A 107,644-nucleotide genomic window follows, 5' to 3' on the forward strand; every position below is an offset into this window, starting at 1 on the left:
TCGGCGATTTTCTGTTCGCTCCAGGAATGTCAGCGTGCTCCGGGTGTCAGTGTCAGTGTCTGGGAGTGTAACGGGTCGGTACGTGTCGTTACGTGCATCTCCGCTGCACTTTTCAGTCAAGTTTTCTTGTTTTTCTTGCCCGCCGGCAACACGTGGTCAGGAGTGTGTGCATGTGTTCTCTCTCTCTCGTGCGCTCTCTTTTTTTTTTTTTTTCATCCGTCAGATCGCGACAGCTCGTCTGTTTTCCTTGTTTACTTAGTCGTGGTTGGCATGTAAGGGAAAATATGATTTTCGCATTAGGCGCGTTTTAATTACGTATTTTCAGCTGGCTACGGGGCGGCAAGGGACAGGGATGGCCTTTTCTGAGGTGTTGCAAATAGCGCAACACTCTCTGAAAAGGCCTTGTAATGCACCGCATTACAAATTTGTCAAATTACTCGGTTATTGGACCACGAGGTTATTGGGTATTTGGCAATAAGGAGTAATTAATAATTAACCAACAATTAGATTATTTACACTTAGGATTTCTTAAGGTTTCCCCTTCTCCTAATCATTCCATCGCCCGGAATTTTTGAAATTAAACAAGTTTCGTAATCCTCGCAATCGCCTCGTTGTCACAAGGGGACGATTCCTTCAGCATTATATACCATCAAATTTAATGCGATCGGCTAAATACTTGCGAGGTCCCCGATACGCACAAGGCCCAATTATTAACTAAGTCTACTGGTACCAGTAGTATATGGATTTTATCAGAGACCGGAATTAACATATCAAGCAATTTCTAAAGGTACTGCGGTGGCTCGCTTTTTTCTGCAAATAGACGTCCAGTCGATCAATACCTTCCGACACTTCGTTAAAAGTTCCTGTGAATTCAGTTAATCGGAGCTTCGGTATGTGTGAAAAATTATAACGATACGTTCTGTAAGGAATCATAGTGTACCTTGAATGCCTGCCGGAATTTTCTCGACATCATGATGTAAATAATGGGATTTAGAGCTGAGGATAAAGCATAAGTCAACAACTTCAGTACCATTGTGTAAAACATGGTATCGTCGGATCCTCTGCCGCTCAAGTATTTGTAATACCACATTACTTCTTCAACGTAGTATGGAGCCCAAGAAATGACGAATACGAGAACGATGACAGCTGAATTTGATTCGATTGACAAGCGAATCGAGAAACCCTTTTCCCAAGCATAAAGGTTACGGCATTTTTCGATATGACGGATAAGAACTCGATACATTGAGCGCACGTTATTGACCAATTGTGCGGAAAGTCAAGATATCCGCGCCAAAGTATCGAAAAAAGAAAATTATAGTATGTTTATAACGAAATTCGCTGACGCGAGTGAAAAAGTTGCGGTAACGTACTCACGATGGTGAGTTGAGTAGTAGACATCGTACAGCACGCCCGTGGTAAAAATCAGCAGATCCGAAATCGACAAGCTGAGGAGGTAGAACTCGGTGAGCGTATGCATCGATTTGCTGCACAAAATGACCAAGCAGGACGTGAGATTACCCACGAAACCGACGCACAGCGTGCCGCAATTGATGCCATTGATGTATTTGACGACGAAGCCACGGTCTTCTGACTCCGTCGCGAGCGTCGGGAATCGAGATTTTGAGATACACTGCCGTCCGAACGCGCGTGCATCTAATTTAAACTTCACCGATGGACGCGTGAAAATGCGGCCAAGGCTCCCGACGCCGCACCGAAATCGAAGCTGCGCGCGGCTTCTGGTTACTGCGCCGCGACTGAGCTCTCTGGTCTTGGCACGTGGTCTTGGCTCGCCGATCATAGGCGCGATTCTCGGCTCCGCGTTTACGAGTTGGCCGATCTGCACGCGATGCGCCCCAGCTGCACGTTCGCGCTCGCGTCGTCCCGCTGTAAGCTCCTAGCGCTTTCTCGTGAGTTTATCTCTGTGCTCGATAAACGCGATTCTCCGATTTGTATATTTATATAAACCCACTCCGCATTTTTATGGATAGCCTTTCGATTTTTCATTCTTCGGAATATTATTATATCTTGGACAAGGATTAACAGTCATTTTACTGTGCATTTCAGTGAAATCCGCTCGACTTGCTCCTATTCTTACAATCGACAAACGTTAACTGTTTGGAAAAAATAGATATTTATTATTAAAAATCTGATAAGCATTATACTTTTTGTTAGTAGGTATTAAATGGAAGTGGCTAATTGTATACAACTTACCTATGAATCAATGTGATGTGTTTATATTTCATTATCAAGTAACTGTTTAGATTGCTAATCAAGTGGCAATATATAACAATTCAAATAACGTGGCAAATACTAGTTGTAAATGCTAATTAGTCCGCACTTTTTCGCAGTCTTATCCCCTTGATTTTGGAAGAAACATGCCCCATTTTGCCTTGCGTATATCAGCTTAGTCTCAATTACGCACGTGGAAGTCGGAGTTCTCTCCGTCGCCTCAGTTTTATTTTCCGACTCTTATGTTAACCGACACTTCACTCGCAAAGCGCGCGAGAGTAAGCTTTATTTAGCCGTGGTATATAACCCCGTAGAGAGACTGCATTTGCTGAAGGGGATGCACCAAGTTTTTAATTAGCGAGATACCAGAAAGCTTAGGATGTATTAATTTTTGTACAGTAATTAACGGCGGATAATGTCTTCGAGGCGCAAGGAATGAGGAATGATTTTGCACAAGTTTAAAGCTCCATTTGGCAATATTTGATACTTCTGGAGGGGCGAGTTGCAGCTGTATTTACAAAAGTGGGCGAGCTCTCGTCGCAATTCTGCTCAGACTTCGAATCGTCAGATCTATTCGTCAACGACATTATTGAATTGACTTTGAGGAACGAAATGGAATATTATTTTTTTTTTTTTTTGATTTGACGGTAAGCGAAATATTTGAAAAAGTGAATTCCAGATACAACTTGCAGACAAGTTTCATGCATTTGAATGGATACCCACGCGCAGTCCCATCTGCTTTGATAATGCTATTTACGTAAACAAATTAACTCTCTGCTGTGCGCAATGTGCACAACATGGAAGAAAAAGCAGGCAAATTGTGCCACACAATAAAGTTGGTCAATTATTTTAAACACAACACAAGTGGCGCCGCCTAGCAACGGCTAGGTGGATTGTGATTTTGGGATTTTTTGGTCTATATTACCTCGTCTTGGAGGAGCTCGCCGCTGATCGACTTATAGATATGAGTGAGGATTTTTTCCAATTAGGAATTTCCCGATAGAAATTTATTATATGCGGAATTACCAATGACATTAGCGTAATAATAGTTTGTAAATAAAATTGATTTAATTAACGTGAACAATTACAATTTTTTTTCTAAAAAAATATTAATATGAACGAACTACGGTGATTCTATTCTTTTAGATTCTTTAGTATATTATTTTCCCTTATACTTTTTATACGGAATACTTAATCAATTTTGATTTTTCCTCACTGCGGAATATAACTAATCAAATACTTTACGCGCTCACGTAACTGTCAATGACTAACGTAATGATGCCGTCTAAATAAACTTGGTTAAATTAATTTAAAACATAATTCATTGTCTAATAAATGTAAATTATAATACTCAGAAGGTCTATTACTACTAGAATATTTTTGCCCATATTTTCAGACAAATCCGCTTTTCTTTATTCACGATCAAATTAATAATAACATCACAGCGGTTCGAAAGACCGTTTGCAAATTAGATCAAGCCAAAATTCTCAATAATATAAAAAGAGTATATTACGATTTTATCGAAGAGTCGAATAAAATATTTGTATTCGGGTTAGAAAACTGTAGACAGTACAGAGTAGAATCGATAAATCTTATATTTCCCACTTTTTTCTCTAATAACCGAGATTCTACGTACTTTTCCTTTTAATCCACTCTTATCGCGTGACCGTGAAATTCATTGAAATAGCTATTCCAATCAATTAATTTCATGGTTACATGAAATTCAATACCTCGGTGAATATTTTTTTAAATAGTAGTTGGATTAATTTTTTTGTCATGAATATTTATATGTGACGAATACTGACATCAAAATCAAATAATGAACCATCTGTCCAAATAACCCTTGAAAGTCGAACGCAGCTCACATGTATATAAAACAGAATATAAATTCAATATCAGCGCATTAAATAACTGTAATATCCTGTGTAATAGCAAATATGATAGCTCGCAACGTTCTAAGTCTTTTAGCTATTATCTTATGGATAACCTTGACGACCGCCACTCAAAATGATTTGGAAAATGCTGATTCTAGTAATAACGTAAAGAATGGAACGGATGATTCTTCAGTAGAAGTAAGTGTATCTTATTTTTCTCATTTCCGATAATATGTACAGAAATAAGATTTGATTATCTTGTAAAAATGCATTTGCTAAACTTCAATCAGGAAGTCAGCGTAAATATATTCGGTTCAGCGTGGTATAACCAAAAGTAATTTTTTACAAATACTTTTTGATAGTTTTCAAACATTTTTCAAGCTCTCTTTTCTCAATCTTATACAAAGATTTGGTATAAAAAAATTAAATATTCAAATAAGGTATCTGATAGTCAATAATCTTTAATTATGGCCTGTCAATTTCACAATGTGAAGTAACAAAATATCGTCAAATATAAAAGTAAGTGAAATATATGCCGGTTTGTTACTGTGTGTTTACACAATAGGTTCGTTTCGCATGAAAACAATTGCCGCCAAAAATAAAACTGTGTTGTTAACGTAAAAATAATAATCCTTGCTAAGTTCAATAGACATGGATACAACAAACGTAATTACAGGATAATTTCTCTCTCTTTCTCTCTCTTTCTCTCTCTATAATAATTATAATAATTAAATATAATAATTATAATAATTAATTATAATAATTAATTATAATAATTAAATATAATAATTATAATAATTAATTATAATAATTAATTATAATAATTATAATAATTAATTATAATACTTAATTATAATAATTATAATAATTAATTATAATAATTATAATAATTAAGCTCTCAGAGAACCACATTTCCGCTAATTGTTGTGTAAGTATAATAATCTCGACTATATTTATTCGTCAACTTACGTTCGGGTACGTCTAAAAAATTATTTGAAGAAAACTACGATGACTCGTTCACATTTGCACTGGTATTTCAATAATGGCGACATCAAACGAGGACACTAATGATGATTTCACATTCAATTTTGATGAAAATTCAATAAATACAAAAGCATCAGATGACTTCGCGATAAATTTGACAATAAAATGCAAGTCGATAATCCGATTAGACAGTGATTGACGTAGCGGCCGTTATAACGTCACCGTAAACGAACGCGCAAACACGCATGGCTAATCTGTATAGAGCAACTTGGCTTACACGTCTATAAGCCGAAGCACATCCGTTCGCCTTCCTCCGTACCTATATGAATTACGTGGCTCGACAGGTTCTTATTGAGCTTAATTAAAGATGTATCTATACGACATTCAACGATAATCGTGAAGGCTTGTGGGCTTACTTGTGCGCTGCTCCATATAGGACAAAAAGGACCAACGCGATGTTTGCGACTGCGCGTTAATTATTTATCGACGAATGCCAAATCGTGACGAGGGCTTCTCGAAATTACGTCCACGCAACCAACAATATGATGTCATATCTTATTGGTCATATACATCACTAATTGGTATATAAAAAGCCCTTTTACGGACGTACTTATGGCGAACGCTTTAGAGAATTTGTTTTACCATTGGGTATAAAACACATCAGGCTTTGTAGGTTATTGTAAAAGCATTTTTGCATTTAATGATTGTTTTCAATTTCAGATTAAGGTGCACAGACGGAGGCCTCGACTATTGAACGTGAGTATAATTATAATTCTAAAATACCATCTGTGCGTTTACTACGAAATCGTTATATATTTTTAGATCCCTAAAGGAGTTCACCCGTTCTGTAAAAGAGTTGTTGGCACGGTTCAGCAAGCTCCCAAAATTTGCAACGGCGTATCAAGCTTCATCGTGGACGCGACTACTTCGGCATGCTCCGAGAGTTTTCGAGAAATTTGTAGATTAGCTATAGGAACTTCCTATGGATGCCAGGTATTTAGAAAATTGCAGTTTTTGCTTGAAGACTCTATTTCTACTTGAAAATAATGACTTACTTCTTTTAAGCCAATAATAAAGAAAATCTGCCCAAGTCGCGATGCTGTAGAGAAAAAGGTACATTTTTAATATTCTTATAAATGTTTGATGTATGTTCTCATGATTAATTTGGCCCACAGATAAAACAAGCGGTCAATAAATCTTGTGAAAATTCCGTACAAAAAGTGATTAATCAATTTGGAAAAGTAACATCTGACGTTAACAAGAATGCCGTTTGCGATGCTTTTGTAGAAGTAGTGAGGGAAGTATGTCATAAAACAATAACTAAATTCTGTGATGACTTGAGATCTCTTTTTCAAACTCCATGCACTGTAAGTATTCATACACGAATTTTCATTGTTACAACAGTAAAATGCATGTTTATGCAAAAGATTAATGATTATTATTTAAATTTTGTATATTGTAGGATTTCTTGCCTGGCATTATTTGCGATTAAGTCACAGTTGGAAAATTGAAGATAAGATTGGATTTTTATTGATTATCTGTGTATTATATTTAAAAAGATCAAATAAACTTTTTATGACTAGTTCCTTGGAGAAAAACGTGACTTAATATGTTATACAATCGTACTACCTAAATTTAGCTAATTATTTGCTCGTTAAATTTCAGTTTGTTTTCCAGTAATTAAGTCTTACTGTAACATGTGAACTTGAGAAAGCACATGTGTGAATTATGGCACTATGGTAGTCGACCCCACTTAAGGTTCATTTCGAATTTAAACGTATGCAAAATATGTTATAATTTATTAAAGCAAAAAAAAAATAGAAACTAAAAATTAATTCGTTAAATAATGTAGTAAGTAGATGCAAAGTATTTGAAATAAACTACACAGACTTTACTTGAATCTCAGCGCATATGAACACTTTTTTATATAGTCGTATAAATATATACAAAGCATCTATTGGACTTTTTCCTGTTCCTTTGATAAAATGATGTTCAGACTATAGTATAATGACGGTATATTTTACTCAAACGAATAATGCTCGTCTATCACTTGATTTTTATTGAAAATATTGCGACTTAGCTTGATTCAGCAACTTTGAAACTCTTCGAGAAGATGGTCGAACGTAATGACGTTAAACTTCCGTTATCGCAATTGACTTTCGTAAAACCAGATCCTGCGCAGATAACTTGTCAATCCTTACTTCAAAAATTTTATACAGACTTTGCTTAAGGCTTGTGCATAGCTATAGCGTATCTGGACGTAAAAAGTGCTTTCGACGACATTGACTTATCTACTAAGAAATCTATATCTTTCAGTAAATATATGCAATAGTTGTACTACAATATTACATCGAAAAGACTTACGTATTTCAAAATCAACGGCAAAATAGTTGGTCCTTTTGTATAGCGAGATAAGACGTACCGCAAGACTGTGTTTTTATAGTCCGACTTTACATAGCATCAGCGTCTGTCAATCTTATATTCATTCTTATAGGTTGTAATTGTTTGCAGTTTGCTGACGACATCAGTCTCTTATTGCAACTTCTTCAAACATAAAACTTGTTCTTCAAACTTTAGAACGTAATTTATCAAGAGTCGCAACATCTTCTTGAGGAAATTTGGTCTATCACTATCTTGTGAAAAAACCAAATTGTTATCCACTCTAATAATTAACAAAAGATCTCCGACTTCTCAGATATATCAATATATGTTAACTCGTTTCGAATATCAATTTTTACTAATGCTGGACAAAAATTTATCATGATCCGCTCAATTAAATCATTTAATTGAGAAAAAATTCAGTCGGCATTAACATCGTTAGATCGCTTCGTATATACTACCTGGTGTCATCCTAGATCGCTATTCATTATTTATAACGCAAATATCTCAGCTGTTAATGATTATGGCCAGCTATATGCTATATTTTTAGCAGTTGAACTCAATTTTTTAAAAAGATTAATACTACATGGCACTTTTTAGTTTACCTTTAAATTTTATTAATTTATTAGTAAGTTAGTTTAATTTAATTAGGTATCGGAAACTCTACCCCAAATAGAATCGTTTATGCTGAGTCTCGAATTCATTCTATTACAGCTTAGACTTTCAGACTGATCAAACTTTTCTATAATAATATATTACACGCTCTTTATGAATTTCAAGCCACCCTTCAATTTCTTACGTCTGTCAATTAGCTAATAGTTTGAAAAACAACTCTCCACTATTTTTGCACAACTTTCCTGATCTCCTCTTTTTTACTGACTCAGTTCACTTTTATCTATCTCTCAGGATGCCTTATGATCGACTACCTTAATGTTGCTTTATTTAGGATTAATCTTAGGCTTTTAGAATTACTTCAAAACAATCGATAAAGAGATCATTTTTGCCAGGATGTTAAGTCATTAAGATATCCTAGACAACGAGGAGGCAGATGATCTGACCAAGAAAGCGATTGGATCAGACCAATCGACATCATTTTTCCTATATCATATGTTGATTTTCGTCAATACACCAATGAACTGTGTAGCAAGGACTTGTATAACTACATATATTTATTATAATGCCGACACCGACAAAGATATATCGCCATGAAAAAGAGAGGATAAATTTTTTGGGAAAAATTACGAAAGAATTAACATACGTAAGAACTAGGTCATAAAAAATTATCTATCTTCTATATTGTTAATTCTCCTGAAAATTAATTGGTAAGTTATTCCGTACGAACTTGCATAAGGGCTAGTATAAGAACTTACGTAAGGGCCTACGGGTGTTTTTCAAAATAGGAGGTCAACCATTAATGCAAGTTCGATTAGTATTCATGAGTCAACGGAAGATACAACTTAAATTATTTGCATTAATTTGTTGTAAGTCTTTTATTAAATAAAGTTATATCTATTTATCTCTTGAAAAATATTGTGATTGTCGTGAGCCACTGTGGCTCAGTGGGCATACTGCAGGACTCTCACGATAGGTTTGATTCCTGGCTACTATTAATGGCTTGTTTTCGAAAAAGGGTGTGTCAAAATTAACACCGCAACTTTATAACATAAAATTGGATTAAAAACTTTCGACTCGAACACATTCGTAATTATGATGAAGTTACAGCAATTATAACATCTTTAAATTTAACAAAATAATGGTCTGTACCTTAATGCAAGCTTAGATTGTCAAATTAATATAAAAGAAAATTTTGTTTTTAAATTATTATCGATAGGTTCTTCCGGAAGTACTTACGGAAAAACTTACCAACTTATTTTCAGGAAGGTGTTCTTTCGAAATAACTTCAACAAAACATCAAATCATTGGCTTTTCAACAAATCTATGCAGAACACAAATAGTATCTATTACTCGAATGAGAAGTAATTGTTTTAATTTAGCCTTTAATATGTACAAGAAAAAATTAGTCGACTTATTTTTATGTATACATGCAGTTTGAATGTACAAGACCTATACTATATTTTTTTATTTTGTGAACGGTTCGACATTGAGTGCACATTTTTTTGCAAATCCTCAACTTCTTATTATTAATCTCCTACGTAAATATTTCTCAAAAACTTAAAGCTATTTCTATGATACCTCTGATTATTCTACGACCCCTCTAAAAATTAAGTTCATCTTTTCAATTCTATGCTATTCTTACTGTCTTGTTTCACTTTTAGTAACTTCATCTCTTTCGAACTTCTATTTCCTACTGTGTACAACTCAATTAGGCCGCCAATCCAGTGGTTCAATGCGCAAGCGCAAGTCAGTTGATGGCCGTGCAGATATGGCGCATAGCTCACTCATATCTATTCCATTCAAGTCGACCGGTCGACGTCAGGACCAGAGCCAACGAAATTAAACATTAAAAAAAGACAAGGTACAAATTCAGTGGAAAGAATATCTTGTTTGTTTTTTAATTTAAACATTTTTGTGCTTTCATTCCACTTTTCCGAGGGGTACAAATTCTGTAATAATTGTTTTTAGGTAGTATAATTTACATTGAAACTAATTCTGTGTAATTTATTCGGAAAATACATTATTTTCATGTCTCGGTCGTTCTAATTAGATTAAGTACACACCATCACACCTATTCAATCAGCTGATCGAGAATAACAAAGTTCACAATCGACTTGCATTTTTCTTTCATCGAAACAATTGATCTTTTGATTTTTTTATTTTGTTCGTCAATAAGTTTTTAACAAGCATCGGCGATAATATGGGAAAGAAACCACGAGCAAAACTACGGTATGGAAGTCATATAAAACAGGTAACGTATGCACACTTTCTCTGATTCCTTATATCAAATGCTTTGTGCATGTGACTTTATGCATGTAAAAGTAGAATTATCAAAATTTTATCTCTAAAATGGAAAAATGGTTTTAGTACATGCACAATTTGGAACATCAGCCAAGAAAAGCACTTATCAAAGCTGCTCCTCTTGAGCTTGAAGTTAAAAAACCATCACCTGAAGCGAAGCCACGAAATCCCGCGGCTTACCCGTGGCGTTATACAGGCCAAGCAAAAGGTCGTATTTTCAAGGACATTGATCCTGTGCCATTTGATCGTAAGATTGATGTGCCCTTTGGAGTATGCTTTAATTGTTGGCAGTATACCCATCAGCAGGCAAATTGTCCGAAACCCACTCTCGACGACCATTGCCAAAATTGCGGACGCATTGGTGTTCAAGTCAGCACCTGTCCTCGCTGTCGTAGAGCTTATCTTCTCTATCGTAAAAAAAGCAAGATTCAGCAGGTCAATGATGACGTTAAGTCATCTAAGGTAATTTTGAACATTTCAGTTTTCGTTTGTTTACATTACCATATTGCATAGCTTTTTAAATAGGTTTCATCAAGTAAATCTGAAAATTTTCATTTTTTTTTAATGTCATCACATGTAATTTAGATTTTTTAACTTGATTAATTTGAATTTTGAGCACCATTTAAAGCAATTGTTTGCAAATATTTAAGTCTTATATAAAGTTCATCAAATAATCATATTTTTGTTTAATTTCTCACAAACTCCAACTCATTAATGCATTTATCCTAATCCTAACATTAATGTAATTTTATTTAGAAGTAACTTGAAATCTAAATGTAAATAAAGAATGAATTATATTTTATCAATAACTCTAATAATTTGAATTTTTCCCAGGTAAAAAAGAATGTGAAAAATCAAAAGAAAATTGAAACGTCACAGCAAAATGATACATCTTCGGCTGAATTACCAACCAGAGAAGATGAGTATTTGCTGTGTAATGAACGTTTGTCAGATTCAGAAGATGAGTATGACGACTTAAGCAAGATAATTGTAGATGAAAGTATAAAATCTGCTGTAATAACTGATGATTTTTTAGAAAATTTTTTGAATTTGATCAATGCTATGCAATATCTCCCAATTGATAAGAAGAATGATATTGCTCAAAAATACCTCACTGAACATCGTAGAAAACTTAGACAAGAAACCTTCGATAAATAAATTAATGGCTATAGTTCAGTAATTTTTATTCCTCAAAAGTGAAAAAGTTTAGTTTCATACAGTAATTTTTAAAATTACCTTTCAAGTTATTATATTTTAACTTTAATTTTTTTTAAATATATGTTCAAATTTTTTAAGTTACATTGAAATATCTAACTAAACATAGATTGTTACGTCTAGATTTTGTCAAGTATTAATAAAATGTTTATAATTATCAGAGAATATTTAAATCATTGACATATAATGTAATCACGTTGGAGATAAGATATTAATTATTTTGTTATGTTAATTAAAATTGAGTGTAGGTTGAATTTATGTTTTAAATTTTCCAAATATTTCTCATAAATAGACTACAACTAATGTTACTTAATTTTTATCTCAAACATATTGACAAAATTGTAGACTAACATCCTTACATATAAAATTATATTAAGTACAATTTTGTAAAATTCAGCTTTGAGATTTTATTTATTCTCGTTACATGTAATTCCATTTGTTTAAGTTAGCAGTAAAAAAAGTCTGTTATATATTATTGAATAAGCTAAACGAAATTACTAATTAAGAAGCCTTGAATGCATATAATAAATATTTGAAGATTTATGAACAATTGAAATTCAATGTAGTTATTATCACTATCAGCCAAATCTTGTCTTGTGAGAAGAAAATACTTGATATGCATGTCTTCAAAATTTGTTTCATGACACATTAATTGTAAAAGTGAAATAAAAAGAATTAGACTAGCGATAACCATCTACATAGATTGTAGGTTTATATTATCAATCAATTATTCTTAGTTGAGGCTGTGTTCGGTTAATGGGGGCATTATGGACAGAAAACAACTTTTGAATTTTTGTTAACAAAATTGTTAACCTCTTCAAGTTATACAATAAAGTTTCTGATAAGGTTAACAAATTTATTTATTTTTAACCAAATGTTTAAAGTGGTTTTCTTTACGTATTGCATCCACTGATTAAGCTTTAACTAAAATAAAACTATGGTAAGCAAGAACAATGATCAAAGAAATGAATCAAATATCAAATCAAACCAAATGGTTATTAACAGAACATTTAATGTCGATGTAATTGCCTTTATGCTGTATTTTTCAATAGACAAGGATTATTAAAAATGAGTAAAAGTAATCAATACTAAAGACAATAACTATAATAATAGTCATATAATAAAAAAATTAAAAACTCAAAAATGACTGATGATACTTATAATAATAATAATCTCCAGTTTTTCAAAACTATTGTTGCATAAAATAAAAACTGAATAACTTTAAAATGTCGCAACTTCATTGAAAATTAAACATACGAATTTTCTAGAAATTTTATGCACATATTAGTTCGATTTTTCTAAAAAATAATTTCTAAATATGAATTAATTAATTTGCTCTAATATAGTAGGATGTGAGAATAATGTATATTGTTTAACAAGATGACTTACATCTTAATTTTTATTATAAAAAATGCTGGTACAATAAATACAATATGTAAGAAAATTTTATTTTCTAAATATATAAATATAAATCTTGATGCATCGTACATGTAGTCTAGTAATATAACATATTAGGTACTGCAGAAATATATTGTTCATCATACATATTTATACAAACTGGTGTATATAGCAATGTCATTGATATTGATATTAATATTCTCTTTTTCGATTATCATTATCTTTTGAATTTCATCACATTTCTTCAATAAAATTTCAGTGCTAATATAATTGCATATAATATAGTCTAAATTTTTTATTTTTAAAATTAAAAATCCAACTATCTTAAAGAAAATTTCATTTTCTGTTTAAGCAAAAAAAAAGAAAAACCAACACCTTCGTGACAAACTTGCCTGCTCCACTGCTCAAATCTACGTAACCAATAGTATCCATCCATCTAGGTCATCTTCAAGTTCCCCTCAGATGGCTCTTCAACTTTCTCACATTATTAAGCGTAACGTGCAGGAAAGGCTACACTCAAATCATTTTCCACTTCCTATATCGGTTCCCTTTTTAAACCTGAGCCCTCTTATCATAAACTCTGAAGTTGATAATGCCTGAATGCAACTATGCCCGAAGTAAATTCTGATGATAATTACTTAATATTTCAACTGCGTTTGCTCTCTTACTAGAGTTGACTACCAAAGTCATTTTTTCTTTCTCAACTCAATCTGACTTGATCAGTTCTACTAAGTTTCAGAATCTCTTCTCAATAAAGTTATTAATGAGACCCAAGATGGGGCACACAATCAACAATAACTCCCTTCGAACCCTTCAATGGAACTGTTGAAATTCCTTTTTCCAACAACCAATCCTCCAAGGCATTGCTGAGGATTACGACGTAATTATTCTTCATGAAACCAAGGCTAAAGAGAAATATGAAATAAAGTTAAAACGTAGTCAGGCAACAGTAGTAGCGTCAATATTGGGATGAAAAAAGATATTCTTTTCAACATAGAAAATACAGTTTTGAATATACGGAATCTCTAGAATCTTTTACGGTCACCGTTAAACTAAAAAATTCAAGTTTAACCATTATATCTGTTTACCGTTCACTAGATGACCTTCTTCCTGTTGCTCACTGGCAAAAAATAATTGATTCCCTCATCAGTTTCAACTTGGTTTTCGTTAGCGGTGACTTAAACTGCTACAATGTCGCGTGGAGAAGCTTCTCTACCGACAAAATAGGCGAGAGCTTACTCTCCACTTTCACAAATAATGATCTACTTTTACTTAATGATAGCTCCCTAACGTACATAAACAAAACCAACCATTCTAACATCCCACTTATCCGGATCTAACCTTCGTCTCCCTTACTTCTTCCTTAGTGAAGCTCTTAGTGAATGGCTAATTAGTGATGACACTCTTGACAGCGATCATTATTCTATTATCCTTCCAATTCCCTGCGCTGATCCTGTATCTTGTTTGAAACTCAGATACCTACAGAATCTTAAAATAATCAATAAGTCTTCAAACTGGATACCGTTTTGCAACTTCCTAGAAAATGCTTCATTTAATTAGCACTCACCGAATGTCGTATTTCCGGACAAAAATTCACACACGTACCTCAAATCATCAATCAAGTAATAGAGTATACGCTTTTAATTCTCTCGCTTGCCAAACTTCTATCTTTAGTAACGGAATCGTTAGCCCGAACTCCCTGGTGGGATCTGAAGTGCAAGGAAGCCAATGAGCAAAGATCGGCCCTTAGAAACATTTGCAACGATCTGTGGCGATTTGACCAACTGCTGAAAAATATACAAAGGATGTTTTTAAGCAAACGAAGACTGCTGCTTTACTTGTTTTTATGAACCCATCAACCCTTCCACCCCGATAGCTACTATCTTGCAAACCATTAATTAAAAGGTTCCCTCACCGATCTTTAGGCGCTGCACAGACAAGAAATAATACCGAGATCGTGCTCTGATATAACTTTTCGATTTTCACAACCATATTGACATAAACTTCAATAAAGGACTATACACAGCGGTAACGTATTTATAGACGTTAAAAGCGCTTTTCAACTCTATCACTATCTATATCTCTTTTACTTATCTCATGCCTCCAACGTTTGAAAAAAACCATCATGCACAGCCCATCAACGTGGACTCACTTTACGAGTTGATGCCACAACCAATAAAACTAAGAAGAAGCTACTGCTAAGTTACCATCAGTGATTAACTTTTTTTAAAACTTAGTTTTAGTGAGGTTCTTTGCAAGTGAATCGTAACTCTGAAAAAGCAATAGTTTAATAAATTTGTTAAAATACCTACAAGAGGAAAAGGTCGATGATATTCTAGCAGAATATTTAATTTGCATGAGATTAGGTGTAAGTAAGGATATAAAAACATTTATTATATATCTTCAGGTTAAAATAAAAAAAATATAATAATATTTACTTGTTATTCTGCTGATGGAAAACCTATTCAAGCTATGATACTTTATCCACACGAATACTTTCCTTCTATAGAAGTGACAGCAACAGTTTTAGTTGGATATGTTATTGGACATAGTCCTAATGGATATATAAAGCTTATACTTATAGCCATTTTATAAAAAAAAGTTTCTACTGACAGGTTGTTACCAATAATGTAAAGTTTTCTGTGTTGTTACTATTCTATGGTCACAGATCTCATATAAGCATGGATTTACGTGAATTTTATAAAACTCGTAAAATCATTTTATATTTACTCTATCCAAATTTAACTTATATTTTACAGTTTTGTGATGTAGGCATTTTCAAACCACTTAAAGTAGTTATTTACAATTGGGTTATTGAAATTAAAAAACAAATAAATAAAATATATTTTTTATTACTAAATATACGAAGTATTATTAACAACATATTGGTATAAACTTTTGAAATTATAATTCTTTTAATGTGTAAAACTTTGAATCTTAACGTATGTTCAATTGTACATTTTTTCACTGTTAATATTCATCAACGTCTATCTCTTTTACACATTTCTCTGATAATATGTGGTGCCATTCAAGTCTTCATTTTTTAGGGCACAGTATGATAGATTGACTAATAAGATTTTCTGTACTTATATTATAGATTAGTTTTGACCAAGAATATTTAATATTTCTCTCAATTAGCTTTTTCCATCAATGAATTTTATACTCTCAAAGTATAACAACAAACATTATCATCAAAGAACCAATTTTAATAGAAAAAAAAATTTAATTCTTTTTATTATAATATGTAACAAACTATCCATGTTAGATAAAAGTGATGTTCAAGTTAATAATTTAATTTTATAACACCTTCACGAATGATGCTCTTTCTCTTAAACTATTAACAAAATACAAAATCAATAAATTAAGTAAGGATTGCAATGCATTAATAAATAGAAGTCGAAAAATGCAAAAAAAAAATATTCTTCAAGAAATTACTGAAAATTCCTTTTGTTACTGTTTACATAAAAAGTGAAGGTAAAAAATAAAGAATCTAATTTAAATAAATTATTTAGTCTTTTTGACTGGTTTCTTCGGCTTAGGAACTGACTCAATCATGTTTTTCAGTTCTTTAACAGTTAAAAAACTTACAACTATAGTACTGCAGGAAACAGATATAGAAAAAGAACTAAGATCTTGCAATGCTTTTATGGCAGGCTTAATAAGTGAGCACCAAATTTGATAATTGATACGAGCTTCCTTATACTTTAACACGAGTAACCCAAAAATCTTAAACATGTTTTTATGTAAATCATTACCTTGGAAAATTTTATCAATGTCACGACGAACGGACACTCTCATTGCATAAGCATCGAGACCTTTGTTTTTCAGCAAATCAGATAATTTTATTAATGACGAATCGATTTCCCAGTTCTTTAAATTTTTAATGTCTTCGTCGACAATTGGTCTTTTATATTCAAATCGCTTATTCAATTCACAAATTTCAACAATTTTCACATAAAGTTCGACATTCATTTGGCTCAATTCAAATCCATAAGAACAATATTGACTCAAGTATGCATAGAAAATCCACATACATTGTACAGCCTTATCGACTTCATACTCCTCATATTCTAAAGCATAATTTAATACTGATTTCCGGGTTGCGTCAATGACATTTACGTCCGCGCCACAATCCAATAAAGCAATTAATCCATCGGCATTTCGGAACTGAGTCGCAATGTGAAGCGGGGTTCGACCTTTCGAAAAAAATGAATTGTTCAATCGTAAATGTCAAATAGTTTAATACAATTATTAAAGTTAGTTTATAGAAAGCCTACCTGTTATATCCTGATGATCAATATTACAGCCAATTCTCGTGAGTCGATATATTGCATTATTATACGCCTGTAAGATAGGTTCATATGATACTTCAGTTTTTCCTTTCTGTGAAATTATATTGTGGATGGCATTGCGATCCATATAACCAATTTCACCTATATCGTCTCTTGACATCATTACATTAAATATTGGATTTATCTCTACGCCTCCTGAAGCTTGGCTATTCAGGATCAAATTTGAGAAAGCTACAGCCAAGTAGCCTTCTCCAGTCACTCTATTGTAGATATTGGTGTGAATATGTTTAAGATCCATAATCGTATTAATCATTTTAGCTGGTATCGTCTTTGAATGCAACAGACCTTCAAAGGGAGTTTTGCCGTAAATGTTTGTTGCCATAACATCAGTATCAATCCTGTAAATAGTAAGAAAACTAAAATTGTTACAAGTAACTTGAAAACAAACAATAGTAGGATTTATAATTTTTCGTTGAACGTAAGAATTAAGAAAAAATTAGTTTTCATTAAGTACTAGCTACTATAATAATCACCGGTTTATAATGAATCTGTTAACAAGCTCGGGCTCAATTGGGATTGCATCGACGAGCCAATGAAGTGCAGTGTTACCCGAAGAATCCACTAAGTGTAAATCAGCTCCGCGGTCCATAAGTAAATCAACAGAATTTTTTGAGAAATTCTTTAAAGCTAAATGGAGAGGAGAGCATCCACCATCATGCTGAAAATCTAAATAGTTAATCTGAATATTCAAATCCACTTCATTATTAAGAAATTCTGCGACTAATTCATCACAGTTGTTTTTGCAAGCTATATGAAGGTGCGAAATTGCTAGTTGATTAACAGGATTCGCATTAAAATCCTGTTGAGCTTTGAGTAGAAATGTAGTTATATCGCGGTGAAGAGATCCGACACAATTTAATAAGTAGTTGTCCGTAGATCTACTTGTGTTATAAAATAGATGAACCGGCGTCTCGTCATCGACGTTCTTCAAGGTGACATTGACACCGTGATTTAATAGCAGTATTGTCAATAGATATATTTGCTGTTGATCTGGATCAATTACAGTTGCGAGAACATGCAACGGAGTGAAACCAGGCCAAAAAGGAGATTCCTTGTGAGTCTGAGCATTAACGTCGATCCCTTGATTTAATGCGTTTTTCGCCGCTTTGATATTCAATGCAGCGCAAGCAAAGTGAAGTAACGTTAGTCCTGTCTCACGTTTGAGTCTATTTCGTAATGACACATTATTCAACTTATCGACATATTCCTGGCTTATAGCCTTATCAACACTGTATCTGAGAAGCCGGTTAACGGAAATCTTAGCGTTTTTTTCTATCAGTAACTCAACAACATTGAACCAATTGTAAGTTAAAGCTAATCCGAACGGTCTCATCTTGTCTAATTGTTTTAGGAAAGGCAAAGAATCATTGGCAATTATTTCCAACTCAATATTCTCTGTTCCTTGATTGAGTAAATTTTCAACAACTATTTTGCTACCAAGCCAACATGCTACATGTAGGTGGCTCAGTCCCACTGATTCCACCACACACTCTCGGAGACCTTTTATCCTTTCAAGGATACGCCGAAAGTGAGAAATGCCTTCGAAGCCCTCAGGTAAACACATCATTAAGTGAATAGGTGTCAAGTTGTACTCATCTCTAGCATATATATCTGCACCTAAATTGATAAGAAGTTCTGTTATTAAGTGATTGTATTTAGCCACAGCTATATGCAGTGCTGTTGAACCAGCATTGACTTTAAACACCTTTGTTACTTCCTTATACGCGTAACAAGAAGGTACATATACATATGAAGTCTTTAAAATATTTTCACTGTAATGTTGTGTATTACTCAACTGGAAACCAACTTTCACTGATTTATTGATATCTCTAGGAACTTTCGCTGCCAAATGCTTTATTAACACTATATTTTCATATGCAACTGCAAGATGTAGGTGTGACAAACCCTTTTTGTCAACAGGATTTTCAATCTTTATTTGCTTACGCAATAGATAACTAACCAGGTTCATGTTGTCCAGATAAAAGGCTAAATGAATAGCAGTTATGCCTTGACTCTCTTGCTTAATTACCTTAATAATCTTCTGCTTTTCAAAAAATAACCTGACATCGTCAAATTCTAATTTTTCTCTTATTTCTTCGTTACCTTTTTTTGCCTCAGTGATACTTTCATCTTCAACATTTCTTGTTTCAATTACATTTTTTTTGTTTGCTTGAATGTTAATTTCACCTGTAGCTTCTTTCCATTTTTCTTTATCTGGATAGTAATAGTCTGTATTTTCGATAAATTTTTTAAGAGTTACGTCTCTCTTAAGGAAAATAGTTATCAAATGAAGAAGTGTGTACCCAGACCACACTGGAGAATCAAATGGTATGTTAATATTTAAATTTGGGGTAGAATCTATAAAAGATTCGAAATCAGCTTTCCGTAACATAGCTAAAATAAAATTACATAGATTGGTTTTTTCATTTGAGAACTTTAGGCTTCTCAATTTGTGTTCATTAATTATAAGGTCATAAATTTCTTGAATTTTATAATTTTCCACACACAAATCAAATGCTGTAATGCTGTTGGCATCTTTGGCTAAAATATCTGCTCCTTTTTCTACCAGAAGTTTAACAGTTTCAATATTGAAGTGAGCAGCAAAATGCAGTGCAGTGTAACCTTGCCACATAGTTGAGTTTCTTTTCACACGATATTTTACATCTGAAAATGAAAGTAAACTATTTGCTATTGAAGGTTCTTGCATTGTACAAGCAATTTGAAGTGAAGACATGCCTATATAATTTGCACCATTTCTATCCTGTATCATTTTAATGATCTTTTCATTTATTAGAATATCTGCTTTTAACTTTTTATACATAGCAGTATCTTTGGCACCCAAACATTTCATAATTTTTATGTTGCGGTCAATAAGTAATTGTAAAGCTGTCATATCATTGGTATCTGTAAGAGTAACATCAGCACCATTTTCTAAAAGTACTTTTGCTGTTTTCAAAGCACAATACCTTGCGGCAATATGTAATGGAGTATAACCAGGTAACAGTTTAGAATTTTTATTAACAGCCTTATTAACAGATACTCCACCATTTAAAAAAGTACTTACAGCTTTCACATTGTTTGTTATACATGCTATATGAAAATGGGATATACCATACTCATCACTAGGATCTTCAGAAATATTGTACTTCGAATGAGCTGACAGTATTACTTTAATTCTAGCATCAAGCATTATAGGCTCTCTTAAAATACGACCTATATTTTCAGACCACTCACAATATGAATGTAAAATATAGTGAAGGCCAGTTTGACCATACCCATTTTTAAGAGTGAACTTGGCCCTTCGTTTGATCAAAGTTTTAATGTCACACAAATTCTCAAAATGAATAGCCAAATGTAATGGAGTGAAGCCAAGTAGAGTATTTAGATTCTGAGGAAGATCCATTGGCAATGGGCAATTAACATCCTTTAAACTATCTAAAATTTTATTACTAAATTCTTTTTTAGAAAAATTACCAGCACAATAATGAGCTAAAGTGCGGTAGTCACTGTCAGCTGCCATTTCAATTATCCGTGTAAAAATCTGTAACACATATTCATACAAATTTTATTCATGAACGAAAATTAAGCAAGATTAAAATATTCATAAAATAATTTCTATAAAACTATTAGAGTACGTAATTAACAAAAATTATGAAGATGATCATTTAGGAATAATTCTAAGATCATTTACAACTTAACCTTACAACTGCTTACAATTACGCAATATGCAACTCCAGCTACATAATTAAGGGATTCCTGATACGAATAATTAAAATTAAATTATTAAGTAGATTATATATTATTTTGTTTATTAACCTGGCTAATAAATGCAAATTTTTATTTTTAAACTTTTCTAAAAGTAACTACCTTATTTAGTCATTTTCGTGATTTCATAAATACTGATTAGAATTTTTGAAAAGTAATATGAATTTAACAGAAAAAACATATAATTAGAAAATTGTGTAGGTATTTATAATTTTAATGATAACGACGTCACAGCAAATATATTATTTTATTTCGACTCTCAAACTATAATGGATATTATAAAATATCGGAATCAGGTCGGAGTTGGAAGTAGCCGGCATTGCAAGTATGCACAATCGACAAAGAAGCATCGCTGACCATGAGTGAAAATCATTGATAGTATTAATATTGATAGTTCGTCGAAATTTTCATTTTTTACAGCAGTCTGAACATTGTATGTTAATGTACGGATTATATATATATATTTTTTAGCGTTTCCTTGTAAATACTTAATAATTTATTATTTATGTTTATTTTAAACTAAACTTTTACGTAGGCATAATAGTTTTTATTAATTATACAGACAAATTCTTAAAATTCAATTAATGTCTCCCAAGTCTCAACCGTAATTTATATTATTTAACTGGTATATAACCTCAATTTTATGCTTTTAATGTGCCAACATGCAGTAAAAACATTTTTTTTGCGATAGGAAATGATTTGCACAAAATAAAACTATCATATAAATTTTAGATATGGCCGATTTCTTTAATTGAAATTTTAATGAACACCATATAAATATATAAATGGTAATTAACTATGAGGTATATCGCGGAATTGTATTAGAAAAATAAAATATATTCATATGATCGTATTCAATTAAAAAATATATTTTGCTATAATGATATATTGAAACAAAAATATACCTATAATTTTCACAAACGTTATAAATTGGAATATTTATTTCAGTTTCTAATAATAAGGTAGTGACTAACGAACAATCTTCTTTAAAAAGGAATTGGACACCGTTCGATAAAAGCAGAATAACTGTTCTGTCCGCCTGTTCCGAAGTTCCGATTATTTTAATTACTGTTACTGATTTTGACACTAGGACGGAATTCTAAATTACTTAGTCTTACGATAACTGAGTTGTTAGACTCTCTCTAGATAAGATCCAAGAGAATAAAAATTTATTTATAATTTTCAAAAACTGAATAAAACGAAGTAAAGTTTACATTTGATTTTGTATCACCGATTTTAAGTACTGCTAGATGGCTATTATTTATAAGTTACAAAAATGATTCATTATGACATCGTAATCATTCATTCATTCATTTATTAATATCAATATAACTATCTATAATATTTAATGTGACGTTAACATTTTTAAAAGATTTATTGACCTAGAAGCCGACCATGCTTGATGAATTTGTATTAAATATTCCGTATAATTTTTTTCATTTATTTGAATATCATCTTAATTGGATTTTTTTATTATCATATTTCTATTTTATTTAATATTATGACGTCCAGGTCACTTCTCAGGTACGTCTAAGGTAGACGAATAGTCTCAGGTATACTGTTCGGTTGAGCGCTTAAATCGGGACGAGCAATTGGAAAGAGAAGAGCCTCCTAATTTGACGGCGCGTGTTTTCTAAAGTTTTTATTTCACAAGAGTTTTATCAAATACAATTTACTTTTCAAATTTTCATGAATATTGCTTATTGATGAGTATGCTAATGTAAAAAAAATTTTTGGGATGATTAATACATATCATTTATATATATTTTCTTCTTCTTCTCATATATTCAAGTACTTCCATAAAATTAAGGCCTAATTCCACTAATTGTAGTTGAAAGTCTATCAATTCTCTATCATTTGCCATCTTGTAGACTGCAATAATGTAAAGGTTAGATAGGCGTTCATTAAATGTGGTACGTTCGGCGCTACAGTTTTAAACAACAGTCACTTTTGCTCACTACTGGTAGTGTTGGTACTAAATAATCGAACTAGATATTTTTAGTGATGTTACTAGAGTTGCGATTCGCGTCCGTATCCGTCCGCATCCGCACGTACACCCAACGTGGATTGCATATGATAAAATATGATAAAACGTTACTAATTTGTTTTTAGGTTTAAAATTAATTGTTTGCCGAACAATGAATTTAGATGCATGATTATTTGATTTTAGGTTTTAATTATATAATTTAAGAACGAGCGTTATACTATGGCCGATCTGAAAACCACCGTTACGGACTGAAAGTAGCACTCTACCAACCTAACTGGGGGGGGGGGTCGCGATTCAATTCACGTTGGATGTATGTACACCCAACGTGGATTGAATCGCGACCCCCCCCCCAGTTAGGTTGGTATGAGAATTCCGTCGTTGCATCGGAACGAAGAAACCGCGGGAAAATTCTATTGTAGATAGTAAATAAATAAATAAATAATAACTTATCTAAATGCCAGCATAACGATAAATCCTTGCTGAAGCAAAAGCAGGTAAAAGCATAAGAAACTCGGAAGAAACATTTAAAATAGACATATACACGTGTAAACAGGCTTTTTCAGGTCTGCTATTCGAGCTTTGATTTTGACTGCTACTTTCAATCCGTAACGGTGGTTTTCAGATCGGCCATAGTATAACGCTCGTTCTTAAATTATATAATTAAAACCTAAAATCAAATAATCATGCATCTAAATTCATTGTTTGGCAAACAATTAATTTCAAACCTAAAAACAAATTAGTAACGTTTTAGCTTTTTATCGTATCTTAAAACGAATTTTCATTTTTGAATTTTCCCGCGGTTTCTTCGTTCAATGCAACGACGGAATTCTCATACCAACCTAACTGGGGGGGTCGCGATTCAATCCACGTTGGGTGTACCTATGGGACCGGGGCCTTAATGAGTATCTCGGACCTTGCCGAAATATCTACTAAAGAAAAAATTAAAAATTCAAGAACGTCGCCATTACTATTGTAGAGTAATATCCTAGACTTTTGTTGAAATATTACTCAAACAATAAAAAACGAGCGAGCGTGGAACTAAATAAATAATGGAAGGAAGAGAAAAGGTAAGATAACACACTTGAAGGGTTTCTTTTTGTTCCACTTACTTTTTCTTCTTGGCGTTATACACTTGATATTCCACTTTTTAGTTAGGATTGCGACGAGAACGTTCGGGCCGCGCGGCTGTTTTTAAACCTTGGGTTTGGTAAGGAAAAAATAGCTTTCTTAATCCTTTAGAATTGAGAAGAGTAGAATGGGCAGCAATTTTCTTATTGGCTTACCGGGTTCTTTTCACTTTTCTCGTTCGATTTTCTTTCGATGCTGGAGCATGGAGAAAGCTGAGGTTTGAAAACAGTTTGGAAACATTTTTTAGAAAATTTCTAAACGTTTGTAGATTTTGGTAAAAAAATATATTTTTAAAACATTTTCAAAACTTGAGATGTGTCCATCTTTTTCTTAATTTTCAGAATAAACTATCGTTTTCAAACGCATTCAAAACATTTTGAAAATGTTTTTCCAGTAACACTTTAAGTAGCCAAAAGCATCGAAACGTTTGTAAAAAGTTTTTTAATATCTGTCCACCCTTTTTTTAATTTACAGAGTAAGCTTTTTACGTGTTGAAATGTCGTGCTTCGTATTAATTGATTAATTGATTGCCCACGCTCGAGCGCACCAACGTCGGTAACCGCCATGGGTTTGGTCTACTGCTCGAATCTGCGAAGGGCTCGCACTCTTTCACTCGGTGTCTGCCATATCCAAGCCACATTCAATATAAACTGCGTTCTGACGCTCCATCTCCGAAAACAACGACGTCTGATTAAAACATCGAACCCGTTCTCCAAAACTCTACTTATGAAATGAACCAAAATGCGCACGTTTGAAGGAATTTCATGCGAAAACGTTAGGTCTATGTCTCCGGTGAATTATTTGGAAAATCGTAGTAGTTGAGCGTGATAATTTACGAAATGTAACTTACGTTTTCTGCAAAAAAATATCTGTATTTATTAATTCTATTTTCTGTCTTGTACTATTTACTTATGAACAGATATTACAATTTATCGTTTTAAAAACATTCTCAACAGATTCTGTGCTATTCAGATTGTTCATGCATATCGTGAATATATACCAAAGCTGAAAAAAATCGCGTGATTTCGTGGAAAAACGTGATGACACGTGACAAACCATCTCGGAAAAATAATATTCGAAAGGTGATGTCACGAAAATTTAGAACCCAAAGATAGTCATTTACACTAACTCTACACTCAATGAAGGTTATCAATAAACAAAAGAGTAACGATTCTATAATTCGAATTCAATTGAATTCATCACGTAGTTTCGAATATTATTTTTCCGGAGTGATTTGTCACTTGACATCACGTTTTTCCACGAAATCATGTGATTTTTTCAGCTGGGTATACTTTAGACGTTCGAGAACGCTTGACTTTGTTTTTTTTTTTATCAGAGGAGAGGTAAACTTCTAGGGATGGGCGATTCTTGAAAAAGTATTTGAATACTTGATAATCAAACGAACACGGTAAAGCTCGATCATTTAAGCGAGAGGCGGAGCGATACGACTGGTTACAGCGCTCGATGCGTTGACTCTCGATTGCACTGCGCTGCTTAGATGCAGAGATAAACTTATGCGAGCAGAGTATGCCGCGAAACTATGTTTACCCAGCAAAATAAGTACCGGAAATTAAATAAAAATATAATTTAATTTACCCCCATTAGGTAAATGTACACGCAACAAGTAAATAATTTATTATAAAAGTACTAAGCGAGTCAACCAATGGATATTTAAGTTGTGCCCCCTGCTTGCGTTAAAGCTTGCTTATAAGTTGAAAATTTTTAGATATTGCACTGTTATAGTTATTTACGTATCTTGGGCTGTACCACGTTGTGTTACGTTGAGGAACGTTTTGAAGAAGGGGGCAATGGAGCGTCCGAAACCGCGCAGCGGCCGAGCAGCTTTTAAATCCTCACTTGGTTTGGTTATAAGATTATGATTGAAAATCTTCCGTAATACGAAAAACTACCGTGCAGAGCCCTCTACATGGAAGTTTTCTGTATTAATCCTCCAACGTAACAAGTGCTATTTCGATACTCCGTGCGCAAAGTCTCGCTTCGCTTGGGCGTAAACGCCACATGAGACAAGATTCTACTTTCCCGCACTTGTATCGTAATGTACTATATCGCGTCAAGGGAGCCAGGCTGCTGGGCTGTAATGTACTATAATGAGCTACAGTCTAGAGAAGTCACCCCCACTGTACTAAACAACTTTGTATGTTGAGCACGCTTTGCACGTGGAAAGCTGCTTAAACTGGCACTGAAACTGAAAAAAATAATTTTGTAAAATCACTAGTCCGAGAGTTGGACGTGAAACGGACCTATCCTGAGAGCAGTGAAATTGCTAGCAGCTAGTAAACTTACTAGTCTGGTGTAGTAATATTTTTATAGTCGAGATAGTACTTTTACAACGAGATTTTACAATAAAAGCCAAGGTTTCAGCTGTCGGAAAATTACTAATCTCAGAATTGGATACAAAATGGACCTAGTATCAAAGACGTAATTTTTAATGACTAGAATTTATAATTTTACTAGTATGAGACTAGTAAAAGTACTACACTCGGAGTTAGATATCAGTTGTAATTTTACTATTGAATAGTTATTATACGAAAGTATTTTTTACAGTGTACTCTGAATTTGAAATTGAACACACGATGGCGACATTATTGGGAATTGAGATCGAACTCGAAAGATTGGGAAAGTTCCCATTGGCGCCTCTATTGGCAGTGGTATAAGCGTCTTTAAAAGCCTCAAGAATCTCAAGATTCTCAAGATTCAAGAGTCAAAACGGCCTTCTCAAACTTCAAGCTGTGAAAGCGTTCGCGGTGAGAATATAGAGCAAAGGGTATAGGGCTATAGGCGGCAGTTTGCTCCACCGAAAGATTTTCTTTAAATATACGTAAGTTTTGTTATCGCTATATTTAATTGTTCCGTAATTACAAGCCAATTCTATGGCAGCAGCAAATATCATTTTGATATTTATTATTTTGTACAAATTTTAAGGATCAAATTATGCTTTAGTTTATGTAAAATGTTTTATCAAAATTGGCACTCAACACGTATAAAATATCATTTTTATTTTGTGGATTTGAAAGTGACATCCTTTGTAATGATTGAAAATATTGATGATATTGTTTGCTGGATAAATACTTGTCAGAACATTATTATTCTAATGATTAAGTAATTTATACGAGTATTCTTAACCTCAAAATAATATGAACTTACACAATAAATAATTTAATTATTGAATTGACGGCATTTTTGGAATAAGTAAATCAACCAACAATTTATAATCAACATTGATGATAATTATAGATGATATTCTCAAATTAAAAAAAACAAACTAATTTTTGATATAGTTAAATGCAAATTTTAATAAGCCGCATCTTACATAAATTGAATCATGTATTTTGTATTTTCAAAGTTTTACAAAATGAGAAATATCGAAGTGATATTTGCTGATAGCATAAAATTTTAATTTATGATTACGTTACAATCAAACGCAACAATCAAAAAGCTTACATATGTTAATCTTACGGCGAAGCAGACTGCAGCCTACTTTCACTGTTTGTGTCACTGAGTAATAGAGGCGCTGATGCGAACTTTTCCAATTCAATATAGCTGTTGGTGTGCTGGTCGTATGCTGTACATGCACCGTACATATATGCACGGTATAATTTTGATTGGAAATTTAGAAGATTGGAATTTGGGTATTTGGAATTAGACTTTCGACAGCTGTTTACTATTTTGATAATATTGAACCATTTTGCAGCTTTCGTTTGCCGTATATTAGTATTCATTATAAATATAAAGTTAATATTATTAATTCATTGATTAAACTCAACGCTTTTTCATACAACCTTCAAGATAATAAAAATCTTGGGGACTCTATTGTAAGAATAACGATCATATTAGAATTTATTTTCGTTGTTATAACAAAGCTTAATTATTAAGAATATGTACATCAACGAAAAATTATCTTTGCAATAAAGCTGTCAGATTTAAATTGAAGACTGAAAGTTTTGATTTTTTCAGGTATATCATGCAGTCATCAACGAGCTCGAGTTCTGCCGGTTGTGGTACTTGCAAATTCTGCAAGTCAAATAAAAAATGTCAAACATTGATACCTCAAAACTTTATGAAGGTGGTGGAGTCAAGCATCAATCACAGGCCTAAAAGTTTCTTTGTCATTATGGATGGCTTGACTTTTGGTAACCTCGCTTCAATTCCTTTCGATCCTGTCGTCGATCCTGGTCCATACGTCTGCTTCAACTGTTGGGAAAGCGGCCACGCTCATGTGGAGTGCACCCAGCCAAAGCTCCAACACTTCTGTCAAAACTGTGGACGTAAAGGTGTGATAACAAACGACTGTCCAAGGTGTGCTTCGTCTTATTTGGAGTTTATTGGCATGCAAAAAATGAAATTTGGATGTCACAAATCTAGCCATGGTTATGAAGAAGTCAAGCAGATTTTGCCGTTTGAAGTAAGCGCTTATTTAACAATCTTGCGTTTTTTGCAATATCTTTTTGTTTAGAGTTAAATAAATAACATTACCTAATATATTATAATATATAATCAATATGGTTATAAAATCAGTTTCAAGTGTACCTGAATCATTTCCACGACGTGGAGTCGATTCCCTTTGACATCGAGGTGGATGTACCTGCTGGTAATTGTATCAATTGCTTGGAACCTCGACATCCCAAATCTAAATTATGTGACAATTTTCGAAATGGCGACTATTGTTTCAACTGTGGACGAAGTGGCGTACGAGTATACACCTGCCCCCGTTGTGGCCATGCATATCCGAGTTACAAGAAAAAAAGGGACAGAACTCTTGGTTTTGATACAGCGAAAACTAAGGTCGGTATATTGCATAATTTTTTTAATTTGTAGTAAAATCGTATACTCCCGCGATTATTTTTAAAGGTAGCATTTTGAAATCAAAATAGTAACAACTTCTATTAATTTAAAATTGTACTGCGGGCGTCAAAATTCTTCGTACACCAAGCGCAATAACGTTTTGAACCTTTAGCTGCCCTTTGGTCGTTCGTGGCAAAATATTAAACAGTAAGCAAGTAATTTTTCGAAGTTTTTTGCAAATTTTGGAACAAAATTCGCTATAGCGGGTTATGGAGGGAACCTAATCAACAACAAAACTGTAACACGTTACAAACATGCGAGAAAGAAAAATGCGAAAAGGAGAAATATAAATGTAAAAAGTATAAACTATAACTTTACACTTATGCGAATAGAAAATAGATACAAAACTAAAATACGTCAATGCGCATGGTGTATGAAAGCTTTGGTGCCCACTGTTTATCAAAATCTTCATTAATTTTCTAAATTTCAATTCATTATTGACTGCATAAGAAAAGAAATGAATTAAAAAAATAATATGCTATTTCAGTTTATCTCAGTTTCAATAATTATTCAATTGATCCTATAGCATGCTATTTTAAAAAAATGTTATTAAAAAAGAAGCCTCATCTATTTTTAACTATAAAAATAATCATTCAGTTTTTTTAATAATCTTTAAATATTTTAGACAAAAAATCGTTTAGCAATTTGTGGAGCTGATGATGAAACATCAAATTTATTGATTCGCCCAACTCACTATTCAGTCAAAAAGTCTGTACCAAGCCCTTACAATTTATACTTTAAAGCTCTTAGAGATATAGTCATACAAAGCGTAGATGACATTAAGTCATCAACATCTCCTAAACAGCGCGTGGAAATAACCGACTTAACCGATTCAATAAATGGTACAAAAAGCACAGTAAGCAGTGGAATCGGTGAAGAATATCTATCGGATGAAGAGGATGAAGATTTAGACCAAATCATCGTAGACGAGAATGAAAAACCTCAGCTGGATCGACCTCCTAGCGAGGGAGTTCAAGCGTTTTTGAACCTGATGGATGCTGTTAAATACCTTCCAATTGACACTCAGAGCAGCGTTGCATTACAGTTTGTTAGAAAAAGGCGCGTATTGTTGAATGAGAAAAAGGAAAAAAATACTTAACAAATGCCAATTACTGGAAATATGTGATTGCAAGTAAAGTTAATAAGACATTGCTATCAATTAAAGTGAATTTCGTTTGAAAGAAAACTCTTATCTTCGACATTGTGAATCTCCAATTGCTTTATTATAATTGCTATTAAATTGTACTAAGTTGATGTATACCATCTACGGTATTAATTTATCATTTATAACTTTATGTCTAGCATGAATTTTACTTTTTATAGGTTTATGAAGTATCTCAATGTAACAACTAAAGTAATCATCTAATTTTGTTAAAATTGTAACAACTTGTTGAAAGCAAAAATTATTTGCATGATTATTATATATAGATGGATTGTTTGTAAAGCGATGCGTAAAATTAGTATACTTCAAATATCTTTTATCGTATTGTCATGTTGAAAATCATTATAATAGAAGTCATAAATTTCAAATAGATATCAAGTTTGAATAAGTGTACTATTTGTAAAGTGATATCCATTTTATTAAACTGTTTAAAATCTGTTATTACGTTCTCTCGTAAAATAAAAATATTATGATGATTTAAACAGGATATTAAAGAAATATTAAATCTCACATGGGAAAACGAGCACTTTCAACAATGTTACTACGGATAAAATCAAAGAAAATACCAGGGCATATGAATCAAATGAGCATAATAAATACAAATACATTAAAAGATGACAACGGTAAATTAGTTAATAATTGAGGCAAGCCTTATTTATTTATTCAAGCATCACATTTATATTAGAGCATATTGTTTAGAGGAAAATGATGAATTGTTGCACATGTCTAAATCCCCCCCTAAATTTAAGCATACTATTATATAATTTTTTTAGATTGGGAATCAATTTTTTCACGATAAGAATCTAAGTGAGCAATGCGATCACAATAATTAAAAAGTTTAGATATTTCCTATGTGGAATTGAATGTAGTCTTTGTTATTATATGAAAAATTTATTTATTTATTGAAGAGTTTAGTAGAATATTCAATTGTTCTGAACACATAAATTAATCAATTTTTGTTTCTAATCTTTCAAAACTTCGATGATTAATTATTGCAATAGTTCAGTCAATCAATAGTATTATGTAACGGTAATTTCATTCATGTTTTGTAAACAATTCCCAAAAATTAATTAATGTCTTACTAGAATTTGGTTATTTAATATACTCAGAAGAGAAATAAAGATTAAAGTTAGGCAAAATAAGTAACGAATAACGATAATTTTTAATCTTTAAGTATACATAAAGTCTCACAATTGATTAGTGAATTATATATAACATTTTTAACATATTTGATTATTCATAATATTTATTATTTATTTGGATATTAATTTACTAAGTATTTAATTCTATCGTTAATAATTGCTATTTATTAACTGATAAATCATTGATGTTTTAGAAAAACGTATGTTACAAATGTTATGGGAAAGTTTTTAAGATATTACTATTCTAATTTGCTCAATATTGTTGTATTCTTTACTCTAACTTGAATCAAAATTTAAGACTCGTAATAGTATTTCCACAAAAGAATTGCAGAATAGAATGAAGCGCAAGATGGTGATATTTAATTATTATATCTTACATCGACTATTTCTGTTACTTAATAAGTATTGTATTGTTATGATAAAAACAATTTTAGTTATTATTTCTCCTTTTTAATGTATTTTGTAAGTAATTTTGCTAAACTACTTTCAAATTAAAAATTGCATGTAATCAAACAAGTAGGATATATGTAATATTAAAAGATAGCAATGACTCTAACTTAGTAACAATTTTTTTTTCCAAAAACATTTCTTTTCAAACCAGACATAACATGTTAATAGAAAATAAACAGATATAATTGAAGTGTGCATATAGCTGTTAAACAAAACATAAATCAAATATGCAGATACATTGACGATAAATTTTAAAATTGTTATCGATCTCGAGGACATCGACTATTGCATCACAAAGTAAATATAACCTTAATGAGTTTTTATTAAATACGTATCATAAAGTTAATAATTTCAAATGAAGTCGATAATCTCTTGGTAATTTAATTCATAAGAAAAAATCAAACATTTTCAACAGTAGCGTAAAAGTTAAAAATAAACAATTCCGCGCCAATGAAATAAATTAAACTTCAGTATATTAAACAGAATTAAATTAATTAGCTAGGATAATTAGTCGATTTTGCAATTGATTATTATGTATACTACAGAAGTACGTCTTGACAAGAAAAATAATTTTTTCTCGGGACAGATCTAATTAACCAATCTATTCGTCCTCTTACACATCTCATCAGGCGTTTTTATAAACATTTTATTAATTCATATTGAGCTGATGATATTTTCGCAAGTAACAGTTTTGTCCATGATTAAGTGCTACTTCATATTTGGAGGTGTTGCAATGCATTTTCAAATAATTTATGTAAAGATTCATTAATTATTTCGCAATTTTATAAGGATACACGTGAGAAGGGATCTCGAGCTAGAATATAACAATAATGCAAGTAATAGCACTTACAGAATCTAAACTTAATTTATGCGATTTATCATGCTTATACCTTACTTTGCTACTAAAAGTTGTATAACGCGTAGTCGTGTTATGATTATAAGTTTCTTACCTTGCTTTGACTTACGCTTTCAATAACGGAAATTTAATATCTTATTGTCAGAGGAAACTATCTCTTACATCAGACAGTTAGTTATTTATTTATCTTGTACTATATTCATTTAAAACCTTCCAATTATACCCATAGCGTATTGAGCCGCAAAAAATTCGTTCTATCTCTCCTCTAATGGTTAGCCTAAATGTAAAAGTATGGGACTAAAAAGAAAAAGATTTAGAATGTGTTTAATTTTGAAATCAAGATTATAACTAATTAATTACTTAGCGTTTCACGCAGTCATTTCTACAGAAAATTATTAAAATAAAGCATTGCATGTTAGACCATTTACGTAAATTCTGGAAAATATTCTTATCTTTTAAATCGTTTTTCCATAAATTAGATTGTATTAAAATTCTGTATAGTTGATAAATTGTAATTTAAATATAAAAATTTGTCGATCTTTTGTTATTGACTAACAACTATCTTACGTTTATTGAAATCATTTGACGAGGGAAGGCATAATAAGTATTTCTTGTTCAGCGATTTATGAATATTAGCGGTAGAGCTTGAAGTTATTTACAGTTATTGTTTTAATTCATCAAGTTCACTGCGTTTTTATATTCATTCGATATTGTTTTTGCAAATCTTAACAGCTGCAATTTATTACGATTTATGCGATTTATATAAATAAAAAGGTATAATTGCGTTCAGTCTATATAGACGACAGAATATTAAACGTATATAACAATACTACGATATTATCAGTCGATAACAAGAAGTAACTCCAATCGCATTTCAATCAAATAAAATACTCGATGAACATTATAATTTAAACTAATAAAGTCAAATCGTGAGACTAAAGTACAGACTAGTAGTGAAATTAAAAATTATTTTATTTTATCTTTGGAAATGTTTATTCCATTGGATAAAACTAAGGAAATAATGCCTGTTATGAACATTACTTATACATAGTTATTCTCCTAGAATACTTAATTAGACAAGTTTTTTCCTTTGATTAATAATGTCAAATAGCCAATTTTATCTCCTCCATAAAATTCAGCTGAAGGGACAAATACAATGATTTTTCTTTCCAAACTTAGTGAAAAGTTCTATAATCAACAATACCAGATAATATGATGAGCAGTATAAAGTTAATTTATTGTGAGAGATTTTTTACTTTATTTACTCAAAAACAATAAGATCTACAAATTTTCATACACAATTATAATTTATCAACTATAAAAAGTTTCGATGCAATCTTTTTTATGAAAAAAAAATAAGCATGTTTTTCAGAATTCCCGTAAATGGTCACCATACAATGCTTAATTTTATCAGCAGTGACGAAGGTGACTACAATGAAGATAATGAAGATTTTTTTGAAATTATTTTCGATAATGAAGAAACTAGTTTATTAGAAAAGGAAATGAGTATAGTACTATGCAGTATTTTATCAATTTGATTGATTTAGTGATGAATTTATCAATTGAAACTTAAAATTAAGTGGTTGAGGATTTTTTACAGTAGTGGAGAGTTATAATAAACACGAAATGAAAGAGACTCTGGTTTTTTTACAACTAGGTTAATCATTTATCTTTTTTTACTTATGAGAACCTACCAGAATGAGCTAAAGTATTTAGTTACATTAATTAAACATGTTGTGTTCAAATATGTCTAAAAGTAAATGGCATAATGAAGTTTCATGTATTAATAGTAATAATACTAATATTGGAAAATATTGAAAATAATACTTCTAATATTTTTCTAGAAAAATATTGTTTTTCTTATTGCATACCATTACTAATTACAGTTATTTATTTACAAACAAGTATTACAACATGCTTGATATATTTATGCCACAATAAGTATAATATAAGAGTGTAATTTAGACTATAGTTTTTTTTATTATTTAAGAAAAAATTAATTTATATGCACCTATTACATGTCAATATTTTATGAAGTTAGTATTGAATCTATATCTTATTATTGAAAAGTATAAGCTTATTTATTTAAAAAATGTATTGTGATGCACTACTTAAGTATTGCTTTTGAATATTGAATATAATATATAATATCTATAATTATTCACGTCTTTATATATTTATTTACCTATGTCCATATATAAGTTATTTATATGCCTTGAGGCTTTATTTCATCTCGCGCTCATTATTTAATTATTTTTTATCTTATTCATCCACTTCTCTACTATTATATCAAAATAATTACATATTTTTAAATCATCTATACTATTTTTCAATTCAAAAGTGCTAAGAAAAGGTAGAATATATGTAGGATAATTTAATAAGATGAGGGTATTAGAAGTTGCAATTGATAAATACGAAGCACAGTTAATCGATAACCAAAATTATTATTCCTAACTAATACACCTGTAACTAAAACTCTAACGCTTAGACAACAAACTAGGTAAGGGACGTGCTGTCGTTACACAGCAGGATCTCCCTTTGGACTGACGCTAAGGCCGTTTGAGGCCCTTCCTCGCACTTTCCACTTCTTTGCTCGGTAGTTTTACGCCTAACTCTTTCTTGCTCAAGGACTCATACCTTTTACTTTATCGCGCACACATACATCTAACTACAATTCCACATATATAATTATTGCAAGTTTCAGCGATTATAGCGATTATATTCTACTACACTGCTATAGTAAGCAAACTCGAAACATTGTTTTCGTACTGCTATTTTTTACATTCCCTGAAATATTTATAGAATAATCTGACAATTTATGAATCTCATTGTACATTTATTTTTACGTTAAAATATTAGATTTTGTGATTAAGCGTTATTTTCATTATTTTTTTTTTACCGCTTCTGCCCTCATAATTAACTTTTAGGAATCAGTTGTTAATTTATTTCAATAATAAATACATGATGCCGTAGTTTGTGAAGTTCAAAAGGCATAATTGTTTTTTTCAATACGAATCAAGTATAAAATGCAGTTGGTGTAATCCTCTAATTTCATCGTTTTAATTTATCAAAGCTATTTCGTATACAAAAAATTATGAACACAGACGACTATAATTTCATTCGAAAAACTTCTTAGCTTCTAATTCTTTCGACTAAGTATATAAATTTCAAGACGTAAGGCGATTAAAAAGCTACTTCGCTTCTGTGTAAACTAATATGGCCGTGGAGTAATTTCGTGCCATATCTCGGCGATAAAACAAAATCGTTTGCTGCGTGCTAATTTATTTTAGTCTGCGGTCGACTCTAGACAACACGTCACGTCCTGCAGCTATATCATTAGTCACTTGATCTGCATTTAAATTTGAAAATCTATATCGTTTATTAATATTCAGTATATTAACTTATTCTTCAATGTAAAAGTACTGTGACCAATTGCTAAAACTGATCGCAGAATGTAATGGTAAGATTAATTATCAGCAAGTGTTCACTTACTATTTTTATGTGCGATCGTCACGATGAGCGATGACGAAGTCCGACGAAGTAACGAAAAGTTACAAAAACTCACGACCATAATAAATCGTATACACGTATCGGTACGTTTATCAAATTGTTTATTTTTAGTTTTTGCGAAATGAATTTCAAAAACATTAATCGAATAATAACGTATTGAAAATAAGTTCTTTAAAAATATATTGTTAAAAATGTAAAATATTACTGTTCCGTATGTATCAGTGTTCTTGAATCATTTAAAAATAAACCTTTTTTTTTATTTTTCTTTGCAACATTAATATTTGTCGTGTTTATTGTATCAACGTTGTAATGCGTAAATTAGTATTTGAAAAATCGAATGAATTTATAAATTCAACAATAAATTAAGAAAAAACTATTCCACAGCAATCAGGCACAGCTGCAACTTGAGGTGCAATTTGAGCTCAATTCAGTTGTACCTTGAGCAACGAGCAATTAAAAAGTCAACACGAGTTTAGCAATCAAGCAATCAATCAATGTTCATTCAAGCCGTGGGCAAAGGGTAAATCGGCGCATGTCCAGCACTTCAACGGCTTATACAAAGAACAACAACAAAACTACAAATACGATAGTAATAAGTGTTATTTTCTGATCCATCGAGTCTGTACCATACGATCCGAATGTCGATGCACATTCATACGCTTGTTCTAACTGCCGACAGAAAGGATTACATCGTAACAAAGAATGTACCATGCCGAAAAATTACGTTTGCTGTTTGAATTGCGGTAAAAGAGGTATCGTTAGTTTGGCAAAGTGCCGCAAAGAATATAATGATTCGTACGAATACGAAGTAAAATATAATGAATGAACAAGAAATTGATACCAGCTGGTAAATCGGCTGAAGATTTTAACAGCGAATACATTAAATTAATGGCCGCAATAAGACACTTTTCGAAAAAGAAACGCAGACAGAATTGGTAAAGAGCAGCTTATGAAGGAACGTCAAGCACTAATAAACCAAAGTGGAGCAGAATGGAACTAAATTTATTTTTTACTTCAATAAGTAATTTTATTTATTTAGTCAAAATCATAATTGGTTATATTTATCATCCAACTTACTAAATGTATTAAATGATGAACTTATATGTATATAAACTATATTATAATAATATATTGGAGGCTAATTTACGTAACAAATATAATCAAATGTCATTGACAATTATTTTTTATTATAACTTATTAACATTTGGTGAGCTCTAAGATTTTTTTTAACAAAAAAGAGTTAAATTAAAATCAGTACTTTATATATTCGTTAATAATTGTACTTCGCATAACATATATATTAATTACTATAATTCTTTTATCAATAAATTATAACATAATTTAATCAAATGAAATTTTGAACGATACCGAATATTCTTTGGAAATATTAACGTTATTTCAAATATGCTTACCTAAAAGTATAGAGCACAACGAAAGTTTAATCCAATGAAAAATATTGATCATATTAAGTATTCCAATATCATATTTTTTAATTCTTCGAATTTTTATAATTCGTAACTGCTTTTACAAAACCTGCGCATAATATATTAGTGAGCGGAGAGTCTGGTACAAAAGGCATTTAGTGTACTGTTCTAAAAATAACACCTCCTTTGTTCTTTTTAAATATCAAATCTGCGCAGCAGCAGCTAGTTTTCAAGCGACACTTGTGCCGGCCGGTCCGGTCCGGCTCCGGCATAACAAGATCAATGCTTGAATTCATTCATTACCAAAATCGCGCGATTTTCTACATTTGAAGATTGAAAGAGATGCAGAACCAATCATCATTTAGTCATTTTACCATTCCTGTGAGTACAATCTGTAAAATTTGTGTTTGAATTCATTGATTAACTAGCAAAAAAATTTGTTATTTTCATTGTATTTGCTCACGGTTTAGAATATTATATTCATAAATTATTGTAATATCTTTACTAAACTTATGCTTGCTTTAGACTAACAATATCTACCATGTATTTCACGTATTTACATAGAAAGTATGTTTTTTCAGCATTCGAAAAATATGCCAGCTAAATACAACAACGAGAGCTCTTACGAATTCTATGAAGTCTCCGCAAAACAAAGCAGTAGTGTCGGCCAACCACCGAAACAGCACGCTGTCAATAAAAAAAAATCAGTATCACAAATTAATCGTTGCCTCATGCCTCAACAAAGAATCACTGCTTGGTCCTCATCGTCATCGTCGTCTAGTCTTACCACTGGCTCGTTATTTTCTTTGCCCGATTATTCTTCGTCTTCGAAGAGATTCAAAACCACAGGATCTTTGTTCAATAATCTCGACTTGGTGCCACATAATCCTAAAATCGATCCGCGATCTTTTGTTTGTTTCAACTGTTGGCGCCCTGATCACAAGCACAATGATTGTCCTAAAATTAAGATTCACAAGTACTGTATTAACTGTGGCCGTAGAGGAGTTATCATCAAAGAGTGTCCAAGATGTGCCAGAGCATATATAGATTACTCAAATCAACTTAACACACAATGTAATGTATACATTAGTAGTATAAAAGTTAATAACCCAATAGACGATGTTCATTTGAATATTACAAAAGAAAAATACAATGAATACTGGGATGATTATGTAGATGATCATAGTCCTGATATAAGTTTTTCAGATACTTTGCAAAAGAGAGAAACAGAATACCAGAATGATGATTGGGATAACTACCAGAGTCCACGTGCAAATCTGATGAAGAAGAGCAATAAACTATATTCATTGAATACAACAAAAGCAGAGGTAGCAAAGTACAAAGATGATAACTGGTCTGATTGTGAATTTGTTAGCTATTCGTATTCATGGGGAGAGCATAATTATAAAACCGAAAGTACAAATTACATTGATTCAAAAGTAAGAGTAAACAAAGTTGCAGCTTGGGATTGTTTTGAAAAAAATGATAACAATTGTTTTTCTCAGAACTTGGAAACAGATAATGAATTCAAGAGTTTTAATACTTCAGAGAATAATAGAGCAGAGTATCATACTGAAGAAACTCTCAAAAATTCTGAAGAAGAATCTGCTGTAAATATTAAAACTACAAATCTAATTATTAATAGTAAATCAAAATTAGTTGATGAAATTGTATTTGAAACTGACAGTAAGGAAAAATCAATTGGAATTTGTAAGACTACTAATTTTATCTCTAATAGAAAAGAAAATTTAGTAAATCAGAACAACTCAATGGATCAGAATGGTGAAATAGTAGAAAAATCTGAAAAAAGCTACGTATTAGAAATTAAAAAACAGAATTTCAATATTCTTCAAAATAAGAATATACAGGACCAGAAAGAAGAATGGAGTGATTCAGAAGCATACAAAAGTCTTCAAACTAGTTTCTGTGAAGAATCTGAAATTGATAATCATATAACAACTGTAAATAATAATAGAGTAGATGAAGAATATTGGACAGACTTTGATGATGATTATGAAAGTTTTCAAGCAAGCTTTGCTGAAGAATACAAATCACTGGATAGTACTATCGAAAATGAAGATGATTGTACAAACACTTTTATAACAGAGATTCCAAACAATGAAGGAAAATCACAATTTTACGACAGTTTCTATGCAAATAGTGATTCTGAATCAAATCAATTGTTTTCTTTTATTGAAAACGAAAAAATAGATGATCTATTGGCTAAACAAAGCTATGACAAAAATTTTTATAAAGTAAACTCACTAGAGAATTCAGTTGGCAGTCAATCAGATGAAGCATATCTCTCAAACGATGAAGATATTGATGACTATGAGTACATGATTGTTGATGAAAATGAAAGATCAGAAACCCTTCCATTTGCAGGCCAAACTGTTCAAGACTTTCTCAATCTACTAGATACTTTGAAGCACTTACCAATTCAAATACAAAATGTTGCTGTATTCCATTTCATATCCCAGCAGAAAGAGCAATCCTACAAGGACCAAATGCAGAATAGACCATGATTTACTAGAAAATGTGATCTACTTCATTGTAAGATTTAATATTATTTTTATTTTTTATTCCACATTTTATTTACTATTTTTACTCAAATATTTATTAATTTTTTTATTCAAATTTTAATTTATTTGTTACTTTAGTTGTCAGGATCTTATTGATTAAACAATAAGGAAAGATCTTGCATATACTTGTAAAACAGTTTTATGACATTTTATTATTTTGTGCAGATTTTTTATACCATTTATTGATTTTAATTGAAAGTATATACATATTAAGCTATGTAAATATGAAATGTACTAAATATGGAATGTATGGTTTTTATATCAATTTTCACAAATTTGTGAGGAAAAAAATATTTTTATTATTATGTGGGTTGCAGTGATATTAATTCATCATTATTTTTAATCATTTGTATATCTCAGTTTTTTTAAATATATACCTTTCTTTAAAATAATTATATTTAAAAGCATTGAAGAATTAGTTTTTTTATATGAATATTGCATAGTTGAAAAACAATTTAAAAACTTGATTATTTAATATGCTAAAATAAGTTTTTTTTATTTCATACTTCCATTATTTTTACTTTTTATATTGATAAGAGCTTTTAAACTTTAGTACTTAGAATGAGATGTATATAATTTGATATAACAAAATCTATGTGGGTATCAATTGTATTAATAGAAAAATTACCTGTCAATAAAGAATTTAAATGAATTATTTTACCTTACCTTATATTTAAAAATACATGGATTCCTATTTTTATATATCATACAATTTATAAAACTAGTGTTTTATAAAACACGTACGTAGTAATAAAAGTAACAAATTGAAACATCTCTTTTTGTTATTGTTTCTTTGATTTATCCAAAAAGTTAAGATTTGTAATGAACTATTTTTAATAATGGAACGATTTTTTGTGCGAAATATTTTGTTTTTAATATTAATTTTAATTATTATCTTGTACTTTAATTTTCTTAATTATAAAATTAAATTAAATTTTACAAAATCGATCATTCGCCAAGCCATTCTTCAAGAAGGCTCAGTTTGACAACAGAGTAGTCATTCGAATTTCAGACCAGCGCTATCCGCACAATCCAATTAATGGCATGCTGTTTCTCTTTCTTGCCGTTAATAAGTAGGAAAGGCAGAGGCTCTTTATAAAGTATGTTTATATTCATCCGTCTTTGTTTGTCTATAATTGTTCGATCTATCATTTAATATATATTTTGAACTTTACTTTGAATATATATTTATATACTTGACTTATATAATTATAAAGTTAATTAAGGTTGTACACTTCAGTAAACCAATTATACTACTAATTTGTTTGTATGTACTTGTAGTATTTTTATTTAATTAACTGGTTATATCTCTGCACACACAGTTGAGTTTGATCAAAGTTTGCAATGTTGGAGGTAAATGAAAATACTAAAAATAAAATTTAAAGTATCTAATATAATTTCTTGCCTCTAACATATGTTATAGTTATGTATATACTAAAGGTCGTTCGCTGTAACAATAAAATCCTCTAAAACCATCCCCAATCTAGTCCGTATTTGATATATGATGCGGCGCGTACTTATGTAGTAATTTTGACCTTTTATGATTATAATTTATAATTACATAAAATATATTAGGCGAACTACGTTTTTTAAGTGTATGATTATAATTAACATTTCAAAAAAGATTCCATTCGTCGGCAGCCCTTACACTCATTCGTATACCTTGTTACAACGAAAATGTCATATTTATCGTATATAATTTTTTATTATCCAAAATTAGAAAATTCATCGATGGTTATTTATCAAGTAGAAGTTCAATACTATCGTTTGAAAAAAGTTAATTTATTTGTAAACTTTGAGATTAAAGCCCTCGCCACATATGCGCATATGCGCGCGTACGAGGGCGTACAAACGCGTACAAATCGCTAAAAATTTTGATAGTGCCAACAACAGAAAGTTACTACTATTCCTCGCATGCCCCAAACGAACACACTTACTCCTGGAACAAACGTTCCCTTCAATAATATAGCGTTATGATACGTTTGTTCCGGGAGTAAGTGTGTTCGTTTGGGGTATGCGAGGAATAGTAGTAACTTTCTGTTGTTGGCACTATCAAAATTTTTAGCGATTTGTACGCGTTTGTACACCCTCGTACGCGCGCGTATACGCATATGTGGCGAGGGCCTAAGAACAATCGCTTTCTGTATTAACATTTACCTTTTTTTTGTTTGTCATTTTTTTCTATAATTCATTTTTTCTATATGCATGATATATTGACACGACTTATGTGTTAGAAACGTGGTACTATTATATATTATTTATACAAACATACATTCGGAATGCGGTGCTAAAGCAAATTGAAGGCCAGTCGGTTCTTTTTTTTTCTTTTCCATCCATGCACTTTTTGTGTAGCCAGTGATGGCTGCGTAGCGTTGGATATACATAGTCACAAACACACGGTGTTTATTTCCAATATTTCAAGAGACAAAAATGCATCAAAGATCTTGGATTAGTCACTGCATCATTCCAGTAAGTGTTTGAACTTTCCAATTACATATGCGTAATACTTAACAAATTTTTCATTTAATAAAAAATGAAAGAGGTTTATTCAAGTTTGTCATGATTTATATTATTGTAGAACATTTGCGATGATAAAGATATTTTTATTTTTATTTTCTGTTTTAATCTCATAGTTTTTCGATTCGCTACTGATGAATCTATACAAGTTATTTTTTATTATAATTAGGCTCTTAGTATGCCAATAAGTATGAATTTTTTGCGGAATTGGTAAAGCTTAAATTAGTAATAAAAAAATTGTAACGATAAATATTAAAAAAATTAATATTAAACAATAAAAATCATGTCATGTTATTAATTGATTGATCAAATAATTGTCTTCATTTACATGAGATTAGCATATTTATTATAAGGCCTTAACCTCGATATTTTTAACAATTGATTTATTTTTAACAGTGTCCAGGAACTAATTTCTGCCAGTTCTACAATCCAGGCGAGATTGATCATCCGCTACAGCACACAGTCAGCAAAGTTATTTATGAAGTTGATAAAAGCTTCTCATCTTATGCAAGCAGAAAAATCAGTGTGTCATCAAGTATTAATGGCAACAGCAACAACAAAAGTTCAAATAAAAGACTTGTGCTGTCAGGCAGATTTCTTCAAAATTTAGCTCCAGTACCTTTTGATTCAAAAATTGATCCTCCTCAGATCAAAGCATGCTTCAACTGTTGGCATATGAATCATAAACTTGAGAACTGTTATGTGAAAAAAAGAAACATATTTTGCAGTAACTGTGGGAGAAAGTATGTTGAAGTGGAAGATTGTCCAAGATGTGCTAAGGCCTATTGCGAGTACATTGAAGAGGAAGAGCATATTCGTGCCAAGATCGAAATCTATGGAGATGTAGAAGATGATTATTTTTATAAGAAAAGAATAAAATCAAACAAATTCAAATTAGTTAAGAATAAAAATCCAAATTCAGGTGAGAGCACTGAAAGAAAAAATTACCTCTGGAGTGATAGTTTATATAACAGTGTTTTAAGAACAAGTATTGCAATAAATACAAAGGATAGTTATTTAGTTTTTTCAAGTGCCCAAGATTCTAAGTACAAAGATGAATGGAAAAATAATTACAAAAATGTCTCAACAAATTTTCTTAAAGAATTCCAAACTATAAACTTGAATACCAAAGAGAAAGGAAAGAATGAAACCTCTGCAAGCCATCATATGTTAGACTCTAATATGAAAAAAGACTACTATAAAGAACAGATAGAATCAGAGAAATATGCTATAATAAATGACAAATGTAAAAGTCGTGAGGTTAATTGTGAAAGAGCTGAGACAAGAGAAGATAGGCTAGATTTTCAATCACTCACATCTTTGCTTATAAGTAAGCTTGAAGATGAAAATGATGACTTAGATGATATGATCTTTATTGATGAATATGAAAAGTCTATAGAATCAAGTGCTATGGAAACAAATTTCATTGAAGATGATGACCAAGCATATCAGCATTTGTTAAGTGTGATAAAGAATTTGCCAGAAGAAGCACAACAGGTTGCTGTGCGCTGCTTTTTCAATTCTCAAAAAAAGAAATCAACTGTAAAAAGTTAAGGAGTTCTGAAATGTTGATGATTTTAAGCTCTCGTAAGATCCATTAATATTATAAATATAATTTATTATTTTTTAATTTGATTGAATTATTTTAATAGGAATTCAACAAGTGATATATGTAAATTACTTATTTTTTTTACTGTGCTTATAATTGAGTTTTATATATGATTGCATTTGCTTATTTTTTTTAAGATACCCACCCCTGTTTAGCTCACTTTTTGCTTTATATTTTTGTATTATATATTGCATTAATTGAGTCCTTTACATGGTAACTTTGAGATTTTGATTCCTCCTAGTTTTAATTTATTTTGCAATTTAAATATAAATTACACATGTCTAATAATTATTCGGCACAGAGAATTTTTTATTCAATGGATTGTAACTTTTTGGGATAAAAATAAACAAGAGTTACTTTTATACAATACTTTAATGATTTTTTATATTTTTTTATAGTTTTTTATACAATATTTTAATTATGAAAAAACATATAAAATATCAAAAAATTACAATATCCAAGTATCACAATCATTATTACAAAAATAAGATTTTCGACTTTGTATTTTAATTAGTTTAACATTATGACACTTATCTAAATTCGACTAAAATGAATGTAGTTTTTTTAATGATAAATGAAATGTAAAAAAAATAATGTATTAATAATTACTTATACATTGGATAAGTTGAGGAAAAGGAACTTAAGACAAAAGTCAATCAAATATTCTTCAATCGTGGCACTAAAAATTTTTAAAATCATTAATGTCCAACTAACTTTTCACAGGCTTTTAAAGCATCTTCTGGACTTTTCCACTCAACATTTTTTCGCGTATCTGAAAAATTAATTAAAAATTGTAAATGAAAGAAAACATTGATTTATTTAATGATTTAAACAAAATAGATGTTTACTTGTTTCTGGCATCACATGCTTGAGATAAGTCGTATGCACAATAAAATAGGCAATTGCTGTTATAAGAGCTAAACTTGAGTACATTCTCAATGTTAAAACTCCGCCGTATTCTTTGTACAGTATACCACCAATCAGACTACCGACTGCGAAACCTGTCAAATAATTATATATAATACTTGTGACTGCATTTAAATATTTTTTTAACAATTTTTTAATAAAACAAACTTTAAGCCCAACTCAGCTGAATATTAACTGAATTTTTTAATTTTTATCAGAACGTTCATTGTTTTCTTTTTTACTTAAATCTTGCGATTAAAATTGAAATTAAAAATGAAAACTGGGTTCACTATCGCAAATAAACGACGTTATGAATAAAAAGATCTCAAATTGGTAATCAAATGCAGTCTCCATAATTTACACTCACCCAATCCATCGTCCATGCCGGCAACAATCCCTTGTACAGTGGCAGACGTCCCGGATGGTGCAACAACGCTCGCGTAGGCTACGATGGTCGTGTAGCAAAGCGCGTAAGTAGGACCTTGCATGAAAAACTCAATGAGTACCACCCAGTAAGGTGTTGGTGCCAGTGAGATTAGGCCAAGTCGTAGAGCGTAACACACGAAGCAAAATACAAACGTGTAGCCATAGCCGATTTTCTTCAAAATTTTACCTGCAAAAATTCAACAGTAATTTTTATATTTTTATGTTATAGCTGTTGATTCTCAAATTTACCTGATAGAGTGAAAAAAATCACTTCTCCACCTAAAGTTTCAGCGAATACTGTCAATCCTTCAATAAGTTTTATATCGTGCATGTGACCAGTTGCTAAAGCGAGGTCTTCTAAATACCTGTTTAAGCAAGGGATAGATATTAATTTCGATTTCGTTTACAAGTAGAATAATGCACTAAAAGTTCTCATTACTGATTACCAAAATAAAAAGTAGATAATGAAACTATCTAGAATACCAGCAAGCGTTGCAAAACAGAGAAAAATGGCAATAGGTTTGATTTTGATTAATTTGTAAACATCTTTGAGAATGTTATCAGTCCCAGATATTATTGGTAACTGAAAATATAAATCAAATCAAATGTAAATCAATAAATTAGCGTGAAAATATTTCATTTGGATTATTAAATAGGAAACGTTTTTTTCTGATAAAAATAAAGTTTTACGATAAAATATGATTACCGATGAGAACGAACGATCAAAATCACTTAGCTTCGACGATTATGCTATTTAAGAATTCCTCGAGTTGTTTAACTGCGTTAAGCATCTGCCGATTGATGTTCAAAACATTGCTGTTTTTCATTTCGTATTCGAGCACAAACATTGTCACGAAAAAATATGTAATTATCTCAGTGCTGAACTTTTTAATCTGGTAGTAATTTCATATTGAAACTTTTTATATATTATTTTATTAGTTAACAATCGGTATGATTTTATTTAGCACCATGGTAAACATTTATTTAGTTAATATTGTGGTAACTAAAAGAATTTATGTTTCCATTGTCCTTCTAAGAATGAAAAGAAGTAAGAGAAGTTTTGAATCAGATTAGTAACATAAAAAAAGAACTTTTACTACAATAATGTAATAAATGTAATAATAAAATGTATGTAAACCAATATTCATCAGCAGTATTTTCCAAAATAAATTTTTTGATTGTAAATTATGTTTGTAAATAATTTTATTGTAATTTATAATATTTTTCAAAAGAAATTGCCATTTAATTATTATTATTTCAAGGTTATTTTCGATGATCAAATCAAAATTTATTTGAATAGTCAGTTTTAGTTGTGCACATATTGAAAATATGTTCCAAGCTATGTATGTTTATAAATAGTGTATTGGTTTGAAAAATTAGTAAAACAAGTTTTATCGATGATGGATTAAAAAATATTGTATTATTTTAAACAATAAAATTATGATTTAGAACAGAAAAATCAGTTGCAGTTATTATTGTACAAAAAATTAAAATCATAGTATGGCATATTATTTTATTATTTATTTACGCAAATACATTGAAAAAAGTATTTTATTTTATTTCTACCCACTAAGAAGGAATTCATTTTACCACGCACACATTCCAATTATTCAAGAACTATTAAATTTCGATTGTTGTTTTTCTTCCTCTATAAAAGAGCAGCATCTGCCGGTCACCGGTGATACTGTTATTTTCTAATAATACTTCATGTTCCATGCTTGACTCGGCACCGGTCCTATTTATATTTTAGTCTTTGCTATTTAAAAGTCTATTTTGTTTATATTTTACTTTTGATGACAATTTTTCATTTGGCAGCTCATACATTAAATTAGAGTGGATATTTTTTACGAGTTGTGTAATCTGTTTTGTGAAAGAATGCCAGAAAAATCGTGGATTAGTCATTACATCGTGTCGGTAAGTTAACAGCTGATTATAATCAAGCATTTTTATTATCTGTTTTACAAGTTTTTACTGTCTCCTACAAACGAAAATTGTATGCTGTGCCTGAGTCGATATTCTATTTCAGAAATAAATTTATTTGGTATATATTGTAGTTGGGTTAAGTAAACTCAAATCTGGATAACAGATAAGCAATATACTATAGATAGTATTATGTGGTTATATTATTTCGCCATAGCTAACTGACTGCATTACGTCTTTTCCTTTGCAGTGTGTCGGCAACTCGAGTTGCAATCACTGCAAACTCGACGAGCCTCATCCTCAGCAGGATATGATTAACAAATTCGTTCATAAAACCGATTCGCCATCAAATCCCATATCATTAAAAAGTCCAATCGCACCACAGAATATCGATCACGAAAAATATCTAAGAAAGAAAAAACTTCTTGGTACTACTTTTGGAGATCTCGATATTGTGCCGTCCGATCCCAATGTTGATCCTGAACCTTATGCATGTTTCGTCTGTTGGAGTTTGTTACACACGACTAAGCATTGCCAAGAGTCTGTGAAGCATCTTTACTGCTGGAATTGCGGCAGGAGGGATGTTCAGGTGGATAAATGTCCGAGATGTGCGAGAGCTTATCGCAAGCATCTTAAGAAAATATGCAATGAGGGGGAAAAATTACCGTTTCGTATAGCTTTACTTAAGTCAATAAAAAACTTAAAACAGGAGAATTTACAAAATGGTGATACAGATTTAATTTTTAGGGAGGAAGAGAGTGCTGATAGCTGTTTTATACAAGAGCATAAACAGTTTTCTGCGCTGAAAAAGGAAACGAAATGGGAATATAAACTCAAAGAAAACGGATGGAACGAGGGTGAGAATACTCGCGAAAATCTGAGTCTGGATTCACACGAAAAATGTAAAATTAAGGAACAAGTCAAGTGCGAAGACCAACTGCGGAGCAAAGCCAATGAGGCACTTCAAAACCCTTTTTCTACGATTGCTTTAGGAGCCGGTGATGCAGGACAGCAGAGCTTAAGTCTACCATCATCTCCTTTTGTGAATCAATGCATTGACGACTATTCAGACTCTGACAATGATTATCGCAATGTACAGTCGAACGAGTTGTTTACTCATATGAGGAACCAGAAAATTCAAGATCAACTTAAAATTGATCTTATCAAAACTGAGTCGGCATTGAATTATTTTAGCGAATCGGAATATTATTTTTTCGACGAACAGGAAGAGAATTATGATGATTATATTGTTGATGAGGATGAAAAATCGGAATCACTCTATTCGGAAAATTACGTGATTCGATTCTTTGTGGATTTGTTGGGCGCTTTAAAGCATATGTCATTTGACATTCAAAATTCTGCAGTTCTCAACTTTATATCTACGTATAAAAAGCAAATTTACAGGCAACAAGAGACAGAACAGAAAGATAGCTCATTTATCTAATTTCATAATAAGTTTTTTGAGATTATTATTTTGACCGACGATTATAGTATTAATTTGAAAAAATTTCTTTTTAAGAAGTTTTTTGGTTCCAGATTGGTTTTTAATTAATGGTAGATTTAGAATACTAAAAATATTGAAAAATCCTCATGTTTAAAGGTTCTTATAAATATCGTCTTATTAAAATTTAATTAACGGAGTTGAATATTCCGAAAAATTGAAATTGATATTGACTAAATTTTTTCTATTTTGAAATACTTAATAAAAACTTTAATTTTCTTTATCTCAAAATTAAATACTATTATTACAAATATCGAGTTTGCCACAATTTTCTGTAGATTAGAGTTAACGAAGATCATTTTAGAGCTCATAGGAGAAAAATAATACTCCGATTCTTGGGATCTACGTTTTTTTAATAAGTTTTTTTTTCATGTTTGAAAAGTTGCTTTTTAAAAATTTTATTAAAAACTATAGCGCTTATTCCAAAATACAAATTCTAGCGAAGGAAATTAGTTCTCTCAAAATGAATTTCGTTTATTTTAAGTCTGAGAAAATACATCAAACTATAATAAATTAAAAAAGATGTTTAATCAGCGACTTTGCTGTGCATAAATTTGTGATTTTATAATGTATAACAAAAAAATTAAACGTTTTATTGAGTAATTGATGAGAAAAATGTTTCAAGTCGATATCTTTATTAGAACGATTTTCACATGAGATTAAATAAAATTTTCAATTTTCCTTGTTTAATATCTAGCCCCTTAATATTAACACTTGTTTTATTGAATGCCGTACTTGAATATTCTCTACAAAAGTATTTATAAATCTTTTACTTTATAATGTAGATGTAGAAATAAATTTGTGTGATTTTTATTTAATAATAAAAAGTCGTATATTAAGTTAAAAATAATTTGTGGTGCAAGTCTACAATGACTACTCTTTTTAAAGTAAAATTAATAAAAAATTTAGTAAGATTGTGATTTGAAAAATAACATTGTGTAAAAAAATACTCTGGGCTTATATAATAAAATTACGATAATATTATTATTTGAAAATCGCTGTCACCCTCGCTGTTATAAATATTACTGTAATTTTAATAAAAATAAATTATCAAAATTTACGTATAATGCGTTATTTTTTTTATAAATAATAAATAATCATTGAAAAAACAGCTTGGATTTAATTATCATTTAGTTTCAATAGTTGTCAGTAAAAAATGAAAACAATTTATCTTTCTTAAAAAAAAAGATAAGAATATTGGAAATTAAATCTGTTTGAAATCTTACCTGTAATTTTGAGCAACAGCCAAGATCAATAAGCGTAAAGGCAGAAATGAATACAAATGCCGGAGTGTATGATTTTATAGTATCACTAGAGGACCACCAATCCACTGCATATCCACTCATGAGTGCTGCTATGCCAAAACCAATCGAGCCCCATACTCTTTGTCTCCCGTAACTCATTTGTCCACCTTCACCTGAATATAAAATCAAAGTATGATCATAATATATTTAGAGAGCAACATGTTGTATTAGAATAATGTAAATTAATGAATGGCTCGCAATCAATGATATCAATATTTTAATTTATAGTATTTAATCAAATGACTTACCCAGTACGTCAAAACAGATTGCATCGCTAATACAGTTGCTGACGTTGAATCCAATGTTTCCCAGTGACATCAGCAGCACGAATCCCCAAAAAGTAACGGATCCATAAACGCAGGCACTCTCGTGCTCCGAATCATTGCACGTTACATCGCAGACGTCATTTTCCCGGCATTGCCTCGAACTCAGGTTACCGATGAAGCAGGAAGTATCCGGCTCGAACTTTGTCTTGAGATCAGCGTGAAAGTAGACGTCGGCGGTAAAGTTGCCCGAATCACGACACTGCCACTTACATGTGCTCGACCTGCCGTCATCCACGCAGGAATCTGTTACATTGATTGTCTGGATATAGTAAAGAGTTCTTAAAAATCAGTACGTCAAGGTCGATCTATTTGCAATTTGCAGATATTTTTAGAGCATCGACTGTGTATCGTGATGAATTTTAACTCCAAGCCGAGCAATTGCTGATATAAAGATATATATACATATTTATTTATCCTGCAATCTTCAATATTGTAGCGAACAATATTATGTCCATAAATAAGAATGCGATTACTTATAATTATATATAACATAATTAATACTTGTAATTTGCTGAGTTATTGCCAAGGAAAACTTATAAATCAATTTTTAAAAAAGGCGTCATTTCGCTATAACGATTAAATCAAGTTGAACACATTGCCGATTCTCGCCCGATCATCGAAATTAAGCAGATTTGAGCCTGGTTAGTGCACTTAGATGAGCGATCGCCTAGGAATGTCGATACAAACTTTTTTTATCATTTATCTTTGTTAAGGTCGTTATAAATTTACAAAATGAAATGGATACAATTTATAAAAACTCGCAGTTTATTATTTAAGCAGAAAGACTTTCATTTAATAAGCATTCAATGACTATTGCTACTAAACTGATTTCAAAATTAATGCATAAATAAATTACATGGAGAATGATGTTTGTAAGTAGGAAACTCTGTACAGCATGCAAATAAGATGATAAACATCAATGAGTAAGAGGGCACGTGACAAACAAAAAATGAATGAAAGAAGTTTTAGTACATTAAAATCATATTTCCAGTGCGTTGCTAGTTCCAATTCTTTATTTTTTTTTATTTTTCGTATCGTCTTATCGTCATGTCTTAAAATGTCACGCTAAATTGCACTCAAAAAAATCTCATACTATATTACTTCGCGTAACTTAATTCGGTAATTACTTTATTTAAATACAAAATCTTCAATATTCTTTTACACAAAAACTAAATTTTAGATAACGGGTTGATAAAGTTGAAACTTGCTTTCTTAATTCTCTTAATACTTTCAATAATTAATGATTCAATATCGTAGATAACTAATTCTTCGGTTTCATTTATGATTTTCTTTCATACTTTTCGAGAGCAAGTAAATGAAAGAGAATATTTGAAATACGTCTCGTTTTTAGATATTCGTATCATTGAAATGAGTAATATATTTATCAGATTGGCTAACTACTTTAAATCAGCAATGTTATTTCCTATTTTAAATCAACTTTTTACTTAAAAAATTGTTTTTATAAACAAATGTTGAACTTCTCTCTATGTATAAAAGCCGTGACATGTATAGGTGATCGTTGCAGTTTTTCATACCATTACAAAGTAAATAGGTAACAAGTATATATCGATAAAGAAGCGTATTATATTCAAATGCTAATAATTATACTCAAATTCAATGTATCGTATACAGAAATGTTATGCCCATTTCGTTAATCTTGATGATAACTTGATCGATTATGCATTTTTCTCAGTTTGACATCTATAATTTCTTATCCAACGCTCCGTACGTGAGGACTCGATTTAAGCACTTGGGCAAGCCGAATGTGCTTCAAACCTCGTCTCGCATACGTCGAATCAACGAATAAAGGTACATGCAAGGACCCGTGGTAGGATAAGATATGGGACTTATAACATTCTGCCTGAAAATTACTGACATATATTTTCAGTTATTGAGTGAAAAATCGATATACTTTGCATTGGTCAAAGTTTATTAACTGCATTAATGATTATTTTTTTATTTTGATATTATTAATTATCGATTCAAATTTTCTGAAATAAATTGTATTTCAAAAAGAAGAATACGATGAAAAAGAGTACGACGCTGGATGTAAAAAAGTGTTGAAAAGTAATGATCACTATGGAAATCGTATCAGATCAATTAAAGATTTTGAAAAACACTGCTATTGCGATTATTTTAATTATTCCCGAATGTAAATGAAGTCATAATAAATCTTTATTCTATCTATAATGTAATATTGTCGTCCCAAGAGTTATTCTGATCAGCAGTAAAGTTGATTTTTATAAAATGTTATTTTTATGGTTTGATAATTTTAAACCATCCCTTTTTCCGCTGAAAAATTAGCACTAAATGAAAGCATGAATAGTAAAGCTGTTGTAGAATCACATGCTACAACCTCTGCGCAAGGTTATACTATATTAATTATAGTAATAGCTTTTATGATTGGCACTTGCAGTATGCAGTCTTGTCTAGTTTACGCGACTGAGAGACGATTAAAAAGTTACCAACAAATTTCTAGCAAACATTGATATGAATTCAAATTGAATATCGAGATAAAACATAATAAATTTATTAAAAAAATTATCTTTAGTAAACAAATTAACACTTTGAGGAATATTATTAAAAGATCGCTCGATCGATTAAAAGATCATTCAAGCTACATAGATGGTGATATGTTTCTTCTAGTGCATTTGCAATTTGAATTAAAAAAAAAAAGAATCAAGAAAGTCAGCAGAATGACAATTGTAAAACGGGCGTATTAAAATTCAACCGCAATGACCCTAATCCAATTGAATTTGGCATTTTACTCGTCACTTCGTCAGTCTCGCTACGGACGTTCAACATGCAGAACCCAGTAGTTGAAATACAAGACGGCCAAATACGCGGAGTGATAAAAAAGACCGTGGATGGTCGCGAGTACTGTGCTTTTCTGGGAGTACCCTACGCGAAACCACCGATCGGAGATTTAAGATTCAAAGTGAGCAGAACCAAACAGATTATCTTTTATACATTGTTTATGAAATTATTGGACAACGGCTTTTGATGGTTTTTATGTAGGATCCAGAGCCAATAGACAGCTGGACAGGAATAAAAGATACAACGAAATACGGTAACCCATGTGCTCAAATTGATGCTTCCGGGAATTTTATTGGGAGTGAGGACTGTTTGTTCATAAATGTATGCGTTAGATCGCTTGAAAATGTTGATAAACCGAAACCAGTTATGGTTTGGTTCCACGTCGGCGGCTTTGTTTATGGCAGTGGGTGCGATCTAATGTATGGGCCTGACTATTTTTTAAGGAAAGATATTGTTTTTGTTTCGTTTAATTATAGACTTGGACTTCTCGGTAAGACGTACTTTCTCTTAATCGATCGTATATATTTGTCACATTGCACAGTATGATTGCTTTTATTGTGTATTTTTACGAGCAGGATTTTTAAATTTGGAGCATGAAGTAGCACCAGGGAATCAGGGGATTAAAGATCAACTTTTAGCTCTGAAATGGGTGCAGACAAATATAAGAAAATTTGGAGGGGATCCAAATAATGTCACGGCTTTCGGAGGCAGTGCAGGCGCAGTTTCTATCCAAATATTGGCATTGTCGCCAATGGGAAAGGGTAAAGCTCAAGAGTAAAATTATCAAATGCCACATTTGATTTTGTGCATGTTCGTTGTAAATTGCAGGCTTATTCCACAGAGCAATCAATCAAAGTGGCAGCATTCACAACACTTGGGTAACTATTAAAGAACCGAAAAAATATGCCTTTCGCTTGTGCACCCATTTCGGAAAGTACCAGCAGGACCCTGAAAAAATGGTTACTTTCTTAAGAACTCTGAATATTCGGCCGATGTTACAAACCGCTGAAAAAGTTAAGAAGACTATTGTAAGTGGCATCTGCAGATTCATAATTAATCATACAACAAAGCAAATAACAGATGCATAATGCAAAGAATTGTGTAAACGCTGTTTCGTTAGGAATGCCTCTACGCTGTTTACCCTTTCACATTAGGTGTAGATGATAAATCGCCTAATCCCGTATTACCAATACGACCAGAAGAGCTTCTGTTACAAGGCATACAGATGCCGTTTCTGTTTGGGCACAATAACAACGAGGGATTATATTTTTTATTGAGTTCAGTATAACCTGTTATCGGTACACGCGAAAAGGGCATCAATACTAAATGTAAAAATAGATTTACATGACTTTACAGGCTTGAAAAGCAGTGACTTCGATCGGTATAACAAAAATATCGATAAGGCGATCAACGAAAAAGCATCGGATGTGCTAAAAGATTACAATTTGACTAAACAAGATTTGAAAAATATGTATTTCAAGGATGAAAAGATTTCCATAAGCAACTGTGATAAATTCGCAAATATGCTCGGTGATTTGAATATAATCCAAGGTATACATAAGTTTGCGAGAATCCAAGTGGAGAAAAATCCTTATCCGAATTATTTTTACATATTCTCGTATGACGACGAAATATCGTCGACGAAATTAGTATTGCCGAAGTTGTTGAAAGGTATATCTGATTTGCAAGATATAGTAATTACAATTTCCATTGAGCTACGTTACTACGATTTATTAAACTTATTGATGTGTTATAGGATGTTGTCATGCCGACGAAATAGAATATTTATTCCATGGTACCTTTCGTACAAAAAGGGGCTGTAACCCACATCAAAAAGGTACTGTCTCTTATAAAGTGATGGAAAGAATGATCGAATTATGGACAAACTTTGCTATTTATGGGTTAGTGACCACTATCAGTGTTATTTGAAATTTGAAAACTTCGAAAGTCCCCATAACATTTTTTTTTACTTCAGTACGCCTACACCGTCGACTTCTGATATTTTACCTATAATGTGGGAACCCTTGGATGATGCTAATAATTTGCAGTACATGGATATAGGAAGAGAATTGCAGATGAAAAGAATGCTGAGTGTTGATCAACGCTTTTTACTTGCAAAATCTAAAGAGTTATAACAAAGACAACGAGTTCGAGATCCGTTTTAAAGATTTTTAACAAACTGAATTTTTTTTAACTTCACCATTTTAACACTCAAAACATTATTGTTTTAATTTATGAAATAGTAATAGTTTTTATTTATATTGTAATAAACTCACGATTGTCGACATTATTAGTGAGCGTATAAAAGGTTTTATTTGTAATGAATTTTAAACATTATATTCAATTGAAACTTTAGAAAGTATATCAAAAGTATTTTTTTCCTTCCATGAAAAGGTTTTAACTGAAATTGATGACGTTTTAGAAACGTTAATAGTGCTGTAATCGATACAAGATATTGTGGTTAATCTATATGAATATGATGTATCGCAATGAAATTAAATAAAAGATTTTATTTCATGTTGTTAAAAATGCTAAAGTATTTTTTATTGTGTACGACAAAATTTTTCTACTTTCAATATTACTTTACATTGTTTACTATTATTAGTTTGCGTTATATTTTGACAATTTTATATAAAGTAATTACTTTGGTTGTGAACGATTATCTATTTAAGTACTTTGAAAATGTCTTTTAAACGTCCAATTAATTATAAGCATTTTTCAGTATTGAAGAATAATTATTATTTTATGACATTGAAGTTGATTTTCAATAATTAATTTGACATTGAGTTAAAAGTCAATTTACAATATGTCTTATTTTCATATTCATACTACGTACTCATTTATCACAGCATAAAAATTGAACCATTCTATCAAAATACTTCAATTCATATGTTAATAATATACGATTGAACCGTCTTCATTGATCTGTAGTTAAAAGTTCGCATTAAAACAATGCTGCATTAAAAGGAAAGTTACTTAAGTCCACTTTCCATTCAAATTCCAAGTCTACTGAATTAATAAGACTACTAGAAAAAAATCACCGAGACAGTCTTTTTAAAGTACAATCATGGTGATTGTCAATTCATACGATTCTTCGATTTTTTTTATCAGTCTTCGTTCAAACGTTCAATATGGAAGACCTAATAGTTGAAACACGTAATGGCCAAGTACGTGGTACAATAAAAAAGAGCGTTGAAGGGTACAGTTATTGCGCTTTCTTAGGAATACCTTATGCCAAGCCGCCGATTGATAATTTAAGATTTAAAGTAAGTAATGGTTAGTTGCATTAATTTCATCGATATTTTATCTAATGGAAATGTTTTGAGTTGAAATGATAACAGTATACATTTTCATTTTTGTTGGTTCGGTACAATGTTTTGTAATTATCAAGTAGATTAGTGACAAAAAGAAAAACAAACATTAAGAATCGCGCTATTACAGAATTGTGAAACAAGGGACCATTAAAATAGGAAATTTGATTTTCAATTTCAAAAAGTGTAACTCACGTCAGCAACAGTATCTTAGCCTATCGAATCAAATAAGAAGATGTGCAAAGTTGAACAGTTTAGCAAAGTACTATTACTTTTAGGATCCAGAAGCAATAGATAATTGGACGGGTATAAAAAGCGCAACGGAATATGGGAATCCATGTGCTCAAGACGATTCCGTCGGTGTGTTTTACGGAAGCGAAGACTGCCTTTATTTGAATGTTTGCGTGAGATCGTTAAAAAATGTCAATGAACTGAAACCAGTTATGGTTTGGATCCACGGAGGTGGTTATTTGCAAGGATGTGGAGATGATAAATACTATGGACCTGATTATTTACTCAGGAAGGATATTGTATTCGTATCTTTCAATTATAGACTGGGAATATTCGGTAAGTAAAATTGTAATTTTGTAAGTTTTGCTTCTGTGTACTATATAATAAAATATTTAAATTCATTATTTTATAATAATTTGTTCATGAGCGCAAAATAGTACATTACGATACAAGTGCGGGAAAGTAGATTTTTGTCTAGATATCTTGAAAGATACACGAGACGAGAAACTCTTTCCCGAGCACGTGTCGTTCCGTATTTTTTTATACGATGTGTGGAAAGTGCGATTTTCAACGCACGTTTTCTGCCGAGCGCGCGGGAACGACGCACTTTGCGCACGGAGTGTCAAAAATATATTTACTGAAACTTTTATTCAACTGAAATATTTTCAACTTCTATGAAATCAGGATTTCTGAATTTAGACCACGAAATAGTAGCAGGCAACATGGGAATCAAAGATCAAATTATGGCACTGAGGTGGGTTCAAGCAAACATAAGTAAATTCGGAGGCGATCCAAACAATGTTACAGTTTTTGGAGAGAGTTCAGGTGCGACCTCCGTACAAATATTATGTCTATGCCCGCAGTCGAAAGGTAATACGGAATATTTGAGATACATATGAGTTATGCGCTCGATGGATATATTTTTCAAATCCGATTTCAGATTTATTTCATAAAGCAATACTACAAAGTGGTAGTATTCAATATACTTGGGTGATAACGAAAACCCCTAAAAAGTATGGCTACCAGTTGTGTACTATGCTCGGCAAATATAACGATGACCCTAATGAAATTTACAAATTCTTAATGACACTTGATACTCGAAAATTAGTACAACTTCAGGACAAACTTCGACGTACTACGGTAACGTAGAAAATTGTATAACATAGAAAATTGTAGCAATATGGTTGTGAAAATGACAATAACGAAAATTGTTCTTTCAGGACAAACTCCATTGCCTCTTTGTCTTCACTTTGGGAATAGACAATAAGTCTCCTAATCCCGTGATGCCTGTACATCCTGACGAACTCATGACGCGAAGTATCGAAAAACCATGCCTATTTGGGCATAATAATGCCGAAGGGCTTATTTATCTAATGGGTAAGGGTAATAACGAATCAGTTAAATACTAAATATTCAATAGATCTGCAAAACTTCGTAGGATTGGAAAAATCAGACTTTGAAAGAATCAACAGAAGTTTCAATTCAATAATCAACGAAAGAGCGACGGAATTGTTGAAAGGATACGGACTGACCAAACAAGATTTGAGATATATGTACTTCAAGGACGAAAGAATTACGTTGAGCAATTGCGTCAAATTTGCATTCTTGCTCGCGGATTTGTACATACTTGATGGCATTCATAAATTCGCAAACACGCAAGTCGAAAAGAATCCTCATCCACAATACTTTTATCAATTTTCTTATGACGACGAGCCATCGTGCATGAAGACGTTGCTGCCGGTTCAAAGCAAAGGCAAATAATTAGTGTCACTTTTGACAATGGAATCATCATGATGTGTTGTTCATTTTCTAGGTGCTTGCCATTGCGATGAATTAGATTACGTGTTCTACAGCAACTTTCGTACCCAAAAAGGTTTCAAACCTTTTCAAAAGGGCACTCCGTCTTACAAAGTTATGGAGCGGATGACAGAACTGTGGACAAATTTCGCAGCGCACGGGTAATAAATAGCACATTGAAGTCGTCGACTCAGAGGAATGTCAAATATCGATATTTTTTTTAAAGAACACCTACGCCGAGTACTTCTGACATTGTACCCGAGGAATGGAAACCACTTGATAATGGTACAAATCTCCGTTACATGGATATAGGAAGGGACTTGACCATGAAAACAATGACGAATATTCGAGAACAATATATAGCATACAAAGCTGCGAAAGATCATTCATCGAAGCAGTAAAAAAGAGATAGCAAGAAACTATTTACGGCCTATCAGAATTTTCATAATAAAACTTTTTTGAAATGAAGGTAGCTACTAACTTGAGCAGTCTTTACTTAAAATTCATCTCGCTTATTCGTATAGAAGTACATTTAAAATTCAAACGTGATCGCGCGAGAGACAACAATTAACATACAAACGCGTGCATTCGCGTATCAGTTATGGAAGCTCGCTATCGTGAATATTTTTTATGTACAAATGTCTGTAGACTGAGATAAAACAGGCAATTAAGTTAATTGTATTGAAATTGTCGTCACGTGGTGAGGTCGCAAGTAGATCACGGAATACATTGCGAGCGTAGGGAGCTGATGTGTTTGTCAAATGTAGCTTCCAAGTCTAGAACCACGCATGAACAGAATATTATTTTTTCAGTGCAGTGCAAATATTCTAAAAAAAGAGACCAACATACTTCTTTGTTTGAAAAACAGTTGTTCATTCGCGCTTGCAATGTATTCCGCGACCTACTTGTACGTGACTGCTGATCCCAATAATACAGTGCTATTTTTCGAGTTATTTTTTCACGTCGAAACGTTACTCATCAAAGACTTTAATCGTTCGAAAGAATAAGCCCCGCCTTGCACGCGTGTACGTCCAGTAGTCACTCGTTAAGCGCATGAGCTACATCAGAACTCAAATTCAAATAATAATATGTTTATAAGGAATATACAAAAGTTATAAATAATTATAAATTTTAAGGAGATACTCCATATCTCACCAATGAGAAACGACGCGGCTTTATCGGATAAAATTAATTAATTAATTAAAGTGATATTTCGAATGTATTTATGAACGAAGAAATAATATGAAGTGCGTCCCTAGTATACTGTGTAAAATCCAGAGATTCAACGAATAGTGATAATAAAAAACTTTGATAGATCAAACATTTATCAACTGTGTGCAGGTTGCGCAACTAAGCAGATATATATAAATACATAAGTCGTTGAATTGCAACGATCCAAAATTGCTTTATATCATTTTCATTGGACGAATTCATAGTTGCACAGTATTATATTACTCTCATTTATGGACTGATTGTTAGATGAAATAAACATAGTATTTTAGTGATCGATGGAATGTCATAAATAATTAAATAATTTTTATACAGAAATCGTCTCCTCGCGACTGATTCGTGCTAGCGAATGTCGTTGAGAAAGAAAAATGCACCTCTAAAATGCCGGTCGCTCATTAAAAATGCAAAACATGCAAGCTTACCGCGGTGGAGCACTCGACAAGTTTCGCGCACGAGACGTTGAAGAATTTGCCATTGTCAGGTAGAACCGGTCCCGGGAGCGCCGGCAGAAAGTACATCAGTATGTAGCAGCCGCTCGTCGCCGCCAGCAGCGCGATGAAGATGCCGCGACGCCACTCGCGAAATTTGTCGACGACGAAGCCGAACGCCGGTTTCGCCACGAGGAACAGCAGCGGCAGTACCGCCGTTATGCTGCCCATCACCAAGGCTGACACTCCCAATTGCTTGCCGTACACCGGCAGGAATGGCAGGATTGGCCCCATAGCTGCAAAAGTTTGGATTACGTGCGCGCATTCATGTAAATGGCTATTTTTATTTGTCCCATTGATTCTGTGCTTTACACCAATTTTTATCTACGATTTGATTGATATCTGTGATTCACAATTTATCAACGCTTATACCTTCTTATTCTTTCGACAATCACATCATCGCCAATAGTTCAAATGTAATCGGTACTTATTTTAACATTAAAATATAGCACAACTCTGGTGTTTCATGCCAGTGATCATCGAATTAAAATTTACATTAACAACACTCTTTAAAATCAAGTTATCAAATGACACAAAGGTGTAAACTTTAACATCTATAGTTATACATTACAAATCGGTCATGTAAGTTTCAGACAAGTGAGTTATCTGTCGTATACGTGATCATTACAAGTGCTTGAACTAACTTTTATTTGAAAATTTCAAGTGGTAATCCAGTGTTTTTCAAAGTACAATTGATAAAATGTTAACTCACCTGCCATAAAGAAGAAGAAATGAGCCTTAACAGGTAGTTGCCCAGGATTAATTTTGACTTTCCCCATTGTCGTTAATAACTCTTTGTCAACTAACTGGACCGTATATCACCTGTTTCGTATGCTTGTGCATATCAACCTCTCGTTCTCATTGCCATACCTAGAATGAAAAGGGATTCTGTTTGGAGTGCGCGAGATTCATTATTTGACTGACATATCTTTACGATTGATAATTGCTAAAAGATTTAGATATAATGACTTCACGTTAATCACGAACAGTACGGCGCTTGTCAAGGTTAGATAAACTTTACATGGATGTGTCGAGAAATATTAGAAGACTATTTATTTTATGAATATTATATTCGCTTCTTTTATATTATACATTTTGAAGTTATATATACTATTAACGTATATATAATGAATTATGACATTTACGGCGACATTTTCATAATTTAACTATAACGTATACCAAATAAGTAAAGACAATGTCTTTAAATAACAAATTTCAAGTTTGTAATTTAATTGAATTTATCGAATATAGTTAATTATAATGAGTAATAATGCACTTGAATTCATAGGTAAATATGTTTAAAAACAAATTATATAGTTTTAAAAAAAACTATATAAAAAATTTATTTTTTACACGAAGCTTGTTCTTTCCTCATTGTTAATGAACGGCACGTCCGACTGTAACTAATGTACGTATAAACTTGTCAGCCTACACAAATTTTTGGTCAGGCACTCAACTGCACTTGCTTTGTCACCACAGCAGTCTCGTTGGAATTGTCATTATCTGTATCCTCACAGCCGCGCTTGTGAGGATATTGCACGCTGAAAATATATGCATACAACATATCAACGAAGATTAAAACGAGTATTTAATATTCATCAAGCCAGTTTAGACGCAGAGTCGTTACTTTCCCATTGATTTCGTGGTCAATTTTATTGTTCTGATATCATTTCGATTCAATCGCAATTTCAAGTAAAATATTTCCGTCTTTTGTAAATAAAAGAATTTGCACTTCTAAAACAAGAAAAAAAAATAGTAGGAATAAATCAAGACGTTCACGATACGGTTATCATTCATAGATTATAAAGTCGCGGTTTATTTCATTTTAAATAATCTTTCGAATAATCTTTGATAAATAAAATACTTTCGACACGTAAACGTTAGATTAACATTCGTGATATCAATTATGTAGTGCTTTACTTAGTTGATTGTATAAATTTGTATCTTTTCAATACCGATTAAAAGAGTAGAGACAATTTTTACGATTCCAAGCTATAATATGTTAAACACATAATGATACCTGGTCTGGATTGAAAAGTGAGAATATAAAATGGTGAAAAAAGTACCACGTACGGGCGTGTGATCGGAATAAGTACAAGTCAATACTTACGACATTTCAAGAGCAAATAACGAACATTCATTCGTATAAAAACTGCACTCAAGCAATTGGCAACAAAATTTATCGTTCTAAAAATACAATTTCCTCGTCCCACGAGTATGCAAAGCAACTTCTATATACGAGCTAATCAAACGATCCAGAGTTCTACAATGCACAAGTGTGGAAAATCAAAGCTATTTACATCTCGCGAAAGTAACGAGACAAAATAACTCAACGGTCATCGAGGTTCATCTAGCTAACAAACCTAAATTCTCAGGCGTGCGTGCACACCCACCAACTGCATCTGGTGCTTCCCGAGACACAACTACACGCGCGCGTACACATATGTATCAGCGAAGAGCAACCAAGTAACCAAGCAACGGAGCTAGTCGCGACGTACGGAAACGGCCGACAAGAGTCGAAGCTTCGGGCCGATGTTCAAAGTGCCCCGCGGTTCGTATATTTTTAGACGAGTGTATGCGAACGCACGTGCGAAGTATTATGCAGGGACACGGGGGCTTTGTCCAATCTTCTCTGCTAGAAGCGAAGCTTTTCTATTGTGACGTTCAGACGGGAAGTCGGGAATGTCGGAAGAAAGTTAGTATATCACGAGGACCATCGCGAGAAATGCACTACCTCGCGTTTCTACACGTAATAAATACATGCACGCGAATTTGCAGGACCGTGCAGCCGCTGGCCAAACGCAATCATTGCGCAGAGCGTGATAACATAGCATTTTCCATTACACGGAACTTGAATTTTCTATGTTATTCAGTACCCAATGACAGGCGTAAAAACATAAGCTAAAGTAACGTTGCGATTGGATTCTTAATGTACAAACGGTATGACGTGCGACAAATGCTAATAAAGGGACAGATCCGTTTTGTGGTTACGGAAATGGAAGACTTGAGAGGATGAGCGAATATGACGAGTCACTCATTGTTTTCGCTCGTCCGATTGTTTGTATATATACAAGTTGTTTAATCGTGAGAGCACCGTCGCAATAACAAAAATTACAAATTTAATTATGATTCGTTTGTCAGCAGCGCCGCAGATGGATATTAAAAATATTGAGATGACTGATCTTGTCAAGAATGATTCCGATAAATTTTATACGCGACAAAAGGACAGACATTGTACTATATTCAGGATTAGAAAGTAGTCCTGAATCTCAATTTCACAATTATTATGTATACGTAAATTAATGACAAAGTGTGCGTCTTGACGTATCTTAAAATTGAAAATCATCGTTTTTTAATACTTCGATTTACTTACGTATTTTTACAAGTTCCAGGTTACTATAGCGCTGCTTTATCAGCTCCATCGATGTGTCATTCAAATCAGAACATGGATTGGTGCGTCACATCAAAAGTGGAAGCGAGAAAATGCAAATCTCTGAAAAGATACGTCAATGATCTTGATAAGGAACCTATTTTTTTGTCTATCACTTTGGCAACCAGGAACGAGTGTATCAAGGCTATAAGCAATGGAAACTGCGATGATTTTGTGTCAAAGCCAAGGTTAAGTTAGTTTTCGCTCAAATTGAATAATAAAAATACTCTTCTGTTCTAAAAAATACAACACTTATTCACGTCTGAAAAACGCTGAAGCACGATTCACATAATACAAAAGTAAGGATAGGTATGAAAACACTACAATTGAAATAAACTGTTCTTATTTAATCTAAAGAAAAAACACTAATGCCATTTATTTAAAGTTATTTTAAAGAACGTTGCGTTTTAAGACTGAAAAAATCACGATTTATCGAAAAATTTATATTCCCTTTGCAAGCAATATGATGCAGACAAAATTGGCGTTTCCTTTTTTATTACTTGTATGATTTCATTACACTGTTTCTAGATAATTAATATTCATTTCTACACTTTTGGATGAAAAATTGAGACCGGAACAGAAGACTATCGTTGATGTTTAACGAACGGGGCTGATGTAGCTTTTGTTACTACTATGAAATTATTTGCCTCTCGTATTTAGTTATTCATAAATTTATTAGTGCTCCATGAATTGATCATAATAGGAAAATTCTTCACGTCTATAGATACTAAGAACAACACATTGAAATTTAAAAGTGCAGTGAAATGCGACACATGTTCTACTAATTTAGATTCTATGACACTGATATACAATAATAGTGAAACATGTACATTATGACTCCTTAAGAAGTAACAATTTTAGCGATAAATTTATTTTGTTCATTTTACATACTTAAAATAAATATAAATTGACATAAACATTTTTTCAGCTAGAAACTTGTGTACCAGTTATTATTGAATTTTTTTTGTATTTTACAATACATTCGAAAGAAAACGCAAATTACATACGCTATAAAATTAAATAGATAAGTCACTTTGGTACAAAAAAATTACACGATGCTTAGAAAATACTAAAATGGTATTAATTCAATTTTCGCACTGCTTCAAACGTCTGTATCGTAATATTCATGTGCTCGACCAGCGAGCCAACATTTTCAGGCCTCAGATATTCCATTATCGGCTCCATAGACAACTGTAACATATGAATAAAATTCGGACATTTAACGACAACTGACTGACACGATCCGGACGAACAGCTTAAAAATGTATATTGAAAAATAATATTCTTTAATTAGACTTGGTCATGAAAAATAAATAATTCCTATAATTATATATTTATGCATTTTGAGTATAAATTAGTTTTAAAAATCTCACCATGCTAGGGCCGGCTGAAATATTGCATAATGGTGTAGAACTGCAAGCAGCAATGGTACCAATAATTCCAATTATTATACCAAACAGCAAGTGTATAATTGTAAACTTTGTTTTCGTGAGAAGCGTCGCAAGGAAAGTTATCGTCGGCAGGATTACAGTGGTTACCACAGCTGGATTTCTGGTGTCCAGCCACTTATCATCTGTTTGAGCTAATGCGTTTGCCTGGTTATTAATTATTCGCGGACTCAGGCTTTCAGATAGATCGTTATCTATCAGACTGTCGCTTGGATAATGGTTATCGACTATTCTGTCAACCGCGTTGCTCTGGGCCAGGCACGCAAGCGGCAATAAAAGTGTGAAAATGATTGTTGTCTTCATTTTAGGGCAAATCCCTGTGATGCTTGAGGCTTGAATGTTAGAAATGAACTGAAAGAGTATTGGTTGATTCGGTGGGCTATGTTAGAACTCAACGGGATGGCCGGACAATTGGAGATAAACCGAGGCAGTGCTTAGTTTACTGATAGTTACTTAAATACTTGTTGACTGCCATATACTTAAGACTCCCGTAGTTTCTGGCATTCGGTAATGTAAACTTTCTCTTAGTAGTTGTATAGATCGCTGAAAAATCGTCCATGATTCATTTGAAAATAATTCTTTTCAGAATGAAAAAATGTTTTTATTATGTCGATATGTTACTCGATTAGTTTAATTTTACGTGACTTATTGCTTTGTAATCTGTTACACACGCACACATGTACGAGCAAATGAGCATCAACCATAAGCTTCTACTAGGTTTCTTGTCTCAAGCATGGCACAAAAGTAAAAATATCAGAAAATCAGTGCAGAAAATGTGTTTTTTTGTTCACCTGTTAACCCATTAAGGACGGGACGGACACTTTTTCGTGTCCAACTTCAAGCTACCACCAAGCCAATAATATAATTGCAAAAAAATTCGTGAACCACCGTTTCCTATGTTTTGGAGTATGTTCTTTCCGATTATGACACTTAATTTTTTCTAAAATGAGTTTTTTCATGTAAAATTTCAAGATTGAAAAAAAAGGACTGATTTTTTGGAAAAAAAAATTTTTGTGATCGAAATTTGTTTGCCTTTCGATTTTTTTATGGGCTTAAAATCCATAAAAAAGGTGTCCATGATACCTTAACTAAAAAATATCGGCCCTACGAAAACCCAAATATATATATATTTTAATAAATTTGCGTAAATAAACAAAAATTTCATTCACTAACTTCACCGATTTTTATCTCGAAAACTATCGACTTTCATGAAAAGTTTATAAGAACAAAAAATGCTTAGAATCAGTCAAGGAACACGTCTGAATTTTCAAAATCATTGAAAAAACCAAAAATGGTCCCCAAAAATCTGAAAAAATTCAGACGTGTTCCTTGACTGATTCTAAGCATTTTTTGTTCTTATAAACTTTTCATGAAAGTCGATAGATAAAAATCGGTGAAGTTAGTGAATGAAATTTTTGTTTATTTACGCAAATTTATTAAAATATATATATATTTGGGTTTTCGTAGGGCCGATATTTTTTAGTTAAGGTATCATGGACATCTTTTTTATGGATTTTAAGCCCATAAAAAAATCGAAAGGCAAACAAATTTCGATCACAAAAATTTTTTTTTCCAAAAAATCAGTGCTTTTTTTTTAATCTTCAAATTTTACATGAAAAAACTCATTTTATAAAAAATTAAGTGTCATAATCGGAAAGAACATACTCCAAAACATAGGAAACGGTGGTTCGCGAATATTTTTGCAATTAAATTATTGGCTTGGTGGTAGCTTGAAGTTGGACACGAAAAAGTGTCCGTCCCGTCCTTAATGGGTTATGACGAGTCACACATTGTTTTCGCTCGTCCGATTGTTTGTATATATACAAGTTGTTTAATCGCGAGAGCATCGTCGCAATAACAAAAATTACAAATTTAATTATGATTCGTTTGTCAGCAGCGCCGCAGATGGATATTAAAAATATTGAGATGATTGATCTTGTCAAGAATGATTCCGATAAATTTTATACGCGACAAAAGGAAAGACATTGTGCTATATTCAGGATTAGAAAGTAGTCCTGAATCTCAATTTCACTATTATTATGTATACGTAAATTGATGATAAAGTGTGTGCATTGACGCATCTTAAAATTGAAAATCATCGTCTTTTAATACTTCGATGATTAGTTTTTTGCTCTATGACTAAAGTCAGACTTTTCAAAAATCCCATTGCAGCTTATCGAAACATGTTGATTCGGCGTGTGTTGCCGGTCCTTGATCGTTTGATCATGTACTACAGACAGCGAATTAAGTTGGTGTAAGTCGCATAATAAAAATAACATTATTACAGAATATTTCGAAATAACTGAAATAAATATTGATATTTTAGAAGTAGAGTATTAAAATCCTTGCGCGCTATATTAAATCCATCCAAATGCAGCGTAGAAGATAAGTATTATAGGATGATGACTGGAGCCGTGACATATTTGAGACAGTGTTTTTTTTTACATTTTTATAAATAGAAAATAATCCGATAAATATATTGAAGAAATAAGAAAAATCTATAGATTTATATTTTTAAGCTACAGTCGAATGATCAAGAGATTCAATGAAGAAAGGTCTAAGTACTCTTTATAGTTTTATTATGTCTACGCTATACGTTAGTACAACTTAGTACTTCTACTATTATATATGTTTCCGCTAAGAGCTAATTGCTTTCGCAGCAGTTAGCCCTTGACGGATGCGCATTACTTTGTCAAAACGGAGCCTTATTTATTTTACCTATTAACATAAATTGCACGTGTACGTGGATTACGGATCCAAGAACTGTTATCATTGCAGCATTATGGTAATATATTGTAATCCGAGACGAATAGCCGATTAACTGTCGACTGGCTATGCAAAAACATCGGAATTTATACAAGATTTACGGACAAAAAAAGACGCGGAATAAAACGCATCTCTCTCGTGTCGTGCAAGTTTTCACGTGTGCATAATCTGCAAGTGCCTCAAGACATAAGAACTTGTCTAACAAGTCGTGCGTTTGTCTTTTACGTAACTATTTTCTATCGGGCACGGGAATGTGCGAGATGGAGTTCAAGTGATTTCATCGCGTATAATTAGAATATAAAATAAAAACAAATAATATAAGTCATCCCACGAAGTAAATACAAGAACTTTATTTCCATTGTTATTGAGCGATTTACTTATGTATTTTCACAAGTTCCAGGTTACTATAGCGCTGCTTTATCAGCTCCATCGATGTGTCATTCAAATCAGAACGTGGATTGGTGCGTCACATCAAAAGTGGAAGCGAGAAAATGCAAATCTCTGAAAAGATACGTCAATGATCTTGATAAGGAACCTATTTTTTTGTCTATCACTTTGGCAACCAGGAACGAGTGTATCAAGGCTATAAGCAATGGAAACTGCGATGATTTTGTGTCAAAGCCAAGGTTAAGTTAGTTTTCGCTCAAATTGAATAATAAAAATACTCTTCTGTTCTAAAAAATACAACACTTATTCACGTCTGAAAAACGCTGAAGCACGATTCACATAATACAAAAGTAAGGATAGGTATGAAAACACTACAATTGAAATAAACTGTTCTTATTTAATCTAAAGAAAAAACACTAATGCCATTTATTTAAAGTTATTTTAAAGAACGTTGCGTTTTAAGACTGAAAAAATCACGATTTATCGAAAAATTTATATTCCCTTTGCAAGCAATATGATGCAGACAAAATTGGCGTTTCCTTTTTTATTACTTGTATGATTTCATTACACTGTTTCTAGATAATTAATATTCATTTCTACACTTTTGGATGAAAAATTGAGACCGGAACAGAAGACTATCGTTGATGTTTAACGAACGGGGCTGATGTAGCTTTTGTTACTACTATGAAATTATTTGCCTCTCGTATTTAGTTATTCATAAATTTATTAGTGCTCCATGAATTGATCATAATAGGAAAATTCTTCACGTCTATAGATACTAAGAACAACACATTGAAATTTAAAAGTGCAGTGAAATGCGACACATGTTCTACTAATTTAGATTCTATGACACTGATATACAATAATAGTGAAACATGTACATTATGACTCCTTAAGAAGTAACAATTTTAGCGATAAATTTATTTTGTTCATTTTACATACTTAAAATAAATATAAATTGACATAAACATTTTTTCAGCTAGAAACTTGTGTGCCAATTATTATTGAATTTTTTTTGTTTTTTACAATATATTCGAAAGAAAACGCAAGTACATAGGCTATAAAATTAAATAGAAAAGTCACTTTGTTACAAAAAAATTACACGATGCTTAGAAAATACTAAAATGGTATTAATTCAATTTTCGCACTGCTTCAAACGTCTGTATTGCAGTATTTATTTGCTCGACCAGCGAGCTAACATTTTCAGGCGTCAGATATTCCGTTATCCGCTCCATAGACGACTGCAACATATGAATCAAAATTCGAACATTTAACGACAACTGACTGACACGATCCAGACGAACAGCTTAAAATTGTATATTGAAAAATAATATTCTTTAATTTGACAATTGGATTTCGCAATGAAAAATGAATAATTCCTATAATTATATATTTATGCATTTTGAGTATAAATTAGTTTTAAAAGTCTCACCATGCTGGGGCCAGCTGAAATACTGCATAATGGTGTAGTACTGCAAGCAGCAATGATACCAATAATTCCAATTATTATACCAAACAGCAAGCGTATAATTGGAAAATTAGTTTTCGTGAGAATCGTCGCAACGAAAGTCATCGTCGGCAGGATTACAGTGGTTACCACAGGTGGATTTCTGGTGTCCAGCCACTTATCATCTGTTTGAGCTAATGCGTTTGCCTGGATATTCATTATTCGCGGACTCAGGCTCTCAGATAGATCGCTATCTATCAGATTGTCGCTTGGATAATGGTTATCGACTATTCTGTCAACCGCGTTGCTCTGGGCCAGGCACGCAAGCGGCAATAAAAGTGTGAAAATGATTGCTGTCTTCATATTAGGGCAAATCCCTGAGATGCTCGAGGCTTGAATGTTAGAAATTAACTGACAATGTTGGTTGGTTCGGTGGGCTATGTTAGAACTCAACAGGATGGACGGACAATTGGAGATAAACCGAGGCAGTGCTTAGTTTGCTGATAGTTACTTAAATACTTGTTGACTGCCTACTTTAAGACTCCCATAGTTTCTGACATTCGGTAAAGTAATTTTTCTCTTAGTAATTGTATAGATCGCTGAAAAATCGTCCATGATTCATTTGGCAATAATTCTTATCAGAATGAAATGTTTTTATTATGTCGATATGTTACTCGATTAGTTTAATTTTACGTGACTTGATGCTTTTGTAATCTTTTATACACGCATACATATACGAGCAAATGAGCATCACCTATAAACTTCTACTAGGTTTTTTGTCTCAAGCATGGCACAAAAGTAAAAATACCAGAAAATCAGTGCAGAAAATGTGTTCTTTTGTTCATCTGTTGGACCAGTTCACTAAATCTTAGTCTAAATTTAATCTAAATTCTAGGGAATCTATGAAAATATTCAATAGTTGGCGAGTTAGTTTCACCGAGCTTATTGTTACTTAAAAAAAATACGTAACATCGATTTTTTCATAAACTTGAATAGACACGTTCTAGTTTTGGAACTCTGTTTTGATTCATTATTCTTCAATTAAGAACATTTTACAGTTTTCTCAATATTACTTTACTTTAATGTTTTATAGATTAGCGCTAAATGCGTTATCATATAAGAAGTTTATTTATATTACTCTGGATCGTATACATTACACCTACATTTGCTTAAACTTTCTGGATCTTATCGTCTTATTAACATCGAATTTGAATTTCATTGAATTTCCTTTCCGAAATAGGCTTGCATTTCCCATGCAAATTTTGGAAAAATTTAAACATAAAACAAAATTACATATTAATTCATTGAAGGTCGTTAGCGCAACAGTTTTTTCAATGAAGTGTAACGTTTTGTTCCAATCGGTGAATATATTAAAACTTATGTGCTGTATTTTACTAAATTTAAATTTATAATTATTGGGCCAAGAGCGGGAATACTTCATAAAGTTTAAAAATATTTCATTGAAAATAAGATGTTAATGTTATATGAAACTTGTATCGAGTTGTTTGTACTTTTAAATTGTATTATTTATGTATTAGATCATAAAAATAATTTCCTTAAATATTATTTAAGCAAATCATTTTCTATTTTTTCAATGAATTCCGTTAATTACTTGAGCATACGTTTATGGCCTGGTCACTTAAGACCGATTATCTAATCACTTTCGAAGTGCATTAAGATACATATGTTAAAATGAAAACCTACTTAACGTAAATAAAATAATAATTTATGTAAAATTTAATCGTTATAATTAAAAACTAAATGATACGATATGGAACAAATAAAAAATACGAGCTGTTACCGGCTGAGCTGTCCAACAAATCTAGAGGGAGACACTTAGATAATCACAATATGTTTAACAACTATACAATGATGTGCCTCTATACTGTGATAGTTTATGCTAATAAAATAATAACCAATTTCATTTTTTAATCTAACCATTTTAGACCTTTTCATGAATGCAAGTCGTGTAAATATAAGCTAGCAGGGTGCAAATCTCTGGTAAAAATGAAGGGTTTTTAATACAAGCATATTTTTTTACTATATTTCGTTTATTACCGCAAAGTATATTTGTAAACGTGAGCTTTTATTCTCAGGTATTTTTATAATTTCTATTCAGTAGCTTATAACGTACTATTCATTGCAGTATATGTGTTCGGCAGAAAACTAAAACGTGCAGTTCAACGGTCTATGCAAATTCATAGTGCTCAACAGATTCCACAATAAGTACATCACGAGTATTTAGAAAACGATGAGCACGGAGAGAGGCATGTTACAAAATTCTGGAAAGTTCAGTATTAAATGGAAAGTTGACCAATTTTTTGCCGGTTGCCAGAAAAAGGGACAGTGTTACACGTCGCCGAAATTTGCTGTAGTATACGGTTGTAAGACTATAAAATGTTATTTGGAGGTTTACCCTCTGGGAAATTCACGCGCGTCAAGTACATCTGTGTCATTGCATCTTTGTTTTGAGAGTAAAAGTCGTATATTAGGATCATTTCAACTTGCAATAATGGATTTGAAAATTAATATACCTTCGACTTTGAAAGCTGGAGGAAAGTTTAACGGTACTTCTAATACTATTATGGGTAAACCGGATTTGAATCAATACGAGTTCAATGAGATTAGTGGTACTTTGATCAACGATACATTGGTAATATTATGTGATATTGCAATTGAGATACCAGACTCAGATGTTACAGAAAGTTTTCATCCCTATGATGAGTGGCTTTATAAATGGGAAAATATACTTGGTGACTTCGAAAACCTTTTAGAGACCGGTACTTTCACTGACGTGACGTTCACTGTGGAAAATAAAATAATCAATGCACACAAAGACATTTTATCGTGCCGAAGCCCAGTTTTTAAAGCCATGTTCGAGCATGAAATGAAAGAGAATGCGCAGAACTCCGTCAAAGTGATCGACATCGATTACGAGGTATTGCGGGAAATGTTTCGATTTATATACTCGGGAAAAGTACAAAACATCGAGAAAATAGCCAGCAATCTTTTGATTGCTGCTGATAAGTATCAGCTAATTGAATTGAAAGCACTGTGTGAGAATACTCTATATGTTAGTGTCACAGTTGATAAGGTCGTCGAGTATCTAAAACTAACTGAAATGTGTGACACAATTCATCTGCAAAAGCTACTCATTAAGTTCATTGCTACTCATTACAGGGATGTTGACAAGATACCTAGGCTTGCGGATCTGAATAATAATATATTGTATCAAATCATACAAGCAATTGCAAATCACAAATAAACGCCGCGAATTCTTTCATATTAATTACTTTTATTTAAGACAACACACAATACTTGATTACTTGTCTCACTATATGACTGTAGGTAATATATAATTTTTCGTTTGAAATACAATACAAACTTCATTGTAATTTTTATATGTACTCTTTCTGTTTTCTTTTTCATAATTTTTGTATTTTAACGTAAACTTTAACAATTATTTATCAATAAATCTTCAATATATTATTTTAACTTTTTATTCTTAAAGTTAAAATTTAAATTACCGAAAAATGTTTTATTAAAAAAATAATCTTTGTATAAATAAAAATAAGTGCATATTGTGCACATACAGACATTAGATTCCTCGTTGCGCTCCGAACTGAACAACCTTATTCCTATTTTTTTTTTAATGATGAGTCGCCGACATCACTGTTATATTGGTCGATGCTAAAAAAAGAGTGCAAAACTTTGAATTTTCAAGTTTAACTTGCAATCTCTTGCGAAGTCGAGCGGACCTTAAACGAAGATTTCGAATACGGTATTATCGTATACGAGTGTAATATCACAGTCGTGCTATCAGCAAAATATTCAATATCATCATGTTATACCTATAATTCACAGGTTTTTATTTAAAGAAATCATAAGAACAGATATATACACTGCATTCTAGCGAAAATGTGTAAATTCGCAGATTAGAGTAATCTGTCTCGTATTGATTGGTTTCAAGAATATCAGCTTCAGCGAATCGAAGAAAATCATCGGAATGGCCGCCATTCGCATACTTAAATCGGAAATCTTGGCAGCTTTTTTTAATCAGCCTACTTCTTTTTTTCTTTGGGCATTCGAGCTGCGTTAAGATGTTTTTTTTTCATTTGCCATAATGTTCAGGATTTACTCAACTATTTTGGTTTCTGTATAAATTTTTTGTACATGTACCACATTAAAACGTCTTGCTTTTTCAAGTTGAACGCGTACATATACTTTAGTTGAGGAATGGATTTATAAAGAAACTAAGCTCATACATCTACAGATCCTTCTGAGCATAACTTTATTCAGAAAAATATATAATACCGAGGTTTCGGAAATGTAATAAATTCACCTCATCAAAGCTAGAAAAACATACAACGATCACAATTGTTTGAGAACGTAACCGAAATGAACAAAGACAAACGCCACAATATTATTAATTGCAACAATATTCACTTTGAATGCTCAAATCAACCGCCATTTTTTATCGGGTTACACAAATAAAGAAACTGTCGTTATAGAGCGTGACGTCGTGTAGTCGTAAGCAATTCGAAGAAATCGCAAATTAACAACCCTCAAGGGCAAATAATTAGTGAGAAATTTGCCGCTTCAACAATTTCGCGCACTAGCAAATTAAGAAATAGACGCCCGTTCGAGCGCAGAAATTTCTTTTCAAATGCCGTGTTGCAGACCCCCCCCCCCCCTCCACTTTAAGATAACGAGCGGCGCCGGTCCCCCTGTGCCTTCTCTCGCTTCGCGAACCTACCGGAGTAAGGGTTGGGTTAGCCATGTGCTAGCCCTTTTCGTACCTGGGTCATCACCCTCGTGAGATTTTTAGCCTTCTAGAAGTCGCCTCCGTGAAACTGATGAACGGTGTTACGGCCACGACAACGTTGGGTTTTAACGATAAGCTGTTAGAATTTTTGTTTTTCTTTTTTTAGCAAAACCACTAGAGACTAGATGTGATCATGCATGTCACTCGTCCATTTGGTACAATTACTCTAGGTCGCAGTTTTAATTTCTAAAACGCACGCATGCAGTTTCGCAGATCGAGACGATAGAGTCGTAAAGATATCTTTTCTTAACAATCAGCTAACGATTCTCGAGAACAGATGATATAATACGTCTGTAATCCATGTGCTCCGTACTTTCTATTTTTTTTTTTTTCAAAATTAGACCTGGAAACCTTTTCTCATCTACTACGCTGTTTCGGCAGGTGCTAGGCTCGAACCCCCGGACGGTGCTCGGGGGAGTAAAACATGTTTAGAGGTAACTGCATGTTTAACAGTCATTGTCTAATAGAATTAACACCCATCGCCCAAGGCAATTCATACAGTAAGAGGAAAACTCATTTCTCACGGCTGATAAAGTTTCGTTGATGTACAATACACGACAAGTTGATCAAAATATAACGGGAGATATAATAAAAGGCAAAATTGGCTTACACCTAAACATATTTATGTTTCTTGGCCTTCCAATATTGCAGCGCATTTAAATCTCTATTATTCTTATAACCTTGTTCCTCGTCTAAAATCTTCTTAAGTACTTCATTATCGACATTCGCAGCTACATTACAACTCAGAAATGCACGAAATCTTCTTCGTTGTGTTTATCTCGTCAATCTCATCGTTCCGATCTCTTTCTCTTTTTTCGACGTCTTAATATCTTCAGACTCGTCACTGCTCGAGAGCAGCCATTGATTCGGATAGGTACTCTACAGAGTTATTCTGCCCAATTATAGCCTCTGCATTATAGGTATGTGCGAAAGAAGTTTCATACTTAAAAAATTGAACTTACCAGTTTCAGTTACGAACTAAGTAGAAAGTACGAAAAGACGCAACAGTAAATGCTTGGGATATCAGTTGATCAAACTCCAATTGTAAAAACGAGACTAGATAAACTGGTGATTTTGAAATATTCCTGAGGCGTGCTTGTGAAATACACAGAGATGTATGTATTTTGATATTACTTCTAGAGATAAACACATTTTTAAACATCATTCAGTGCTTTAATAGGAAATTATCAATTAAAATATCACTGATTGTTTAAGCTTTCTAATATATTCAATTTCGTCTGTTACGTATGGAACTGTATTCATTGATATGAACGGATAGAGAAAAAAATTGCCACTGATAGTACGTTGGCGACAACAAAACAAAATATTTCGGGGAGGCGCTGTAACCTACAAAGCTGGGGATCGAAATTTGCCGTTTTACTATCAATCATCAATCATATTTAAAATAATGCCGTCGCCAACACTGTTAGCATGGTGCACTACACCCATAAGTTCAGTAAGTATACGCGGGAAACTCGAGCTGACGGGGGTAAACGCGCTGCGCTTGTACAAACGTTGATACGTTTGAATTTCTCCGACAGCTGCAGCAATCCGTGCAGGAACTTCTCAACAGATACATGAAACGAGGATTCCAAGTGCCATCCCAAGTTTTAGAGATACAAGGGCTGAGCGGGAAGACACCCGGCGATAAGTGGAAAAGTCTCAACGCAATCGTGAACGGGATCGTGGAAAGCGTAAAAAATGGCGATGAGCTGGAGGGTCAGTTGAGCGCGTTAACGCCGTCGCTGTTGAATCTCGTGAAGACGAACGTCGGAGTGAAATTACAGCTGAGCCATTACATCGTTGAGTCTCTGAAATCGGAGGACGTGAGCGTCAATAAAAGGGCACTGAGCGCTCGCTGGTATTTCCACGGTGGCAATCCACGCGTCACCGTCGACCACTTCGTCAACGATATTTTGCCGTTCGTATCGGTGCGAACGAGGTTAAACATCGTGAAACGATTGGCTCGCGGCCTTCGAGGATACGAAGCCAAAGCTCAACAGTTCTTCACCCAACTGGTCGAACTTTACGGCGTTCAAACAACCTTGCCGATCTTAATAGCCTGCTCGGACGATGTCATCCTCGACACGATTTTGCGCTACAAAATCGTCCTCCCGCTTAAAATCCTGAAAATGTTGTTCTCAAGAGGCTCGCACGACGTTGCCGTCCGCTACCTGCGATTGAGCAACGGGAACGGAGCGGAAGGCGACGACAACGGCACCCATCAGATCAGCATTCACTACTACGATGCCTTCTTACCAAAGTTGATCACGCATCACCCGCGAGACTTTGTCGCGCTCTACTCATTGACGCCCGAGAAGATGCTGCCGACTTTGAGCCGTCGGAAAACGGCCTGCCTACTGGAGAAGGTGAAAGACGCGATTATCGACAGATCCGATATATTCCTGAAATTGCTTCAGCCGAAAGTCGTCAAAGCGAAGCTTAGCCAGGAGGACATCGAAAGGATGTTGGAGAACTACTTACCGAACGATATTGCGGATTTCGTGTTGGGCGCGGCTCTAGATTTTGTAGACAACTACTGCGACGACATTCAAATACTAATGCGTAAGTTTGTGAAAAAGTACGGTAAGAATTTAGTCGACCATGCTCGAAACATCGCCGAACCCGGCAACATAATTTCCGAGCAGCCGAGTCTGAAATTTCTCTGTAAGCTGTCCATGGCGGAGCGCAAAATTCAGATAAATTTATTGCTGGATAATTTAAGTAGCGAGAACGACTTCTGGAGAACCTGGCTAATGAGTTACTTGCCTACAGACGAGTCGTTGCCGTACTTTAAGGAGAAAATGGCCAAATGTTTTAACGCCGACGACCGAGATCTGTTGATCGGCTGCATGGTCCATTCCTGCAGGGTGCAAAACAGTAAGAGCGACCTATTGAACGTTCTCAAGTACTTCCGAGACAGGCACAAAAACGCTAAGCACGACTTCGTGATGAGTTTTTTTATATATCTGACGACCCACTTTACCTTAAGCGAGCTCGACGAGGCGCATTGGTCCGTTGTGCGAGAAATCTTGAACAATGCTCGCGTGATAAATCAGCTGCTTCACAAAAATTTATCATTGTGGAATGACGTGCTGGAAGGGATGTTGTGTCACATCATGACTGGCAAAAAGAGAAACGATCAACACCTGGAGGAGGTGATAGACACGATGGTCTTTTGTAAAATGGGGCATCCTTTGGATAGTTGGAACGTACTTGGTGTCGACTTGGCACTGGAAAAGGAATGCATGGAGAGGTTTTTCCTTCTCGTGCCCATTAAGTATCCCGAGAACCACTCGATGTGGTCGAATATATACTACAAGCTGACTGTCACCCTGAGCTTGTTCAAGTCGATCAAGAGCTACAACGATCGAAGCACAAAGGCGAAGATGGCGAGAATCGAACCGAAGGACTATCCCTGGATGACGAATCTCGCGGGCGAGCTTCTCTCTCATTCCACTCTCGACAGCGCGCAAATTCGCTTGGAGCTGCTCGCCAGGCTCTTCAAGGAGCAAGCCCCGGACCTGTACGAGCAGAAGATGTCCGAGTGTTCGGCGATCCGGAACATCGACAAGGGCGACGCCATTGAGCTGCTGAAGCGTCACCCGGACAAGGTGCTGGCCGACTGGCTGGATTACCTGAACCAGGCCCGCAAAATAATCCGGTCGAAAAAGCGAGTGGGCATCGACAAGGTCCGCGAGAAGCTGCGAGCGCGACGCTTCATCGCCGCCACGAGGTGGCACGACCAGCTGCCGATGAACTTCATCGAGGCCTGCCTGTCGGACATCAAAGTCGAGGGCAGCCTGGCCGTCCTGGGGATTCTGCTGCCCGGCGACGCCTTCGCCACGATCGTCAAGGTGTACGCGCCCAAGCAGGCCGAGGTCAAGACGAAGCAGTCGTTCGACATGGCGATCGAGGCTCTGGAGGGCATGAAGCTGACGAACCCGCCGGTGCCTCTGGCGAGCCTGCAGGCGTTCTGCCGCGGTGACTACCTGCGCATCGCCGACGGCGCGCTGTCGAGCCTCGCGCCGCGCGTGAGCGTCGCCGGCGCGCTGGACTTGGTCGGCAAGCTCGCGGGCCAGCAGCAACCCCCGCTGCTGAAACGCGCCCTGCTCCTGGCCAGGACCGTGGCGACCAAGCAGAGGTTCCGCGAGCTCCTCGTCGAAACCTTGGCGGGCTCGAGCGAACTGTCCATCAGGAGGCACCTCGCCAAAATGATCTTCGGTCACTTGGCCACGTCGTCGCCGCACGAGGCCAACTGCCAGCTCATGCTCGACTGCCTGCGCAGACTGACGCCCGACGACGTTGTCGTCATGTCGGAGCTGAACGAGGTCGAGACGATCCCCGTCCAGTTCCTGCCGGATTACGCCGCGGCGTACTTGGCCAAAGTCGAGGAGATATTCGCGGCAACGTGGGACTTTCAGTGGAGGTCCAAGTGCGTGTGCCTGCTGGTCGAGAGCTTCGACGAGAGGCTCACGCGCCACTTGCCCGAGCGCCTGTGCAAGCTGATCCTGAACAAGTACTTCTTCGACTCCGACTGCACAAACATCTCGAATGCCGTGAGAACGTTCGCCGTACGCTACTATCTGCTGGCTTGCGCCGACCACGAATTCGGATCGAGGCTGACTCTGCTGGTGAACATTCTGAAAAAGACCGCCGAGGGCTTCGACGTGTCGCATCCGAAGAAACGGCGCTGCTACCCGGCGAACTACACCATCCAACAGTTTTTCAATGGCTTGCTGAGCGAGCTCTGCGCCAGCGACGTCGCCGCTGACAAGAAACTGCGCATTGTCGAGAGCGTCTCGGAAATATTCAAGATGAATTTGTCGCCTTGGCAGGAACCCAAGTCTTACGTGTGTCTCAACCTCTACAAAGAGTATCTGCACTCGACGTCGCCGGAGAACTTTGGAAATCGCACTGGCAAGCAGATCAGCACTCTGATCGAAGAGCTGGAATCGAATATCCCCGTTGCCATGATCGCCGAATGCCTCGATAAGTTTGTCAGCTTCAATCAGATATTTCGCAACGATAAAAATCCTCATGACCTGAAAATGTCGTTGATCAAGGGCCTCCTGCAAGGCGATGAGTACTACGGTGCTCTCACGTCCATCAGTTTGCTCGACCTCAAACCGTCCGATATCGCCAAATACGACGAGCGTTACGATCAACTGATCAGCACCCTACGTCAAATGAAAAACTCATCGATACAGTACAATTTGTACCAGCATCTGAATCATCTTCTCGATTAGTAATCGCCGTGTTCTATTCGTCGTATATGGCGGTCGAACTACCAGTTTTACTAAGCCGAATTGAACGAGCGATCTGGAAAAAACTCTATCCGCGTGATTTTTACAATAAATCGTCAGAGATTGCTCTTTCGCATTTTCTATGACAAAAGTATCATAGCTTAACTGTTATCCTTATCTAAAATCACGAATGTACCATCAGCAATAAAATTTGCCCAACAATCAAAATTTGTTTTCAAGGCATTTTTCTTTATCCAACTGGTCAACAAGTGGAATTGTGTTTGTATCATTTTCGTTGTCGAATTTCATTTTGCTAAAAAAATTTACGTAGTTTGTTGCCGAATATTTGTTTTTTTTTACTTTATTGAAGTGTATCATAAGACTACCGGAATTTTTAATGTTTATCCGATAGGATTTTCAATGTAAATAAATAGTCAGTTACTTGTTGAGCTGCTTTCTCATGCCTTTCTCTAAAAAGAAAGTTGATTATATTGTATACCATAAATTCATTCAACTATGAGATTGCACAAAATAGTATACAAAAGAATTCAAAAGTGACAACAGCGTTTGAGCAGAACATTAATTTTTGTAAGTCGTAGAAGATGTTATTGTCGGAAAATGTACCGATGGTTTACAAAGGCTGCGATTAGAAATGCTCCAAATATATATACTATAGTTTCTCCCTCGGTAAATTAATTCAATACTACCGCTGCACAGTTCTCATGCAGCAACCACATTCTACTAAGGAAAGTCACAATATTATAAACAATTTAAACAATCAGCAAAACAAATTATTTAACATAATTTAATAATAAGTAATAAAATGATAATGATAATAAATAATTTCAAATTAGTAATATCACGATGAATCATTGATTTCCTTTATTTATAAGTTAATTCTATAAATCCGTGTAAAAAAAGTGTTATTTTCTCATTTCATATTTTCACGCAGCTGCGTGACACATAATTATGCTATTTTTGTATAGATTAATCAAAGACTTTAAAGATTGAGCTGCTCGATGCATAATTCTGATAATGTAATTGTAAATTCATCATGAATGATTTCGATTGTTTCATTATAATTATAACATTGATTGTGTGACAATTGAATATTTAGCTGAATTAAGACCAACACTTCCACTAATAAAGTGAAAGATGTGTTTTATTCAATTATTTTGCAATTGAAATTCATTCTTATATACATTTATACATTTAATAAATTTATCTAAGTTAAAAATATAGTGAACTGTTAAAAATATATACTGTTAAATATATATATAAATTTGAAGTTGGCATATAGCTTCAAATTCTTTGGGAATAAAATAAATTATTGTACTGATCTTGTTTGTTTCATTTGGATTCACCAGCAGGCATAATACATTAATATTTTATTCGATATTTTTGTGGGGAAATTGTCCCTAACTCAAAGTAATGTGGTTTCGCCGTTAGAAAGAAAAATTTGATCAATTCTGAAAAAGTAAGCATCGAGACATATAGTTACGTTCCTGGTTTTGAATGTTTTGCTTGTTGTTTTTTGACGATCGTAAAACAGAAGGAGGTTGACAGACCAAAAAGGCGAAGCGGTTCGCGTCGAAGATCTTATACTTCAGGACGAAATGAAGTTTCGAGTTGGTATAAGGGGAAGAGAAAGATGCCTCAAGCGCGTTTGAAGTTTTTTGCTTCGTTATTTAAACGACGGCCGAGTAAAAGACCCGGTCTTTCCATTTACCATCGATGGCTAATGGGTCTCCACTTAATTATAAATTTCTTCGTGAGACTTCACGATTTACGTTTGAATACATGTTTGCATACCAAATGCGACAGCGATCCCTCCCTTGCCGATATAGTTATTTTACAATTCAGAAGCTACTGAACTTAACAAAAAGTTTTGCTTTGCAATTTCAATGTATCATTAAGATCGTAGTACTTTAGAATATAGCAAATGTATACTTAAGAAAAGCAAGGTTTAGAACAATATTAAAACAATTTCGAACAGTATCGCCTTTGGACATTAATTTCTTGATTGAAAAACAACCATTATTATGCTTCTCGATTACCACAAATTAAAACGAAGTTTTGATTATAGATTTAGTAATAATGAATAGGTTGTCACGTTTCTTCAAATTCTTGCTATACATTTTACTTACAATTAATTGCCTGATAATTATCAAATACTGGTTTACTTTGTATCTCATACTGTTCTTTATTATATATATTCAAGAATCTATAATTAACATTTTTTTGTAACGTATGAATATTTACTAGTTCATTAAGCTTATTATTTAACATTTTTCAGTTTGAAAATTTATTTTTATTCACAATAAATTGCGCGATGCGTTAATAATTATCAAACTACTAATTCTTTTTTTTTAAAGTTGACATTTTAAAAGAAGTTCATAATTCAATTATTCTTTCTTATACTATATACACGGGGAAAAGGAAATAAAAAGACAAATGCAGTTTTCATGTTTTCTGAAAAATATATCATTAATATCAAACAAAATGCTTCGAACAATTTAAATTATTAAAATATAACAGGTTAATTCGTTGATTGAAGTATAAAAAGGAATTTCTTAGAAAATTATCTAATGAACGGAGTATGGCTATACGTTTTGTGATATCGAAACTCACTGTTTACAAAGAAAATTTACATTTCAGTTTTCTAATGAGACAGCCGATTGAAAAAAAACACGGTATATATTTAGTTTTTGAACAACTTTAAAACAAATGTTTCGTGATCAAAATTCTCTTTACCTCATGAAAAAAATAACTTGAAGAAGTGATCTTCCATAAAAAGGCGCGAGGGTGAGAATGATCAGATAGAAGTATAAAGGCCCCTGAGCACCAGGAAGGGCTTTACGGCCCTGGGTCGTATCTGAGAACCGTCAGTGCGTTGCGCGAGCGGATGGTGCTGCAGGAGCCATTAAACGACTTTATATGTATATGTTGCAATTTGATCCCGTTCGGCTGGCTTCTCCCACCCTCTTTCTCTCCTCTCTCACTCCTTCTCTCTCTCTCTCTCTCTCTTTCTCTCTCTCGGAGAAGCAATTTGCGGAACCCTCGAGACTTTTCTGCGCGACACTCGCGAGAGAACACGTCTTGCCTACCTATACCTTGCTACGTCAGATGATGGGCCCCTTGTGTACACTGCTGTCTTTCTCTTTCTACCTTACCTGCGCGTCAGTGTGTTTTTCGGGGTCTTAGTGTGCTGCACGCACGCACCCAGACTCCACCTCCTCTCTCCTTTGGCTCTGTGCTACTCGTGGGAACTCGTACGAACGAAAGAGGTGAGTTGCCTTTTTTTGCTTTGCCCTCGGCTTTTTTTACAGCAGCAGCACCGCCGTGTTTTTAGTGCTGTTGTGCTCGCTGCACGGTGATTTAACTTTCGTTCTCTGATGCTTATGCTGAAAGATAGGTGTCAATGATCCGAACGCTTTGCCGACGACATTTACTCCGCGGTAGGGTGCAACAAGTGCCACTTATGAGAAAGACAGAGAGAGAGCATATACCTTACGTCATGTATGATATCAAAGACTTATGTGACTTACAGCCTTACTTGTATTGTTTTCTATAATAAACTTTCTGTTGCTTTGTAAGAAAAAAATATGTATGTATTGTTTATTAATACGCGATTAAGTCATTATCGTTGTCATACTTGTTATTACTTACTGTGTAGCTGATGATTATTACCTCTCTCAAGTTTATTCACTCAAGTAAAAGGAAACTTTGAAATTCTTGCTCTCATGTTATATTTCAACAACTGGAAATTTACTCACTAAAAAATTCTCTTTTATAGAATCTAAATATTTGTTTTGAAAATACAATTTATTGAATGTATATTAGCCTGGCAGGAAAGATAATAGCAATTAATCGATGGTTTTTTGTTAAATTGTATTTTATATTTGATTGTTTCAGAGTCCATGTTTGAATTTATTGATTGGTAATGCAGGGCGTAATGCCAGTAAAAACCAAACCACGATTGGACAATATGAGTGTGGTAGGTGGAGGTATGGTTGATGCCAGAGCTAAGCAAGTTTTAAAGGATGCTGTGGATGCAGTTGTTAATAGTTTTGCTAAACACACTCAAGGATATGGCAGAGGTTAGTAATAAGTTTTTACTATCCTCTCTATCTACCACTATCACTGGTACTCATTCCCTTTTGTAGTAAATGTTGTGGAAGCATTACAAGAATTCTGGCAGATGAAACAAAGTCGAGGCACAGAATTGAGAAATGGAGCACTTGTAATATATGAATCTGTACCAGCAAGCAATCCACCTTATGTCTGTTATGTAACATTACCTGGAGGATCTTGCTTTGGAAGTTTTCAGAATTGTCCAACCAAAGCTGAGGCCCGCAGATCTGCTGCAAAAATAGCTCTAATGAATTCTGTATTCAATGAACATCCATCTAGAAAAATCACGGATGATTTTATAGAAAAAGCTGTTACAGAAGCAAGAGCTAGTTTTTCTAAAAACACTGTAACTTCTAATGGGATTAATAACCAGTCTCAGGTTTGTATACTAGATATTTCCTTTTTATTTTTAAAAATTAGTAGTTCTATCAATCTTACATAAAGATTTAATTTATTTCATGAAATTTTAATAGTATTATAAAAAAGATTAACATTTTTAATATATAAATTTTAGAGAAAATTATGATTAAGATTATGATTTCTTTAAAGTACTAATTCAAAATCCAAACAAGGTACTCTTTTACTTATCAGTATCAAAATTTCAGACTCATAAGAAATATCGCAATATCTTTAGCTATTTGCAAATTTATTTTTAGAACTAATTTTTTTACCATGAAGTAAAACGTGTAGATATTGTTTGAAGCTTTCAATTTAAAAAGATATATAAAAACGAAAAGATATTATCAGCTAATAATTACTAATTTCGGATAGTTGAAGGACGATAAAGAAGATCCCAACACAGGCATCGGCGCATTCCGATTCATGCTAGAGAGCAATAAAGGTCGTACAATGCTGGAGTTTCAGGAACTGATGACAGTGTTCCAGTTGCTTCATTGGAATGGTTCCTTAAAAGCAATGCGCGAACGACAATGTAGTAGACAGGAAGTGGTGGCGCATTACAGTAATCGTGCTCTAGACGATGATATGCGTAGCCAAATGGCTCTCGACTGGGTAGCTCGCGAGCATGAAGCTGGTGGTGGTGTCGTCGCCATGGAATTGGCTTTGGCTGAACGCGAATTAGAAACCGCAAGATTGGCTGGTAGGGAACTTCGTTTTCCCAAGGAAAAGAAAGATATACTTATGATCGCTCATAGGCAGATATGCCCTCAATGAGGCCTTCCAGCTTTATCTCTTATTTCGACGTTACAACTTTTTAAAATTAATTTTATTTGTTTATTTTTTGTTTTCCCTGAGGATGGTCGTGATGATTATTTTGATTTTCATGCGATTGATTAAATTAATAATAAGCCGCTAAAATGTGATAATTACATCATTCCTTGTTATAAGACAAATTAGAATAAATTCACGTAAGAATAATAGAATAAGAGAACCTATTTTTATTTCGAAAATATTACTCTGTGAATTATATAGGGCGTAGAAAGAGCGAAGGTAAAAAGTGTATCTGGGAGTATTGGAATGGTATAGCTTTCATAATAAATTTAAAAAAAAAAATTGAATGAATATTTCAACGAAAATATCTATTAATCGCATGGAAATCAAATATATCGTGAATATTGAATTCGGTGGTATTTTGATAAGATCTCTTTATATGTATCGCAGTGCTTCCAAATGAACCAATGTTTTCCAAATCTTCATATGTACATATCTATCATGAATTGCTTCATCATCAATTTTACTCGTTGAGTTTCAATTGCTTCATTCAATATTGTTAAAATTTGGGTAGTTAGGCTAGCTTTCAAATGAATTGTAATTGTACCTTCTATTACAGTACTTAAGACTTTGTTCAATTAGATAACAATCGAGAGAAGTAATTGATGTCGTTTTTTGTAGATTTAGTTGGATTGAGATTACTTATATTCCAATATATAAGTATCAACAAAAAATGTAGCCTTAAAAGAAAACAATTAACATTATAAAATTTAGTAATAAGTGTTTAATTTTATTTACTATTTCAAAAGCCCATTGACCTGTACTTTTTTAAATTAACTCCTATCAAAATATAGTATAGCTTGCTTATCATTTATATCATTAATCGCAAAAATTGTGATATGTATGTGCTTAGAATTATTATCAAGACTGCAATGGTCAATTTTCATTCACCGATGTATTATTTTCATTCTTCATGTGCCTAAAGAGTGAATAATATTAAAAAAACTGCACTTAACCACAATATAATAGGCTACGTTTTATACCATGTGTATAATGTTTTATTATGAAACAAGTACTAATAAAAATGTTTTATAATAACCAATTAACAATTTTATTCAAAAGCTATACTTATCGTACATCCATTTAAAACATCAGTCATGTCCTCATATTTAGATACCAGTACTTGTAGGTTTGTCTGTGTTTGCATTTGATTCTTCTCTCTCCTGTAAAGGATGTTCCAAAACTTTATCTATGATACCAAACTCTTTAGCTTCCAATGGATTCATAAACTTATCTCTTTCCATACTATTTTCTATAACGAAAAAATTAATTATAAAATTTTTTTCCTAATTTTAAACATTAAAGAAATCAGTGCTAAATTATACTTCACCTATTTTTTGAATCTCCATGCCTGTATGTTTAGCATATAAAGTATTAATTTGACTCTTTATTTTGAGAATTTCTTCAGCCTGTATTCTAATATCAGTTGCCTGACCCTGAACTCCTCCAGATGGTTGGTGAATCATTATCCTAGCATTAGGTAGTGCATGACGCATTCCTGGTTCTCCAGCTGCCAACAGTAAACTTGCCATGGAGCAAGCTTGTCCAACACACCAAGTAGCTACTGGTGGTAGAACGTATTGCATTGTGTCATAGATTCCAAGACCTGCTGTGACAACTCCTCCAGGTGAATTAATATACAGATGGATTGGCTTTTTACTACTTTCTGACTGGAGAAAGAGTAGTTGAGCAATAACTAGTGACGATATTTCATCTGTTATCTGAAATATAAAACTGTATGAGACTAAACAATATAAAACTAAAGTGATTCATTTACTACATTCTAAATGGCTCGTAGTATTGAATAAATACAATCCTCTTTTGTAAAATAAATTATTGAATAGTCAATTTAGTTGATTTGAAGTAATAAATTTTGTGCTCTAAATAAGTTGTTAATATAATTTTTTAAATAACTACTTACTGGACCCATTAAACATATTATTCTTTCTTTCAGCAATCTAGAATAAATATCATATGCTCGTTCACCTCTTCCAGTTTGTTCAACAACTATTGGGACTAAATTAAGACTCCGACAGCTTACCTTTTTAATTGAATTCTAAAAAATTTTGTAAATGTTACTTTCCATGCCAATTTTATTTCATGAATTTATATAAGTATATTCATAATGCAAGACTGACAAAACTTACGTTTAATTGTACCAAACTGCGAAGATTTCGCAACATTTTAATGCTGTATCTATACAGTATTCAAACTTCAAACTTCAAACAAAACTAGGATGTATTTCACGTAGATACTTATTTATTTATTTACAAATCATTAAACATGAGTTTACATTGGTAGACCAGCTGATAATTTTTACCAATTTTCCCTTACACATGTCATAAAGCGATCGGGCACATCGATATACATATGCATACACACTTCAAGCTCCTAACCTAACAATATGACCTATAGAGACTTACTTGTCTTCTGCTAAACATAGTAAAACCGTGTTTTTAAAATACATATTTTGAATGGTTTTGAACAATAAATAACAATTAAAATTCTAAAATGGATATATTCATTAAATAATATAAAAATAAAAGTACCCGTTCAAGAGTTGTTGATTCACTGGTTTTAATTACTAGCCGGAAAAGTTTTATTGAAACGTTAGTAAATATTGTGTTAGGTTAGAAAAAAAAATTATTTAAATGTTTTAGTATTTATTTGTTATTTATTATTATTGATTTATTTTAATTACACATGATTTTTAAGATCCTAAAATAAATACTAAGCTAAATATCGTTAACCATAAATAGCATAAAAAAATCATGTTGATCTATGCTTATTATTTTAGCAAGATGAATGCTTCAATGTTCAAGACTTTTCAAAAAGCTTTTAGTAGTTTAACTAATAGGATTATTGCACCAAAAACACTGCCAATAATTATAAAAAGAGGAATACATCAGATATGCAATCAATATCCATCAACACTAACTACGACAAGTAGCCAGAATATATTTAAACCATTTAATAATTTTCTTGTGCCAACATCACTTCTATTCAATCAAGTTTGTGGAATGAAAATAAAAGGTAAATTACAACTCAGGTGTAAGGGATGTTACTATGTCAGTCGAGAAGGAAGAATGTACGTTATGTGTAAATTGAAACCCAGGCATAAACAAGCGCAAATGCAGAAACCATTTAAGAACAGGATGATTCTTACATTTGCTTATCAAAAGAAGCAACGTGATTGGTAATATATCAATAATACATATTCGTGAAATATCATTAATGTAATTCATAGTAAGCTGTTTCTACAAATTTATTTTGCAAAATAAATCATGTTTGTTAAGGAACTTTTTTTCTAAAATTTTAACACCTACATTTAATTATTTTTTTTTACATATGTTTGTTGGATCATTACATTTTTTTTAATATCATCTTATGGGTAATGACTAAAATATCTAATATTGAATATTATTTATGTGGAATTTAATGTAAGCTTCATATTAAATGTAAATTGTTTATGTTACTCAACCAATTTTTGAAAATTATTATAAAATAAATATGTTAATATTTTTTGGATTATGAATAAAAGGGAAAGAAAGAATATAAATTTTAGTTAAATTTTTTTTATTTTATTTAAAGCTTGATCAACAGGGTTAAAGCTTATACAAAATTTGATGAAATATTAAAGCTTAAAAAGATTATAAGAATATAATAAAATGTAGCTAAAGTGAACAATATTTAGTAACATTTTATTATATGATAAATAGTTGGATGAACATTTTTACTTAAATAAAGATTATAAGACTAAAATGTGTAGAATAATGAAATATATAATTTGATATATAACAAATTTAATAAAATTCAACTAAAAATTTGAATTACAAAAAATAAAGCGGATTGAAAAAAGTTCGCTTTAACATTAAATCTAAAAAATAATAACATAGTGTTAAATAAAAGTTATCATATGATGCATAAAATATTTGTAAATACTTAAAATAAAATGATTTTGTGAAAGTTGGTTGTTTAAACAGCATAATGAAAAATGGAAGTATTTGAAAAGTTAAAGGTGAAACAAAAACCAAAATAAAAGAAAACAAAAGTACCATATTCACGTGAAAATTCCGTTTTCAAAATACATCTTCCATTAACGTATGGAAATCCTCAGTTGGTAAGTCCGTCCGGGCGATTTCAAAGTATTGATCTCGCAAAAAATTGTCAAACCACTTGCACTCCCACCTTCTCAAGCACTCGTGCGCTTCGTACAAATATGCGAAACGAGTGCTAATTTATTGAGCTTCGTTTTTTCTCTCTTTTACTCGACGCATTCCTACTCCGTTATGATTTGCCGAGTGCTAATTGTCCAGTTAAACAGCCGTCGGCGAGTTACAGTTAAACGAATCTATATAGTTAAAAGCCCTACGATTTGTTCTCTCGCGGGCAAAGATGTCAGTCGTCGTAAGAACGACATAGCGCAGGTTTAGGATGAGCAAGTGGACGCTGCCGCTGGTGCTCGCGAGCTTCGAGCTTGTCTTTATGGTGACGGCCTACTCCAAGGTTTCGGTGAATAATGGACAGGCCAGATCTAGTGGCTCCGTTCAGGATGTTGCGTTTACAGTTTCTCCCAACGTCTATGTTGTTACACCGAGGACTATCGAGCTGAGACCTGGCGAAGTTGTCGATCATCCTTCCACACCTGTGTAAGAATCATTCGTTGAATTTTTTTCCTTTACGTCAATGTCGACAATCAAATGAAACGACGGTCGACAAGTCCGTTCAATAATGGAAATGTTTTATTTGAACGTTCGAATCGAAGGAAAGACGCGAGCGTTGAAACACTCTGTTGATTGCATAGCGGCTACTCGACGCTCGACGAAGAGCAAGTAGCCCAGCTAGACGCGATGGAAAGTCGTCAACGAGCCCAGGATCGTTTTGTGCCGCACTCGGGCATAGACGCTCACACTCACGCGTTGAGGCAGCAGCAGTTGCAAAAGCCGTCGAGCTCGCCAACGAGTAACGACGTGGTGTACACGAAGCCCATCGTCTCGATGACTTTTGATTATCCGTCCGGGCCGACAAGTTACGAGGGTAAACCTGGAAAACCGGGGAATGATTTGCCTCTGTATCCGCCGTTGAAGGTACGTACTGTATATTTTTAAGCTAGTCGACTAAAGTTAAGCTTCTCTTTTAATTCATAGTTATTTCGATCTGTATGGTGATTCATTTTGATTGAACCGTAATGTCTTATGTGAAAATTGAAATAATTCTTATTAAAATAAATTAACGACGGTCATTTTTTATATTAGCCATTAGATTCTTATCCATCGAGTCCCAGCAACGACGATGCACCTCCATCGCCGATTCACGCGTCCGACGCCTCAACATTCAACTTCGACAATCCACCGAAGTCGATAGAATACTTGAGCCACTACGAGTCGCCTTTCGTAGACGTGCCGTCATACGCAGGCCCTTACCCACACGACGATATTATCTACGATGATCATGATTATCACCATCATCACCAGCACAATCGTCCGAAACCTACGACCACCGAGGAACCGGAAATGATGGATCAGCGGCTTAACAATCGGCCTCATTATTCTTATTACTACATCGGCAAGAAACTGTGGTACGTGCCGCTTTACTTTAGCATTTACTTCATTATTTACATCGCTGCACTGGTGCTGAAAAGCATTGCCCGCCACAAGATTAACTTGCCTGCGAATCTGGCTGCCGCTGCCGAAGGCGCCAACGCGCGCAGTCAAGATGGTCTCGGATGGAGGGATTACGTTGTCGGTGTTCTCGATGCCGTTGAAAAGTATGGGAGTGTTTTCAAAGATTGAGACGATCGCGTGGTTTTATATTGCTCATCGATAATGTATATATTTGGCTACTGGGTCGTGTAAATAGAATGTTGCTGCGTTATATTTTCGAAGTATAAGTAGTTATGTGTCTATGATTTAGATTTAAATTTAGAATAAACCGTAGGATTTGAGAATGTTATGTATTCGTATTCGTTCACCTGTATCTAATGGCGATTAATAAAATGAAGTTTCTTATAGATTCTACTTTTTATAATTAATTTATACATCATCATCAATCTGGTTTGTGACTCGAGCGTTTCAATTATTTTTAATTATTAAATTTTTTATCTGACATATTTTGAAACTTAGTGATCATATTTAAATTTTAGCGAATTTCCAGCAGGCCATGATTCATCGAAATAATTCCAATGTAATTGGAATAATTTTCAATTTCAAATGAAAAATTGCAAATCAATACAGGATAATAAAAGAGTTGTTAACAATGATGACCAGAATGCAATGGTTATAATTAATAAATCTTAATACGAGTTCACATTTTTAATACGTCGATGAAAAAAATATGCGTTCCTTTTCAATTTAATGATACAACTGAACGCTCTACAATAAATTAGTTAATGGAATTAGTTTATTATTTCTGATTTCTTGGTCTCGCTAATTAGTATTTTATTCATATTGTAATAATCATTTATAAAGAAATTGAACAATAAACGATTAACTTAGCAAATTCTAATCATTTTAGTTTGAGAAAACATTCCACGAAAGTATAAACTTTATGATGACACTTTATATGATTATTTTTTATATTTACATGTAAAACGTGTTCATATTTATGCAGATAAGCAATTTATGAACGAATCGAAAGCACATTCACTACAGCATTTTCATGAGAAAATTGCATTTAAATTGTAGCAAAGTATAGACACAAATAATCACCAAACTCTTTGGCAGGTAAGGCCATAAAATTGTACTGAAGTTTATATAAAAATAGTAATAAAAATGAATAAATGATAAAGTGGATAAATGCATATCCAATTTAAATAAAACTATAATTCAAGTATGGTTCTTACAGAAGGTTGTTTTCTCAGATATTTTTTCTTTGGCAAATGTTGAGAATCCTTTGTTCCACAAAGAATTTTCCTTTCTATTAAAATCATCCATTGCGAGAGAAATCTTTTTATTTTAAAAAGAAAATGTTTATAGAAATGGATTGTTCTTTTATGCATTTCATATTTCATCTTTCAGTAGTCGAACACGATACCATTTTGAAAATAAACGACCAACCGATGTAATCTCGTTGCTAAAATCAAGAGCACAAATTCATGAAGCAGCCATGGTGTCACGTTTACACTATCAAGACGGCGAAGTATACAGTAATAGTAGAGGAAAATATCGCGTGTACGAGTCTTTTGTGATTAGCGCTTCCTTGATTAGATTATTGTTCGAACGGGATCGAGAAGCCGCTAATTACTCGATGCCCTTGGCAGCTCGTAGTTTCCAAGCATTGTAGACCTTTGCGGTACTTGCGCCGCTCTTCTCGCGCGTAGTTTTTCGTGTAATCCACGCTCGCTAACTTTGATTGCTATTGCAAAAACTGACTCTGGTAAACTAGTAAATTGTTCTAAAGCAACGGTTGTACATTTTTGCGAATTTTAGCTTGTAGAAGTTAGGGATTTAGCAGCAGATGATGGATCAATTGATTGCGACTATTGGGTTCTGTAAATGAATGTCTGATCAAATTTTATTTCGATAATGACATGTAATTTTTTTTTGTAAAATTTATGTTCATTATATTAAATAACAGTCTTTATAAAATCTCATAATATTTTTTTAATTATGATTTGTCTGTATTCGATCAAAGGAAGAAAAAACTAAAATTGTTATTTTAGTTAATATCTGGAATTCAGGCGAAGTAATAATACATTCTTAAATACAAATCTTTATTCAGATATAGATGTCGTTACTAATTTGGCTTTTTATAAATTTTAATTTGTGTCTTTTAGCATACTCATAAAAGACACCAGATTTTCCGGAAATTGTGCCATTCAATTGTGTGTATAACGTGCACTTACAGTTTCGCAGCAATTTACGAAGCGGCCAGTCAGCAAATATGTGCTTTTGAGTCAAGCCGTGGTAATTATTCTCTCGTTTTAACGAATGACCGAATGAATTTTTCAGTGTCGAAACTGGCTGAATGGAACTCAAAACTTTTCACAAATATGCCCGTGGAACAACTATCCTCTGCGACGACATTCGTATTTAATGATTTTGAATAAAATAACGTGCTAATTAGCTCTTGTTTCAATCGCGTTTAAACTTGTAATTCTATTGATAGCTTGTACGGGTAACTTTAAACGACAAAAATATCTTTTAACCTGTGATCTATGTTTTAACATTTCAATGACTTACAGCACTGGTTACGTTATATAATGATATAATTCACGATTATCGTATTGTATGCTGAACCAAACACAATGTAAGTAAAAAGCATACTCATTGTTTTTAGAATGGAAACATTTTTGTTACAAGTAATGGTAAAAAGGCATCTTTTAGTAAATTTAGTCCATCATTTAATCATTTTAAGCTTCACAAAGTATTTACCGAAATTTATGAACCATGTAACACATGGGCCTCATACATAGATGGGACTAATTTTATTGCATTCATCTCATTTTCAGTTAGTGGTAACCTTCAAGAGACAACTATTAAAATTTCACGACATTCTATTCAGTAGTTTGTAAATTATTGTGCCAAGAGTGACGCTACTTTTGTTATTTTCGTGTTTTAATTTACACTGCTTCGTAATGGGAAAAAATACCGTTGACGCGAAGCAACGACTTGTTATATAGCGTTATTGAAGCGTTTGAAGGTCGAAATTGCAAAAAAACCACCGCATATGGCAAAAAAAATGTTGTTTCATCGAGACAATGTACCGTGTCATAAGTCAATCAAAACAATGGCAAAACTACATGAATTAAACTTTGAATTTCTTCCGCATCCACCGCATTCCCCAGATTTATCTCCCAGCGACTACTAGCTATTTGCAGACTTAAAAAAAAGTGCTCGCCAGTAAAAAATTTCGCTCGAATAAAAAGGTTATCGCTGAAGATGAGGCCTGTTTAAGGCAAAAGATAAATCGATCTACAGAAATGGTATTGAAATGTTAGAGCGGTGCTGGAATGATTGTGTTGTTCTTGATGGAGATTATATTGATGAATAAAGCCAATTATAAGCGAAAAAAACCATGTTTTCTTATGTTAGACCCGGGACTTTTCAGCCCATGTGTTAATCCATGAATTTACTTTTTTTAAGACTCGTTAAAAAAAGAATGGAACGGTACCATTCACTTGACAAATATTTAATGTATTTGTTCATGCAGCTTCTGCTTATGAGGCAACAGCTGTTCTGGCTAAACGAAAACAAACTATTTTCGCAGACCAATCGTTGTCGAACACAAATAGAATTTAGCCACATGTGTACATTTCCAAAATGACGTCTACTCGCTAATAGGCAAGCAGGCGATCGGCCAGCAGGTGTCTGTTTGCTCATTGTCGAGTGCACAGCGCGTATACGTGCAGCAAAACGCATCGAAAGAGGAACAAGAGCGACGGGAGTTGTTGCCTAGCCGCGTGGACGGCTGCTGTACAGCAGTTGATATCGGTAACAATTAGGGCTTTTAGCACTGTCGTGCGTTTGCTTAACGTTTCCCCCCCTTGTTACAGTTACCAGAGATATGGCGGTAGCCTCGGTTCAGTCCTCGCAGTTAAGTCTCGAGTGTAATTATGTCCGCATCATGAATCGATTTCAGCTACTGTTCCTTAAAATTCGCGACCGCCGTTGCCCAGAACCACTGGTTTCCGTCTAATTATGCGGAAATACGAGCCGATAGCTATTAGAAACGAAAGTGAAGCTCCACGCTTTTAGGAGAATAAAGTGGTTTGCAATTATATTGCTCGACGAATGACAGAGAAATGCAGTTTTCGTGCAAGCTTCTAATCCTGACGATATGTGCGCGTCGCGCTTTGGCGCTCAATCAGACTCAACTTGGTGACGTAGCTGCGGTTTCGGACGACAACGACGCCTCCAGTTATATCATGGAAAACACTGCTTTGGCTACTACACAAAATTACAGGTGACTCCGAATGATTATTTTTCGTCTTGAACGCTGAGTGTTGCCGACTAATATTACCTTGTTAGATTTGCCAAATTCTATAACATGATTTTCGACAGACCTTCGAGGTGGCAACGTCACAATCGCGAGGGTTTCGTTGCGACAGAGCCACGCGTCTCTCATGAGGACTACCAAGACGAAGAGGACTCGCCCGATCATCGCGATGCCCCCGAAACCAAGGCAATGAGCCAACCGAAAGTCGTCGATTACTGGAATGGCTACTACGACTTCCTCATTAACGAGGGCAGTTACAAATTTTGGGCTGTTTTTCAGGTACTTCGCCTGAAACAAAATCACTTCGACTACCGTTCCATCTTGTTCGACATTAATTTTTCTTTGTTGGCTGACAGCTCGCTACGGCAGCGCTGCTGATCTACAGTGGATTCGCAGCCCTCTATTATGCTAAAATCAATCCACAGATAAGCGAGGACTATCCCGATGATTTCTTGAGGCGTCGACGGCGTTACGCCGATTGGGACGGACCACCCGCTGATCGTCCTTTCTTTGGCTTTCAACCAGAGATTTTTCAGAGAATAATCGACGCGATTGCTGAAGACGTACATTAATTTTACGATTTGTCTTCTATCAGAAGTATATGATGCGTTGGTTAATGTCAAATTTTTGAAAACATATGCATTGTTGTAAATAATATAACATGGAAGTCATCAAAAGTTTCGGCATGAGATATGCCACTGAAAAGAATGATCTTTTTAGAAAGTATAAATTATCTTGTAATAAAGGATAATCGTCTTGTTATAGGAGTACTTTTTTCAGTATCATTATTTGATATTCAAGGTATAATTTTAAGAGAAACATATAGTCAGATAGTACATTTTAATATGTTGATAGGAGCTATTTACATAATGGAACACTGCACAATTTGGTTTATAATCAATTACCTTCTAGATAAAAAATAATGCTCGTTTGTTCAATAAAAATATTCCATACAGTAGTGAGTAATAGACTCGTTAATACGAGTACATTCCATATATTTGTATTAGTCAGTTTTTAGTTGCCATATCGATATTAATAGTATACTTACATTTGATATTTCTTAACGTCGTCTAAATATTGTAATATTGATTATTACTATAGGCATGTATAAAATTGTGTGTATATAATAATTATAATTATTATACGTATACAAATGCAATCTGATATTTTTGAATAAATAAGTAAATATAAAAAAAACTTTTCTGAAAAATAATATATGTTTAGGAGTAATAAGTATTATAATTTACAGTATAATACATATTAAATACAGCATAAAAAGGTTATCAGTATTCACCTGTTGTTTACATTATTGAATTTCAATTACGAGTGTTACACAAATTGTATATAAGTGTAATGCATAAGAATTTTTGTTTCAATACATTTGCCTTCTTTCTTATACTTTTATTTTTCTTTTTCAATGAAGGTAAGTTTAATCAAGTACTGATAAAAAAACAGGATGTTATTTTTCATGTTCTCAATTCTTCTGTGATAGAATAATTTAATTTTACAGTGATCTCTTCGCCTAAATCTTTACTCAATTCTGCACTAATTTGCAAGGGTGACTTTGGATATAATACGTTTTTGTAGAAGTGTTTGACATAACCATTCACAGAGGTAATACAATTGATAAACAATTAATTCGAGGCACAAAGTATTCGATCCAGCTGAAATTATTGCTTGCCAAAACAAAACAAAAGTCGCATCATTGAAGATATAGCTGTCCTGAAAGTCCAACGATGTAATTGATCAACTGGATTGTTGAAATAAAATTGCGGAGCATTAGTACCACTCTCCTATACTTCTATCTTTGAATTCCTACCGATAGTAGTATCTAATTTCATATAATTGTTCATGAAATTCTGTATAACTATCATATTTTTTAGAAAACATCAACAACTCTTATGTAACTGGACATGCGTTTAATTTAAATGTTCCCCTATTTTATTACTACTTTTCAAGAATTAATTATTCCTATTTCTTTATGATCGATTATTTATGACGTGTAAAATGAATTACAGTTGTGCTGAAAAAGGCTTCTATCTATTTGGCATGAAAAACGACTTTTTTGTAAATTACAACTTCCGCAAGATTATTGTTTTACTGAACAGATAAACGGTTACTCAGAAATATATGCAATAGGTAAACATACAGAGAAGTTTTCCTAACCAAGATCATTTGTTACGAGTTAATATTATTGAAAGGTGACCAAAATGCCAAGCAAAACCTATATCTCGCTATTAGGTTTAATTATTTACATGTCTAACCAAGGTACGTTTATCAATAAACTTCGAACTTTTTTTCATATATGAACCTATATGCATCATGAAAATAAAGTAGTCGTTTTAATGAAAATATGTAAATGTGACGGTAATCAAAAGAATTTTATATTTTTGAATCTGTATGAAATTTTGGCACGTAATCATAATTACTATATTTCATGTAGTAATATAATATTAATTCACAGTTTATACAGCCATTTTAATATACGGTACTATTCTTGCGAGATGGTTTGAGTAATATTCATCTTTTAACTATTTTTGTGTAAAAACTTATTAAATATATATCATGTCTAAATATACATCATGTCTAAAAATAAGTCTCCAATTTCTTTCCCACAGCAAGACTACTTTAAACGTGGATAAGTATGATCATTTATAAAATCACAATTGCATTGCATCCAATCCAAATTATTATTTATTCTAGTATTTTTATTGAAATGCTACGAGTGTGATTCTTCTGATATCCGAGAAAAATGCTTTAATGACCCCAAACAGCCGGAATTCGAACGAACGTGTCACATGGAAAGCATCCAACTCTTCAACGCTATCTGGCCCGATTTAGCTTCCACCCTCGAGGATCTAATGTCAAACATCACTCAAACTAGAAGTAATCCAAATATTTCTATTCAATAAAAATACTAATCAATATCATTTATAGACACACTTTGTTTGCACCTCGTTTTCCAGATTATAAGAATAATAAATATACGTACAAGTGTGGAACGCTTCAAGTTTCGTTTTTAGGTGAGTAACATAATATTATGCAGCTCTTACAGCTTCGTTATTTATCAATATTTCTATTCAATATCTCTCAATTTGCAGATTTGCAAATCGTTATTAGAAACTGCCTAACATCAATAATTACATGCGACGATTTGGAACCAGTTTTTTGGCAGTTTGGTATGATATTAAAACAGTGTTCTAGATGTAGTAAAGATTTATGTAATTCAAAAAAGTTGTATTAACGTGTATACCTGTAGTATATTCTTTATAAAATCAATCGTTTCTGCGGTGTAATTATAGCAAGAGATGAATAAAGTGTGTGAACTACGTGAATAGAATGGATTTCAATCTAATTTTTTCCGTCGAGGGTTTTAATCGATTTTTGATTCTCGCCAGACCAAAATTTTATATCTGTAAGAAGCGTCAAGGCTAAGAAGTTTGAAGCGATAAAGTGCTAAGATAAGCAAGCAGCGCACGTGTCGGCAGAAATTCCTTTGCGAAACGAAAGGAGAGAAAAGTGTTGTATTATTACTCCTCACATTGTACTGCATAAGTTGTCAGCTCACGGATGAAGCGAAGTGGTGGGATGCGATGTATAAAACAGTGATCGATTGCAGTACATGATTAGCAAAGACAGTACAGTTTTGGCTACGATTGATGTAGCATCATTAAAAAAAAAACTTTCGATGCTTTATTTCTCTTTGCCAATTTTGTTTATATCGAAATTATTTTTATTTACTTTTAAAGTTTAATGGCTCAATAAGAAAAGAGTACATTGAGTGCACTGTGAATTTAGATTATCATTTCAAATTGGACCATAATAAAATATTGGAAATACAAAATACAGTAAGGACCAGCATACACACACACACACACACACACACACACACACACACACACACACACACACACACACACACACACACACACACACACTCATATCATATAAGATTTCATTTGGACAATTATACGCATATAAATATATATCAACTTTTATACCTACTTCGCACTTTAATAGTAAGTTCAAATATTATGTATACCCTCCATATTTTCAATCACAATAAATCGATCCGATCGAAATTCAACCAAATTCTATAATAGTAATTTCATTTTATAATAATTTTTATTCAGATTTTTATGAGTAAAAATAAATAATTGCTTTCTCTATAATGATGTGCATTTTAGTGATCGGCGTATTTGGGTAGAAATCGGCCTTAATCGGAAAAAAACATTGCGAATGATCGATTAAATATATATCTAATTGCTCCATCTCCGTCATATTTTTTTGTGCATTTGATTATCGTTATTTACAGCCTGTTCTCATTTAGCAACTAATGGTAGAATCCGGATGTTCGCCGTTCTAAGTTGCGATTTACCCAAAGAGCAAACCCCGTTTATAAATAAATATATACATTGGAATTCATTTCAGGACATTTTATTTATATAATAATATTCATTCCATCGCTCACGAATTCAATTTATTTAACTATTCACTGCTTTAGAATTAAATATGATAAATTTTACATCAATATCAGTACGTGAGTAGAACATATGTTTTCGGTTATCCATCCTCAAATATATACAACATATAGCACGTTATACTTAAATACACTTCGGAATAGGATTAGGCACATTGGAATTATTAGGTCTATACCTGGTCACGGAATAAACTGAATACACAGGACGTGGATTTTCCATATCAATCTGTGGTTCAATTTGCTTTAAATAGCACAATGTGTACAATTCGTCCGATGAATTGATTACCTAAAGCCACGTATCCTGTACGATATAATATATTAAGGCAACCTTAATTAAAAATTTTTGCCCTTATACTTGAGTTTGGTTTAACTAATTGTTAGCAGGTCGTGGATTTCTGACACCCACTGAATTCTAAAGATGTTAAATTATTGTCAACATTTTTATTTAGTATATACTAACAGCAATATTTTTCTTATTTTGGTGGAACTTGAACATTAATTCAGCGAGGGAAAGATTGGTGTTGCTAACTTACTCGGGTGTTGTATTATTGAGAATCTTTAAAACCTTTTGGCAAGTTTCATTTTTGACTCCATCTTTTATATCCCATTCAGAGTGTGGCCTCCTATATAAATTTATATTGACATTTTTTGTAAGATATTTCCCTTTCTCAACTGAAATTTGCAGCGATATTTGTTTTCTAAATATTGGCTGTTCTAGTGGCAGATTTGAAATTCATTGGCATGTGTAACTGGCTTCAGAAACTTGAACTATTAGATAAAAAATAGAAGTTGCTATAACTACAAGTTATAGTTATTATGGTCCCCGAAACGTTATTCAAATTATATTAAAGGGCAAAAGAAAGCTACATTTAATATTTTAATTACTAATTATTTATTTAATCTTTTATTGGTAATAATGACAGCAGCATATAATGGCAACTTCCCTTTTTGATAGTTTACCTCGAATGAGAATCGCCGCTAACAGAGCTGCATTTCTCTGAGGCATCAAGAAAGGATAATTTATTAATAATTGCTTCCAACAAATGGTACTGTCAATTGATATAAAAGGGCAAACGGCTATATAAGTCCTACGTCTTATAACAGTGAGACAAGTGGTAATCAAACACCTGAACCCGGGTTTTTCACATTGCAGTATAACGTGGTAACGTGTAAACAATATTTAACTTACAAAATAAATAATCTAGTACAACTTTACTTTTCGGAATTATGATAATACCATGTCAATAGCAAGACTACTGAGCGAAATAGCTAAGCTCCATATATCTACGAAACATAAAGACAAGAAGCAAAAAATTGGTCAAATCTTGACCACCCAACACGGGAAATGCAACATATATATTCAATGGTTATAAAAGATAGATATTACAAGTCCACTAGTGTGGAATCGATAAAGATCGTATGAACTATCCTGAAGAAATTATTGCTGCGAAAGATTACGTATAATTTTCGAATTTCAAGACGAGACGATTATACCAAGGACCTTAGGCAAGGGTGATTAATAGAATTGTTGCTTAATATATTTGAGGGCAATCCCATTACTGTAACAATATGTTACGGTAAAGTATCACTATCGTGTAAGAAGTCACAAATAAACAAGACACTACACGACGGCCTGATTTGAGGTAATAAAGGTGTTCATCAGACGTATGTTTTAATACAGACTCGATATTACTGGCACGGAATGCGTAATGACATACTAGACTATATTAAAAAATATCTTGTGAAGAGAACTACGAACTTATAACCAATATTTATCAGATCTAATTGTTCGTCTATTGGAATTTCAGTTATAAATAAAGTCTAGGCAAAATTTTAACAAAATGAAAACTTTTAATGGAAGGAGAGTCGATTACGCGTGGGTGGTAAATGAATCACGAGTAGATAAATAGGATAATTATGGCAAATATTCTCTTGAAATAATCAAGATTCTGAAATAATCGAGATCTAGGTTTTTAGAAAAATGTAATCCTAGAATTGCCAAATGAAAAGGAATTACGTAAGCACATAAATAAATTGAAATGTTAAACTTCCAGGTTTGTTTAAAATATAACATTATTTATTTTTTTTTATTTTTATAAGTTAAATTTATTTACTGTAAATTATTTAAAAATACATAAATTTATGTTACACTTTTTCTCTCTTACTATTAAGCCTACTATAACAGTGTCTCTTATTTATTCCAACACTGATTTGTCTATATACGTTTTATTTGTATAATAGTATTCATTCCGTGGTTTATACCTGATCAGGAACAAGCTGCGAATTCGCAGGACGATGATTTTCAGGTAACGCCTACATTTAATTTGCACTTAGTGTCCATTAAGGACAAAAAAGAGTTTTAGTTGAAATTATAGGATAATTTTTGTGCTTTCGGACGTCTTGCTTAACAGCTATATGTTGCAACACGTTGTAAAACAGCTCATTAATTGTGCGATCGACAAAAAAAAAACTCATTCATTTAATGATAAAATAGTTAATGGAAGACAATGTGAATTCTGTATAATTGTGCTCATTCGTTTGAATATAATCGTTGTGTAAGGTATGAGCTGATCCAGTAAAGCAGTAAGTGATTTATAAACTGACAGTGGAAGATAGAGCATGAAATATATTCAGTTTTCTTGCCTTTTTTTATTTTTTCCGTCCTTCAAAATGATAAATGACGTGTACATTCGACTTATTTGATTTTGATTTTAGAAATAATGCATTCTTACCTTCTGTAAAGTTCGAGTTCTATACACAAGGGAGAAGGCAAGGTCAGCAGCGACAACTCCAAGGAAGACGAATACAGCTGCCAAGTGTCTGCAAGTCTACGGTAATAATATTTGTAAAGATTGCATCACTGCCAATTGCTACGTCGCTATATGCAGCTCATTGTCTTATTGATACCAAGAACAGAGCCCATTCGTTTAAAGGGCACGAGCCCTTCGTTTAAAGTTTAAGTTGGATCTGATCCACTTGATTCTTCGTCAACTTACAGATTCATTATTAGTTGAAGAGGCCTTTAGCAACAGCAAAGTATGGTATGATTTAATTATCAAGACACTTGAGTAAATATTCTTTGATCCATAAGAGAATAAATAGCTTTTATATTGCGACAGAGATTAGAAGCTAAAATGAGGTCATAAAAAAAATGTTTAGAGTGAAATATATTGTAAAAATAATTTTGACCAAAATAAATAATTCATCATTATTTATTTTTAACGAAAAGAAATATTAATAACATTACAAAAAAGCTATAACTTAAGCAGTAATCCAAAGATGCGAAAGCTCAACTTACCAAATGAAAAACAAAAGTTTGATTGGGTACCAACTGGAGTGACAGGCTTTGGTTGGACCGATGCGAATGCGAAGTTTGATCAGGAATACAAGATAGAAAAAAAAAACTTATGGTCGCAGCTATCAAGCTATCAAAAATGCATTAAGCTTAAGTCACTGTAATGAGCAAGAGCTTTGCGAAAAATTCATGGATAGTATGACTAGTAAACACTTGTCTGCTGCCGTGTCGAATACAATGCTCGAAATCGAAGGTGTCCGTAGCGTATGAACAATTGCCTTTTCTTGATATTGCATGACTGCAGTTTGATCGATAGGAATAATCTGTTGATTGAAACTTTAACAGGATGACAGTGGTAGCCCATGTTCCATGTAAACAAAGCTATACCTTTGGTTTTGAATCATGACTATCGAATTTATTGATTATATGTAATAAAACTTTAATTTATCAACTAGATTGTATAGATTAAGTGACTTCATTTCGAAAGGAACAAATCACTTTCCAATTATAATATGTTGTATGCATTGTTTTTTTTATTAATTATCGTTAAATAAAATATTATTATTATTATCACGTTAGGATTTTCTTTTTCATTCATTGAAATTTAATACAAATGACATTATTTATTGGGTTTTTGTGTCGAAGAATAAATTTTTGACATGCATCGTCACCAGAAATTCAGGTTTCAATTTGTTTACAAATCCTTCGTTCAAGTACATGCTAAACTCATACACTAACAGGAAAAATTTGGATTTTTTGTTTCAGATGACTCTAGCCCAAGTTATGATTTTCACCACATTTTTTCAAGGTTTTCGTAAAATAGCCGTCAGAGGGTGAATTTTCAATATTTTTTTATAAAAATTTTTTACAAAAATAATTCGAAACTTAATTCATTTGATAGTGATAAGATATATTACTATAATACATTATTTACTATTAAAATAGTTAAAGAAGTCGTTTTTTTTTATTTTAAACCCACGTAATCTCTTAATAACTTTCATTAGAAATTCCAAAATAAATTCCATTAACAGTTCATAAAATCACGTTAATATAGATTATGGTAGAAATAATTGACCAGAGTTGCATCAGTCACTTATTAGCAATAAAATAGGATCTGAAAATTAACTGTTTCGAATTTATTCAATATTTAATCATCCGTCGACTGTTTTATCAGTTGATAATGGTCAGTAACTGCACTTCGTTACTTATATATGAAATAATAGATAAAAATTTTTTTTTTTTATTAAGTTTGTGTTCAGCTGAAGGGCGAATGCAGCTACTTGTATTCCATATCCTATATATATTCCCCAGATATATTTAAGTATATATATTTAAGTACATCAATTAATATACTCAATTATCCTAATTGAGTACAAAGAAGCTAAGACATTACCTCTTTCTCTTTATTTAATACATATTTTTCCTTCATTCGTTTTCCCGCTTCGATAAAGAGTTTGATTAATTCAATTGATACAATGTCAAGATAAAACGACGCGTTTCCATAGAAACAATATGTTTTACCGATATCTTTGTATACCATTTTTGAAAAGAGATTTCAATTTCAAGAAGCTTTTGTGTCCCAGCAAGCCCGAGCTTCCGAAAAAAAAACGTGTGATATGTCTAAGTAACAGCAATCGTAACAAGTAATGGGATAAATGCGGTCTAAATAAAATACAACTGAGGTAACATGCTACGAAGAGATATTCGATCGGAATGCGAATTTTCAAAAAAAATGCATTGCGCAAATGTTACCTTAAATACCCAAGCCTTCTAAACGTAATATTAAACTCTTGAAACTAAATTTCAAGGATGTTTAGTTAAACGAGAAAACTTTCGTTCGTTAATTAACAATTTAATTATTTATAACACTATAACCTGTTTGTTGATAGAATTGCATTAATTGATTTTGAAAACAAAAAATGATACGTAATCTCATAACATGTCTGTGAGATTTTGAAGATTAAAAAAATAATAATTAGGAATCAAGTTATGATCATTCAACTATAACAAAACCTGATGCTAGCACGTGACTTTATTGCATATCCCACTATAAAATTTTTTCTAATTATGTTACAGAAATCATCAACTAACTAAATTCGTTACTTTCCAAAGAATTTATGGGTTTTTCAGATTCCAAAAATATTTATTAGAACCGAAGTTACAGGAAAATTAATACGAAAACGGAAGGCCGACAATTATGTGGGTGACATGCGTTCTCGTACGTAACGGTGTACCGTCCTGAAGTAATAATCATATCTTTGTCATATCTTCGGTTCTGCATATTTTTACAATAATAACAAATTGACTTACTCGGTATGAAACTTAGAATTACTTTATATCTTACGGACTTGCGCGACGTCACTAGATAAAAAGGTATAAATGCATAAACAAGGAAACATTACGTCATCTATCATTTTCAAGTAGATGATTTCATTACTACCATTTACTTCAATAACGCGCTCTTATTAACATTTTGTATTTGAAATAATATTTTTTTTGATAAAAGGGAGTATGTAGCTTTTTCAAATTTATAAAAAACAGTTCCATATTTTTACGCGGAAAATTTTTTGAAAAAAGATTTCAAAAAAGCACTTAATACATAATTAATCTAGATAAAATGATAATAATTATCTTTCGATCATTGATTATGTATTGTGTAAATCAACTCCGTGAATTCACTTATGAAAGCTTCGTGGCGAACGTAGCTGGCTTTGGATAGAATGTTATTAATTACACTTATCGGCCTGAAATTATAATAATAAAAGAAACTGGTAGCTATGAAGATGAAAAACCGTGTTACTCAAAGACTCTTGTCGCGAGTAACGTTTATGCTCAAAAATAGGAATCGTACCCATTCAACAACAAACACGTATGCGTAGTACTATCCCAATACTGCTGCAGGTATTTGTACTAAAAGTTTCTCCACTTTAAGTATTTTATATTTGAATTATCATATGATTTTAGCATTTCTATTAGAATTAGAAACTTTTAAAAATCATATTTATGGGGTGACATTGGTGGCCCGTTAATGAACCACAACACTCTTATTGTAATCCTAAATAATCAAGAGACCATTTACACGAAAGTGTCTTCTTGATGTTTGCTCTAGATATTCGACCGATTCATGGAACTCTGAAAAGATAAAGCAATGTTAAAGCTTTAAAAGATAAAGTAATGTTATATCTTTTGTAAAAATTATGACTTGTACTGTATAATTTTCGCCAATAAACTCAATTTTCAAAGAAAAATCTAAACTAAATGTAACAATACAACGTTCGACTTAGATTTTCTAATAATTTAACGATATAAAAATTTTTTGACTTTTGAATTTCGAAATTGAGTATAAACTCGCGAAAAAAATATTCAACATTTTTGTTAAATAAGGATTTTCAATTTTTCATAAGACCCTATATAGAAAGAGCCTTAGCAAAAGTCCTTACATAAATATTTTTTTAATAAGACGTATTTTTCTAAAGTTTCATTCAAATCAAACTGTCCCATGTCTGTTTACCACCTTAACAGCCATCCCATTGTATTAATTAAGTTTGCTCGATAGATAAATACAAATATTGTCAGATATGTCTTATGCGGAACAGTTAATGTTATTACTTTAAGAACCGAGTTCATTTTGAACTCTGCAGAGGTACGCAAGGTATCTGTACGCATTCCCTGTAGCAACGGGAGGCATCCAGACCAGTCTCCCCCACCACTTATGGAAAGGTGTGGATGGCAAAGTCTCCTTATATACATCATGACGGGGCCTACAGTTTAAATGGAATCCGACCACCAAACTCGAGGTAACAAGCAAAAACAATTCATTTCTGAAAATGTTCACATGTCTGGAAATCGCACACACGACCTAGTGTGCGTGTGCCAAAGAATAATGTATAATATGTGATCTTTGCTTCAAAACTAAGTTGGAATTCAATATTTTATTTAGATAGTTAACAAACTTCATTCAGAACAATATTTTTATTGGGAAATATAACATTGTGTTTGAAGCAATTAGGTAGATTTTGGAATCACTTCCTTATAACAGTGTACTTGTAATTTGAATTTGTTTATGGATTATTATTATCTTTACTGTTTATCAGATCAAGCACGTATTGTATGATTTTCTAAAATTAGATACGAACAAGAATCATCGAGAAATATTTGTTTTGTCACTCACCATCATATTTGTCAAATAATTGCTCTGCTTGTAATTTTTAAATTTGTTAATTTTAATGCAAACCTCGTGTTTATTACAATCATTTCGATAACTTGTAAATTATGAATAATGATAAATTATTTGAATAAAAGTTTTTGTCAGATTTTATACCTGGACCAATATTTGGGGAAGTTCATGATACTAAAGAGCAGTTGTTTGATAAAAAAAAAAAAAAAAGAAAATAATACAGCACGGCAAATCGCGTGCAAAG

At 32.9% G+C, this 107,644-nt stretch overlaps 17 protein-coding genes and 1 long non-coding RNA gene across 35 annotated transcripts; 12 read left to right on the forward strand and 6 right to left on the reverse strand.

Annotated features, from left to right (window-relative positions):
• Positions 1–860: 860 nt before the first annotated feature.
• Positions 861–2,816, reverse strand: LOC131671357 (pyrokinin-1 receptor-like). The gene is made up of 3 exons (XM_058947719.1): positions 2,748–2,816; positions 1,375–1,630; positions 861–1,146 (listed from the first exon to the last, which is right to left on the reverse strand). The coding sequence occupies exons 1-3, from the start codon at positions 2,814–2,816 to the stop codon at positions 905–907; spliced, it is 567 nt and encodes a 188-aa protein (XP_058803702.1). The 3' UTR covers positions 861–904.
• A 2,659-nt stretch (positions 2,817–5,475) lies between these two features.
• LOC131671366 (uncharacterized) lies at positions 5,476–6,680 on the forward strand. The gene is made up of 6 exons (XM_058947728.1): positions 5,476–5,735; positions 5,808–5,843; positions 5,910–6,080; positions 6,153–6,200; positions 6,263–6,454; positions 6,550–6,680. The coding sequence occupies exons 1-6, from the start codon at positions 5,700–5,702 to the stop codon at positions 6,577–6,579; spliced, it is 513 nt and encodes a 170-aa protein (XP_058803711.1). The 5' UTR covers positions 5,476–5,699; the 3' UTR covers positions 6,580–6,680.
• Positions 6,681–9,859: 3,179 nt separating this feature from the next.
• Positions 9,860–12,865, forward strand: LOC131671337 (uncharacterized). 4 transcript variants are annotated; one of them, XM_058947695.1, is made up of 4 exons: positions 9,860–9,942; positions 10,132–10,332; positions 10,449–10,844; positions 11,217–12,865. In XM_058947695.1, the coding sequence occupies exons 2-4, from the start codon at positions 10,282–10,284 to the stop codon at positions 11,538–11,540; spliced, it is 771 nt and encodes a 256-aa protein (XP_058803678.1). In that variant the 5' UTR covers positions 9,860–9,942; positions 10,132–10,281; the 3' UTR covers positions 11,541–12,865. The 4 variants fall into 4 exon arrangements, with proteins under 4 accessions (XP_058803678.1, XP_058803682.1, XP_058803680.1 ...); XM_058947699.1 differs by having other exon boundaries at positions 9,885–9,942; positions 10,258–10,332; XM_058947697.1 differs by having other exon boundaries at positions 9,909–10,049.
• Positions 12,866–13,457: 592 nt separating this feature from the next.
• Positions 13,458–14,691, reverse strand: LOC131671346 (uncharacterized). 2 transcript variants are annotated; one of them, XR_009302527.1, is made up of 3 exons: positions 14,563–14,691; positions 14,084–14,483; positions 13,458–13,900 (listed from the first exon to the last, which is right to left on the reverse strand). It is a non-coding gene; the product is annotated as an uncharacterized LOC131671346 (long non-coding RNA). The 2 variants fall into 2 exon arrangements; XR_009302528.1 differs by having other exon boundaries at positions 14,084–14,531; positions 14,601–14,665.
• Positions 14,692–15,893: 1,202 nt separating this feature from the next.
• On the reverse strand, positions 15,894–22,123 carry LOC131671345 (ankyrin-2-like). The gene is made up of 4 exons (XM_058947709.1): positions 22,018–22,123; positions 17,821–20,888; positions 17,273–17,685; positions 15,894–17,191 (listed from the first exon to the last, which is right to left on the reverse strand). The coding sequence occupies exons 2-4, from the start codon at positions 20,865–20,867 to the stop codon at positions 16,500–16,502; spliced, it is 4,152 nt and encodes a 1,383-aa protein (XP_058803692.1). The 5' UTR covers positions 20,868–20,888; positions 22,018–22,123; the 3' UTR covers positions 15,894–16,499.
• Positions 22,124–24,268: 2,145 nt separating this feature from the next.
• LOC131671344 (uncharacterized) lies at positions 24,269–31,939 on the forward strand. Its single transcript, XM_058947708.1, has 4 exons — positions 24,269–24,306; positions 28,203–28,650; positions 28,764–29,030; positions 29,716–31,939. Exons 2-4 carry the CDS (start codon positions 28,210–28,212, stop codon positions 30,187–30,189), a joined length of 1,182 nt encoding a protein of 393 aa, XP_058803691.1. The 5' UTR covers positions 24,269–24,306; positions 28,203–28,209; the 3' UTR covers positions 30,190–31,939.
• Positions 31,940–42,374: 10,435 nt separating this feature from the next.
• Positions 42,375–44,573, forward strand: LOC131671372 (uncharacterized). Its single transcript, XM_058947746.1, has 2 exons — positions 42,375–42,685; positions 43,130–44,573. Exons 1-2 carry the CDS (start codon positions 42,647–42,649, stop codon positions 44,285–44,287), a joined length of 1,197 nt encoding a protein of 398 aa, XP_058803729.1. The 5' UTR covers positions 42,375–42,646; the 3' UTR covers positions 44,288–44,573.
• A 269-nt stretch (positions 44,574–44,842) lies between these two features.
• LOC131671369 (major facilitator superfamily domain-containing protein 6) lies at positions 44,843–63,997 on the reverse strand. Of its 7 annotated transcripts, none has more exons than XM_058947741.1 (11): positions 62,963–63,997; positions 62,057–62,140; positions 61,312–61,469; positions 60,534–60,835; positions 50,648–50,984; positions 50,322–50,512; positions 46,121–46,257; positions 45,924–46,039; positions 45,616–45,861; positions 45,191–45,343; positions 44,843–45,114 (listed from the first exon to the last, which is right to left on the reverse strand). In XM_058947741.1, the coding sequence occupies exons 3-11, from the start codon at positions 61,376–61,378 to the stop codon at positions 45,041–45,043; spliced, it is 1,623 nt and encodes a 540-aa protein (XP_058803724.1). In that variant the 5' UTR covers positions 61,379–61,469; positions 62,057–62,140; positions 62,963–63,997; the 3' UTR covers positions 44,843–45,040. The 7 variants fall into 7 exon arrangements, with proteins under 7 accessions (XP_058803724.1, XP_058803723.1, XP_058803721.1 ...); XM_058947740.1 differs by having other exon boundaries at positions 62,032–62,140; XM_058947738.1 differs by having other exon boundaries at positions 62,710–63,997.
• Positions 47,354–50,046, forward strand: LOC131671373 (uncharacterized). The gene is made up of 3 exons (XM_058947747.1): positions 47,354–47,588; positions 47,845–48,260; positions 48,342–50,046. Exons 1-3 carry the CDS (start codon positions 47,550–47,552, stop codon positions 49,036–49,038), a joined length of 1,152 nt encoding a protein of 383 aa, XP_058803730.1. The 5' UTR covers positions 47,354–47,549; the 3' UTR covers positions 49,039–50,046.
• Positions 53,524–55,975, forward strand: LOC131671371 (esterase FE4-like). Its single transcript, XM_058947745.1, has 8 exons — positions 53,524–53,663; positions 53,744–54,032; positions 54,118–54,303; positions 54,371–54,570; positions 54,663–54,819; positions 54,881–55,213; positions 55,299–55,443; positions 55,518–55,975. Exons 1-8 carry the CDS (start codon positions 53,529–53,531, stop codon positions 55,675–55,677), a joined length of 1,605 nt encoding a protein of 534 aa, XP_058803728.1. The 5' UTR covers positions 53,524–53,528; the 3' UTR covers positions 55,678–55,975.
• LOC131671370 (esterase FE4-like) lies at positions 56,674–59,321 on the forward strand. 2 transcript variants are annotated; one of them, XM_058947744.1, is made up of 8 exons: positions 56,674–56,808; positions 57,132–57,420; positions 57,769–57,954; positions 58,025–58,224; positions 58,305–58,461; positions 58,523–58,837; positions 58,898–59,042; positions 59,108–59,321. In XM_058947744.1, exons 1-8 carry the CDS (start codon positions 56,674–56,676, stop codon positions 59,280–59,282), a joined length of 1,602 nt encoding a protein of 533 aa, XP_058803727.1. In that variant the 3' UTR covers positions 59,283–59,321. The 2 variants fall into 2 exon arrangements, with proteins under 2 accessions (XP_058803727.1, XP_058803726.1); XM_058947743.1 differs by having other exon boundaries at positions 58,505–58,837; positions 59,108–59,320.
• A 4,690-nt stretch (positions 63,998–68,687) lies between the features above and the next one.
• LOC131671331 (uncharacterized) lies at positions 68,688–70,527 on the reverse strand. The gene is made up of 2 exons (XM_058947687.1): positions 70,063–70,527; positions 68,688–69,871 (listed from the first exon to the last, which is right to left on the reverse strand). Exons 1-2 carry the CDS (start codon positions 70,438–70,440, stop codon positions 69,761–69,763), a joined length of 489 nt encoding a protein of 162 aa, XP_058803670.1. The 5' UTR covers positions 70,441–70,527; the 3' UTR covers positions 68,688–69,760.
• A 13-nt stretch (positions 70,528–70,540) lies between these two features.
• Positions 70,541–73,548, forward strand: LOC131671330 (speckle-type POZ protein-like). Of its 4 annotated transcripts, none has more exons than XM_058947685.1 (2): positions 70,541–70,640; positions 72,224–73,548. In XM_058947685.1, exon 2 carries the CDS (start codon positions 72,329–72,331, stop codon positions 73,340–73,342), a length of 1,014 nt encoding a protein of 337 aa, XP_058803668.1. In that variant the 5' UTR covers positions 70,541–70,640; positions 72,224–72,328; the 3' UTR covers positions 73,343–73,548. The 4 variants fall into 4 exon arrangements, with proteins under 4 accessions (XP_058803668.1, XP_058803667.1, XP_058803666.1 ...); XM_058947684.1 differs by lacking the exon at positions 70,541–70,640 and adding an exon at positions 72,000–72,173 and having other exon boundaries at positions 72,240–73,548; XM_058947683.1 differs by lacking the exon at positions 70,541–70,640 and adding an exon at positions 72,000–72,155.
• Positions 73,549–75,644: 2,096 nt separating this feature from the next.
• Positions 75,645–80,839, forward strand: LOC131671320 (uncharacterized). Of its 2 annotated transcripts, none has more exons than XM_058947669.1 (4): positions 75,645–75,776; positions 75,868–76,017; positions 76,118–76,358; positions 76,444–80,839. In XM_058947669.1, the coding sequence occupies exons 3-4, from the start codon at positions 76,311–76,313 to the stop codon at positions 80,149–80,151; spliced, it is 3,756 nt and encodes a 1,251-aa protein (XP_058803652.1). In that variant the 5' UTR covers positions 75,645–75,776; positions 75,868–76,017; positions 76,118–76,310; the 3' UTR covers positions 80,152–80,839. The 2 variants fall into 2 exon arrangements, with proteins under 2 accessions (XP_058803652.1, XP_058803653.1); XM_058947670.1 differs by having other exon boundaries at positions 76,182–76,358.
• Positions 80,840–83,238: 2,399 nt separating this feature from the next.
• LOC131671309 (protein limb expression 1 homolog) lies at positions 83,239–86,586 on the forward strand. 3 transcript variants are annotated; one of them, XM_058947647.1, is made up of 4 exons: positions 83,239–83,435; positions 84,064–84,248; positions 84,315–84,661; positions 85,054–86,585. In XM_058947647.1, exons 2-4 carry the CDS (start codon positions 84,092–84,094, stop codon positions 85,453–85,455), a joined length of 906 nt encoding a protein of 301 aa, XP_058803630.1. In that variant the 5' UTR covers positions 83,239–83,435; positions 84,064–84,091; the 3' UTR covers positions 85,456–86,585. The 3 variants fall into 3 exon arrangements, with proteins under 3 accessions (XP_058803630.1, XP_058803631.1, XP_058803632.1); XM_058947648.1 differs by lacking the exon at positions 83,239–83,435 and adding an exon at positions 83,650–83,667 and having other exon boundaries at positions 85,054–86,586; XM_058947649.1 differs by lacking the exon at positions 83,239–83,435 and adding an exon at positions 83,712–83,740 and having other exon boundaries at positions 85,054–86,586.
• Positions 84,501–87,891, reverse strand: LOC131671310 (ATP-dependent Clp protease proteolytic subunit). The gene is made up of 5 exons (XM_058947650.1): positions 87,660–87,891; positions 87,434–87,568; positions 86,843–87,233; positions 86,590–86,764; positions 84,501–84,512 (listed from the first exon to the last, which is right to left on the reverse strand). Exons 1-4 carry the CDS (start codon positions 87,693–87,695, stop codon positions 86,622–86,624), a joined length of 705 nt encoding a protein of 234 aa, XP_058803633.1. The 5' UTR covers positions 87,696–87,891; the 3' UTR covers positions 84,501–84,512; positions 86,590–86,621.
• Positions 87,892–89,501: 1,610 nt separating this feature from the next.
• On the forward strand, positions 89,502–91,534 carry LOC131671308 (uncharacterized). Its single transcript, XM_058947646.1, has 3 exons — positions 89,502–90,161; positions 90,317–90,599; positions 90,768–91,534. The coding sequence occupies exons 1-3, from the start codon at positions 89,947–89,949 to the stop codon at positions 91,302–91,304; spliced, it is 1,035 nt and encodes a 344-aa protein (XP_058803629.1). The 5' UTR covers positions 89,502–89,946; the 3' UTR covers positions 91,305–91,534.
• Positions 91,535–94,803: 3,269 nt separating this feature from the next.
• Positions 94,804–96,613, forward strand: LOC131671342 (uncharacterized). Its single transcript, XM_058947705.1, has 4 exons — positions 94,804–94,943; positions 95,006–95,415; positions 95,514–95,727; positions 95,805–96,613. The coding sequence occupies exons 2-4, from the start codon at positions 95,255–95,257 to the stop codon at positions 96,018–96,020; spliced, it is 591 nt and encodes a 196-aa protein (XP_058803688.1). The 5' UTR covers positions 94,804–94,943; positions 95,006–95,254; the 3' UTR covers positions 96,021–96,613.
• The last annotated feature ends 11,031 nt before the right edge of the window (positions 96,614–107,644 follow it).

This window comes from Phymastichus coffea, unplaced genomic scaffold, assembly GCF_024137745.1.
Source record: "Phymastichus coffea isolate CEN01 unplaced genomic scaffold, Cenicafe_Pcof_1.1 PCOF00124, whole genome shotgun sequence".
Lineage (NCBI taxonomy): Eukaryota > Metazoa > Arthropoda > Insecta > Hymenoptera > Eulophidae > Phymastichus > Phymastichus coffea.

Coding starts and splice junctions, on each gene's coding strand:
- LOC131671308 (XM_058947646.1), top strand. CDS start 89,947: ATGAGCAAGTGGACGCTGCCGCTGGTGCTCGCGAGCTTCGAGCTTGTC. Junction 90,162..90,316: donor GATCATCCTTCCACACCTGT/GTAAGAATCATT, acceptor TTGATTGCATAG/CGGCTACTCGACGCTCGACG. Junction 90,600..90,767: donor CTCTGTATCCGCCGTTGAAG/GTACGTACTGTA, acceptor TTTTTATATTAG/CCATTAGATTCTTATCCATC.
- LOC131671366 (XM_058947728.1), top strand. CDS start 5,700: ATGGCGAACGCTTTAGAGAATTTGTTTTACCATTGG. Junction 6,201..6,262: donor GCGATGCTGTAGAGAAAAAG/GTACATTTTTAA, acceptor TTTGGCCCACAG/ATAAAACAAGCGGTCAATAA. Junction 6,455..6,549: donor TTTTTCAAACTCCATGCACT/GTAAGTATTCAT, acceptor TGTATATTGTAG/GATTTCTTGCCTGGCATTAT.
- LOC131671310 (XM_058947650.1), bottom strand. CDS start 87,695: ATGTTGCGAAATCTTCGCAGTTTGGTACAATTAAAC. Junction 87,569..87,659: donor GCAGTTTGGTACAATTAAAC/GTAAGTTTTGTC, acceptor AAAATTTTTTAG/AATTCAATTAAAAAGGTAAG. Junction 86,765..86,842: donor CATGGAGATTCAAAAAATAG/GTGAAGTATAAT, acceptor TTTTCGTTATAG/AAAATAGTATGGAAAGAGAT.
- LOC131671345 (XM_058947709.1), bottom strand. CDS start 20,867: ATGGCAGCTGACAGTGACTACCGCACTTTAGCTCATTATTGTGCTGGT. Junction 17,686..17,820: donor AACAGATTCATTATAAACCG/GTGATTATTATA, acceptor TACTATTTACAG/GATTGATACTGATGTTATGG. Junction 17,192..17,272: donor TGATCATCAGGATATAACAG/GTAGGCTTTCTA, acceptor TTTTTTCGAAAG/GTCGAACCCCGCTTCACATT.
- LOC131671342 (XM_058947705.1), top strand. CDS start 95,255: ATGCAGTTTTCGTGCAAGCTTCTAATCCTGACGATATGTGCGCGTCGC. Junction 95,416..95,513: donor GCTACTACACAAAATTACAG/GTGACTCCGAAT, acceptor GATTTTCGACAG/ACCTTCGAGGTGGCAACGTC. Junction 95,728..95,804: donor AATTTTGGGCTGTTTTTCAG/GTACTTCGCCTG, acceptor GTTGGCTGACAG/CTCGCTACGGCAGCGCTGCT.
- LOC131671309 (XM_058947647.1), top strand. CDS start 84,092: ATGCAGGGCGTAATGCCAGTAAAAACCAAACCACGATTGGACAATATG. Junction 84,249..84,314: donor CACTCAAGGATATGGCAGAG/GTTAGTAATAAG, acceptor TCCCTTTTGTAG/TAAATGTTGTGGAAGCATTA. Junction 84,662..85,053: donor GGATTAATAACCAGTCTCAG/GTTTGTATACTA, acceptor AATTTCGGATAG/TTGAAGGACGATAAAGAAGA.
- LOC131671331 (XM_058947687.1), bottom strand. CDS start 70,440: ATGAAGACAGCAATCATTTTCACACTTTTATTGCCGCTTGCGTGCCTG. Junction 69,872..70,062: donor TTTCAGCTGGCCCCAGCATG/GTGAGACTTTTA, acceptor CATATGTTGCAG/TCGTCTATGGAGCGGATAAC.
- LOC131671337 (XM_058947695.1), top strand. CDS start 10,282: ATGGGAAAGAAACCACGAGCAAAACTACGGTATGGAAGTCATATAAAA. Junction 10,333..10,448: donor ATGGAAGTCATATAAAACAG/GTAACGTATGCA, acceptor AAATGGTTTTAG/TACATGCACAATTTGGAACA. Junction 10,845..11,216: donor ATGACGTTAAGTCATCTAAG/GTAATTTTGAAC, acceptor AATTTTTCCCAG/GTAAAAAAGAATGTGAAAAA.
- LOC131671372 (XM_058947746.1), top strand. CDS start 42,647: ATGCATCAAAGATCTTGGATTAGTCACTGCATCATTCCA. Junction 42,686..43,129: donor TTAGTCACTGCATCATTCCA/GTAAGTGTTTGA, acceptor TATTTTTAACAG/TGTCCAGGAACTAATTTCTG.
- LOC131671371 (XM_058947745.1), top strand. CDS start 53,529: ATGCAGAACCCAGTAGTTGAAATACAAGACGGCCAAATACGCGGAGTG. Junction 54,033..54,117: donor TTATAGACTTGGACTTCTCG/GTAAGACGTACT, acceptor TTTTACGAGCAG/GATTTTTAAATTTGGAGCAT. Junction 54,304..54,370: donor ATTGTCGCCAATGGGAAAGG/GTAAAGCTCAAG, acceptor TGTAAATTGCAG/GCTTATTCCACAGAGCAATC.
- LOC131671344 (XM_058947708.1), top strand. CDS start 28,210: ATGCAGTCATCAACGAGCTCGAGTTCTGCCGGTTGTGGTACTTGCAAA. Junction 28,651..28,763: donor AGCAGATTTTGCCGTTTGAA/GTAAGCGCTTAT, acceptor TTATAAAATCAG/TTTCAAGTGTACCTGAATCA. Junction 29,031..29,715: donor TTGATACAGCGAAAACTAAG/GTCGGTATATTG, acceptor TAAATATTTTAG/ACAAAAAATCGTTTAGCAAT.
- LOC131671320 (XM_058947669.1), top strand. CDS start 76,311: ATGCCGTCGCCAACACTGTTAGCATGGTGCACTACACCCATAAGTTCA. Junction 76,359..76,443: donor GCACTACACCCATAAGTTCA/GTAAGTATACGC, acceptor TTTCTCCGACAG/CTGCAGCAATCCGTGCAGGA.
- LOC131671373 (XM_058947747.1), top strand. CDS start 47,550: ATGCCAGAAAAATCGTGGATTAGTCATTACATCGTGTCG. Junction 47,589..47,844: donor TTAGTCATTACATCGTGTCG/GTAAGTTAACAG, acceptor TTTCCTTTGCAG/TGTGTCGGCAACTCGAGTTG. Junction 48,261..48,341: donor AATGAGGGGGAAAAATTACC/GTTTCGTATAGC, acceptor TTTAATTTTTAG/GGAGGAAGAGAGTGCTGATA.
- LOC131671369 (XM_058947742.1), bottom strand. CDS start 61,378: ATGGGGAAAGTCAAAATTAATCCTGGGCAACTACCTGTTAAGGCTCAT. Junction 60,836..61,311: donor TTTCTTCTTCTTTATGGCAG/GTGAGTTAACAT, acceptor AAACTTTTGCAG/CTATGGGGCCAATCCTGCCA. Junction 50,513..50,647: donor AATCTGTTTTGACGTACTGG/GTAAGTCATTTG, acceptor TTTTATATTCAG/GTGAAGGTGGACAAATGAGT.
- LOC131671370 (XM_058947743.1), top strand. CDS start 56,674: ATGGAAGACCTAATAGTTGAAACACGTAATGGCCAAGTACGTGGTACA. Junction 57,421..57,768: donor TTATAGACTGGGAATATTCG/GTAAGTAAAATT, acceptor CTATGAAATCAG/GATTTCTGAATTTAGACCAC. Junction 58,225..58,304: donor ACAAACTTCGACGTACTACG/GTAACGTAGAAA, acceptor TTGTTCTTTCAG/GACAAACTCCATTGCCTCTT.
- LOC131671357 (XM_058947719.1), bottom strand. CDS start 2,816: ATGTCGTTGACGAATAGATCTGACGATTCGAAGTCTGAGCAGAATTGC. Junction 1,631..2,747: donor ACGAGAGCTCGCCCACTTTT/GTAAATACAGCT, acceptor TTCGGACGGCAG/TGTATCTCAAAATCTCGATT. Junction 1,147..1,374: donor CTACTACTCAACTCACCATC/GTGAGTACGTTA, acceptor AATCAAATTCAG/CTGTCATCGTTCTCGTATTC.
- LOC131671330 (XM_058947685.1), top strand. CDS start 72,329: ATGAGCACGGAGAGAGGCATGTTACAAAATTCTGGAAAGTTCAGTATT.